The sequence below is a fragment of the Canis lupus genome, chromosome 17, assembly GCF_011100685.1.
Source record: "Canis lupus familiaris isolate Mischka breed German Shepherd chromosome 17, alternate assembly UU_Cfam_GSD_1.0, whole genome shotgun sequence".
Classification (NCBI taxonomy): Eukaryota; Metazoa; Chordata; class Mammalia; order Carnivora; family Canidae; genus Canis; species Canis lupus.
Window position 1 is genome coordinate 4746438 of NC_049238.1, and position 144179 is coordinate 4890616.

Genomic DNA, 144179 nt, shown 5'->3' on the forward strand with positions numbered 1-144179 from the left:
TATATCATTTTCCTTGTCTCTAACGAAATTCTTTCAACATTTCATGCAAGGCAGGTCTTCTGGTCAAAGAGTCCTTCCACATATGTTCAAGAAAACCTTTATTTCTCATTCTATTTTGGAAGAGTAATTTCACTCGATAAATAATTCTAAATTGGTGGTTCTCTTCTTTCAAGACATTATTTCACTCTATTCTCTTCTTGCTTGCATGGTTTCTGAAAAAAAAAAAAAGTCTAATGCAATTCTTATTTTTCCCCTATCTGGCTTCTCTCTAGACTTTTTCTCCTTGTCTTTGATTTTCTGCAGTTTGAATGTTGTATGCCTGGGCCCTTAGCATATCAATAATGGTTAATTTAAATTCTTACTCTGATATTTTAAAAACTTTGTCAAATATAATCTATTTTGTTGCTTGATTTGCATCTTCAAACTTTTGTTTTTGTTTTGTTTTGTTTGTTTGCCTTTTAGCATGCCTTATATTTTTTTGTTGTTGTTGAAAGCTGGTATATGATATATTGCGTGAAAGATACTGCGGGGTTAGGCCTTCAATGTGAGGTTTCATGTCCATCTGACTAAGAGTTGGGCTGGATCTACTACTCACTGCAGCTGTAGGTGTTAGAAGCTAACATTTTCTTTTATTTTCTTTGAAAGAGTTTATTTATTTATTCATGAGATACACACAGAGAGAGGCAGAGACACAGGCAGAGGGAGAAGCAGGCTCCCTGTGGAGAGTCTGATGCGGGCCTTGATCCCGGGACCCCATGGTCATGACCTGAGCTGAAGGCAGACGCTCAACCACTGAGCCACCCAGGCATCCCAGAGGCTAACATTTTCTGTGGTGTCTCTCTTTTTGTCTCTCCTGCTCTCTGGGTTTCTCTAGAGAATCTTTCTTAAATAGGATTTGAGCTTTGCAGTTCTTTTAGCTGTAATCCTATTATTTTATAGATGTCTAATGATGTAAGGTACAAGGGGCTGTGAACCAGACTGTATGATTATATCTTATGATTAGATATCAGTCTATGTGAGCCCATGTGCCTGGGCTGTGACCTCAACATGAACTCCTCGATTTTTTCCCCCATCAGGTGAGACAGGGAGGCTAGGGGCCCTGAAACTGGCTTTATCTTTCCCCAGACTATTCAGGCTCTGGTAAAATCATGTCTTTTGAGGGAGGTCCTTTGTTAAGAAGAAAGAACACTCTGGCTATATTTCAAAATGGTTATTTTCCCCCTCTCTCTGCTGGATCATGAGCAAATTTTTTCTCAGATCATATTCACCCTGAAAACCTGGCAGGGTCCTAGAAGTAAAAGTCACAAGTGTGGGTCTTTCCTCCAAGATTTGGCTCCCTGGGGTTTTTCATTCTGGAGCTACTCCACACTGAACCTTTGGTAATTTGTTAATTATAGTTTAATGTTCCTATTCTGATAAGATAATCAATTATCTGAAACACACACACACACATACTTCCATTATAAATGTAAGTGGATGAAATACAATGATATTTGAAAGATTTCTATCCTATATGCAGTATATATATGTATATACACATATATACATATATAATTCTATGTATATTTACATATGCATACCTATATGAGTATGTAATATTTGTACTCACATATATAAAAACCTCAGTCTTAGTATATATTTCTAGATAAAGAATGATCACAGCAGCAAAGCCCATGCCCTTCTCTGTCTTTGACATTCAATCTCTCCCTCCCCTCCCCGTCTTTCTGTTATTTGTACATCCCTCCATCCCCTCCCTTTCTCTATATCTATCTCCGAATAGCACTTAAAATGATTATATAAATGTATTTCCCCAATAGTTACAACTGGGAAAAGTTGCCTCAGTGCACGCTTTTGAAAATAATTTATTCTTTCAGAGTCAAGGATATTCTTAAATTCACCTTCCACGCACCTTCATTCAAAGAAAGTGTATTATTCCTTCTGCTTTGTTCTCCTGCTAACTGCAGTGTTTGAAAGGCTGGTAACTGCATTTTGGAAAGCTGACCTCTGATTTTCTGATTTTCTCTTTTTCTTTCTTGTCTCCTACATGAGGCAGATAATAGAGGAGCTCTGTCGGTAGACCATTCAGATCTAATAATATGTCCATCTCCTAATGTTTTCAGGCTGTTGTGTCTGAATAGACTTTTTTTTTTAACTCATGGCTCTAGAAATATTAATCAAATGAATATTCATAGTTTAAAAAGCATATCCATGTGAAATTTAACAGAAGGGTGCTTGACCTGAGGGAAACTTCTCCACAATATGAAATTCAGCACAACACTTTCAAAAGAGACTTGAACACACCCATCTCTCCTCATTTCACTCATTTAAAATTGGTGAAGAGAATCAAGGGAGCTGTCATTTACTCTCTGGGCTGTGACTAATGCCCAATTTCAGAGCTGTGACTCCCCTCGTATCTGTGATCAACTTCAAAGGAATCTGGAGGCAAGTAAAAGGCTCTCCTCAGACATGAATCACGGCACTCTCTGTCTCTCTCCTTTAAAAGTAAATACCAGTTCTTTCAAAGACAGTTCTATGAAGGTCATGGATAATCTGGAAGATCAATGAAGTCGGGAGTGAACCAGTATCATCCATATTGCTGAATTATCCATAAGAAAAGCCACCAGGAAGCACATTAGAGATGGTGCAGTCCTACTCTTTCAATTGGGAGGAAACAGGCTCTGTGGTACTCACTGCTTTGCCCAAAATTGTGTAATTGGTTCTGTTGTACCTAGAGATAGAATTAGAAATAAATTATCCCAATGCAATCCAATACCATTTCCATTATCCATTTAAGTGGATGTCCTTATTCTATCCGGATTCCAGGTAACTTGGGTCTAACAATATGAAAACCACTTAAGGAAAGTTGTCTTGTGAAGTATGAATATACAAACACACACAGGCCCACATTGGATGGGATAAGATATTCTGAGACTCTTACATCCAATAATCTTCCCATGCCTCATAGAGAATTCACTGTAAAATATTTAGGAAATGTTAAGTATTTAGGGTCAATTTACCTCCTGGAGGACTGTCACTCTGTGACTTGCCTATGTTTTATACATCAAGAACCACCGCTACTTAATGATAGTTGCTGTGGGGTCAGTACTCAGAAATTTCAATTCGGTAATTCCAAGGAAAAAAAGCTTCTTTTTTCTTTCTTTTTCTCTTTTATCCCTCCAATCTAGATTGCTTTCATTTTTCTACCCATCCATCTTGGTATCTGGTCTTGTTTCACTAATTATTTTTCTCTCTTCTGGTGGAATTCAATGCTATGTACCACATCTATAAATATTCTCCCCTTTATTTATCAAATGATAGCCTATTGCATCAGCCAACATCTGTCCTTGGCTCTGTTGAGAATAGACTTGAATGTCAAGTGTCTTGCCTGTGTTAGATGTTCTGAAGGTGGCAGAGAAAGTCTTATGCCTTTTCATATTACTTCCAATACCAAAACCTTGAACACACTTGACCAATACATGCCCCTTATTGTAAATTCAGGTTTGTCACTTTCCAACTATATGTAAAACATATCATGAGATGTGAAATCCTTTGTTTTATTGGGAAGCTTTAATGTAATGACTATAGCTAACATTAATTAAGAGCTTACTATATGACAAGTACCATGCAGTAAGAACTTTTTATCTCATTTGAACTCCTTATGGGTAGGTAATCTTATCTCATGTACAAAAGAGGAGACCAGACCACAAAACATTTGTGTAACTTACCCATTCGTACTATTAATAAATGGTGCAGCTGAAATTTTAATTCTAAAACTGTGCTTCATAAGCATTATGCTATACTCTGATAATTGTGGCAAAATGAAACAAAATAACAAACCCAAATGCACTACCCATATGCGGATATGAAGTTCAGCTCCACCATTAGGTTAGTGACCCTGAATGAGTCAACATTTCTTAGCGGGTTTCACTGTTGGTTCATTTCTTTTTTCAATAGAAATATAGATATTTGCATGTTGGAGAATGTTTCTCTTCACTTACTTTGCACTTTATAATCATCCACTTGGAAATAACAGGGTTTTGCACTGCATGAGGGAAAACAGAGATAACCTGCTAGTTCTTCTGGCGTTACTTTCCAACTACTTAAGGTCATGGAGGAAGACTGATCATGTAGAAATAAGCCATGAGACTTGAAGCAGGAGAAGAGAGAAGGGTTTCCCAGAAATATGATAGTTAGATAGATAGATGACAAGTAGATATATAGATAGGTACATAGATGACAAAGCAAGCAGGCAACCAAAAGGTAAGTATGTAATAATTCCCCCAGTTCAGGCAAAGAGTGATGCCTTTCACCCTCTTTGGGGTAGGGCTCAGAGCTCTTCTATGGTAGTGCTCCAGGGAGGCTGGGAGAGTCCAGGGAGGAATGGTCCTCCAGGCATAAAGTCATAAACAGGTGGGACCAGATCTACAGAAGTTCTGAAGCTTCCAAAAGATTTTCAAAGAGCTATTCACCTAGTGACCATGTTGACATAGACAATATGGTCAGACAAAGTACTGTTGAACATTTCAACAGTACTTTCATGGACAAATAACCTCTTATGGGCCAGGGACTATGCACTACCTTCTGGGAGGGCAGGTGGAAGTCTGCAAGAAGAACTAGAAGAGACTTTCCTGCCAGCCCACGATAATGGAGTTTGGCACTAAAAACTCAATTATGTATATGCAATAAGTTATTCATTATAAATATGTTTCAAATACCTAACATGTGTCTGACACTAGGAACTCAGAGCTAACATAAATATGTAATAAAATATAGGAAATTATCCATGATGACTATATACACATTCTTCTCTCGGCATTTTGAAGTAATTAATTTTTTGTTTAAATAGTTTCATTACCTCCTTGATGCCAACACTATATTGTAACCATAAAAATAAGAAAAAAAACTACTCTAGGACCCAACACTGGTAATGTTTTTGGATTAAAACATTATACTACTTCCCCTGGTGTGATAACTCTTGGGTATTGGGGACCACAGGCAATGATAGCAAATGGACAGCAGAAGAGACAGCACATCTCATTGGTAGAGCCTATATTGTTACCAGCAGATGATGTCTTCTTCAAAGATGCCAACATTTGTTCCTGCTTTGCTAGGTCTCATATCTGACACTGTAAGCAAAGTATATGTAGGTTTTTTGGACCCAATTCCTGGAGTCCATGGAGGAAGCGTGTCATAGGGTGAGGCTGAAGGTATCCCAGGCCATGGACCTCCAAACATAACCTTTTACTGCTACCAGAGCTTACCTCCAGTCTATGGGCATCACTTGTGTCTTACTCTTCATTTCACCAACGCCCCTGACATTTCTCTGCTGAGTAAAATTCACTGCATGGGCTCATTCTTATTCATGGACCTCTAAGTGAAATTTAACTTATTTTAAAATAAGGAGCTAAAATAAAATAATACTGATGAATCCAAGAAGATGAGTGAATTAGAGCTAAGAGGATGGCAACTGAGAAAGCAACACCCACCTCTTCATGATTCAGATAATAATAATACAAGGAATTGCATGCCTACCACTGGTTCCTTACTTTTCAAGGTACTCTTCCCTGATGGGTAGGATGGGCATCACTTATCATGCAACTACTACTTCCCCCAAACTTGTAAGCAACACATTCTTTTGGCAGGTGATGTCTTACTCTGTGGTTCTATGTGACAGGAAGAAGGAAAGAAGCAGAGCTACTTTGCTGCAGCAGGGGCATGGGTCTTAGGCACTGCAGCTGACCCCGCCCCACTCCTCAACGGTTTCTAGTGTGCTTTCCTGCACTGTTTGGGACTCTTTGACCATCCAAACTGTGTCACTGGCCTCTGTGCTTCTTGGAGGAGGACACCATGCATACCCAACTTTGTCTTTCCAGCATGAAGAGAACTATGATAGAGTTGGTGACAAAACTACAGCCAGAACCTAGATGTCCTGACTCCCAGCACTAGGCTTGTCCTCATTTCACCATGTCAAGGATTTTATGGATTTATGAAGCAGAATGTTAACATGTTTAATCAAAAACCCAGTATAACTGAAAATCTGAGAGTTATTTTCTAGTTATTTCCAAAATTTCCCAAGCATTCTGCAGGAAAATATATTTACCACAGCTAATAAGACTCTGTCTCTCCACTATCATTACATTTCTTCAGAGCATTTCCAATAAGAACACTCCAAATTATCCCCCCTCAGCTAGTTCATCTGTTCAGTCAATAAGCAACATTTTATTGCTTTTATGAATTAAGCCCACTTTGCATCCAATCATTTTGCAAACATCTGTAGCAGGAGCAGGCTAGGGAGCTTTTGAAAAATCAATCAGAGGGGAACAGCTTTCACTTCATGAGTTTTTTTTAATTTTAATAAAGTATTTACACATGTTTGCTCTGCCTGAAATGGAAACAGGATGGAGGCCACAGCAGCATCGCAGAGTGAGGGCTCCTGAGCCACAGGCAGCAGCAGTAGGGCCCCTGTCCTGAGTCTCCCCAAGCAAGAGGGGACCTACAGAGCCAAGCATTGCCTCACTGAGCCTAGTCAATTGGTTAAAGACCCCCTGTCTTTTCCTGTCTTTTCTCTCAGGTCTGATCTTACTGAGTTTTACATATGAATGTGGAAAAAAGGGACTTTTTTGGTTATAACACAGTCCCTAGATCTGGTCTTTATAAATGAAACAGCAAAGTCGCCTGTGCAGGGATGAGTTCTGTATGCTACTCGAAGTTGAGTTCAAAAATCCTTGTGGATGTATAACAGGGAGAGAGGAAGTCGATGTCAGTGGCAGATTTTAGACTGAAATCTAAAGGTAAGGACCGTGGACCTACCCAGTATTTTCTAGAAGGATTTCTAGGGTCATCTCGGATACATGAGTCACTCCTAGAAAGTCTCGAGCTCATTGAGTTTTAGTCTCCTTCCTCTACTGTGTTGCCTTTGTAACCCTCCAGAATCTGTCTTTTAGTGTGTGATATGCTTCTCATGATGCATTTTTTTTTAATTTAAGAAGGCTCCATGACCAGTGTGGAGCCCAACATGGCGCTTGACCCCACAGCCCTGAGATTAAGACCTGAGCTGAGATCAAGTGTCTGCCATCCAACTGAATGAGCCACCTGGGCACCCCTCTTGTGCTCTGTTTTAGAAGACATTTCTACAGTTTGTCCTCCTCTCTGTCCCTAATTTGCTACCATGGATTATTTCATTTTGTGTGTTTAGGCTGCTGAAGATTACTATGGTTCAACACAGTGCAGAGGGGAAGGGAAAGAGGCGCTAGGGGAAGAACAAACGGCATATTTAACAACCGTTGGTTGAGGACAGAACCCCCAAGTAGTCAACTACTGCACCAAAGATCCCTGGCACTGGATGGGATCCATTCCAGCTGAAGCCTCCTATTGGATTGATGAGAAGCTTAAGAATTGGGCAAGCCCTTTGTCAAGGACAAAACCTCAAGGATTATGCTACAGCATGTAGTTCTCTATTTCACTCTGTTTTCCTGTCTTTTCCCACTGACAGGTTTGAGGGTTATTTTCTTTTCACCCTCAGTGGTATCATGCTATGAGAAGTATTTCTTATTAACAAGAGGAGGCTGATACGCGGTCGGTGACCTCACTGGGAAGAATGAGAGGATACAAGACAAAATAGGACTTGGGATCTGCCCACCTTGCAGAGGGTGACAAGATGGCATGCTTCCGAATTTGACCACTGTGGCAAGATGACACTGATGGGGCCCCAGAGAGGGCATGGGGAAGGCGCTAGAGGGGAGCTAAGAGAAGGAAGGACCTCCAGCTCCTCATTCAAGGGAAGCCCTTGCACCAGCTCCACACCCTGCGTTCACTCGCAGTTAACCAGGAGTGATGAACACACCGGTCCTTCTGGTACAAGTGTGAGCCCGGTGCCTCTCCGGCTGCTGGCGACAGCAGGTGTCCACGGTAGCAGAGGTGCAGTTATCTTGTAGTTGGCCAGGGATGGCTTGGGAGGCAAAACCCTGGAGCAGAAATGGAGAGAGTTTAATTTTTTATCTGGAGGCAGTTTTCAGAAAAGTCTGTAGCTGCCACCTGGCAGTTTGGAAGCAGCTGTGACTTAAGAAAGCACCCTTTGCTCAGGAGACTCTTCTTGCATGGAGGCCAAGTTTAACAGGCTTTTATTCCCCCATAGCCAGTTCTGAATTATTGACTAAAAGGATTTAAGCAGAGAAGCATGTTTCCCTGCTCCCCAAAGTCAACCCTTCGAGCAAATACACTTCCAAGTTACTTTTTCAAAGCTGTAATCCACTTTGCATTGAAATGAAGAATTCATAAGAACAGTAGACATGTTTTTTGGTTATTTATTTTTTTTTTAATTTTTATTTATTTATGATAGTCACACACAGAGAGAGAGAGAGAGAGGCGGAGACACAGGCAGAGGGAGAAGCAGGCTCCATGCACCGGGAGCCCGACGTGGGATTCGATCCTGGGTCTCCAGGATTGTGCCCTGGGCCAAAGGCAGGCGCTAAACCGCTGCGCCACCCAGGGATCCCTGTTTTTTGGTTATTAAATGCTGAGGTGTATCACCAAAGTGTTGAAGGATAATTACCTATAGTTTCGTTCGTACAGGCATGAGAATGCTGGTATATTTACCCAGGAATGTATATCTGCCTGTTTTCACATATTTTATGACAAATAGATGGCTCCCACAAACACAGCGTTTAAACATATTATCTTTTTTTAAATGTAACGCAATATTACCTTGACTAATAAAAAGTTATTTTTTGTAGCATGAGAATGCTTAAGAACTGCTGCTTCAGCTCCTCTTGCATCATCCTCTTGTTGGCTTTGTTTCATGGTTTCCAATTCTACTGTATAATAGGGCAAACGCCAGGAAAACTGTGCACTTTAAATATCTTACGATTTTATGTGTCAGTTTTACCTCAGTACAGCTACAGTAAAAAACCTGCTTTTGATTTACCCTCTGCAGCCTTTTATTTTTATTTAAGAATTTATTTATTTATTCATGAGAGACACACAGAGAGAGGCAGAGACACAGGCAGAGAGAGGAGCAGGCTCCATGCAGGGAGCCCGATGTGGGACTCGATCCCAGGACCCCAGGATCATGACCTGAATCAAAGGCAGTTGCTCAACCACTGAGCCACCCAGGTGTCCCTCTCCACAACTTTTTAGAAATCTTGTCGGTTTAAACAGTGATCCTTTGACTGCCCCACTTGATTGCCGCTGCCACAAAGCTGGACACAGAAGGCCTGTCCTCTGCAGACATCAGATTAGTCTCTGGTGAGGTCGTGTGTGACACTCCCATCTCCTGCCTTCTCCCCACTGTCCTGGTTGCTTCTGGTTGCTTTGAGCTGACTCCACCTGGGACGTCCGTGATGTGTTTTAGGCCAAACACTGTGGATCAGTGACTAGGATTCTTCTTGCCTTGTTCTTGAGCCTCTTGGACCCACGCCTGTTACCTAAGCTGGATTTCTTCTTTATTTTTCATTTGGGCTGGCTGAAGGGAGTTTCTGATTCATCATTGCACCAGCAGCCCAATGGAATCACAAAGGTCCCCCCGAGGGAGGCCGGGAGGCAGGGGTGGGGAGGCCAGAGGGGAGCGAGGGAAGCAAGGTTGCAACAAAGCCATGTGTGAGGAGGGCACTTTCCATGTGTTTGGTCACAGATGAGTTACAGACTCTGCACCGCAGAGGGTGAGGCTCCTTCATTCACGCTCCATTCATTCATTCATTCATTCCCCAGGATGTGTTAAGTGCTGGCTCTGTGCATGAATCCTATTCCCTGGCTACCATCTCCTTCTTTCTCCCTCTTTTCCTGAACACCTTGTTCATTGCCCTGCTACTCTCTCCTCCTTACCCCACTTTCTTTGCTTGGGTCCCAGGGCCCCCTCTTTCCCGGCTGTCTGTCTCTTCCGGACAGTGGCTCCTCATTCTTCCCTGCTGGATCCTCAGCACGCTGATGCCAAATGCTAGTGTTCAGAGCTCAGCCCTTGGCCCTATTCTTTTCCCTGTAGTCTCCCCCTTCATGGTCTCATGCAATCACATGGCTTTAATCATTACCTGTGTCGGAATGACCTCTGAATTAATATCTGTTACTTGGATTTCTCCTGTAATTTCCACATTTGTATATTGTGTTCCCTACCCAACATCACGTCTCTTGTGGGTTAAGTAGTGTTCCCCAGAATGATAGATTGAAATCCTAAGTCCATTACCTATAAATATGACCTTACCTGAAAATGGGGTCTTTGCAGATGTAATTGAATTGACATGAGGTCACCCTGGATTAGGGTGAGCCCTGCTCTAGAGTGACAGAGTCCTTATAGGAAGAGGAGAGGGGACACAGGCACCCAGGAAGATGCCGTATGAAGACGCTTGCAGGGATGGGAGTGGTCCAGCTGCAAGTCCAGGAGTGCCAGGCATTGCTGGCAGCCACCCAAATCTAGGAAGATTAGGGGAAGGATCACCCCATATTGCCTTTGGAGAGAGCATGTTCCTGTTGACACCTGGATTGTGGACTGGAGCTTCCAGAGGTGTGACACAGCAAGTTTCTGAAGTTTGTAGTATGTTGCAGCAGTCCTAGGAGACGAACACAGTGTCCGAAGCCTAACTCTTCATTCCTTCCCTCTCAAACCTGCTCTCTGCTCTGTCTTCTGTGTGGGTGATAACAACCCCATTCTTAAGTTCCTTTGGCCAAAATTCTTGGCGTCATCACCCCGCTGCGTATCTGGCATTACTGTAATGACTTGCCCTTGGTCTTACTTTTATCAACAGGTTATTCGCCAACAGCCCAGTCTCCGCCTGGCTCGCTCCCTCACCTGCTCAGGTCTTTGTGTACCTACCACCTTCCCAGGGGTGGTGGTTCCCGGCTCTGCCGCACGCTACTGCACATCCTCTTGCTTGTTTGTTTCCCCTGTGGCAACTACCGTGAACAAACATACTCTGTATTTCTCCTCTTCCCGTGTTTCTCCTCTGCCTCCCTGCTCAAGAATAGAAGCTCTATGCAGACGGGGATTTGCCTGTTTCGTGGCTGCACTCAGATCCTTGATCAATGGCTGACGTCCAAGGGCTCTGCAGGCACCTGCTGCTGGAAGCATCGGACAGCTGTGGCCACCATTCAGAGGCAGTGTGCCTGTTGCTTGTCTTCCTCTTGATCAGTCTTCATCCTTTTCCATTCTGGTCAGCCTGTCTTGGAAGAAAGCGCTTGTTAACAAATTGGATCCCAAGCTCTTTTCAACTGCACGGGGTCTTCATCTGCGAGACAAGCAGAGCGGGGAGATGGGATGCCCAGCTGACGGATGGAAGCCACCTACCACTTTGGAACTTCACTTTGGGGGAAGCTAAGGAATCATCCAGCCTCTGTCTCTTGTTGTGCATCTTGCTTGAAGCAGCCACAGCCACTCCTGGGGGAGCAAAATATACTAGAAAGAACAAAAAGAATGAAATGTTTGTTTTCCGGCAAGAAGGGTGGGAGCTACTGAGTTACATATAAAGCTGTGAGCTCTCTTCCTGACCACTGAGGCTTCTCCAAATATTTAGGCTCCAGAATACTAATAAGGTCCGATGCAAATTCTGTTTCCTTTTCAATTTGACATTTTCCAAGTGTATCTATGGGTGCCCGGTGGCTCAGTGGTTGAGCATCTGCCTTCGGCTCAGGGCGTGATCCTGGAGTCCCGGGATAGAGTCCCACATCGGGCTCCTTGGATGGAGCCTGCTTCTCCCTCTGCCTGTGTTTCTGCCTCCCTCTCTCTCTCTCTCTCTCGAATAAATAAATAAAATATATTTTTTTAAAAAATGGTGTATGCTTTTCACTGGGACTCCAGTCTCGTTGATTCTGTTTTGCATGCTTTCTTACCTTTCGCCAGTGTCAGTCAGGAACCTGACCTCTTCCGGTAGAAGATTCTGGAAGGCAACATGTGATCTTAATTTCTCATTGTATTCCTTAGCTACTAAGTTTTCAGTTCTGGGGCTCAGAGGTACCTATTTATTTAAATATAATTTCTGTTACCATTGAGTGTTATTCTCAAGGTAATTCAAATTAGAAAAAAAAAAAAAAACAAACAACAAACCCTGCCAGGTGAGTCTGTAATTTATGGTATCACCTCATCTGTGAAGCCCTCCCTGTATACCCTAAACTACAATGTGGGAGTGCAGTGAGTAGGTCTGTGGAAGGCCTACCCTGAGCGCATAAGGGCTTCTTTGTGTCACCTGCTCCTACCAATATGGTTGACAGGTGTCATTATCCCTGAGCCTCTTATGAGTAAACCCTGATGTCCACAGAATAAATACTAGCTGAAGTTCTCAAGGCTTCAGGGGGCAGAGGTAGGATGAGAAGCCAAGTTGGCATGGCACAAAGCCTTTTTCTTTCTGTGCCTATGTATAGAAAGTGAAATTTCAGATAAAGGTGCAGAAAAAGATGGTATGTGTATTCTTTTGTCCTGAAATGCCATCCTGCTTCTGTTGGGAGGAAACATCCTGTTTGTAAAACAGACAAACTTCCAGGGCTCCTGGGGCCCACTCATCCCTCTCCCTCCTATTTCTAATACCTCTTGCACAGGGACACGTCTGCAACCCAGATGGACAAGACAGGAACTCTGTACACCTGAAAGTGTTCAAAACAATGCCACTTTGTAAAGACAGCCAGGGTAACACTTGGTAAAAGGAGACAATTTTACGTAGTGGCTGTCATATTATTCTGTCAGACGTAGCAACAAACAGCATTCACAGGATCTTATCCCCTATCAAGGAAATGAGCAACTGCGACCTAATTAGAAGGAAAGCCCAACTCCTGAGCATAGGCCTATGGTCTAAGACTGGGAGGGATCCTAGAAATATATCAAATGAAAGTAGCTAGATTTACACAGACCCAACACACAGAGAATCATCAACTACGTGGATGTACAAAATGAGGAGTCTGAGGGGAGGGCTGGCTTTAAAGGAGGGTGTAAACATAAATGCTAGTCAGAGGAATTGTGTCATACACAATCAAGCCAAGAAAACCGCAGAAAACAGTTTAGATCATAAAATCTGCCTTTCTATTGACACACCCATGGACTTGCTAAACAACCCAGGACTGATTTAACAAATTGAGGTAAGGGCCTATAGTCCGAGTGTATTAGAAAAAAAAAATGTGTACAATTTTGTGGGCCAGAGAACAGGCGTGAGAGACCCAAGGTGGACCAGTTGTCCAAAGCCCATTGTGTTTTCTCTGTTCTTTTCCCAGCCTCCCCTGTGGCTTCTTAATAGATTGTAATAGTCATTTACCCTCTATTTCCCTACAATTAGAAATAAATAACACTTGACCCAATGGGACTTTGGGCCAAGGTTCCTTTCTGAGTGTTTGGATAGCTTCCCTTTGCTAGAATGGGCATCCAATACAGTTTATAAAAAATGAAACCTGAAAGCAAAATCTCTGATTTTCTTCACCACCTTTCTGAAATTCAATATGCAGTCATGAAAACTAGTCAGTTGGTCAGCTGTTGTTCTTTGTGTGGTTCTGGTCACGGCCATATGTATTTTAACAATGATTATAAAATGGCTCAGTCAGACTGTTTTGAAAGGGAATTCATTGCTAATTCATGATGCAGCTAGACTTACAACTTTCCTCTGCTTAATTACAGCTTTTTGTGAGAAGAACACTCATTAAAGGGAAAACAGGGATGGAAGAGTTTCTGAGTCTGATCGATCTTGAACATTGCAGGTCTGGGCGACTCCTGCTTGCCGTGTGTTGCGGGGGTGTTGGGTTTGGATGCGCACATCTGCATTTCAAAGAAGTTCTCATCTTCACCAGTGTTTCTTCCAAAATATGCCAAACCAACTGTCAAGTTAAAATAATAATAAGTCCCTCTTCCCGAATTCCCTGCCAACCAAATGAAAATGATCACAGTTCAGGGGCAATGTGAGAAGTCAAGCAGTGCCAGTATGCTCCCCTTCTGCCTGCTTTCCTCCCTTTGTCAAGGGACACTATGGCTATTGGCTTTGGTAGCTCTAGAGTTCACTTCCTTCTGCTTGTGATGATTGAGCTCATATCAGGAATAGGCCATCCTCCTTATAAATTCAGCTCAGGCAAGGGCATTGGTCTCATAGCAAAGCAACAATGTTGTCTATTTGGGGTTTTGTTTTGTTTCTGGTGAGTCCCATCCCGAAAAGTGAAACAAACACAGACAACTTGGCAGTACAGAAAAAGGAAAGATCAAGAGAGAAGTGTGCTGCCCATGGGTAAGATTCCAGAACTTGTCAAATTCTCTTGATCTTCCCTTTGTCCCTACTGCCCAGTTTTTGCTCAGAGTCATGGTTTCAGTGGCCTTTGTCATTTGGTATAAATGTTATTTCCATAACCCTGGCAAATGTTTACCCTGCCACGAGCCTCATTCCTATGAGGTGTTGGGTGTTGGCTGCTGTTCTGATGCTGGCCACGAGCTCCTGGGGCCGGTGAGACATGCCGAGATCCTTTACTCCACTCAGCTATAGACAGAATGCTAGGGAGCCATGCCAGTTTGAACAGACATCCTAAGCCCTTCCTTTATGTGATCTCCACACTCACACCTACACCCTGTTAAAAGCTAGTGCTGTACACTTGGGTCACTGTGGATTGCCTTGAGCTGCCATAGGGAGACTCCCCCTCTGGCAGATGGGATATAAGCAGTCAGGGATGTGTACCAGGGATGCCACTGTCCTTAGGTCTCTCTTTCAACCCAGCTAAACACAGGAGTGAGGACCTGCCCTCTAGAGCAAGGGTTTTTACGCTGCTTGCACATTAGACTCACTTGAGCATCTCAGAATAAAACAAGACTGATGTCTGGGTCACACAGCACCAACAAAACTAGAACCTCTCATTGGCCACAAGCAGGAGACCCTTCTGAAACCCCTGCGCACACAGGCCGATCATCCTGTGTTTCGGAAGTTGAATGACTGTACTTGTGGTTGGGATACACAAGTACACAAGTACACAAGTATGTGGGTTGTACATAAGGATAGAAGGAAGCCAAGTTTTTAAATCACCTGTGGTACATCCTCAGACTCCTATCTATTCAGATTATTGTGTGAGAGAAGGATCTTCTCTTCTGATTTTGTCACCTCAAGTTTGTTTCTGGTAAAACAGATAATCCCAGATTGATGAATAGAACCCCACACCACCTGATCTTCATAGTGTGCAGACAGCTCTGGAGATCACCAGGACACATGCCTAACTTCTTTTCTAGACCATCAGCTCTTTGCAGAAAGGAATTGTGACTTATTCAACCTTAGCTTCCTTCGTTCAGCAAACACATACTGTGTGCATAAGATACACCTCTTACTAGCCAGGAATTGGAAAGATGAAAGTCTCTGACTGCAAGAAGTTAATATTCTAGTGGGGGAGACATATAACACACACACACATATATCAGATAGTTATGGATGCTTGAAAGAAAAATTAACAGAAGGTGTTTGAATAATAGGGAGAGCTTTTGTTGGACAGGATGGTCGGGGACTGCCTCTGTGTCCTGGTAAAGTGGCCTATCTGAACGAGCACTCAGTATCATTCTGTGGAGTTAATGAATTTGGTTTCCCCCAGAATACGTAGCCATTCAGAACTGAAGAGAGGTCATAGTCCACATGACCTCACCCAGTATGGCTCTCCTCCCAGCACAGGTCAGGTCTGTTATTTGGGTTCCCTGTACCTGCTTCTGCTATCTCTTCCCTGGCAGCCTTTCTCAGTTGCAGGGGCTTATTTACTGAGAATTGGAAAGCTGGATAATCAAGTTTATTAAGCTGGTATGAAAATTAGGAGTTGCTAGGACCTGAGTGTAATTAGATTTGGAGACCTTCTCCATGAAAGACAGACAGAATTGGAATGTTTGGACTTTGTGAGTTGGAGGTGGGGGGGTAGGCATTGTTCCAGCGGCAGGCAGTGGTGTGCATTGTTTGTAGGGAATCCCAAAACAATAATAAAACAAATCATAAGTCAGTATTCTTTTTATTATCACCATGCCCCAACAATTTCAATAATGTCACTGATTAAAAAAAAAAAAAAAAAAAAAAGCTCCTCCATGTGAACTTTTCTCACCTCCTTCTCTCATTGGTAGAACACGGGTAGGTCCCACGGAGAGACTACTCTGTTTAAAACAGAAGGAACTGGGCTCTTCTTAAATTGAAGGAAAAGCTAGAGAAGATGGCTGTGGGCTGAGAATGACTCACAGAAAGATCTGCCCCATGATTGAGGATATGTAGGAATTGAAAGTTGTCACTAGTTACCTGGGTTCCAGGAAGATTTTGCTGTGGCTCCAACCCAGCAGATAGGAAGCTGCTCCCACTCAACCCCTCTCATCAACCATGGAGCTCAGGACAGGACACTGAGTGTCAAATGCTGCAGCAGAAAGTCCCAATTCTTTCTCCCTCTCCCTCTCCCTCTTTTCCTCTTCCTCCTCCTGCTCCTCCTCCTCCTCCTCCTCCTCCTCCTCCTTCTCCTTCTCCTTCTCCTTCTCCTTCTTCTTCTTAGCAAGAGTGATAATGTAGGGGAGTGGGAGAGGAAGAGAGAGAATCTTAAGCAGGCTGCATGCCTAGAGCCTGACTTGGGGCTTGATCTCATGACCCAGAGATCATGTACCTGAGCCAAAATCAAGAGTCAGATGCTTAGCCAACTGAGCCAGTTAAGCCTCAGATGCCCCAGAAAGCCCCAACTCTTAGTGACTTCTCTTGCCAGATACAGCAATAGAGCCACAGGCAGATGGCTTCCACCTCACCTTGACCTTCTAATCACTCTTTGTCCATATGCACCTTGTTCCTACAGCCTAACTGTGTCCAGAACCTGGCTACCAGAAATTATTGGACATATGGTTTCCATCTCTCTAACTGTGAAATACAGGAGGACACACAGAGGGTAATTGGAAAGGGGATCAAATGCTCCAGGTTTTGACCCTGCTTACCACTCCAAGTCTGTGATACTTTTTTGTACCCACGTGTAGATGCTCACACAATCCTAATATATCATTAAAAATGTGACTCACTGAACATAACGCTCAAGCTAAAATGAACCTACTTCTCTCTAAAGGGGAGACTACATTTCCATCAGTCACTGTATCCATCCCTGTGACATGGTATATTCCAATATTATCTTGATATCTTATAACCTGATGATGTAACCATCATAACATGCCTTATAATAAACAATGAGAGGAAGGTGTCTGGATGGTCCAGTCAGTTAAGCATCTGGTTTTGGCTCAGGTCATGGATCTCATGGATCATAAAATTGAGCCCTGAGAGTTGGGCTCTGTGCTCAATGGGGAGTCTGCTCAAGATTCTCTCTCTCTGCTCCTCCCCTACTTGCACACGTGCCCTCTCTCTCTAAGATAAATAAATACATTGTTAAAAAAAACATGGAAAAGAAGTTGAGGAAGACAGAAGTGTTTAGTAATTACAGGTATGTACAAAACAGAACTGAGAACTTATGGGTAGCTGCCTACTAAAGTTCCCATTTCAATAGCTCCTCATAAGGCCATACCTGATGTCATCACTGATCATTCTATGGCTGTACCTGGTCAGGTGAGGCACATCATCCTCCCTCCCAGGTTGAGCCCTTGGTAGTTCTGCTTATAATGACTTGCTAGAATCATCTCTTAATTTTTATAGCTGGACATGGAGTTCCTGGAGGAGCCCCAGATAATCTCCTGAATTTCAAACTCACTCCTGCCTGCTGGCATTCCATAGCAGCAAAGCTACTTCCCCTTAGCAATCAGCACCACTTACCCAGGTCAGCACAGTGACCTTCCCTTTGGCTTGTTGATCTCAAGGCATAGTAAGCCCTGGTTCCAGTCAATGGTACCACTTTCGTGGAAACATTCACATATTGGGTGAGAAGAACTCTAATCAGCAGAACTGAAAGTCACGGAGATAGGCAGCAAAAGTTCTGTGACTGGACAAATCATTAGATGAATTAGTGAAAATGCGAATTTCATTGAGCCCCTGAGTGTCCAGACCCATTTATTCTGACCTTATAAGGCCATATATTGTCAATTCCTGTTTCAAAGAGTATTGCTTATTTAGTAGGCATCCCCTCAAGACCAGCTGTTGCAATAACTACATCTGCCATCAGCCTTTGTTTCATTCTCTAAGGATAACTGCTTCTGTTGAGTTAAAAATCATAGCTTCAAGGGATCCCTGGGTGGTGCAGCGATTTGGCGCCTGCCTTTGGCCCAGGGCGCGATCCTGGAGACCCGGGATCGAGTCCCACGTCGGGCTCCCGGTGCATGGAGCCTGCTTCTCCCTCTGCCTATGTCTCTACCTCTCTCTCTCTCTCTCTCACTGTGTGCCTATAATGAATAAATAAAAGAAAAAAAAAGAAAAAAAATCATAGCTTCAGTCCTGGGGTTGCAAAGGCAAATCCACTTTGCCAGCACCCCCAAAAGAAACTCTCAACACGTGCAACACTGGGGTTAAACACTGAAACAACCCCCTGAAAATGTCCCATAGCTCTTCTGCCTTCCAGCCACGCACAGCATCAACCAATTGGCAGAAAGTGATTTATAGCCAGTGTCCTAGTGTAAGGGAATCATAGAAACAAAGGTTTCAGCTTTCTAGGCTTTGTACAACAGAGAAGTGTACCAAGCCACATTTGGGATGAAAGCCATCCCATTCACCACAAAATTCAAGGAACTCCAAATAAAGTAAATGGATGATTGTCATATGTGCCACACACGGGATGTCAATACAGCCATGGGCAAAATACGTTGCGTGTGTGGCAGCAGATGAATGACATATGTTATAATAGTTATTGGATTCTGGTCACTTTTCTTTGAGTTTAGCTTTATTGTCCCCATTTTACAGATTATGATGAATACCCAAAAAGGTGACTTGATTTATTCAAGAGTATTCTAAGAGGATTTGAACCAGGTCTGGGTACCTGAAGATACTTTTCAGCATTTATTTGAGGGATGTAAAGGTTTTTAACATTTTTTTTTCCCATGGTCAATATTAAAGCAGAATATGGCAGCCATTCCCTCTCACATTTCATTGTGTGGTTGTGCACTGCACAAATCTTAAAGGCACTGTCACATAGGCATAACTAATCTCTTACAGTTTTGAGCATATAGAATATATTTATATTTATATATATTATATAATATATTTATATATACTTATATATTTATATATATTAAATATTTATATATTTATATATGTTATAGAATATATTTATATATATTAGAATATAAACATATATAAATATATATAAATATAGAATATATTCTATATATAGAATATAAAGTCACCTTCTTTGTAGTGGAATTTTCCCTTAGGCTTTATATTAATTACCATGCCCTAAAAATTGAAGAACTGTGACTCCTGGACATAGAAACATATTGGCTAATTTACCTCGGGGACATTTATTTGGGTCACAGGAAGTGGGTCCTCTCATTGGAGCACATTTTTCTTCCTCATAATCTGAAGAATCTGTCTGAAGTTAGGATAGAGTACAAAATGAATGTGTTTTCTTGGAATATTCTTAGAGGCAAGAAGTTGACATTTTATATTCAATTGTGTGTATGTTTGTACATGCAGTAAGGAATTCTGAATATTTTTCACTAAAAATCTTAGTGGAAAGAAAACCATAAAACAAAAGACAGAATGCCATCATTCCAGTGTGGTTACACACAGCTGGCATTATTCTCCACTTTTGTTTCTTCCCCTGGAGCCCTTTCAGAGATGGAAGATTTCCTCAGACAGCATGTTCTCAGCATAGGTTGGAAAGACAAACAAAAAGTGCCTAAGATTTTAGAGAAAAGGGACTTTAAACTGTCTTTGTTGGTTTGGGTAAAAACAAAATCTATAGGAACAGCTGCTTCCATTTTCTTTAAAAATATAAAGGTAGAGGGGTTACCTGGGTGGTTCAGTTGGTTAAGTGTCCAACTGTTGATCTCAGGTCAGGTCGTGATCTCAGGGTTGTGATATTGAGCCCTAAATCAAGCTCCAAGCTTGGTGTGGAGCCTGCTTAAGATTCTCTGCCTCCTTCTCCCTCTATCTCATATATATATACATTATTTATATTTATATTTATATTTATATTTATATTTATATTTATATATAAAGGTAGAAACACTCTGTTGTCTATTAATTTCCATCCCAGGAGTGGACAGGTAGATAAAACCCTTTTACAGTTTCCTACCCCTGTTCTTATATCCATGACCCTCCTCTGAACTTTCCCACATTTGAATCTTACCTTTTCCCTCATTCTAATACATCTGATACACAGAAGTGAAAGCTGAGAAAAAAAGGGATTAAGTAGAAGTTTTAAAAGATTATATTATGTAGCAAAGAAATCCAAGCTGAGCCTACAGCAGTTGATTCTATGTGTGGTCCTGAAGCTACAGGTTTTCTCTTTCCTTCCCAGGCTCTCCCTGCATGTAGGCAACACTTAGTAGGACCCACATCCGCATCCACATCCTATGATCCTGTGGATGGACACTGCAGGAACCATGCACATGCTTTACTGAAGTGTATAGTACAGAGTGGTTAGGGATGTAGAGCGAGCTAGAACTGGGTTCCATGTGAGCACACATGCACTTGTGAGGGAAATCTGCCTGCATAAGAAGGGTGGCAGTTTTCTAGGGACTAGACTAGGTCTTAAAATCTGAGTAAGAATGGACCAAGCAGGAGGAAAGCATGTGCTAAGGTGTGGAGAAACTATGTATTGTGACTGATTTCAGACAGGATGATGTCAATAATCATGGTCATGAGTAAGATGGTTATGGGTTTGAGTCCTGGTTCTGATCCTTATCAGCTGCATGGCCCAGGGGAACTTACTTAGTTTATTCTTTGTGTAGATGCTTCATTTATTTAAAAAAAAATAACAACAGTAGGACTGACCTTATGTAATGTTATGAGCACTAAGGGACATAAAGCATATAGAGAACCTGTCACTGTATTTGGCATGATTTGAAGTCCAATTAGTGTTAATGTCGGTGGTAGTAATTGCCATCATGATAACAGGCACCAGCACAATGCAGTCTGCCCAGGAAAAGAAGCATTGCAAGTCTGAGTTGTGGTCTCGGAGAGTTTTGTGAATGATGAGAGGTCTGCCACAGTCAGCCGTGTGAGTTAGGTGGGAAGGGTGTGAGAACTCAGTAGATATGGAAATATGTAAACAAGACAGGAGTCGGCCACTTTGCAGGGATAGGGCATTTATGAATGGGAACATGGGGGGAAAAAGACCTCAGCAGTTTAACTGGCTTATGTTGGGCTTCAGCTCTAAGTTATTTGGACTTCTTCGGTAAGTCTTGAGGAAATCTGTGGGAGCACTGAAATCACCATCAGTGAAAAGGTGATGAATAGAATTGTGAGCTTTATGGGACTGGCGCTATTCAGTGCTCTTTCCTCCGCTTAAAACATTGGTGTTGGTACAGGTCATTTGCAACTGGCATTCCAAACATGACCGCTCGGCCTAAGATGTCATAAATGTGGGCAGACCAGAAGCAGGAAGGCAGGCTGAGACTCTCAAAAATGACACAGTCATTCCTGCACTTACCTTTGTGCTCATCGTCAAGTACAAAAAAAAGTATCTTGTATACAGCTTACCTTGAAAATGTCGCTCTCAGCTTCTGAAGGCCACCATTTCGACTACTGCAGACAGGGCCACTTGCAGAGCTCGGGTTCTCGCTGAACTTGGAATAGGGGGTACTTTTCCCTGGATGGGAAAGCATGGGCAGCATCAGATGTGGAAGCAGAGATGACGAATCGTTTCTCAACCAGAAACTGGCCTTCACGCTTGTGCAGGATCTCTACTGATCTCTTCTGATTTACAGGGTCAGTTCTAGGAGCTGACTCTAGTTGTGTTGTCCTGTGGGAGGTGCTGGCAGGAAATCAGGCAGGAGCAAGAGAGGTTGTTTCAGGTTTACCCCTTACCTCCCGGGGCCACCCAGATCGTGTGCGCTGGACGAGCTTGACTGCTGACTGCCATAACAATTTCCACACAGGGTTTTGAGTTTTAGAATCCATTCCTACCCATTTCCCCTTAAGGGTTAGGGATATGAAGAATTCCCAGTGTCACTGGCTCTGGGCTAACACTCTGTTCTTCGTGATCTCGGAAAGCCCCCTCACAAATTTGTGAATAATCATTATTAACATTTCTTCAAATGACCCAATTTGAGAGTGCCAGGAGTTTTCAAGCAGGACTCTGACTGGTCCACTGGGCACACATGAGGGGCCGATACCAGTACAGAGGTAGGGAGTGGGCAAAGAAGAGATTACATGATGGCAGCAGTATTGTAAGTCAATGAAAATATGAAATCCTTGCAAAGTTAATGAGACCCATCTTTTATCATCTTCTGAGTTTCTACAGGATGGAATTATTTTCCCATGGCTCTTCTCAAGGCCAATTTTACTTAATAGATCTCCCCTTAGGAAGAACACTAATGTTGGCTGGAAGACATATTTGATAAGCCATATGGCTTGGCCAGTGAGTTACTAATAATGTGATCAAGAAAGAATCCCCAGTTGCTATGCTGGGGAGGGTCAATGAGAAGTGAGAGGTAACAGAGGAGGGTCAGGGAAGAGGGTGGAAGATAGCACAGCTAAGTGTAATTCCTATCTAGGACCCTCAGATGTTAGGAGGACCTGATGGACACCCCATCAGAGAATTGAGGTGTGGTTGAGGAGTTGAGGGCTTTTTGTCTCCAGGCTTTGCAAGTGGGGTTTTTGGGCCAGTTTACCTAAAACATCAAGGAGTCATGGCATGTAGGTGCCAGATTCCAGCTTTTATTATCAATAAGAGCTACACTGGAGCACTAAACTTCTGAGTGATAAGACACTTCTTCCATAGAAGAAAGAACTCAGCATTTGTTTCAGACTTTACCATAGTCTATTTAAAAAGAACACCGGTGCCAGAGCCAGCAGCTGGTTTTGGCTGTGAGACGAGGTTGGGGGAATGCCTGTGTTTAGAATACACTATTGTTTTAGAGAGAGAACATGAGATAAAAATGGGCAAATACTTGGATTCTGCAACATTTTAAAAAGAAATTTAAGAAGAAACCCAAATGTACCTTTTGGGTTTCTTGGCTTATTGTTGGCCCAGAAAAAAAAATTGTTACTGTGATTTTAGGAGGATTGATGCTAACTTGCATTTATTTTTGCATGCAGTGATTCTTCAGAGAATGGAGAAGGAAAGGTTTAGTTTTCCTCCTCATTGGACATATCAGGAAATTTTAGAAAGCTGGTTGAAGGTCATGCGGAGATGGAGTTAGTGTCGGGATTGTCTGAGTCCCACATGGTTCTCTCTTCGCTGACTCGTGCCGCCTCCTGCTTGAGACTTCTTTTCCTTAAGACAAACTAAAAAGCAAAATGGTAGAGAAGAGAAACACTTGGGAGCCAACACGGTGGCAAGCAAAGAGCATGGATTTGGGGATAAGATTGACTTGGAGAGGAGTTTCCCCTTGACCATATAGACTTCTCCAAGTCCTTGTTTCCTTACCTGTAAAATGGGGGAATAATGTCTACCGTGCAAGGTTGTAGTAAAGATTAGGGAAATAATATGTGTGAGGCGTTTCGTGGAATGCAGGTGGTGATCAGCAAATACATTTCCCTTACTCCCAGCGATGCAGCTTATCCCTTTGCAGGGGAGCTTGGACTGGCTTTGTCTCAACTATTGCCAAATGCAAAAGGACTCCCTGTGTGAGGCCATGTAAAATGAAGTGCTATGATTTCATGTGGGGTTTGTTCCAAGCACTCTGCTGTGATTAGATATCTAGTTAGAGGCTCCCGCTATCACATTAATCATATGTGTCCTTGTAGCTGATTCAGACGAGAATGACTGCAAACTTCAGTGTTTCTGGTTGGTTCTGAGAACGTTTGGTCTTGGTTGGATAGTGCTGATCGTACTTCATATTTTAAAAAAATATCATGTTGCAGGGGATACATCTATCAAAGAAGTTGTCACTCATGACTTTCCAGAAGCATCCTAGAGTAATGAAGGCTGAGAATTTCAAATTAAGGTGACCTTTGATAGTATATAGGAGAACAAAATGAGATGTTCCCAAACTCATTGTTTCCCCATTTATACCAGAAACTAGGTATTTATTTTATCTTTCCCTTCTATCCCCACCTGTGTGTCTCTTGTGTTTCCAAGAGTCTTGGGATTTAACAAGCCATGAGGGGGTGACACGACTGTTGTTCCCTGCCTCCCACCTACTCAGGAAATACACATCACAATCATCTCCACGATTTATGACTTCAAGGCTGCTGGCTATGAATATTCCGATTCCTTGGAGGTGACTAGTGCTCTCAGCCTCTTCAGATACTAGCACATTTCCTCTGAATCTTTTTCCTGCAAAGGCCAACTTACTTAAACTACTGCCTTCTTCAAAGGTGAATTTCTTACTCTCTTTTCATCTGATCCTTTTATCTGTCCTTCCCTGAGTGCTTCACACTTGGCACAAAGTCAACCTGCTGGTTACAAATTATTTTACCATCCCCTCAATTCTCTGAGCACAGACAATGTTTGCTCATGTTTTCCAGACATCTTCTGCCATGTTGGAAGCCATCGCTGTGCTGCCTCTGACAGTTGTGACTTGTTCTTCATCATCTTTTGTTAGATAGTCTTCTACATGGGATGCATTTCCAAGGGGTCTCTTCCCCCTGAATGAGATGTTACAGAGAGTATGGAAGGGATGGAGGGATGGGGTCAGCTCACCTGGGACACTGGGTTAGCTGGGCCCTGACTTGCCCAGCTCCTGCCCCTGGAGGAAGTTTGCTATGGTTTTCTGTACCACTTTTTCTCTCTGCAGTGAGGAATTGTTTAAGATGTCTTCATTCCTGCAAGTTTTGTGTCTACTTTGCCCCACCAGTTGCTGTCTTTTAGAATTTTTCCACTTTCTGCACATCTGCTTTGACATGTAAAGGCCACAGCTTAACTCACATACACATAAGGAATTCACCAAATTGAGTTAAGCAGACCAGTGATTTCATGGCCCTGCTATGTCTTGGCTCTGCTAAAATATCCGGATCCATGCCAGCTTTTCATGGAGAACTGTGCTCTGTTCTCCAACATAGGGTATAGCTTGCTGTTCCACATACTCCTCTGGGCTCTGTGTGCTGGACAGCATTAGCAGCATCTTCCCACACTTCATGCTTCACACTTGAGCTTTGTGGTTTCACCTTATCAAGTAGAAGTCGAGTTGCTTCTCTCTTCCTCCCCCACCCTCATTATTTATTGGTTAACTCTTAAAATTTCTTCCTATAGCCTTAGTAAAAAAAAATTGCTGAAAGATACAGATGTTTCATATAGAACTATTTACAGATATAGGAATGTACACGGGTTAGTATACACATACTTTTTCTTGTTCTATCAATTAAGCTGGTCTTAAGCAATGATGCTGCAAGGGCATCAAGCACATCTGGTGCCCAGATCTTGTTTTCCAATACCATTCTCCAGTGAGAGGATCTAGGACTCTCTGAGAAATTGGTTCTAGGGCTGAGACAGAAAATATTCATGATGAGCCTGGATCATTTCATAATATCAGAACATAAGAAAGGGCCGAAAGAATATAAAACAAAACAAAAACCCCACAGTGATCGGGGAGTATGGAACGGGACACAGAGGTCAAATGAAAGAGCTCCTAATGACCAAGGCTGGAAAACTTTGAGTAACAAAAAATGTAAATTAGTGTTGTTTTATAAACCAAAGTGTACAATATATATATTCATGAATTTTTACTTACATAACTAAAAAATTGAATTAATAAATAAATGAGAGAGAAAAGACCAATCTCCCACGGAGAAGAATTCCAAGTAATTTATTGGAGGATTTTGCCCTCAAGGGGATGGAGCCTAGTCCCTCACTCATTAAGTGTGGGCCACACAGAATGACTTCCTTCCAAAGGAAAGAGTTTGGGCAGAAGAGAAACAACAGTCACTACCTCAACCACAAGATCCAGGTCAACACCAACATTGACAAGTCATGTCAGTAGCGTATACCTTTTATGCAATGTGATGAAAATGTGGTTTTCCTCCCCCAAGCACATAATCCCAGTCAAATAAGGGGGGACAATCATAAAACTCCCCATTAAGAGACATTCTTTAAAATACTAGATTAGAAAAAAAAATAAAAATAAAATACTAGATTAGTATCCCCTCAAACCTGTTAAAATTAATAAAAACAAGAAGTGCGTGAGAAACCATCACAGCCAAGAAAACCCAAAAGAGGAAATTCAACTAGATGTCATGTGATATCTTCCCTGGGATCCTGGAACACAAAATGGACATTAGGTAAAAACTAAGAAAATCTGGATAAACTATGGACTTTAGTTAATAACAAGGTATCAGTATGCAAGGCAATTCATTAATTAACAAATATGCCATGCTAATGTGAGATGTTAATAAGAGAGAACCTGGCAGTGGGATATTTGGGAACTCCCTGTACTTACTTCATAATGTTCTGTAGATCTAATGCTGTGCTAAAAAAATTTAATAAGAAACATTTCTTCAATCCATAAAAAGACTTTACACACTGTGGATACAATCATGAATCAGAGGGAGAAAGTACCTGGTCTCATAGAGTGTATAGATTTCCTTTATATTACTCATTAAATTTGGATCTTGGCTCCCATTAAATTTCCATGAACACTATTGTCATATGGTATCACTTGATGTCATTCAGAAACTTTTCAGCTATCGGACTGCGACCCTCACTCTAACATTGAGGACTGGATGTGAAAATAGAAGCTAAATGAAAATGTCTTAAGGGAATCCCGCAAGAGTTGATATAAATACTGCGCTTGCTACTCTTAGTGAAATGATATTATGACTGTGTATCAAACGCAAAATTCTACTAAGTGGGGCTTTTTCAATATCAGCTCCTTGAGGAGGATGTCCACTGATACTTGGCAGCATAATGAAGAGGAACAAAGAGAATTGACACCAAAAAGCAAGTGCAATTGTCTGAAACGGCTTGGTGCATGAAAACAAATCACACATGCTTTCAAGTCCTTCTGTCTACTGCACATTGAGATGCCTGACAGGCATGCACGAGGATGCTTAGTCATCAGTTAGGAACCAGAGAGAAGTGAAGAACAGACTGCGGACCCAGACTTCCTCAGTTTGATCCCACCCCTGCCACACAGTTGCTCTTTGAGCACAGGCTGCTCTTGGCCTTTTCTTTTTTTTTTTAATTTTTTTTTTAATTTATGATAGTCACAGAGAGAGACAGAGAGGCAGAGACACAGGCAGAGGGAGAAGCAGGCTCCATGCACTGGGAGCCTGATGTGGGATTCGATCCTGGGTCTCCAGGATCGCGCCCTGGGCCAAAGGCAGGCGCCAAACCGCTGCTCTTGGCCTTTTCTTGCCTAGTTCCTCACATATAAGATGAGAGTAATAGTGGTCTCTACTTCATACACTACTTTAGGAATCAATGATCCATTAAGCAGGCTTAGAATAATGCCTGTCTATAATACATACCTAACAAATATAAACCATGACAATCAAGAAGTGGCCAAAGTACTTCAGGTTATTAGTAGCAAACATTTATGTAATGAACTAAAAATGAAATCATGGAAAAATTCAATATTGGACAGTTTTACAAAATTCAGTATATATGATTAATATACTGTGGCCTTTCAAATTATGGCTAGTTAGTCCCTGTCTCTCTGAAATCTGTAGGAAAGGAAGGAGAAAAGGAGGCAAGAAGAAAGAGAAAGAAAGTACACTGGGACACATCTGTCAGAAGTTACCCTGATGGGTTTCAAGAGAAGTCTTGGAGATGGGTTGGAGGTGTTGCAATTTATGGGACACTTTAACAGCATATAGCAAGAGCAAGATGAACTTTCCCTCACTCACTTCATTATTATCTCATTTGTACTAGATTTTTTTTTTCAACTTGGTTGAGAAGGACAATGCCTATCTTCCTACTTCAAATGAAAAAATTGTAGCCAACAACTTATGTAGTGGTTTTGTAGCAGTTGTGGTGGGTGCTCCAACTGTATCTCCTCTCCATTCCCTCCTCATGCACATCGAACACTCACCAGTCCCTTCCAATGGTCTGTGACTCTGTCTCCAGGCTCTCTTTGCTGCCTAAGCAGCACCCAGGCAGGCTGGAAGACTGGGTGTTCCATGGCCCTGGGAGCAGCCCTCTACCTGTGCTGGCAACCCATTATGGTGGGTAAATGCCCAGGTGCCCACCCCTGCCTGGGGTATTGCTGAGGGGTGGCTTCCTCTAAGCTCAGAGTTCACCTGTGGGGTTGAGGCCCTGGTTGCACAAATACTCTTTTTCTTGGCTTCTTCCCTAGTCTAGCTTACTTCCTCTTGTTTTTACTGGTTCTCCCCAGGATCACCTTTTAAATAAACTACTTGCAGTCATACTGTCTCAGAGTTTGCATCAGGGGAAACTCAATCTAAGATAAATTCTGTACACTGTTCTATTTTTTTAAGTAATCTTTGAACATTTTCTTTTCCCCAACAACAGCATCAGTAGGCAAGCAGAAGTATGATGTTTGCCATCAAAAGTCTTTCATAGCAGTGGCATCTAGAAATTATGGCTGTGATATAAATAAGTAACTTCATTATAAGTGCATGTATGGTTTAGCTCAGCCATGACCACCCCTCATCAAGCCTGATGCTTTATGAGCTGGGGCCATTTATATTTAGTAAGACAAATTTCCCATTTTGACCAAAAATTATTCTTATATTGTTGGCATATTCTAATCATAAGGAGAAGTAGGGGCCTGAAGAAGACAAAAAATCTACACCGCTCTGTAGCTCATGTTAGAAATGAGTGATGGAACAGGACTTGAAAGTGAGACCACAGAAATGCCCTAATTTCCCCTGTTGCTAGTTTGTAACTTTCTGCTTTGTGCAGTTTTGCTCATAATTAAGCTCTAAAAAGAAGCAGGTATATGAAGTGTTTTTGGAGCCAGTAGGGAATGAAGAAACCAATCATCTAGCTATCCTGGAGCTACATGTGGGGAGACAATGTTCAGAGACACCAAGGCTAGTGACGGCAAGTCAAAGGGGAGAAGGCAGCCTGTCTCCCTGGGGCACGGCCATGCGCGTGTAGTGCGGGGGACACATCTGAGACCAGGACCACCCGAGGGGCTGAGCAGAGGGAATGCCTGTCCTCCTATTCCCACACACACCCATCTTTCCAATCCATAATCTCCTTGCAGCCATGCCACCCCACCTCCTCATCATGTGGAGAAAGAGCACTGAGTATAAAGTAAGCTGGTGTTAAAAAAAAAAAAAATCTATGTCACTTTTTAAATTTTAATAATGAACTAAGTTATAAAAAATGACTTCACAGTTTAATTTTAAAGGTTTCAAAACAGCAAAGAGAGCTTGAGAGGGTGGAGCTGTGTGTCACAGAGTTGCAGGGTTGAGGGAGGCCCTAGAGTATATGGGTAGCTATTTGCCTGGAAGATACCTGTTGGAAATCACTGTGGAAAGAACGGGGAAACCAGCTCCCCAAAACCATAGCACTTGGTGAAGGATAATAGGGATAATCATCGTCTTGCATCAAACAGCCCATCGAGTGTGCGTGTGCTATCTTAGGAGACAGTTGAAAGCAGAGGATGACAAGAAAGACTGGAAGTGAGCATGGTGGCAGGATTTGACTTGTCTTGGAAATGTGGCTCTCAGAGCAAGCATTTGCCAGCAAAGCCTTAGGGTAGCATTAGCGTTGCAAGACTAGCAGAATTCCTTAGGGTGCCAGACTCTCTTCAAAATCTGTCTTTCCTCTAGAAATGCATTGACTTTCAGCTCATTAGGACCTGCCCCACTAAAGACTCTCATAATTGTCTGCGCCTCCACTGAGAAATTTTGCAGCCATCACCAACGTGTGTGATGCACAATACATATCCTCCCCTCTGTCACAGTGGAGAGGGCTGCATGTATGCACCTTCAAGAGCTTTCCAGATGTCACTAGCCTCCCGAGAGCCCCAGGAAGCATCAGGTGGCCTGCTGTAATTGGGTAGGCGGGCTCTTAAGACAGGATTGAGGAAGTGTTGACGGAAGAGCTCAGATTGAATTCAATTATATCATCTGAAATGAAGGTCAAGGGAACTTATCCACCAATGCAAAGAAGACAAGAGCTGCATCGAGAATCACAGGTTATAAATTCATTCATTCGCTCATTCCTTCATGCATGGCACCTGCCATGTACTAGGCACGATGTTGCCCACAGATGTTTGGGGAAAGGCTGGACGCTTCCTCACAATTTTCTCAGGTGATACAATCTCCACAGCCACCCTCTGACAGGGGAGGAGATTGTAACTCAAAGCCATCTCACAGGAGGCTTTCTGATTTATGCAGTATTGTCAGCATTTGGGACACCGTGAGAAGTAAAGGGCTATTTGCCTTATAGCTAATTTTGTTGTTGTCAATGGTGTGGAATGTCCCCCTTCAAGAAAAATGCTAGATCTCCTCTAATACAGGCTTTCCACAATTATGTTGCTGTGATGGCAGTTGGGTATATGTGCATTGTGTATTTGCTTTAGATTCAGAAATCGGGCTTAGGTTGTTCAGATTTAGCTACATTGTAGACCAAAGTCTTGAAGACTTTGGATGCCTGCTTTTCTTCTTCAGGTGGAAATGTGAGTTGTTTCTCTAGGAATAAGCTGGCAGACTGGGTAGCTGGACGGGGCTGTGGCTGTAAAAGATCAAAGGCCTCTGGTGTGGATGAAGCAGTGGGGAAGCTGCCTTCCAGAAAGAATTTACATCCGGGAAGGAACAGTGCTAAGTAGTGTCTCTTATTGTTGATCTTGGGAGAGAAAGTCCTCTCAAGCTTTTAGCTTTATCCATGTCGTGACAGACTCTGAAAATAATTTATATTCAGTCTTCTGCAGGGAAAGAAGGAGGCTGCTCATGGTTGAGGCCATCAGCTGGGCTCTCACCAGCTCAGACCCCATCTGGCACTTTGAAGGCCACAGGGGTCAGTAAGGTGACCCACCCTCAATTCATTTGAGCTACACCGTGCACCAGGCGAGAAGTTCTGATTAAGGAACTTCTTTAGGATCCCCACATGAAAAGCAGAGCAAAATGAGAGGTTTGCTTATGGAGTTCCTCACAGTCCACTTATCTAGTTAATTCTACCAATGCTTATTAAGCATTTGGCAGGGGTTGGTTTTCACACCAGGTACTGAGGTTACAAAGACACAGGATGCCCAGACCCTGTTCTCAGGAGTGTTGCAATGAAGTTGGAGAGGCAAACGGAGGAAAACAAATGTGGCCCAGTGATGGAAATGTGTGTGGGGGACAGTGGGGACCACAGAAGAGAGTGATCCATGAAGGAAATACTCTTTAGAGAAGGTCAGACCAAGAAGCATGGGCACATTGTCCGACTCTGGGGAGAAAGGTTGGCTTGTCTCTGCGGAGTCTCTCGTGGATGCATACAGGATACCTCGCATCAGAAGGGCATTTGTCAGCTGTTCTGCTGTCTCAACTCGACTCTAGGTGCGCCTTCCACAAATACTGTGCATGAATTCCGTGGCCAGACACTGTGGTAGACCTTCAGAGATATTTTCTGTCCTCCAGGGACCCATGATTTTCTGGTAGAGGCAGACAGCAAACAACGTCAGGAAGTGTGTACCTCAGTTCTATTGATGCTGTTTTGGTTAAGAAAGTGGCCTACAAGGAACAGCCGTTAAATCTGAATGACCCACACTTCACTGGCATGACAACTGGACGTCTATCTGGCCTTCTCCCAACCCTGGAAAAGCAGTTGACAATAGCAAGCTGAACTTCAGGTAGGTGTCTCCTTTCAAACTCTGCAGCATAACTACCATCGCAGCCCTTACCCAGTGGTCACGATCACCAGCACCCACTCTTGTGATGAGTGTGGTGGCAGGCGGTCTTTCCTCCATGGGCACTGAGCTCCAGAATCATGTGCCTGGGCACATGTCTGCTTCATGCTGGCGGACCAAATGCCCCTTACAATCCAGTTCCATGTGTACTTGCTTTATGCCCTTTCCTTAGCACCTGGTGCGTGCCATCTACCCAGACTAGTGTATACCTGTTCTTCATTTATGTTTTCACTGGTTCACTTAGTCAACCCTACGTCTCAACTCCTATCAGACACTGGAGTAAATACTGAGGACACAGGGAACAAAATGAAGTAGCTCCTGCCCTCGCAGAGTTTGTAAGCCAATGGGGAAGATGGCACCAGAAGCAAGTAGAACTCAGCATGGTGGGTGTCCAAAAAAAAACATGCTTGAAGGTAGGAGCAAGCGATTTCCTGCAGGTAATATTGTAAGGTATTTTACCCACCATGAATTGTTAGCAAGTTAATTCGAACAAAGAGTAAATTATACGATGTCACAAGTAAATAATTGTGCATTAAGAGCTGACTTTCCTGAAGTACCCAAAATGCAGTATGGTAGGATTTGGTTTCAATAAATAATAGCCAAAATAAATACACCGAAACCCAAAGTTCCATCTTTCCTTCTGCCATCATACCTCACATGTTCCACAAACTTATAGGTAGGATTGCTGGTTGAACACACGGATGTGCTGTGCCTGGGATGACATTAGCTTCCCTCGGAGATGAAGGGGCTGGAAAGGTGGGAACCAGAAGCTCCATACCCTGAGATGTGGGCACAGAAGTAGAAGAATTATTGGTGAGCATCAGGGAACCTCGGAAGCAGGTTTGCTGTAACTGAGACGAGAGGGCTGAGTTCTCACAGGTGAATCCTTCTGGACCTCTTTGCTCAGTGCTGGTCTGCTGTGCCTCTGTCCCTATGAGCCTTTGCCCACACCACCTTCCAGATGATGCTGGTTCCTGGCAGTGACTGTTTGTTTACCATGTTCTAATACCTGGGCAAGCAATCCCAGGGAGTGGAAAGATGGTGTTTATACTAAACATTCTGGTTTGCTGTTATCAAAGATATGGTCTACCTAGCAAGGCAGGAAAATACATTCTTTTAAAAAGTATGCAAAATGCTAATTGCTGCATGTGAAGTCTTCTTTCCATTCTTTGCCATCCCAGAATGTATGGCACTGACTATGAAAGCAGAGAGAAAGAGGGACACACCTCCTGGGTAGACCCCAACAAGGTAGATCCCAGCAAGGAAGATTTCAATCAGTGTTATATTACCTGTGAAAATTAAAAAAGAGAAATATATATATTTCTTATTATTCCACATATATATTTATGGAATAATATATATATTAATATACTATATATATATGCACTGTTTTTTCCCCATTTTTACCTGCTCCATTTTTCTGTAAAGGCAGTTGCATTTTTAAGCATGCATCAGGAAATCTTAGCCTTCAGTCCTCATGGACTGATTCCGAGCTAAAGCCTTCCTTGCATTTTTCTGCAATGTCTAAATAGAAACTGTTCATTCAAATCTTATTCAACTTCCTAGAAATGAAATATGAAAGTGAGTGAGAGCTACATGCTCTCTGCTATCCAATGCAAATGTATGCAAATTTCTTCATATTAGAATCATTGTCTAGTTGTCACCCTCGCACGGGGCACATCAAAGCCATATGACCTGATTTTTGCACCTGCTGTTTAATTAAATTTACAAGGCAGACACACTCCCCACTCCCGGTGATATACAAATCCGGTTTTACAACCACAGCTTCTAATTTACAAGGTAGTTGACGGCTGCGTCCCACCATCGATAGCCGCCCAACTGCTCTTTGTTGCACCGAAGATTAAAAAAGGAAGAAGAGCTAGCATTTGGGCAGCTGAATTCACAGAAATATTAAAAATTGTCTCCCTCTCCCATCCAAGCCCTGATTTTTGTTGTAAAGATGCAAAGGAAGGTACGCATTGGGTATTTAATGCCAACGGGAAGAGCATTTTCGTCTCCGTTGACTTCCCCTAATTTTCATGCAAGGGACAAAGCTCTGGGCTTCTCTGAAGTCTGATGCCTCCAGTCTGTCGGGGGTGGGAGGGGGCAGGAAGTCCTTAATATAGCAAGGCCAGTGTGGTTTGAGGAGAAAGATCGAAGTTCTAAGGCTATCATGAGCTCAAAGTGTTTTCTGAGAGATATTTATTGCATGAGAATAATGTACTGTGAAATTCTCCCTCAGCTTCTACCCGCAGGAATTTTTAGTCTTTAAATTGTGTGTATCTGTACGTAATGGAGGAAAGAAATAGTAGAGCGTGATCTTCACTGGGTTTGTGTTCGATTATTATTAGTATTTGTTCTTGGGCTGGCACGGTGCTCTTCATTTCTTCTAAGGGCTGGTACACAGACATGGATTTGATTTCCGTGAGAGATGGCTCAGAAAGGAAAACCAACGGAAATATTTTACAGGAAGGCGAGAGGGGATGAAAAAAATACTTCTTTGTCTGTTTCCACTAAATCACCCAGCCCAAGACCTATAGTGAAAGAATAAAGCCTTTTAGATTATCGTAGGGAACATAATTTCATCGAAATAGTACGTTGGGGTTTTTAAAAGTGTTTTTGCAGCCATGCACTCTGAAATCTGGAAGGGCCCCCCGAAACATAAATTTTGTGCAATAATGTGAAATGCATGATCTTCGGATAAAGGAAAGTGAACTTCCCAGGGTCCACCCATAGGTGGCGCCACGCATTCACCAAACTGAAACCCTGTGCAGCCAAGTTTGGAACAAGTCACATAAATTAAAGCCTTGAGCTGCAACTAACTCTGAGACATATGGGTTGAGTCCCAGGCCTGCCCAAGAATAACTTTGAAGAAAATTTTGTTTTCTGGCAATACAGATGCTAACACACCACAGAACCTTTAAAAAGAATAAATATGTAGATGGTTCATAGCTCTTCAGAATAATTTAACCTTCCCCCCCAAAATTAAGATAGCATCACGAGAATAAAATAATATAAGCTCTGTTTTTCTGCTTTGGGGGGAAAGAAAGACAATTTGATGGCTGTGATACTCTCAAGAAGTATTTGTCAATTAGTTTTTATTTACTCACATTTTATTATTTCAGTTTCAGACGTAGAGCAAAGAGTGAACGCATCTTAAAATGAGCTAACGTTTGATGAACAAATAATATTTAAACACAGATTCTATGTGGGAAAATGTCATTGCCTGAATTTAGAATTTTTTGCTTCTTTGTTCTGTGCTATGAAATGTAGTCAACGTGTTCCCATTTAGGAACCAAACGTACGCCTTCCAAAATCCTTTATTCTATCATGGGAGAGTCTAGTCATCACGCCCGGCCAGGAGGTGAACAGTTTCTGGAAAACACCGGTTACAAAGCTGTTAGCTGTACCCAAAATGTGAAGCTATGGCTCTCGAGTAAGTAAAACTTTAACCTTAACACAGAGGTTTTGTTTAAACAAGGACTGTTTACAATGGGCCTTGAATCAATGGCGGGGGGAGCGGCCTTTGTTGGATCTGACCCTCGCTGAAGTCACTCCTGACAAGGGACCTGCTCAGGTGAGGGGGCACCTTGAGAGAAATAAATGCAAGCCCTCACACATATTTCTTTGTTGCCCAAAAGGTAGAAAAGGGCAGCAAAATTAGTTTTTATTTATCCTTAAAGCCAGTAGCGTCAGTCCATTTGGCCGCCCTGAAAATGTACCCAACGGCTGGTCAGACTGGCTAAGATCACCTGTAATATGTCTCAGTATCTAAACAGGGAGCATTCCTGCAAAGAAAACACACATAAGTGATTCATAACATGGAATCCAGCTATTGTAGTCTGTTTGTTTTATCTCCATGTCTTCTCGAATGCACATTTCAGATGTGCCAGGTATGATGTTAATCATCAGTGAATGCCTCCATCTGTGTTTGCGTAGATGTGTTTTTTTCTTTCGCGTTGATGAAAGGTCAAGAAATCTTTAAACCTCAATCCCAAAGCAGGGATAGCCAATAGAAAACACCTTTGGCTACTAGGTTTCGGTCTCCTTCATGCCACAGAACCTGTCTTGTTCAGTTTTGTACTCTCGGGTCCGGCCCAAAGCCTAGAACATGCTAGGGGATCAGGAGCTGTTCGTTGTCACTGCTGCCCTTTTACTTGTATTTGCTTATCATGTTTGGCTGATTAAACAAATGAGTGAGAGTCCCAGGAGCTGAGCACATGGTGGGTGCTAGGAAGGGTGAGGACATGAAAGCCACGCTCCTTCTTTTGCGTGGTTGAATTACGAAGACGGGTTTATGCACGCGTTAATAGCGACAAAACACACTGGCCTTGGCTTCTCATCACCAGCTTCATTTGCGAAGTGAGGCTGAAATGACCTCTTTCTCAAAGGTGGGAGGGTTGGAAAAGGGGGGCTTTCCCGGGACTCGGCACCCAGGGGCCACTTTCAGAACTGTCCCAGAGGCTCGGCGTGATTATCCCATTACCTCAAGTACTGGCCAGTGCCACCCTGGGGCACTACGACATCAGCCCCCTCTTTCCAGTGAGGACACGGGAATCCCTCTCTATATTCCCTTTTCTCTTACTAGATGTAACTTTTGTTGGAATCTCAAGCTCCTTCCCATGGTGGCAAAGCTGTGGCCCAGGGCCAGCCCCATCCTAGTCATCTGCCCCCTGCGGTCCGGGTGCCAGCTTCAGGACCCTCTCCCTGTTCTGATGGGCCCTGCTCTCTGCCCTATTCACAGCACCATCTGTCTTCAAGTGAGGTCCCTCAACGGTGGGAGTCTACCTCTGACCCATCCCTTTCCATCTTGGTTCCTTACAAATGAGTGATCACTTTGTAGCAAACAGTCAGGAAGCAGGAAATTCAGATTCACTCAATTTGAGTGTGGCCAGACACCTACGGCAGATACTGTGCAGGGCCTTTAATAAGTAGGCTTTTCTTCGCCCTCATTCAAACTCCCTATACCATTGTTTGGTTGGTATTTCTGCGTCCCCCACCCAACCAAGGAGAACCCTGTGGCTCTGAAAGATCACCTTCTTTTTCTAAGACTCTGGAGCTAGTAACGGGATAACCAGTATTGCAGCGTTTGTTCTGACTCGCCAAGATAAACCCATTAAGAGGTCTTCTGTACAAAGCCTCGGTACGAATTCTTCCTGGATGTTATTCTGCACACTTCCCCCCTTCCTGTCGATCTGTAACTGTGTGGCACCGCAGGGATACTCAAGGCACCAAAGATGCACTGGGAAGCCCAAGACTTCCTCCTGAAAGAGCTGCTGCTGTTTGAGGAAACAAGACTAACATACAGGCAGTGGTAACAAAAAAACTCCAGGTCAGGTATTTATGAAACTAATAAAAATCCCCAATAATTGCCATGGAGAGGAGTTTAGGTACCTCACCCCGTGATAGACGTGGTGTAGCCCTGGGACTGACCTCAGAGGATGGTGCAAAACAATGTGTGCAGATTGCGCACAGCCGTGCCAGGCAGCTGCCAGTGCACACGGGCCGTGTTTATGATCTCGGTTACTACCTTCTCATTTACTCCCTAAAAGACCTCTGGGAGAGACGTGGAGTCCCTCCAATTGACACACTAAAACAGATGTTGGACCTTCATGTTGCCCGAGGTCAACAGCTGAGAGGTAGGAAATTGGGGTTAGAAGCCTCTCTGCCCAATCCTGTGGGGTGTGCAAGGTGTGGAGGGGTGTGCCCAGGGGTGGGGGAGCAGGAGAAGCTTCTCAGAGCTGGTGGGCCTGGGTGGAATCCTGAAGCCCAGGGTGGATTTTGAGGGCCAGAGAGAAAGTAGATAGAGGACAGGGAGACAAAGTGGGAGTGGCTCAGATGATGCTCATGGTCAGCTTTCTACACATACCGGGGGTCGTGCTTTGTGGTGCACTGGCCCAGCCTGTTTGGAAGGAATGGATTTGCCTCTGGAGCAAAGCAAAGTCCTCATAGAAATGCTTTTAGGATCATAACCTGCAACACTGAAATCTCCTTCAGCTTTGAGACCCCTTTGGAGAAGGGTCTGCAAAGGCATCAGAGGGCAGGGCCAGTGCTGTTTCTGATGGCCAAAGCATGCCACGTGTTTGCAGACCACTTGTGAGGAAGGCTATGGGCAGGGGAGAAATGCAGGTACCAGCCAGGCTGGGGGAGGCAGAGGGCATGCTGTTGGGTGGCCAGGAGAGCTGAGGCAGTGGACACTAGAAGCGCCTTGATGGCCACGGGAAGCACAGAGGGGAACAAGGCAGAGGACCAAGAGGGATGGGGACCAGAAAGGGCTTTCTTGTGCCTCCTCCCCCTGCCGAAGCCTCTTCATAATCAAGTTGAGGCTGTGCTCATCCAGGGTCTGAGGTCGAGCACCTACATGCAATAGAAAAGAAGGCCATGGAAAACCTGCTCCTTCAGCACAAAGTATGGTGGATGACCCGGTGTTTGGTGTGACAACCGATGAGAAGGCTTTGTGACATCAAGCATCTAATTAACCATGCAAGTCCCTTGAACACACTACGCCTTGGTTGCCTTGGCCAAGAGGTGACATGGCAGTTGTCCATGCTACTTCTTAAGCTCTTGAGAAATCCAAAGAGGTGACAACTGTGAAAGCTCTTCCACAACTGTAGTGCAGGAAGCAAGTAGCGATTTTCTGGAAAGTCCCCCTTTGGCTCTCTAATCAGACCTCGAAGGTGTCAGCAGGACCCAGTCATACTAGTTTCTTAAGCACCCCTTGGCTGAGGACACATCGTAGTGATGTGTGCTTGTTTTTGAAGTAGAGGCTCTCTCTCTCCTGACTTGGGTGAGCGTCTGCGGCCAGGTGCCACTGAGCCCTCACTCCAATGGGCATGTAAATCCCAGCTCCGCTCCTTCCTTGTGATCCTGTGCCGTTGGGTCACGTGTTTTGATACTCAGTTTCTTCCCATCTAACTGGGTAATAAGATTGTCTCCCTCAAGGGTGTGTTGGGAAGCTCAAATCAGATTACAGGTAGGTTCCCGGGGCAGTGTTTAGCACACAACAGTTGCTCTCTTTAAGTTGCTCACACACTGATGAGCTCCTTAGAGGACAGAGACTATTCTTAAACATTTTCACAAATCATCCACTTCTGTACCAGATCTCTTCTAATACTGGATGCCCAATGAATCTTTATTAAATAATCACATTTAATCTCACATAAAAAGGCAACTTCCTGCTATTACATAAGCCATAAAACAAAGGACCCTAGAAAAGACCATCTGGTCTGTGGTTAAAGGATGCTTGCACTGGGCTGTGTAGAAAAGTCATAAGAGTGTAGGTTTTGGGGTCACTCAATCTAGTTCAGATCATGAGTATCCCATATACTAGCTCTATAGCCTTAGAAAACCCAAATATCCATGAGCCAGTTTCCAGGGGATGACATAACCTTCATGAGTGACACCGAGTACTGGCTTTAACACGGCTGGCTGCTTCTTTTGGGTTTCTCTCATGGGTTAGCCTGTTGGAAACAATGCTGCGCTGGTGGGCCTGTGTTCTGAGTGCGTGTCATCCAGGTCATCAGGTCTGTGTCCATTCACATTCACATGGTGACACAGTCACCCACAGAGGTGACTGTGGGTAAACCCACAGAGGCGGTATGGGTCTCTTGAACTTAGAGTCCCCCCCCCGCCTACTCAATGCAAGAGTCCTTCCAATGGGGTCTGTGTAGACACCAGCCCTTACCAAGGGAGGGCTGGGATCCCCCGTCTCTGGCTGCTCTCTGTTTCACTCAGGAAAATGTCCTGTTTGGAAAATTTATTGTTGTTGTCTGCTTTTTTAATTTTATGGAAAGATCTTTCTTGTCATGTCTCCAAATCAGTGCTTACACAGACTTCTAGGGAAGAACAGAATTCTCCCTCTGCTCCATGATAGTCTCTTAGTGACTCAAAATGTTCCTATTAAGATAATTTGGGGAAATTTAGTATATTTCCATTCATCTCTACAGAATCCTCTTCTCCCCTGATCACCGCCTTCCCCCATTAACACATCACTAGTCCCACTCTTAAGTAGGGAAAACAGAACAACACCAAAAATAGCAGGTAACTTTGGCTTTGCAATCTGAGTTTGGTCCCTGCTTGATTTCAGCCAATTCCCTCCATTTTTACATTTTCTCAGGGCTTTTCATTTGCTGACAGCTTGGAAGGCCCGAGATACCAAATCTTAAGTCTTCTTCCTCCACTCCCCACCCCTACCACCTGTCTACTTAAATGGTCCCGAGGCACAGTGAGACTCTAGCGAACTGTGGGACAGAAGGTCCTTGCTGGCCAGGGCACCGGAGCACTCAGAGCTGCCCATCGCCCTGCATGTCCGTCACGAGAACATTCTCTGTTGGCTGTGTCTAAAGAATCTTACTTTGGAAAGGTGATAGCATGTTGGCCCATCAGAGAAGCCATAAATCTCCCTGTACACATAGCAGTAGAATTTCACTGAACAGAAAGAAGAGCTCTTGCCAGGTTGATGTTTCATTTCAACCTGGCCATCTGCGTTCAGGCAGATACTCAGGCTGCCATGCTGCACAGGAAGGCATGCCACTGAAGCCTTCTGAGGCTGTGAATGGCTCATGGCAGTATCTTCCAATACACTGCGGTGGCAGCTCCTCGTTCCCCTAAATTCCCCCCAGAATTAGCCTGAAGTCTTGCTATGCAGTCTTCTTATGCAAATGATGACAGCGAGTCTGCTAGAAACTGTGCATGAGGAAGTGACCTCATTTCTTACCAAGGGTGTAGGCTTTGGAGGCAAGAAGTCCTTGAGATAATTTAGATGCTGGGACACAGCTGATGAGCAAAAGGCTGCTCTGGGCTTCCAAGGAACTGTAGTTCCACCAATTCATGATGGCATCAGAGGTTGCCAAAACTTGACAAGGTCATTCACTGATCGGGCCGGTTCTGGAATGCTAACGGAACTGCAAGAAAGTGTTGTGTTCAGCATTGAGACAACTTTATTCCTGATGAAGTCCTACACTAGCCCATCTCAAGCCCAAGGGAGGTGCCCAGTGGGTCTGCTGGTCCCATGAACCATAGCCCGCCTGGATTGAGCAGAGCTGCTACTCTGAGGGAAGTCTGGCCTGCTGGAGGGACAGCATCGGGAGATGTTTTGGGGACTTGGATGGAAGATGACAAGCATGGAATATAATGGTCCATTCAGCCTCCCACGCAACTTCCTGAAGCAAACAACCACTACATGCCAAATGCACGCTAGTTCTGAAGGGTTTAGGAAGAACTATAAATAAGCCTAAGTTCCAATAATATAGTTGGAATATGCGCATAAAATCACTGAAACGGCGTGAGGCAGGTGTTCTAACAATAAGACGACCAGTACAGAACCATGGCTCAGAATTCCAGGGAGGGACAGTGGTCCCTGAGCTCCAGTGATCAGGGAAGGGGTGGCCCATCTAAGGCCTAAGGGCATGATGTGAATAGAGAAATCTCTGGAAGGGCCAGGCTGGAGTCTGTGCTGGAGTCCTGTGCTCTGCTTTCCTGAATCCTGTGGAGCTGAAGGAGGTGAGCTGTAAGCCGGGCCTTGGTCCTTCTCTCTGGAGCCACCTTGTTTTCAATTGCAAGTGCTTGAAGATTAAGCTAATGAGCTTTCCTGCTGTTGTGGTGGGGAGCCAACGCCTCCTCCCTGGCACCCAGCCCTAGTTATTTTTCTTTCAAATAAAGAAACAGGCTGTCTAACATCAGGTGGAGACCTAGGTGCCTTGCACAGCCTCAGGTTGGAGAACATCTTTGCCTCGGGTGACAGATGGCCCCATCACACTCCATCTCCCAGACCTCTGGCCCCAGCGATACTGCACATATGACACCCTCACTGCTGACACTCTGTCATCCATTCCATTAATGTATGATAGGACTCAATCAGTCCAGCTGCTAGGCCAGCTTCAGAGCAAAGTTGCAGGAAGCAAAGAATACCGCTTGGACGCATCCATGACCTGCTTTCTTCCCCTCCCAGCCAAGACTTTGGGAAGCATCTCTCGGCAGCACAATAATCTTTGAATTCACAGCTGATGATGCTCTGAGTTGACCCGGTGATGCCTTTTTATCGGATCCTGCTCCTCTTTGGAATTCTGGCGTGCTTCATGTTGACTTAAAAATCTCAGCAAAAACACGACTTTGTTTTTGTTTAACGCTACCAAATTTGAAGGAGGTGTGTTTGTGGGTGAGTGTAGGTTTTGAAGGAAAACATTTCCTATTTTTGTGAGATTCTGTATGTCAGGTTTTTAGTCACCATTCTGTTGTTTATTGTGCTCTTTTCATTTTTATTTTCTGCTCTGTTTTGCTCCTTGTCGCTTGGCGCTTGAGAGTGGTGTCAACCGTAGGACTCTAGAATCCTGTCTCTGGTGTAGACCTGCCGCAAAATCACAATGTTGTTGAACAGGAAGTTGTTGCCAAGGCCAAAAGGCACCTAAGGCCAGTGACACCTTGGTAGGACTCCTAATTCTATATGTGCCATTTTAAACACCACATTTCCAGCCTTTCTTTCAGCTCAGTGTGGCGTGTTATCTAAGCTCTGACTCATGGGACGTAAGTGTGTTCTGTGTGGCTTTGGGGTTGTATCCAAGTTTGGGGAGGGGATCCCTTCTGTTCTTCCTCCATCCTGTCCCTGTGTGGGACCAAGGGATGAGCATGGCACCTTAGACAAGCCAGAGCAGTGGTCGGGAGCACCTTGTCCCTGAAGATGGGGAGGAACCACCACATCAATCTGGGACTGCTTCTTTCTCATGAAAGAATTAAGTCATCTGGGCTTAAGCCATAATTTTCTTAGGTTTTATGTTACATGCAAACAAATTTAATCCTAGCTGACATAGCACTAATACTTCAGAGTTACCTTTACCTTCCTGAGGATGTTTTTTGTGCATCACCAACTCCATAAATGCCTGTTCATTAAATGAAAGCAATCAGCTCTTCTCATTTTTCTCAGGATTATTATAGCCCTACAGCGAGAGTAGCTCCTTTGGGGTATTGCTGCCTACCCTCCTTCTTCCAGTGTTCATGAGTGCTCACCATGTTCCAGGTATTGCACTAGCAGCTGATCCTTATACCTGTGGCACGCCGATTTGGTGGGAAAAGATACATGTGCTTTTACAGATTTGGCAAAAGTTAGGAGGGGTCATGTGAGGTTGAGAGTTCAGAGAGGGTCTCACTGAGGTCGTAGCACTGGGACTGGTATCTGGAGGATGAGTAGGGATTAACTTGATGAAGAAGGTGAAAATCTTCAGAGGGAGGGACCACCTCATGCAAAGACTCTGAAGTGAGAAAGAGATGGAGAGAAACCTACAGAGCAGCTGACTCGGGCCAGGATTGCTGAGCACGGAGACGAAAGTGTGTAGTGTGGGGTGTGTGTGTGTGTGTGTGTGTGTGTGTGTGTGTGTGTGGCAGAGACAAAGACAGGGGCAGCGGGGATTTGAGGAGACTCAAAGACATGAGGGGAGCTGAGAAGAGAACCTGAGATTGGTGATGACATGGGCAAGATTGCCAGAGTCATGTGGATTATTCAGGTCCAAAGCAGAAGTCCTTGTAAGCCATGAGGCCAGCTTAAGAGTTTGAGGATCATGAGAACCATAGAAAACATTGAAGGGATTAAAATATACCTATTCCAGAATTCTATCTCTGTTGCTACAGTCTGTGGAATACACAGGAGGAAGGCAAGAGTAGGTCAAAGAGGTCACATAGGACATGGCTTCAGCAACTTGGGCCGAGTGCCACTTGTTTGTGCTCACTGGACACTTGGATTCCGATTCTTCACTTGTTTAGCCACCTTTACACTTTTCCTTGTATTTATATTACCATTCTCCATGTCTATAGCTTCCATGCTAATCATCTGGCTTTATGTCCCAGGGCATACCTGTGACAGGTGCTCATTCCCAGTGAACGTCATCATGAGGAGCCACCAATAGCCACTCTTTCCTTGTGTACTCAATAGAATAGGATGTGCTAGCTCCGGGTTCTCCTCAGCCCAGGTGGGTCTCTGAGGCCCTGAGAATATCTGTAGGAGATGCTTGAGGGTCATGTGCATGGACACCAGGGAGTAAATGGGCATGGTGGTTGACTTCTACCCCTTTTTCACCCACTTCAAGACTTTTCTCATTCTCTGCTTCATGGAACATGAGTTTCTGAGTATGATTTTGTTTGAAAAATAACCTACTGATATTATAGATTTAAAAAATACGGCTCTGGAAAGTCAATGTTTGTAGAACACTAATGGGCCATTTGGCATAGCTCACTTTTAAGACCCCATAGATGCCTTCCAAACCCAAGTCCTTCCATGAGGATCATAGTATCCTGGCTGTTCCTCTTCCCAGAAGATCTGCTCAACACCCTGCTGCTCACATATTTACTTCATACCAGGTCTAAACTCGGTTCCTGATTTCAAAGTCCTATATAATCCCTCCCTACAGAATCAAGCAACCTCTAAGTTCTCCAAATTGTAGCTTCCCTCCGATAACATAGAGCTTCCATTTCTCCACTTGCAAGCTACATTCTTCCTTTCTTCTCTTTGTACTTAATTGTCCTCACCTCCTTTCTCTCTGCTACCCAGAACATGCCTAAGCCCCCAATCCAGCTTATATTCTATCTCTTCCATGACAATTCCCATAATTACATTTCCTTTCCGCATTAAATACCACCTGTACAGTAGATGCAACACTATTCATTCTACAGAGTCTTACAACATCTTCTGTCACCATCATAAACTCTGAAGAGTTTCAGTTCTATGCCATCCAGTAGAGTGCTAAGCCAACAGACCATGGTAAGGCAGTGTCCTGACATGAAGGTGGCAGCTGATTTTTGGCCCCTGAGGAGTTTCTTTCCTTTCATTTGCTGCAATATCAAGAGGGAATGAAAATATGTCTCCTTACTTCTGGGGAATATTGGAAGATGAAGTAATTATTCCCTGTCTCAGATGAAGGAGTGGGCTTATGATGGTGAATGATTGAAACTCTGGGTTTAGTGAGTCATCAGGTCTGTTATGAAAGGGCAGGGGGAGGGTGCATGGGTAGAAGGCTTGGAGTGAGGAGATGAAATAAAAGGAGAGGGTATAAACTAGAGGGAGACAGCTGGAAATGGCACAGGAAGGTGGGAGAGAGAAACAAAAGTGGGATTGCAGAAGCCCCAGAGACCTCAAGCTCCCCTTCCTGAAGCTGTCCTGGATGGAGGAGGTCCTGCTCTTCTGGAAGAGCTGATAGTTTGAGCCTGTGCCTGAGTGTGCAAGAGCCTATGGGAGGTGAGGCCTTGCCTCTTGTTGGTACAAGATTTACCTGCACCAGGACCTGCCAGTACAGCCTACAATACCATGCTCTTCCTGTGGGCCTTAGGGAAGGCTTGACTGACACAGGGACCATGTCCACCAACTGCCCAAGCAAAGTGATACACAAGTGCTTGCACACATTTTCTCAGTTCCCATCCAATTACCCCTGAGAATACCTCCCCCAACCCAATCCCCTAGGATGACTGAAGGTTCAAAAATGAAGTGAAGACTCCTAGTAAGGTATTTTTCAGTGGGGAAGCTTTTGCAAGTGAGCTTTGGATGACAACACTAAGAGCAAGAGCCTCCAAGCTGCAACAGCAACATCTCTGTTACAAGTTGATTGGGCTACTTTCAGGAATGATGGCAGCACTGAAATGTGAATTCCTACCTTCTAAGCCCCATGAAATCTGTAATAAGTCATGCCTTCTACCTGGAGTCTCAAGTCACACCTTGTCCTCAGCCAGTCCTGACCAACAAGATGGAGCTTTAGCAAGTTCATCTGCCTAGCCAGGAGGCCCTGAGTCAGTGTTAATGTCAGTTGCCTGGGGTAAGTGAGGGTAATCTTGCCAACCCACTGCTCACTGAGTCATATCTTCCTCTATTCTCCCTCACCTACCAGTCTTTATCTCTGACTTCGTCTCATGTGTGTACCTAGCACCTCAGTACCTGCCCTGATCCCAGGTTCCTCAACTGAGCTTTTGATACGCTGCCTGGCCCTTGTCAAGCTTTTCCCTTGGTATTGGGATCTGCTTACCTGTCCTTAATCTGCAGGATTTACTGCCTGTGACCATTTGCTAGGTTCTGGTCTAGATTCTGAAGACAAGTCAGGAGCAACTGGGTGGCACAGTTGGTTAAGCATCTGCCTTCGGCTCAGGTCATGATCCCAGGGTCCTGCGGTGGAGCCCCATGTCAGGCTCCCTGCTCAGCGGGGAGCCTGCTTCTCCTTCTCCATCTGCCCCATGTCCCTGTTCATGGTTTCTTTCTCAAATAAATTAATGAAATCTTAAAAAATAAAAATAAATAAAGACAAGTCATGGTCCACCTATCTCCTGGGCTCCCTTGGCTGTGTCCCTTCCTATAATATGGTTTCCCTTGAAAACCATGACTACTGTGACCTTATCTCACTTTTTGGACTCAGTGTATTGAATGGGGCCCTTTGAGGTCATTGCTGCAATTGAGTCCTATGTACAGTCTATGATGCTGCCTTCTTTACCAACCCACCAGCCCATGTGTCTCATACCCCCAGATGAAGTCATGACATTCTAGTGGTTAGCTGAACAGAATCTTATTTGCCTTATCTTGAGACATGGTGGGTTCATTTCAGATCAAAAGGGATAGCCTGTTTCATTTTTAGAGCTGTGGCTCTCATCCATTAAATGCACCTGTGTTGAAAAATGGCTGCCCTAATGTAAAATACAATAATTACTTCACTGAAGCAATTGTGTGTCTTCCTGTGGTGAGGATCGTAGCAGTTGGGGGAAATTGTACTGTGACTGGTGGGAACTGGAGCTGAAACAAAGATAGGGAGCATGTGTGGCAACAGCTGGGTATGTACCGCATCACCTGCATGTAGGGGAGTGGAAACAACAGGGGCGGAGGCAGCAAGGTCTTCAGCAGCCACAGACAAGGCAAGGGATTCAGGAAGGAGGGATGTCCCAGGGAACATGCAGAGAAGGCCAAATACCAACCCACTCAACAGCAGTATTAGGAAAAATCTCCTAACCTTATTCAAAAGAGGGCCTGGTGAGTGGCGCCAGCTAATCAATCTGTGCCAGGTGTGCCCCAGCACTGTGTTAGGCACTGTGAGATAATGCAAATGTTTATAAAGCAGAAAGCCTCTGCCTCAAATTCTTTCAATACAGAACCAGTATGTGGAACCATAGTGAAGAGAAGAGAACTGTGCACTGGGGGACTTGGTGAAGTTTATTTCCCAGCACCTGGAAACTGGACCAACCACCTCTTACTCGCATCACTTATACGTCACCAATTGCAGAGTATCCTGATTGCATGATGTTTCCTTTTCCCAGAACCTCAACTCACTCATGTTCAAAATATCAACCAATCCAAAGGTTTCCCCTCCTGGTATCCCAGGTCAAGAATTTCTGAGCCCAACTCATCAGCAATCAAAGCTGCATGCTCACTTCCTTGAATAATAATAATAATAACAACAATAATAATAATACATAAATCATCTATGTTGTTTCTCCTTTGCTATAGTAAATCAATAAAACTAAATTATAACAGTTTCTTGGGTTGAGAAGGTACTTTCTGTGATTTGGAGCTGTGACTCCCCTGACCATGGTACGGACCAGAGCTCTTGATCCACAAGATGTTAACACAAGTTAGCATCTATCAAGACAGCTGATGTCTTTTTTCCTCTTGAGGCTCCTGGACCACAGCAGAGAGATTGGTCACATGCTGGGTTTCTGCTTTGATTTTGTTGAAGCTTCTAACTTTATTTGGTCCTGGGAAAATTAGATTTTACTTGTGGAAATCTTTGCCTCAGTTGGAATTGTTTTCTTAAAATTTCTTGGTGAAATTGTGTTCATTTGACCTGACTTTGGTGGAGCATATTGTTAATAACATTATCTGAAAGGGGATCAGTCAATAGAGAGAACCCCAATAAATGCACTAATGAAAACTGACCCCAAGGACTAAAAAGCTTAAAGTCTTGTCACGTTACTGGTCTTCATTGGACAGACTTTGCCTTGGGTCACCGTCTGGAAACCTTAGGCTGTTTTTCCTCCTTCTATCTGCATTCCTGAGAGTTAATTTAGAAGATGAAACCTCCAAAACTGTCTCTTTCTGCTAGAAAAGACCAATTGTCATGTCTGGTGGTCAGAAACAGCCCACTTCTGGTCAGCTGGCATCAAACATGCGGTTCTAAAGGACACATTCAATCAGCTGCAAACAAAGTTCACCTGATGGTCTTATCGCACATCTTAGCCAGGCTGGATGCGTGTCTCCAATTATGCTTCTTTATATCTCAAATGCTTGCTCATGTCATTAAATGGCACAACTTTTTATCAATTATAATTTCACCAGAGATGATTTAGATAACTTTGATATGACCAGATTGTCCATCTCAGAAGTGCCTCAGAGCAAAAAGACACAGGACAATTCCTGATATTTAATGATCTGTCTTTGTCAGTTGGCATGAGAAATATTCTGAAAGAAATTCAGGTCCAAAAATAGCTTCATAGGGATCCCTGGGTGGCGCAGCGGTTTGGCGCCTGCCTTTGGCCCAGGGCGCGATCCTGGAGACCCGGGATCGAATCCCACATCGGGCTTCCGGTGCATGGAGCCTGCTTCTCCCTCTGCCTATGTCTCTGCCTCTCTCTCTTTCTCTCTCTATGACTATCATAAATAAATAAAAATTAAAACAAACAAACAAACAAACAAAAAACAAAAATAGCTTCATTAAAGGGTACTCTAGGGAGAACTTAATTTCGAGCTTTCAACTTTTTTTTTTTAAGCCTAAAGAAGAATTGTCTTTAACTATTGACCAAAGCCACTGCTTCCTTATAGATATGCTAGTGTTCCAGTTTCAATAATAAACACTACCCCGGGTCTGTCCCCTTCCTCACAGTTGATGAATGCCCCAGGGAGCTGACATCTCTACTGGCTTCAGGCAACCCCTCCTTTCTAGCTGATAGCAGTTACCTAGGCTCCTTTGGTGGAAGAGATACTTTGCCCTTTTACGATACTGACATTCAACTGAGCTGGGAAGCTTTGTTAGTGTATAGTATAGTTAGAGTAAATGATCCCTGCCAGGTTTCTTCCTTGCCTGGATTTCCCTCCAGTTATACCCCAATAATAGCTAACATGAATACAAACTTACTGGTAATCTTGTGCTTAAGGCAGGCCCAAACTTGAATGAAGTAGTATAAAAATCATAGAGGCTTACCTATAAAATAAGAAAGTTTACATATAGTAGTTTACCTATAAAGTAGGAATAATAACAATAGTATCAATTGAACAAGATACCAGTAAAACAACTTAGAACAACATATGGCATCTAACATATTCATCATCATCATCACTATCATTGTCATCACAGTAAGGATGACAGGGAATTTTGTGGATCAGAAAGTTCCATGCAAATGGAACTGGTATTATCCAATTGAGTCACAGATAATAATCTTCCCGGATATCAAATAATGCCATTTCTCTTTCTAAATCAGGCCATTGACAACCTACAGAATGGGAGAAGATATTTGCAAGTGACACATCCAACAAAGGGTTAGTATCCAAAATATGTAAAGAACAGATATAACTCAATAGTCAAGAACAAATAATCTAATTTAAAAATAAGCAGAAGATGTGAATAGATATTTCTTCAGAGAAGACATACAGTTGGCCAACAGACACATGAAAAAATACTCAACATCACTCATTACCAAGGAAATGTAAATCAAAGCTAAAACGAGATATCACTTTGTATCTGTCAGAATGATTAACATCAAAAACACAAGAAACAACAAGTGTTGGGGAAGATGCGGAGGAAAAGGAACTCTTTTTCTTTAAGTAAATTTATTTTTTATTGGTGTTCAATTGAAAAGGAACTCTCTTACACTGTTGATGGGGATGCAAACTTGTGCAGCCACTGTGGAAAATAGTATGGAGTTTTCTCAAAAAATTAAAAATGAGCTACCCTACAATCCAAGAGTCACACTGCTGGGTATTTACCCAATGAATACAAAAGCACTAATTCAAAGGGATACATGCACCCCTATGTTTATTGCAGCATGACTTACAATAGCCAAAGTACAGAAGTAGCCCAAGTGTCCATAGATTGATGAATGGATAAAGAAGATGTGATATATATAAAGTAGAATATTATTTATCCATAAAAAGAATGAAATCTTGGCTTTTGTAAAAAACATGGATGGAGCTAGAAAGTATTATGCTGAGCAAAATAAGGCAGCGAAAGAAAAAAAAACCATATGATCTCACTTGTATGTAGAATTGAAAAAAAAATGAGCAAAGCAAAAAGAGAGAGAGAGAGAGAGAGAAACCAAAATACAGACATGTAACTATAGAGAAGAAACTGGTGGTTGCCAGAGGGGAGGGGGGTGAGAAATTGTGGAAGTCAGTGATGGGGATTAAAAAGCATTCTTATCATGATGAAAATAAAGTAAAATTATAAAAAGTAAACTCCTAAAAAAATAAACAAATCAAGACCTTGAAATTCTTCCTTTTGAATTGTGGAAATTGTTCATATCACATTATGTTTTGTTTAGAGTAAGTAATCAGATCCCTAAAGATGCATAAAACTCCTCTGTTGCTATTATTTGAAACATTTAATTTCTTTTAAAATGCATCTTTATTAGAAAGTCACAAATCTGGCTCCCCATACAAATTCAAAATCAGGAATGAAGTTTGCTGGGGGAAAAAAAAAAAAAACCTTAATGTGTCCAAAGGTGTTTATAACGCTCTTGGATTTGAGCCACATGTGAAATCACTCAGTTTTAGCGATCAAAGGCATTCTGTTCTTGTTTTTGTTTTGTTAACCAATAAACTGGATAAACTTGATATATTCTCTTTACTCTGTGGGCCTCAGTTTCCTCATCTGTATACCAAGGAAATTGGAGATAAATAACTATGGAGTTTAATTCACTCTGATTATTATAAAATTCTATAATTCCACGAAACCTGCTCAGTCTCTAACCTCCAATCAAATCACAATGTGTTCTAATGCCATAGTAACCCAGGTGCACTTCACAGCAATTAAATCAGAGAGCACACAAACAATGCCCAGCTAACAAAGCTGGTATCAACCCAACAGGTGGTTTCTATTAAGACAGATTCTAGATTCTGCATTTAAAGATACAGGCACATTAACTTTTTTTAAAGGCAACACCTTTATAGAACTAATAAATTAAGAATGCAAGAGTTAAATGTCATAATCATCATGAATACATTCGACAGTACCTATCACAACTTTATCTGAGGCTTTAGGGTTAGGGACCAAAGAGCAACCCTTTTGCATTAAGATTAAGAGACCACATGCTTTTGTTTTTTGCCCCAGCTCCATACCTGACATTGAAACACTGATTAAAGAATTGCTGTTATTTCCTTTGAGCTGGAAAAACTGCAATGCTTTGCTTGAAACCTGTTACCTTGATTAATGTATAGGGCTCATCATTGAAAAGCAGCAAAAACATATATTATGCTTCTCTTGATTCTAAATATATGTACTTTTAATTTCTGTATTCAGTCTATGTAACAACTCGCCAGGGAAGAAAATCAAATTACATACTGTACACATAAACCTCAAAAAGTACTGATTACTGATTAGAGAAGGAAAAAAAAAAAAAACTAGGGTAGAATTGCCGAATGAACCACAAAAAGGCATAGGTCTGAGTCGTTAAGAACTTATTACCATACTGCTGCTCTCAGGGAAATGAAACACATTGATATATTTTTTAATTAAAGTATGAAGTATTCAAGCAAATGCCACAAACTTCTTAGTCAGCACCTTTAGAAAAAAAAACTCTTATTTTATCTTTGTTGAAACCAAATGAAAAATGATTTATTTGCCTGGAAATTTATGATTTGTGAGGCTGTATAAATCAGCCATTTGGGGTAATTGCTTCAAGTGGCAACATATTTGTATTTGGTAAGGTGACTTACGATTTTGGAAGAAATTCATTAGCTTTATGAGAAATGAAAACGCTTGTGGGTTAATGAAATATAAATGTATGATCTGAAGCTCTATTTCTGGAATGAAGTATTTGAAGAGTTGTTGCTGCATGACTTCAAATGCATTAAAGAAAATGTACATATCATGTACCTTTTAGTGCAAGTTACATGACCATGCTCATAAAAATTCTCTCACTCTTGCTAACCAGATAGTTTTTCTGGAAAATTATACTTTATTGGGGATTAAACACAACATTGTATGGCCCTAAATTATGCTCCTAATTCATTACTGATTCAAGTTGAATCAAAGAAGGCCTAGGCAAATCTTTGTCTTTTGAAATAGGGTGTAGGACAGACACTTCCATGATTTGTAATATACATCTCATCAAAGAGATCCACCTCCTACAAAGAAAAATACACAAAGATGAACCATGTTGAATATTTGGAAGAATCTTGTCAATCTTAATCAATTGAGGTCATTTTGTTAACCTGGAAGTTTGTTCTTGCAAAGTTACAAGTGAAGAGGATGTCTTTGTTATTGCTGTGTATACAGCAAGGGCACATTAGCTTCAGGCGTTGTACAGGGCCTCAAGATTGCAAACCCAGAAGAGAGAAAGTCCACTGCTGACAGCTGCTTGCTTGCTGGGCAGATGCATTGATTCACCCAGAGAACATGTACTTGGAGCCTCAGAGGCCAAGTAGACTGTATCAGCGTATGGAGAATTTTAAGCAAATTCCACAAAATTTTCATCATGTCTTTATTTTTTTAATATATTTTCATCCTTGTTTCATAATACCAAATGCAAAATATCCAGAAATTCTAGGAAATTCAGTGTTGCCTCACATAGATAATTGGCCTGATGGATCTTTCTGTTCACATCCTGGGAGGTCTGCATGATGAGCTGTTCTCCGAGTCCACCCACTGTATCAAGGTCAGTAGAACTGAGGTCTCTTGCAGCTGGAAACACTTGCATGGTCACCATTCCAGAGAGAGGCTTTTCAAAGTGGTTTCTATTTCCACTATGTCAGAAGTTTCTGAGGTAGAATTTGGTGATCGTCTATAAAAATGTTACTCCCACCCAAACACACTTTCGAGTGTTCATCTTGAACACTGGAAGCTTTAAAGATTTACCCAAAAATATTTTGCGTATTGTCCTAAGTTTATTTTGGCTTATTAATTTCTTGTTTTATGCCAACTTTGGAATATTCCATGCTTCAGACTTGGGACTGCAATATATCTGTGTTCTATTTTCAGTTCAATATTGTAAAAGCTTACTGGGCTGTACCATAGCTGATGCTCAGCCAGGCACTGGGGTAAGACAGGGGGTCAGTCCCAGCCTTGAGAAGGCTTGTGGTCTATGGTAGCAGCAGGTTATACAGAAACAGAGTCAGCAGTTGGCTTAGGTGAGGATAAGGAACTGAGGAAGTGGAAAGGTGACAAATTCTGATTTGGGGAAATGGGGTTCAGGGTAACCAGAGCCGAGAACATAGCTTTTGATGGGTATCTTGAAGAATGATTTTTAAAGGTGGGGAGATGGTGGCATATCTGATATCATATCGTGTTTGGTTTTTGTTCTGGGAGTCACACAACAGCCTATGAACAAAAGAACGAAAATGCTCACCTGGATGAGGGATTGCCAACATCATTGTCAAAGCACATGACATATGTAAATCACATGGTGAGTTGGGTCTTTCGTGTTGAGTGCTTTGAAGAAAGAAGAAAACAGTGATGTCAGCCCCTCAGTGTTTTGAAATCTAAGTAAACATGTCTGAAGTTTCAGCATCCAGCCCTTTCATGCTATAAAACAAAAGAATATTTATTTTTTAATCTGTGTTTTTAAAATTATACCCATCTCTGACTCACCCATCTCATTTTTACAAATTTATCTATAGACAAAAATTATACGAAATGATTTATCTGCTACAAAAAATATTTACTGTGGTGTTGTTTATAATAAGATGAATGGAAACAACTTGAATTTTCAATCAGAGAACAATTGATATCCACGACGGAAAAGCAAATTTTACTTATCCTGTTTAAAACTCATTTTTGAGGAGAAGAATTCTGGAAAATTCTTCACATTGCCTATTAATAGTTCTCCTCACTCTATGTCTCTGGTCACTTCCCTGAAGCTCCCATTCACCAGAAATCAAGGTTTTTCAGTATATCCACTATAAGTTGTGTTTTCCATTGCATTTTGCTCCTTTCTGGATATTTTACAGATCTACCTTCTTGTTTATGAACACTCTCTTAAATTGTGTTTAGTCTGCTGTTTAAACCGTGTATGATGTTTATTCTATTTTTTAATTGCTGTAACTTTGGTTAGTGTATGTTCTATTTGGCTCTTTTTCAAGTTTATTTATTTATTTTGCATATTGTCTTATACTTAACAGAAGTTTTTGTAAACACCCTTTTATCCTTTCAACCGTTTTAAAAATACTTAGTTTATGACCTCCTCCAGCATCTTATTCTATGATTTCAAGTACTTGAGATGCTAATGCCCCTTTGTCCACTCCCTGCACTCTTGATGGGATTCCTCATTTTTAAATTTTGTTTATAAACTCCTCTTTGGTAGGTCTTGGTCCCTTGCCTTCTCGCTCCCATGGGAATTCCATGGGGTAGGAGTTATTGAATGATTTTCAATGTGTTGCTGTTTAAAGGTATGACCATTTCTAATTTAAAGCATTAATTCCTAATTTGAGTTTTCCTTCATAATAAGGAAAATGTAATCTTGTAGGGCCGATCAATGTGAAGTGCATGGTTTAGTTTCTAGTGGAAGTTTTTAATGGAATACATTGTTTTTCCACAGAGAGCAAAATAATCTCTTTTTTCTCTTTAGGCTGTTGGACAGATTTTATTAGTTTTCATTTCTCTGAAGTATTGGGACTTTGGGAGTTCTAGCTTTATGCAAGGATATCAGCTCCCATCCCCCATCTCTTCTGGGCTTGAGGATTTGTCTCTCATTTGTGGGTGGTCATGAAGTCTTTAGCACTAGAGCATCTGTGAGGCTGCAGATGCTCCAGAACTATAGATGCAGTAGTGTTTGAGCCTCACTCTTTGGCCTTCAAGTGCTTCTTTGCTTCTGGTAATAGAAATTTTCTTTTTTATTGCAATCTTAGCCATCCATTAAAAATAAATTAAAGACATCTTGAAGAGAGGAAAAAAGCAACCCATAGTTGGGAGGAAGATATTTGCACTTCACATATTTACCAAAGATCCAAAGTCTAGAATATTTAAAAAGCTCTTGTGTTTGAGGAATAGCAGGGAGTGCAGGGTGGCTAACAGGGCAAGGGCAAGGGGAGAGCAGGGGGAAGCAAGGTTCTGGAAGAGTCTGGGCTCCACATCAAGAAAAGCTTTAGAGATCTGAATTCTTAGGCTTTATTCTGAGTGGGATGGGAAACCAGTAGGTGATTTTGAGCAGAAGGGTGACGAGATCATTCTTAAGAGGGTCATCACAGTGCTGGGGCAAAGGAAAAGTATTAGGTGACCATACAGGAAGATGCCCTGGCTGAAGCATTCAGTGGTGGAGGTGGCAAATTCTGGGTATATTCTAAAAGACAGGATTACCTGACAGACTGAATGTGTATTCTGAAGGAAATAGAGGAGTCAAAGTCACTTATATGTTTTTGGCTTGAGCAACTGGAAGAATAATGTTGCCAGCAACCAAGATGGGTGATGATGACTTCAGGTGAAAGAGGCTTGGGAAGAGCAGTGATTTGGATTTGGTTGTGAGAAGTCAGAGAAAGAAGCGGTGATATTGAACAGGCAGGTAGAGGGATGAGTGTGAAATTCAAATGCTATATGTGGACTGGTTTATAGAAATCTGAGAGAAATCTAGCTTTTGATTGGTGTTTGAAGCCCATAGAGTAGATAATATCTCTAAGGTACAGGGAATAGACAGAGGAGAGGTCTCAGTACTTGGCCCTGGGCATTCAGTGAGGAGGAGACTGGGGAGATAAAGAGTGGCCTGAGAAGAGCCCCTGGGGGGTAGGTGGGGAACCACTGCAATATGGAATCCTGGAGACTAAGTAAAATCTGCTGCAAGAGAAGGCCAATGCTCTTGTAGCCAAGGCTGAGAACTGACTTTTGGGACTTAACCATGCAAAGGCCATTGGTGCCCTTCATAAGAGATATATCAGTGGAAAGAGTAAGTGCTGATTCCAAGGGATCACAAAGAGGTTGGGACTTGAACATGGAAGAGAGTAATTGCAAAAAGTCTAGTGAGCAATGCTAGTGTCTGGGGCATCCCAGCCAATGGCACTCAAGAGACCAGAATGCCAAAGGCAATGGACTGTTCCTTACAGGTATCAGAGAGGAAACCTCAGCATATCTTACCTTCAGGGAGTTATGGTGACATATGGGCTTGGCCATATGTTAAATGGGAGGGAGGGAGACAGTCTGTGGGCTGCAGCCTTCACTGGGGTCCAAGGTGTTAGCCAAGCAGGGGTCCCATACCCATGATGGACTGGTGAGTATAAAGGGTCCCAGAGGCCTGTCTGGCAGGAACTGGGGGTCTTGGTATTGGCTGCCTCTATACATCTGGTGGGTAAAAGCAGAAATTGGGTGATCAGGAGAGGTAAGGGCATGGACTTAGCGAAGTAGGGCAATGAAACAAAACATTCACTTTTGTTTGAGCAGTTAAAAGCCTACAAATGATCCTCAAACAGCACAAAGAACAGTGGGTTATGACAGAAAGTAAATAAAATGTTTTCAATAAGTATTTCTATATAAGGCAGCAGAGAGGGGAAGATGTGTAATCAAAAGAAGGTTTTGGTTTTGTTTATAAAATGGGAAAAATAGTATATTTGTATCAGTAGGAGTGGTCCAGTGATTGGTCTAGCAATTGTACTTGGGTAGGGGGAGAAGGTGAGAGAAGCAGTGTGTAAGTGGAGGGGTTTGCCTCAATTAAGGCTTGGGAGATTTCACCCATAGTCATGAGAGAGAAGTCAAGAGAAGTCAGTAGAGTTGGTGTTGGCAGGCTTAGAAATTCTCTTCTGACAGCCACAATTCTATCAGTAAAATATTAAGCAAAGTTGTTAGTTAGTAGTGAGGATAGAAATAAAGGTGCTGGAGGTATGAGGAGAAAGGAGAGGGCAAGGAATAGTTATCGGGAAGTGAAGGAGCAGAGAGACTAAATGACATTATGATGGCCTGTCAGCAATAATGCTCCACTTGATGTGCTTGATGGGAATTTTAATTTGACGGTATTCAGTGTGGCTGCATGCTTGTCTCCAGAGGTGTTTTGATGTGTGAGTAGGGGCCAGAACTAGTAGAGAGTTAGATTTGTCGAAGCTGTGGTTTTGTCAAACGAACCTGATGAGCCACAAGGGGTGAGGAATTGAAGATAAATGAATGCAGGGGGTTTACAGTAAGGATGGATCATAGAACTGTAGGTAGTAGGAGGAAGACAGGGTAGCAAGGGGCTGAAGAAAAGGGGAGAGTTCGTAGGATCCATGAATTGATGACAATATTGGGATAGAAAGACTGTTAGTGAGGAAGTATGAGAGAGAATGGCCTGCAGAGATGAGAGGCAATGGTGGAAGAATGGGGTGCTGAAGAAGTCATGCCCATTGCTAAGGGCGCAAGCATGGAGTCCAACAGATGACAAGATCATTGGGTGCAGGAGGTCGAGGAACCAATTGTACCATGTTTTAACAGTATCATTTCCAAATCACAAATATTTAAACCAAAAGTATTGTGGAAGAGATTGGTGGGTAGAAGCCAAAATCAAGGAATGAAGACTATTCAGTAAATAATCCAGCCTATGAATTTGATCCTGCTTTTTGAATCTATTTTGTTTTCCCTCTTACCTACTTTAGGACTTGGTCATTCTCCATCTCAAGATAATGTATGTACATGCCTCCTACCTGGATTTGGTCTTTATGCATCTAGACTTTCCCTCCCAAATCCATTCTTCATGCAACCATCAGAGGTCTGACTGTATGCCTCCTAGAGGCTGACAGCCCTTTGGCCACTTCTCATCCCTTTAGATGTCCGAAGTCCTCAGCCTGGAGCTCCTGAGTCTTCTGTGACCAAGAGTGTGCTTACCTTCTCAGTGTTCACCCTCACATCTGCATTCCAGCAACAGATCTCAACTATGCATTTCTGCTTATAGTACGTCCTTCATCATGGGTTGTGCCTGCCCTCAGCTGGGACTGCCTCTCCTCTCTTATCACCGTTCTCGGGTCTTTGTGTAGCAGCATTCAGTTCATCAATGAAGTCCCTGCTCAAGAATCACATTTTCTAGGAAGCACCCAAAGCTAGAACCATTGACATGTTACACCACAGATGTAATTTTTCTAGGAAGCTTGACAGCAGTTCATGAACATTTGTGAAATGCAAGAATAATTGAATAATCGATTCCTCTTATTTTTTTTTTTTACACTTTGGGGGACTTCAGAACTTAGAGCAAATAAAACCCTTTAAACCACATCTCATTTGTTAAGCATTTGTTTTATATCTAAAAGCAAGTGAAAAGGAGTAAGCTTAAAATAGTATTTTATAATATTCTACACAAACTCATACAAAAGCAAGATTGAAAGTCTCAAGACTTTAAACAGGTAACCAACCTGGCCCATCGCTACTCAAAATATCCCCTGCTTGGTACCAGTTTATAAACTGTTGCCAGGGTCTATATGATTTGTGAACTGTCTGCAATGAGACACTTTTGCAGCAGAATGGGACTCAACCACATTCCAAAGCTTCCTGCTTAATTCCACTGAGATGATTTCTGTTAACCAGACTTTCTTGAGGATTCTCCATGTGTTGATTTACATTCTGGCACAAACGCCTCATCTTCGCATTATGAATATCACTGGCCACTTCCTTTATATTATCAGTGGGAAGACTGAGGCCCATGAGAGTTTTGACTTGCAGAAGCCACCAAGCAGCTCCCTGCCCTGTATCTGTGACTCCTGGCTCCCACCACTCTGTTTTCCACTGTTCTGGGCTCTCCCTTACAACGACAGCTAGCTCCACCTTTGGTTTTAATCGTTGGACTTTTTGCTTTGTTTTAAAAATTAAGTTCATTCCTACTGCATAGTATTCTTCAAGTTTATCTTTCCCAGAAAGGTACTCTTTTTCCTTCCTGGTGGAAAAGAATCAGCATGTGTTGTGGTATTATTATTTAAATGTTTATAGTCTGCCATTTTTTGCACACCACGTCCCCAGCCGCGTCGAGTCAGACGGCCTCACACAGGTATCGTCTGCTCCATCTGGTCCTCGCCTTGCTGCAGGCGGGCCCCTGTATGGTGCAGCAGCTGAAAGTCCATATGGTCTCAGGTGTAGCCCTAGGTAGAGCATATTGCGGCATGCCAGTCTGCAGGCCCTGAGGCAGGAGTAACTGCCGGGAGGCGCACATCTGAGTGAAGTGGCCACCGCTGTGCCAAAATCAGAGGGCAGAAGGTGTTCTTGGCCTCCAGGATGGTCTGGCCTTCCAGGACCGGTCGGGGATCAAGAAGCCATACTGAATCGCAAATGTCAGTGCCTAAGCAACATCCAGAAAACTTACTCTTCTCTTTCCCTGCTCTCAGCCCTAATAAGTCAGGTAAAGAATTTCGAACTGGCACGGCAATAAAACATTGAGGGGAAGGAGATGACGTGCCTGACTCTCAAAGTGGGGCATTGTTAGCTGAGTCTTTCCTTCACATTTGGCATTTGTGCATTGAGTGTTTTGCTTTTTGTTTCCTTTCTAGGAAGATCGTTTTCCTAAAGGAAATCTGCTTTGGGATTTAGAGTTATTTTCCTTATTTTAGTGTGGCCTGTATCACTGAAGTTTCCACACAATGAGCTGTGCTTGTCAATCTTTGAAAAATCAGAATTCCATCTGAAATGTTAAAGTTCCTGATCAGTACAGTGAAGGATATAGAAAGAGATACTTTATGGTGATTTTCACGTGAAGTTACTCTGGCTTCCCTTCTCCTTGAGAGCCTCCAATTCTCCTACTGCTCATCTTCGCTAAGGATGCTACCTTTGAATCAGTCTTCGGTGGGACTTCTTTCTAGGGACACTAAAAAGCCCTTGCTACCACACTTTGCCATTCCATATAAATCTCTGAATCTTTTAAAGTAAATTTAAAAGTCATCCATAAGGCCTGAGGATAACTTTATAATGAAGCTTCCAAGGGTATTCAAGGAGTGGCATTACATTCTTGTTGTGAAATTGGCAAGTCTTTTTTAGAATGCTTGGAATTTAGTTGAATCCCCAAGGCAAAGAAAATATTAATGTACACCTATTTGTAGACCCTGAAAAATGGACAAGCCAAACAATCCTAAGAATCCTTGTTTTTCTATCTATATTAATTTTTTAATTAAAAAATATACCAAAGAGTCTATTTTATTTCCTGACATTCATAAATTTATGTGGTTTTATGGAGACAAATCCATTTGCTTTATGACACCACACCAGTCAAAACTTTACCAATAGCTAATATCCAAGTGTACAAAGGGAAGTTTAGAGTTGCTTCCACTTCCTATAATCCTCAGTGGGCAGAGAAAATACACATTAAATCACCCAAATATTTAGTGATAATTTAAATGGTGGGTTGAACTCAAGGAGCAAGGATTAGAGATGGAATGTTAAGTGGAAAACACTTAACAAGCAATGACCATTATTGGAAAAGAAGATATAATCTTTAAGTTTATAAACAGTGTAGGATCATGAAAGGATATGGAAGTGTATGTCAAAAATAAAACAAGACATAATAGTGATAATGATATGAAAGTAGAATCACCCCTATTTTTGTAATTATTCCCAATTTACAGATGGAGAAACAGGTTCAGAGAGGGTACTTTGTCTGAGACTAGGCAACCAGTAAGCAGAGGAGCAGATCTGCCTCTAAAACCATATCTCCTACCAGACAAAGACAGAGCTAATTTGTCAATGCCACCAAGAGAAGCAAGGTCCTCAAAATACATCGGGTTATTCAAATTAATTTTGGAATATCAAGATTAGCCACAAATGGTAAAGTCTTTACAGAAAATTAAAGCAGAACTAAGAAAAAATGTATAAATTGGGGTTGAAACGTAATTTTTAAATGAATATCTGACAATTAAACATAATATAAAAATCCTCAAGTATTGCCTCTCCAGCTACTCTACCTATAACTAGATACTAATAACATTCATGAGCATTGGAGCAGGACTGAGAATATGCATCCTGGATTCCTGCAGCCCTGAAGCTTTGGGTTGCAAAGATGGATACAGCTCCTTCTCTAAGCAGGTCATGTTGACAAGATCAGAGTTAACTTCCATGCCAAGGGATCACACTCTGAGGTCCAGCTCATAATAAGAAGCTCCTCATCTACACTGTTTCTATGTTTGTGGAGTGTCTGAAAACATGACTGGTTTCTGATTCTGAGCTGCCCTGGAAGGGAACTACCTCATATCCTCTCCTGGTCTTGCCTTGCATCCAGTCTGCAAGGTGCACACAGAGAGAAGCCCTTTCTTTTGCCCAGGAAGGTCTCTGGGGGCTGGTGACAAGGAGAAACAGTGATCTAGAGATGTCTGCAGAAACTGAGGTCAAGGGAAATAAGAGGTGAAAAGTTAAGTGAGAAAACCCAAAACAACAAAAATGAACCCTAATGTAAACTATGGACTTTGGGTGATAATGACAGGTCGATGCAGAGCCATCGATTATTATTAACATGTGTACCTCTCTGGTGGGATGTTGCTAATGGGTAAGGCTATGTCTGTATGGAAGTAAGAGGTGAATAGAAATTCTCTGTACCTTCCCCTCAATTTTGCTGACAACCTAAAACTGCTCTAAAATAATTAACTCTTAAAGAAAAACAATAATGGGACAATTGCATAAATCACAGTATTTGAATCAGTTGCTGGAAGGAGTTATGTCAAACAGTTTTACTGATATTATTGAGATTAAATAGGAATTAAGAAAAAATCAAGGTTAACTATAATAAGAGTATATGTGTAGAGAGTTTTCTGACATAAAAGGAATGCCGAGGACATCTGAGGTTTGGCCTTGGAAAAGCGATTTTGAATGTCAAGTTGCCAACCTGGTCAGATGGTTATTAAATTTTTTTTTATTACTTTCCAAGTAAGTAACAGTGTTCCACTAGATCATCTATGACTCTAAACGCATTGAATTAGGAAACTTCTTTTTCTTCCTGTGAGTTATTTGCCTGTGAGATCAGTATCCCCAGAAACATTCATGTAGTCAAGGTGTTTTCAGTTATTCTCTTTCTTTGCTTCTCTCTATTCAACAGTGAAGATTATCTACATTTCAAATCCTTTATCCAGCCTGCATTATTTGTGAGCTTTCATTGTGGACCTACTCTGGGTGACCTGGGCCAATGGGAGGCTTGTTCTCTCTACTGCCTTTACTCTCCCTTTTTCTGTGATCAAGAGCTACTTAGTTCTGGGGGTCTCTTTCACTCTGGATCCTTAGCGACGTATATTTTCCACCTTCTCTGTCACCGCTTCACACATCCCCAAATGTTGACACCCCCAACATGGGCCTTCCTTACCCAGAATCAAGCATGGTATTTTCAATATTTATAGTGCAGCCCACTCTGCTGCTAAAATACTCCTTACAATACAAAAAATAATAATATCTGCTTTCCAAGAAGCGTGTGTTTTTGAAACCCATCCAAAAATACATTTTCCTTTGCACTTCTATCTCCTGTGTTTATGGTGGATATTTCACCTCAGGTACTGTGGGATGTTATATAAGAAGGTGTTTGGGGAATGCCATGGGCTCAGAAGATCCTCCTTGAGACCCGGTTGCTTTACAATTTCCCCTGTGTTCCTGAGACCCATCATGGCTGAGGCTAATTGGCTTTGATATGCTATAAATGGAAAAGAAGCTGGTTGTTTGGATTGCTGCATGCTGCTGTTCAGCCTCTTCAAACAAAGCACTGGATGAGTAGCAATGCTATCAAAGGTTTGCAGACAGGAGCTGCGCGCAGAACAGCTCCTCCTTGGGCAGGCACAGAGAGAAGGAGCTCTAGCCTGGTGTTTGGGCTTGTCAGTACTCATACTCTTGATAATGTTCACTTTGGAGCATCACACTTATGAATCCTCAGTGAGGGCAGAGAATGGCATCATTTCTACTACATATTTCTGAATAATGGATTAGTTACTGGCTGAGAAGAGAAAATTCTAGAAGGGGAACAGAAAGGAGAAAGGGCTAAGGAGCTTGGGTGGAGAGTCAGATGCAAAGAAAGGGACAAGTGGTTATTCAATTTCTTGGAAGTCACCAAAAACCTCAGGGGCAGGGATTTCCTCTTTAAAATTGGGGTGTAGCAGTCTCTTCGAGAAAAGCGGCATTAAGTTACAGGTGATGTTATTGTTTTGTTTATGCCTTCCCTTACTAATTCTATGAGGTCCAATTGGCTTATGCTATCTGGTCTAATTCTTAGGTCGAGAGAGAGAGAGAGAGAGAGAGAGAGAGAGAGAGAGAGAAGGATCTTTTCTATTCATCCAAGGCAAGGACTGTTTTTCTGAGAAGGCTCCTAGACATTCAGAGAACCTTTGTTTCCCACACCTGGTTTTGGGTACTTTTCTGTTGATCTTGGAACCCATCCTAGAATGGGTACAGTTGTGTGTGCACAAAGTAGGTGCTCAAAAAGCATTTGTCGACTTGATTTTAACATGGATATCATGAATGCTGGTCATGGAAGAGCTGTTGGAGGTGCCCGTGAGTCAGCCGCCTCACTTAGAGAAGAGGTGGTGACCTTCAGGGCACCACAGGTGATGAGAAATGCATCTGGTGTGTGAGATACACCTTCCAGAGGAGGGAAATCCAGAAATGCAAAGAGCACTCCATCAGAGAAAAATTCTACATACAATCCTAAAAGCAACCCCAAACTCCTCACAATAAGAGCCACAGATGGAACAAGCATTGCAAAAGGAGGGTGTATTCATGTGTCAAATATTATTTTCATAGCCAAGGCAAAATTAACAATCCAACATAAAGAATTTGAGAACAGAATACTAAAAATGAATCTTGAAATGAGACACAGACATTTCTTTTTATATTTATAATTATCTCAAGCCCTTCCTTAAGATTTCCTGCAAGGGATAAAAACAGACACTTGAGTAATAGGTATTACTTGTATCTTTTACTAAGTTGTGAGCTCCATGAGATCAGGAGTTCTGTTGTTCACCTTTGCATAGCTCCCCCATTAACTGCCTCTCCCCTGCCACCCACACGGGCACACCCACACAAGCACACGCATAGAGCACATGTGCACCGTCACATACACATGAGCACAGCACACAGGAACCCCCTACACAGGCACATGAACATGAGCACACACACAGACACATACACTGGCACACACACATTGGCACATACATGGGCATACACATGGGCACACACAGGCACACACATGGCACATGCACACAGGAATACCCACACAGGCACATGAACACGGGCACATGCAAAGACACACACATGGGCACCTGGGCACACACACGGGTACATACATGAACACACACATGGGCACACATGGACATAAACACAGGGACACACACATGGGCACACTCACATGGATGCACACATGGGCATACTCACATGGACACATATGTGGGCACACATGGGCACACACAGGCACACTCACATGGACATACACATGGACACACTCACATGAGCACACACACATGTCTTTGCCTGGTACAGTAGCTGGTACAACACAGGTGTTCAGTAAATTTTGAAGCAGAGGGGATCTTTCAGTCATTTAACAAATATTAAGAAATTACTTTGGATGAGCACTTGGCTGGTGCTTTCACATTAAGGAAGATGAAACATTTGCCTTCAAGGGGTTCGTAATCTGGTATATGAGTATTAATTTCTCATTTATAAATTTCAGTAAATAGCATGAGAGAATCCCCAAGGAAGAGTTAGTTAAATCTAGTAAGAAAAGTCGGTCAACCTGCACAGACAAAGCACTTACACTATATTCTGAGGTAGAAGTGTTCCAGGTAGGCTGGGGGAAATGTCATCAACGTGGGGAGACCAGCATGAGCCATATACTACACAATACAGATCTCAGCGCCCTGCAGCACACGGACTAATGGATTGTTCATGTTCTACACTGCCCTACGCCCCTGGTGGTCAGGGACTGCGGGGTCCCCATTCATCTCTCCAGCTCTAGAACTCATAGCAGTGTCTAGCAAACAGCTGGCACTCAATAAATGCTTCCTGGATGAATATGCAGCAACAGATGAATGGCCTCCAAAGAGATTGTCAAATCATTTGCATAATTCCTCTTACCTCATTTCAAATACCTGGCATTTGACCCAATCTCCCCACATATGGCTTATCTACAACTGGGGGTAAAAATAAAAAAAAATTATGTTGTAAGTGACTTCAATTTCAAAGGAGAGAACAGATGGTGGTTTTAAATAGTTATGGGAAGAAATTAATGGGAAAGAAGACAATGGCAAGAAAAATCAATGCTTTCTCTGTGGGTGTAAATCTGAGTGAGGTCATAAGAGGGACTTACTGCACTTTGGACACCATTTCTCCCGCAATCAATCCACAGATTCTGTGACACTCAGTGACATTCACTCCAACTGGCAAAGAGAATGTGACAAGCAGGTCTATTTTTAAGTGGCAGTTGAATTGAATTCATGTCAAGAAAAGAAAAGGGTCGGGGGGGTGGAGATTAAAAGGGAGAGAGAAAAGCTTTTGTGGATGCCCTGCCACGAAGAGCCCTGTGTCCTGGAGGGCTGTCCCCTATTTGGGAAATGCCAGGACAGGCATGAAGGAGAAGTTCAGTCCAGCCATTGTTGGAAGACAAAGCCCTCTGGACTCCAGTTGTCCTGAATCTTGAATTTGCATGGGTTTCCTCGCATGCAGGCAGGGACAGGCAGCCAGGATATTCTAGTGATAGTGGGATGTGGTGAGGCCACTGGGATTCACTGAGTGTCCTGGGAGCACCCAGCCCCATGTGACCTTGGACACATCACACATGTGATGAGGACCCTCATTGCTCAACCACGGGGGCTCGTGCACATCTCTGTTTGTAGGGATGAGGATGATGAAGAAGGAAGAGGGGCCTTTGTGCATCAGGGTCTGAGCACCCTCCCTGCCCCTGGGTATTGGCTAAGCTCTGAGTGTGTATTGGGGTCTAGAGCATGGTTTAAAGCCTTCACTATTCTCTAGTCTGGAGAAATTCCAAAGAAGTTCAGGTGAAGAAATGGTAAACAGAAATAATGGGAAAAATTAAAATTTAATTTTAATAGGTTTGAGGGGTATGCCAGAAAAACATATGTATCTGCTCAAAGTCACAGGTTTAAAGTTTTTCAGAAATTGTCATAATTGAGAGGGTGCAAAAGGGAGAGCAGAATTATAATAAAATCAGGGTCATTGTTCAGTTTTCTTTCTGTCACTTATTTCCTCAGTGAGCCAGATTTTTGTCCTTGCACGGGGACCAGAATGAGATGCAGGCAATAGTCTAGGAGAGCCTTGATTTTATGGACTGGGGAAAGGGCAGAGGAAATGCAATGTGGGGTGGTAGCGGGGGTCCTTCTTCTGGACATCAGGTTGCCTTGGCTTACAGCTCCTGGAGTTTCTGGGACCCCCCCACTCTTGGTTTGTAGGTTGGAACAGGCCATCTGTGTATGATGGTTGACTTTACGTGTCGACATGAAAGAGCTAAGGGAAGCCCAGAGAGCTAGTAAGACATTATTACTGGGTGTGTCTGAGAGGGTGTTTCTGGAAGAGATGAGCACTGAATAAAGACACCCTCTCACCAATATATGCAGGCATCATTCAACCCATTGAGGACCTAAATAGAACAGAAAGGTGGAAGAAGGTAGGTCACTTTCTATGTCTTCTCCTGTCTTTGGACATTAGTGCTCAGATGGCAGATTGTGGGACTTCCTGGCTTGACCTCTGTGATTGTGTGAGTCAGTTCCCATAGTGAATGATTTTTTATAGAAGTCTATCAATATACCAATATATGTCTATTGTTGACATCTCTGGCTCTGGCTCTGCCTCTACCTCTACTTCTATCTCCACCTCCCTCTCTCTCTGTATCCACAATGGACAAAGCCCAGGTGTCCATCACTTTCCTGAGCAGACCATGGGCTTCCTCCTTTGACACTTCAGGGCTGCTTGCCGTTCCTGACTCTGAAGACCAGAATTTTCCATGTTCGAATGTGAGGGACTCTGTTGGGGCATGGGGCAATGCTCCACAGGAGGCCAGGCACAGAGGTACCTTGAAAAACATGTGAGGAGTCACAGACAGAACACTTCTGTCCCCTGCTGCAACCTCCCAAGCCAGGAGCGGGGCTCAGGGTACTGCTTTTCTGGGATTTAGCCTCTGTTTGCCTGGATCTCAGGCAGGAAGTGCTTGCTTTCATCCCTGCGGACCACACATGCACTTGACTCTCAATGGTCCACAAACAGAAATCAGGGCTTTGGAAATACTTCCTGTGCATAAGTGCGGGGAGTACTAGTCACACAGCCACACTGTGACACTGGCCTTGACATGGGGCCTTGTGGCCATGACATACAGCAAAGAGGCAAATGTCCCGGCCGTCCCCTCACACCATGGGGCTTCTTGGAGGAGTGTCCCCCAGGCTCCTCTGTGTCTGCACGTACACTTCTTCCTGCCCCAGACAAAGGTAGACTCGACTCCCACCTCTTAGTTGATGCTCGGCACAGTTCATTTGCCAAAGGCTCACTATAAAATTTATATTTTTGGCATTTGTACCTCGATAATGTTACTGCTATTTCAAAAATTTTTAAATTTCTAGATGTCACTGAGATAGAAAAGCTGGTTTTTTTTTTCTTTCTCTCTCCCCAGTCACCTTTCAAAACCTAGATGACCTTGGACGCATACACTTAAACGATGTTTATATATGAGCTTTCTTGAATAAGGTTGACTTTTTGGGAGAACCTGCTTTTAATTGCACTGATGCATGTGATCCAGAGGTATGCTTCACTTTATCTGCAGAAAGTGATCCACTCGGATCGAAAGTACAGGTCGCCTGCCAGAAATGTTATGCTTTGCGGGGAGTTGGGTGTATGTTGGATTAAGGGGTTGTCTTTTGTGATTGTACTTTTGTGATGTTTTGAGGGGCCAAAATTAGGAGAAGGTACTTCATTCAAGTCATTTCAGGGTAGAACTAATAGCTACTACCTATTCTAAATCTTTCTGGATGCATACTTGGCATGAGTTACTTCCTGGGACATGCTCTACTTTGATCCCAAGCTATGATCACAGTCATCATACCCTTGCACAGACAAGAAAATGGAGTTTTGGAGAAGCTCCAGCACTCTCCCAGAGTCCCCTGAGCTGGGATGGTGTGACCAACCTTGGACATGCTACCATCACTGGTTCCTGAGACAAACACACTTGGGCAACTTTGAGATGAAATGTTTTTAAATTCCCCTATGGTCAGAACTACTTCATGGAATTCAGTATGCCAACTTGAAATTGTGTGTTTTTTTTTTTTAAATTATAGACTTTAAAAAGATTAAGCTACTGTTGAATGAAAACAAGATAGTTCTGATAGACTATGGTAGGACTGCACCAATATATCCATCTTTCCTTATACTGGTGTCTGATGCCCTTTCTCTGAATGGTAGTCATAATGTGAAAGAGGAAGCGCTAGTGTATAGACACCAGGAACAGGTACCCTTGTGGGGGAGCTAAGATGTGAAGGTCAAGGTCAGAAGACTTATTTTCCATGTCCTTGTATCTTTGGAATTTTTACATGTATAATTTTTATTCAGGAAGAAAAAGTGGGGTGCACCTGCATTTTCCTTCTATATCAAAGGCAAGAGGGAGTCCCATACCCGCTCTCTAGCCCTCCATGAAGAAGCACGCCATTCTTTCATCTTACTGGTTCCTGTGGTTCATTCAGAGCCTGCAGGGTGGCAATCACGGAGAGGGTTCTTCCCCGTGTAATTAGGGACTGCTTGTTTCAGGGTAGGACTGGGTGCACTAGAACTTAGACCAGATTGTGCTTTACATAATCACCCAGCTAGTTTGCCGAGGTATGTTTTGCAGTGGGTTTCCTTAAACAAAAAAGAGGGCGGCCCTATAAAGCATCCCTGATGTGGTCTAATAAAACAGCACAGTTTTTGAATTTCACAGCAGGACATGAATATCATGCAATATTGGCAATTCTTAGCTCTTAAACCCCCTCAGCAACTAAAATCATTACTATAATGGTCTGTGGGATACTTTATAGGCTTCAAATGTTGCCTGTCCCCCCTTGATGCATTTCCTCAGAAACATCCCCTCCAGGTGTTCCCATTTTCTTCTTGGCTTTCCTTAGGAAGGCTAAGCATGGCAGAGACCAGAAGGCTTGGGGTTGGGTGTGGGATCTCCTTAAGAGGGTGGCTTGTTGTTTCTCTCTGGATTTCAGATTTTCTCCTCTGCAGTGTGAGGGACTTGGACAAGGAGTCCTCTGAAACACCCCCTCGAACTCTGGCTTACAGGGTTGACCTCTATGTTCTAGTTCAGAGGGGATGCATGGGGCCGGTCCCCCACTGTGCCTTCTCTCAGCTCAAGGGAAGTTTTACACGTGCCTCCGGCCTCAAGTTTGGCATTTAGGATAAACTCAAATGCGTATGTGAATCCGTGATTAGTAAGGCATCTCATTATTGTTGTTGTTATTGATTTTTTAAGTGTGTTCATTACTCAGCTTCTAAATCCATTACAAAGAACAAATACATATTTAAATATTTATTATTATCCGAGATTGTGGTCATACACTTCCTTAAGCTCCCACTTCCATCTGCTGCATGATTGACTGAACAGATGGGTGTTGCACCCAGTTCTAAAAGCCAGACTACAAAGGCTCTGCGTTTTATACTAAAAGAAAGTATGTAGTGAAAGCAGAGGAAGCACACAGTTCTACCATTTCTTGTCTTAGGTCTTTCCTTTTTATTCGAACAGGAATTCTCTATACAGCTTATATATGACTATAGCATATCGAAGAAGCAGGGTGACTATTAAATTATCTAGGTCTTTTCCTGGGTTTCTTTGCTCCCTTTGGCAACAGTGTTCACCCAGTCTTCCCAGCTAAAAATCGTGCTGCGATTAAACTCCTATACCTCTTGCCATTTACCTGGGTCCCTTAGTTATCACACTCTAAGCACTTTTACAACTTCAGTATAGCTTGAATCTATTGCCCTCTCACCAACCTCACTGTTTTTGTCATAGAGTCCAGGGCTTCAGCTCTTCAGTCTATTTTCCATATCTCTAGGCTTCTGTAAAACAAATGGAGGTACACAGGAATGTTCTAGGAGCACAGACGGAGAAAGTGGAAATGCATGGGCAAAGCATAGTCTTGAGGTGCAGGCTGGGTACACGGGTAGGTGCAAAGTGTGGCCAACTTCTCATACCCTGCGAGGTGATGGGATTTATAAGCAATGGGCTAATGGAGGCCATTGGAAGCTTACGGAGATGACAGGAATCCCATGATTGCTTCTCAGCTGGAGAAAGATATTTCTGTTGAAGATGCAGACAAAGGACTGGAGGGCATAAATTAACTACCACCTGGGGCCAGGGGAGCCTTCCTCAGAGGCTGAACAATGTGAGTGCTGGCCACATACAGAGAGAAGGGGGGGTGTGAAGGAGAGGGTCATCCTTATCGTAGAATCACCAGGATGGAGTTATCAGGGTGGAATGAAAGCAAGAGAGCAGAGTCAGGCTGATGTCCAGGTTTCTCATATAGATGATGGGGTCCATACTGGGGCCTAATAGGGCCACGGAAGACATGGGTGCAGGAAGAGGAGAGGGAAACAGAAAGAGGATGATCAATCTTAAAAATGTTGGGATTACCCATGGGATTATCTGAACAGTGGTGTTTAGTAAACAATAGGAAGCAATAGATAATTAAAAAAATAAAATGTCATTAAAGTAGTGGTCTTATCTGGGGTGCCTGGGTGGCTCAGTTGGTTGAGTCTGACTCTTGATTTAGACCCAGGTCATGATCTTGGGGTGATGAAATTTAGCCCCATGCCAGGCTCTGCTCAGCAGGGAATCTGCTTGGGATCCTCTCTCTTTCCCTCTCCCTCTGCCCCTCTCCTCACTTGTACCTTTTCTCTAAAATAAAGTAAATAAAATCTTCTTTAAAATGTGGTGGTCTTATCTATTCAAGTTAAAAATATGCATAGCCATTACCCAGAAAATCTACCTCTAGTTGTCCAACCCTTGAGAACTCTCATGTGTGCAGAAATGTAAGATGTTTTACTGAGGCATTCTTATAGCATAGAAAATTGGAAATAGCCTCACTGTCCGTGAATCAAGAAACAATAAAATAGAATGCCAACTATTAATATGACAAAGTGTTATATTACAATGAAAAGGAATGCAGTGGTTTGCTGATAAATGTTTTATAATCAGATCTCTGATTTCAGGGGTGCAAATATTCCCATCCTGACCAGTGTCAACCTACCAAGGTGACACCACTGCATATGGAGCTAGGGGAAGGTGGTGGGGCCAGCAAGGGCAAGCCAGCTCCAGCATACCTCCAGGAAAAGAATATGTCCTCCCATGTCAACACTAATAATCCTCAAAATATCAATGGGAAGTGAATAATGCAGGTTATAGTATGATATTAGGGTAGGTTGACATTTCAGTTCATAAAAAGAAAAGTCAAAATTATGTGTTTTCAAATGACATTATATATAGAAGTATTCCTAATTAAAATGAAACCAGACAATAAGCAAAATATCCCTGGAAAGAGAAAACTAGATTTCAATATGAATTTCTCCTGAGGGGAGGTTGAGAGGGAGAAGTAAATAGTAGAAGTAGAATTGGGAAGTGTATTGTGTGAGATGGAAAGCTTCATCTGGAATATTATAATATTTTTGAGAAGATAAACTGATGAATTATCTTATAAGTCATTTTTAAAGCAAAACAAGTACATACTTAACACCAGACCAAAAATATAGGGGGTATTTATTGCTTTGGCTTTCCGACTTCTGAGGAGCAGGGCACCTTTCTGGCCTCCAGGACTGGAAAGCAGTGATGAGTGGATGGGGTCGTGGATGAAGGCTCAAGAGTAAATGCTGGGACCCAGTTTCAGTTGCTCACATTTAATCCTTTCAGTACTGAAATGCTGTCATCTAAACTTCAAGTTCTGGCTATACAGTGTACTTCAATGTTTTGGGGCTTTTTTTGTCTGCTGTCCAGGCCACAGAGTCTCTTATTTGCCAAAGAGAAATAAAATGAGGGACAGGTGCTTTCAAAATTATAATGTCCTTTCAAAGCAATGGAATTATGCCTGAATGATTATGCCCCTCCTCCAATTCACATTTTGGAACCCTACACTGGAGTGTGGTGGCATTTGGAGGTGGGGCCTTCAGGAGGTAATGAAGGTTGATGAGATCATGAAGGTGGGGACCCCATGATGGGATCCTTACATGAAAAGACTGGAGAGTTTGCTTGTTCTCCCTCTTTCTCTCCACCATGTGAAGACACAGCAAGAAGGTGGCCAACTGCAAGATGGAGAAGGACTCTTGCCAGAAACTAACCCTGCCAACACCTTGATTTTGGATGTCCAGCCTCTAGAACTGTGAGAAATAAATGTCTCTTTTTTAAGCCCTCCAATCTAGGGCATTTTGTTATAGCATCCTGAGCTGATGAAGACAAATGGCAAACGTTAAAGAAAGATGATTGAGAAATGTCAAAACCAGCCTCTGAAGACCTGAACACAGGTGCCATCTAATTTAAGACCTTGGAGATATCTTCACAAAGGTCAGCCACCTGGAGCAAGAAATGCTATATTTTATTTTATTCCAGGGGGTACAATGGATTGTCTCTGAGATATCAATGAAAGTAATTCAGTTCCTCTTGTCTCACAAAGGGAAAAAAGGGAGAGATTATAAAGAAATAATATTGACATCTAGGATGTTGGATCACACCAGTTAGAGAAAGTTACTCTGAAAGTAGCCAGATCTGAATATTTCTTTAGAAGACAGCTGGGCCCTAGCCTTGGTGGGGAGTATGAGGCATCAAAACAGGAGAGTGAATTACTTAGGTAACGCAGCTGTGTGGTGGCAGGAATGGGGCTAGACTTCCTATTACCAAGGCCAATCGTGGTAGAAGGGCTGAAAAGAAGGAGATTGGACCTAAAGAGGGGAAATGCTTAAGGAGACATTCCAAAGTAGATCCTCATCACCTATATACTTTAGCTGGAAGGTATTTCTTGTCAGCTGCCCGTGCCCCTGTTACTCAGCTATCCTTTACACTTCTTCCTTTTCTGCTGCACAATCACCAAAGCAGTAGGTGATCCTTGTCTTGAAATACTGCATCTGTCTCCATATTGCCTTCAACAGCTTGCTCCAAAGTAGGAATTCCAGATCTCTCAGTTCTCAGGTAGTCATCCATCACAGCTGGGGAAAATCAATGCTGATGGACTCCCCACCCCTTCGTGTCCTGCGATAGACAGATGGAGGCCTGGCACCTGAGTTGTGCTGACCATGATGCATGAACCAAACAAAGGAAGGGGCTCCAAACATTAGGACAGAGCTAACTAAGGGCAACATCCTTTTCACAGATAAGCCAAATTGTTTTGACTCATTATTATTCCTTAGTATTACAGCATTCTATGGAATCAATAGCTAGTTGGCACCTATTAAATAATAAATAAGACACGGTCTCTACTACTGAGGAGAGATCTATGCAATCGTCGTTATCAGCAATCTTGTAGCAAGAATGGAATAAAGGCTATGCTAGAGGTATCATAAATGGACTTTAGAATTAAATCATTGTAACTGGGGGGTTGGAAAGAAGCTGCTATTGGGCAAACTCAACAAGATATGTAGGATTTCATCAGCTGGAATGGAGGGGAAAAGCATCCCAGGGATTTAGATGATGGCCACGTGGCTTGGAGATGAAGCATTCGTCTTGAACTTAAACCTGTACACGGAAATGACACTAAGAAAAACATCACTCAATCCTGTCAATTCAGTGGGGGGAAAAAAAACAACCCAGTTGAACCAATAGTTTGGCAAGAAGAAGACAAAATAACCAGCTGACTCACCAAATTGTGTTCTCTTTTTCAAGTTATTGCATTGATATTATGCACATTCAGGTGTAATTTACCCCAAAGGAGCTATTGTTTTGAGGAGCAGGAGATTTTCCTTTGCAGAAATAGTACAAATAGGTTTCTGTTTGTTTGTGTGGGCAGCGTGGGATATTATAAAGAAGCAATATGATGTAGAGAAATTGCCATTCAGAGATGTGATATGGTTCGTTTTTAACTGTTTTCAGCAAGGTAGATGGAAAAGTGTTGGATTGTCTTTGCTAGCAGGGCACAAATCGGAGGGTCAGTAATACCACTGTGTACCTGAACAGATGCTGAAAGCACCGCATCGTTCAGAGCTCTTAATCTTTTCCAACTGAGCAAAATGTTCAGCATGAACTTTTAAATATAGTGACACCTCATGTGTCCAATCTGCTGAAATTTGCGGCAGGAAACCAGTAATGGGGAAAGCTGTGAAGGTTTGCAGTGATTAAATGCTGCCAAGAGTCCACATTTTCTTCGGAAACGTAAAGATTGTTGACTTGGCAATTGACAATCAGATAGGATGGGGGTACTTTTTGTAATACATAATTATATCTGCATTATTTGATGGAGAAATCAAAGTTAGGGCTTGGACCTATGATGTTTCCAGTGTCAAACTGGAATAAAATACTTTTTTTTTCAAACTACTGATTCAAGTCAATATAGTTGTAAACATTACCTCACAATATATGCCCTATTTTAGAATTCTTGATGAACGGTATGATAAAGTCCAATATAATTTGCTTACGTGATGGATAAGGACTTTCCATTTCTACCATGCCCATGACTGTTAAGAACCCTAACATGTGAGGCACCTAGGTGGTTCAGTCGGTTAACCATCTAATTTTGGCTTAGGTCATGATCTCAGGGTCCTGGGGTCGAGCCCCATGTTGGGTGCCCTGTTCAGTGAGCAGCCTGCTTCTCTCTCTTCCTCTGCCTCTCCCTCTGCTCATGCTTTCTCTCTCTCTCTCAAATAAATACTTTTTTTTAAAGAACCCTAACATACATTATTCCCCCCCCCCTTTCTCTCTGTCTTTCTGTCTGTCTCTCTGTCTCTCACTGTGATATTTTCCTTGCTCTGGATGGGTATCGAAGTAAATGAGCGATTATAGTGTTTGCTCACTGGTAATATTTCTAGAAGGGAAAGCTAGTTCCTGCAACCAACATTTATTAAGCCTCTATTCTGAGAACGTAGATGCAGAAAGGAGTAAAGCCCCTTCCTTCATTACTGGCACAGGGTGGAGGAGAAAGAGACATGGTCTGACCTGGTAAAGGAAGTTGGTAGGTAGAGTGATCCATGAGGACATGCAGCAGGGGTGATGAGGTTTGGGGTGGAGGGGAGTCAGGAAAGGATTTGTAAGACTGATGTCCCTGCTGAGCACTGGGCTCCTGGTTCTAAACTGTTGGATCCCGAGGGCCTGGAAAGTTTTAAATTAACAAACAGTTGTTAAATGAATACATACATGAAACTGTGACCATACTGCCCTGTGGCGATGTGGATATAATTAGTAAGAGTGCATCTTTAGCCACAGACTTGCATCTCCATCTACTTTCCCTGACTTTCATCTTCAACGTGATGTGGTCCTCGCCTCTCTGCCTCCTCCTCGCATGTTCATCTTTCCATTGTGCTTCGGCAGATTCACCAAGCTCCATGTCACCTGCTCCTGGCTTGGCCCAGCCTTCACCCCAACGACACCTGTGGGTCATCCCCACTGACCTACTGAGAGGTCACGGAAAAAGGTGATATGATCCAGCCACAATCAGCAGCGTCGTTTTATTTATTAGTAGTTTAGTCCATTTATCATGGATTGTTTCAAGTTTTTCACAATGCTTTTGATCCCCCTTGCACGTCCATAAGATAGGCCTAACTGCACCTGTTATTTCCATTTTTAAGCTCAAAGCCCAAGTCGTTGAAGCAAGAAGAACCACAACCAAGGCCAGGGGAATAGCAACAAATGCAATGTGGTTTTTCTAATTCCTAGTCCAGAGTTCGTTTCCTTCCTTCCTTCCTTCCTTCCTTCCTTCCTTCCTTCCTTCCTTCCTTCCTTCCTTCCTTCCTTCCTTTTCTTTCTTTCTTTCCTTTCTTTCTTTTCTTTCTTTCTCTCTCTCTAAATTCATTTTTTGTATCAGGAGTTTATTCACCAGAGCAAAGCCAGGAAAAGGACCTGGTGTGTTGCAGCGGGAAGCTACCCGGAATCCGACTGAATACTACCCATTTTCCCAAAGAAGATCCAATCTCCAACCTGTACCCGTGGACATGTGATGAGAGATTAAGGTTTGATTTCGGAGAACCAAATAAAGAGAGGCAGAGGGTGATTTTGACATTTTCGAATATGTGCTGGAAGGCTTTGACATCTGTGACCTCAATAATTGGAAGGTTTCGCCATGCTGTGAGGGGGGTGGGGGGCCAGCAGGCAGCCCCTGTCAGATACCATGTCAGATTGATAAATGCGTTATTTGGTGCTCTGTCAAAATGCTCATGCTAGCTGGGCGTGATCTCTCGCGCATGGAACCCGGGCTGCGCCATCTGCTCGCTCTGGAAGTGCAATCGCAGCCCGCACCCCACGCCCCAGCCGGGCCTGCGACTTGCCCCAGCGCAGGGAGGACTCGAGCGTCTGGAGACACGCCAGGCTCCCATCTCCTGAGCACAGGCCTTGGCCTCGTGGGGACTTGGGAGAGTTGCTCTCAGGCAGCGTGGCCCAGGCTCTGATAAATCACCGTCGGCGTCCCTGCCACACTCAGGGACTGCTCAAGCCGTGGCTGAACGCTAATGTTTTTATAATGTGCCGTCTTGGCGACAGATTGCAATGGGAAAGCAGGCTGTTCGATGCCCTTTGTTTCTCTTCAAACAAGGTTCTTTCAGAAATCATCACTGTCATCAAAGCAGGGTGGCGTCTGTGTGGCGGAGCCAACTGTGACCCGGGCTGCGCGGTGCTCCATCCCTTTGGATGGCTTTGCTGGCTATCAGCTGCGGGGGTCCCGGCCGGTGGCAGGACAAGGGTGGGACCCGGTGCCTGGTTAATGCTCAGGCCCTGTGAGGACTCTGTCTTTGTGTCTAAGAGGCAGTAGGGCATCTTGGGGACACTGGGCTGGGACCCTTGACTGGGATTCCTTGAGCAATGTGGTGGCACCAGGGCTGAGGGCCCCAGAGCCCCCTGCCTGCTCCCTGCCGTTTACTCTCCTGGCTCTGGGACTGTCACCAAAGCTCTGGGCCTTGCTTAGTCCTTCCATGAAAAGGATATATACATATATATATATTTTTTTTTTAGTTGTGTCATAATGAACACATTATGATTTTTTTGATTTGTGTCATAAGGAGCATAGTATGATTTTGCCCTTCCTGCCACTTGGCTCCTTACTTGATAATGCTGCTTTTCTTAAGTTCAGGTGCCTTAAAGGCAGAGGGGTTCTAGTAGAATAGCCATTGCAAGCCAGATTTGGAGGATAAAGCATCCCACTATGTCACACAGATGTGTCACACAGATGTATCACCGTGTATGGATGATGCAGTGACCATTTTTTTTCTAACCTTCCAATATGAACTTAGACAATTATTATTATTATTATTATTATTATTATTATTATTGCAACAGAATATGATGATACCTGTGGGGACAATCGCATGGCTGGAATGATCAAGGTCCTGAAAGTCTCTTCTTCTCAGGGGCCATCTGTCCACCTTCTGGGCTGATGCAGGTGTCCTGGTTTTAGTATTCTTGGCTGACGGGCATCTGGACTTAACACTTCCAATGCCAGGCAACTTACCATCTTGTCACATAGCTGAAAGTGTCTGTGAAAGACCCAGAACACTTTGAAGGCTTATTGCAGGTGTGGGCGCCCGTCCGTCTTCTGTGAGGGTCCAGAGAGTGACATGTTGGGCTTCATGGGCCATCTGGTTTCCGTCACAACCGCTCAGTTCCACGGGGGTGGCTTGATAGCTGCCACAGACAATCCATAAGCCAATGGGCATCGCGGCATTCCAATAAAACTCCGTTTGCCAAGTTGGAGGGGAGGCTGGATTTGGCCCCCTGACCACTGTTGCTGACCTCCGGCTAAAACTGTGTCAAATATATTAGGCAGGTGCAGTTGCAGTTTCTATTTGTCCCACCTGAAGCCTTGAGTATCTGAGAAGCAGAAGCAATCATTGTTTCCTCCAGCTCCTTGGCACTTTTGCTTTTCCCCTCAAATTGAAGGGGCACATCTTTCAAATCCAAGATACGCCGTGTGCACGTTTTTCAGGTGATTTGTTTTTTAAACCAAGAGTTATTCATATGGTTAATTTTATTTTATTTTAAAGATTTTATTTATGAGAGAGAGAGAGAAAACGAATGAACGGTGGGGGAGGCAGACTCTGATGAGCAGGGAGCCCGATGTGGGGCTCAATCCCAGGACCCCGGGGTCATGACCTGAGCCAAACGCAGACACGTAACTGACTGAGCCACCCAGGCACCCCTATTGTGGTTCATTTTAAACACCAAACAGACATTAATTCAAAATATTGTAAAAGACAATCTGCCCATGGCTTGGGGATGAGAAGTACTGTGTTCTTGCAGTAGAGAAAGAGGAGCATATGGAGTGGGATATAACTTTTTTTGTCTTTTCCAGACTAAGGAATGGTATTTATGTTTGTTTTAATGGCATCTGAAGAGATTTCGTGAAACCCAATTAAGGTGAGTGTCCCTCAGAGCCTTTCCTTCTGAGTGAAATGCTCTCGACCACTGTCTGCTGCAGGCTGAGCGGATACCAGACGGGATCTCTGACTACGTGGTCTCCCCTGTAAGGGGACAGCGGTGGCCAAGCTGAGCTCGGGGCACGTGGGCCCAGGGCCAGGTGGGTCTGATTTTGATCCTGGGTCTGCACACAACACTTCTTTCCCCTCTTGGAATCCCCCTGCATGTTCAGCAGCTCCTCGGGGAGAGGGGATTGATGCCATGAAGGGGAAAGGAAGGTACCTTCCTGCAATCATCAACCAGGCTGGTCCGCAGCCGGCTGGCTTCTGTGACTGGGCCTCTCTTATGCTTCGCAGGCTCCTGTGGCCAGGCCATGGGCCGGGGATCTGCCAGCTGCAGCGTCCTCAGCTCCCCCTTGCCTCTGCCGGCCTGTACCCAAGAGCCTGTTTTTGCCATGGCACCACTCTAAGTGATACCCCGTGCTCCATTTGGGCCACTGTCCACTTGGGTGGGGGGACTGCTGCCGCCTTATTAGGATGGGTGCTCTCTGCAGAAGCGGCCTCCTGAAGGGTGCTCTCTTTCCAGTGGTCGCCCCTTCAGTGGGGCCCAGGGAATAATGGTCTGGCCTGCTTTTGCTGCACACAACACACGCTCTCTCTCCTCACTGTGCACACGATTTTGCACTGAGCCTGGTCTGTGGGTCTTTGTTCGGGAAAAAGTCTTTCTCTTCAGTAGTTCCAGCCCTCTTTGCAACTTTTATGTTCAGACTCTTCCCTCCTTTCCACTATTCAGAGCATCCAGTGGCTGTCTGAACCCTGCTCACACAATCTGTCCCTCCCAGGGGGTTTTGCTCGCCACGACATACCCCACGACGGAAGCACACTGATGCAAACAGAAGTGGGCCAGGGGTGGCGGCCACCTCCCAGGCCCCACCAGAGAGAAGCAGACCTGCAAGCGCCCTGAGCGTGATTCCAGCATGTAGTAAAGTTTCTAGAAACAGTCACCAACAGGCTTGCGTCTAGCCAAGGACATCTCAGAGGCTGGAATTCCTCCCGTGTGCTCCCTTGCCTGTCTTGTTGTCTGTCTTATGTCCCTGCTAGCAGTCTTTGGAAACAGGAAACCGAAAGGATGTGAGTGTGTGTCAGGGAAGTCACGAGGGACACGCTTTACCACGTTGGCCTCGCTGTCGCTGATGTGGAGCCAGGGAAGGCAGCGCCCGTCCTCCCGGGTAGGCCGGTGCCGGCTTGCACACCACCTGCCGCAGGAAATGCACACATCAGCCCTAGGGCTGTTGGTAGGTGATGTCAGAGCGTGGCATTGACAGGGGCTCTGGAACACTCTGGGCCATGCAAGGAGGCAGCTTTGGCGGCAGCAGGCCCCACTCTGCCAGTCCCTCGGGTGGCATGCCCTGGCCTCAGGAGCTTGGGCGAGCTGACGACCTTGACCCTCAGTTTCCTCGCCAGCACCATACAAATGCTACTTCTATAAATACTATTTTCTCTAACTACCTCCCAGCACCACTTTTAGGATTAACTACAAAAGCACTTCATAATCTGCAAAGTGCTTTCCGAGTGCAAGGCTGTCTTATAACTGGTGACAGAGGGGGTAGGTCTCCGGGTTACATGCATTTCTCACAGATCGTGCAGACACAGAGCATAGGATAGTAATGAAAAAGCATATGTTCTGTTCCCGAGAAGCCCGAAGTCTCGCATCAGCACGGGGATCCTGAACGAATGCACGAATGGCCAACCTTAGTTGCTGTCATAAGTTCTGGAACCGCTTCTGCCTGAATTACTCACACCATGGGAGGAAAGAAAGGCAAAAAGAACACTGGGGACAGGAACTGGGTTTTGAAGTCAGACGTGTTTAAGTCCAAAAGCAGGATTTTCCATGTAGAAGCCAACCCACCCCTGGGAACCCCAGTTTGCTCAAAGGTAAGAGAAGAGTAGCAATTCAAATATCAGTCCGGCAGCACCCTCGTTATGCAGAAGACGACAGCTCGAGAGCCCAAGAACTTGCTAGAACACAGGGGGCATGATCACTCCCCTCCACCATGCGGCAGGGGCGGGTAAGAATAAAAACCCCACACGGAGGTTGGGTACATCCAAGCTGTGCTTTGAAATAAGCATATAAGTTCTCCAAGTGCAAGAGTGAGGGTGAGCCCTTCTCGGTAGAACATCAGGCTGCATGGCAGGAGTAGGACCCCTGGGGAGTGGTGCGTGGGGAAGGGGGAGGCATAGAGGACTCCCTGAGGCCAGTCATGGGTCCTTCATCCCTTTGACATGACTTTCCTGGCATTTTTGCCGAAAGAGATCTGACCGTTTGGGATGTTTTAATAACAGTTTTATATTAAGTGTGTATTTAGCTCCTCTTTTCCTCTCTCTGAGCTTCCTACCCAGAGGGATTTTTTCAAGGGGACAGAAGATGACCAGTGTTTATCTTCTGGCTTTGACAGATCCTTGTATTTCCAGAGGAAATGTGGTTTGTGTGAGAAATAGCAACTGAAGATGATCCAGTCCTGGTCTGCGAAGAGGAGTCCAGCCCAGGTGCAGTGCTTGAGTGTGAGGGGTTTGAAGGGGGAGAAAGAGTAGTGGTGTGTGAGTACAAGTGCACATGTGTATGCTCTGTGAGTGCTGGTGAGAATGTACACATGTGGGATGTGTATGCGAGTGTGTGTGCATGTGTGTGTGCATGCATGTGTGCATGTAGCATGTGCTATGAGCATGAGTGTGTGCATGCATGTGCTGTGTGCATGGATGTGTGTGCTGTGTGCGTGTATGCATGTGTTTGGGTGCATGCATGTGTGTATGCTTATGTGTATGTGCGTGGCTATGTGCTCTCTGTGTATACAAGCATGTGGGCATGTGAGTGCCTGTGCATATATATGTGTGTTATGGATATGTATGCTGTGTGTGTGTGCATTCATGTGCACCTGTGTGCATGTGTATGTGTGCTACGGGTGTGTATGCTGTGTGCGTGCATGCATGTGAACTCATGTGCATGTGTATGTGTGCTACAGGTGTGTATGGTGTGTGTATGCATGCATATGCACTCGTGTGCATGTGTATGTGTGCTACGGGTGTGTATGGTATGTGTGTGCATGCATATGTGTATGTGCATGTGTATGTGTGCTACAGGTGTGTATGCTGTGTGTGTGTATGCATATGTGCCTATGGGTGTGTATGTGTGCTACAGGTGTGTATGCTGCACGTGTGTGCATGCACGTGTGCCCTTGTGCACGTGTGCTGTGGGCATGTGTGAGTGTTGAAGGCAGGAGGATCCCTGGGCAGTGAGGCAGGCCCCAGCACCTGGAGTCTGGTGGCTGAGGCTCCCAGCACAGAGGCGCCGCTCCCTGGGTGTGCGTGTTGCACGGCCGTGCACAGAGCCGGCACAGCCGCCAGCCTGCAGGGGATCTTGGCTGGACTCCTCTGCTCGAGGCTCGCATGGGCGCTCCTGCTGTGTCCTTGGGGGCCAGATCCCATTCGCTCCGATGAACTCTCCAAGCCAGTTCTGGAAAAATGCCGCCGTCCGTGTTTGGACTGGGGTTAGACACACGTGCACTCCTCTCCTCCCATCAAGCTGGGGGGAAGCAGTGTCGAGAGGGCAGCACGGGAGGTGCAGGTGTGCTCTTGGGGAGGTGCCAGGCCCGACGGGTGCCAGAGGCTTCGCATGAACATTTGTTAGGCTGGAGAAAGTTCCTCACAGAAGCAGCCAAACGGAGACTTGAGTGTCATTTTTTTTTTAAGTTTTTTTTTTAATTTTATTTATTTATTTATTTATGATAGTCACACACACAGAGAGAGAGGCAGAGACATAGGCAGAGGGAGAAGCAGGCTCCATGCACCGGGAGCCTGACGTGGGATTCGATCCCGGGTCTCCAGGATCACGCCCTGGGCAGGCAGGCGCTAAACCGCTGCGCCACCCAGGATCCCGAGTGTTTGTCATTTCATAATAAAATCCAAAGAGATGAGTAGAAATCACCAAGTTTTTTGTCTTCACCTGGGAAGAAGTCAATATTATTTAGGTGAAATGTGAGATAGCCTCCATTGGGCTCTTTTGTCAGGGGTCAGTGACACGGGAGGCCAGTACATACCCCCAGGAGATTTACTTCCTAGAGTTGCATTGACCTGATTCGATAGCTGTTTGTTGACTGAGAAATATACTATTGTGAGGTGTAGACAACAGCCAGGGAAGCAATGGGGACCCAGTGAGAATGGATATTGGGCACATGTGTGCAGAGCACCTTCCCTGTGCCAGCGCCGACCTGCCTCCCGACTCCATGTCGGTGCTGACCAGGCCCAACCCTGCAGAGTAGGCATTACTTCCACATGACAGACGAGGAAACAAAGGCGCAGAGAGGTGAGGGAATTTGCCTGAGGTTACAATTGGTGGAAGACTCAGCGTTGGAACGGACGTCTAGCTAGCGCCAAGTCTTATACTTTCCCCAGTTCATGACGCCATATCACCGAAAAATAGTATTTAGGGAGGCATGTGTGTGCATTTACCAGTGTTTCTTCCACACTCTCCCATGAATGCCTCTGTCCTTTGAGAAAATGGAAGAGCAAGATCTCACTCATTCTTTGAAATGATGCATTCCCTACTGGTAGCTGAAGATTTTCCTTTATAAAATCCAATCATCAAACAAGAAGATGACCCTAATATCACTGTTTTGCGAGTAGTTTCCATCCATCCACTGATTCATTCATTCATTCATTCATTCTGTATTCCTTTACAGACATGCGACTTACGTACAGGAAATGCAAACAATGAAGGAAGAAATGAGGAAGCAAAGCCATAAAGCAGAGGGATTAGTGCTATGGTGCTAAAATGTAATATAGAGTTTTCTTGATAAAAAAAATATATTTTGATGGACTCCGATGTCTACCATCACATAATTGTGCTTGCTTTCTTCTTGGGTTTTAGATAATTGGTGGTCAAGCCTCTTATTTTCTTTCTTTTTTTTGAAAGGTTTTATTTATTTATTCATGAGAGACACACAGAGAGAGGGAGGAACACAGGCAGAGGGAGAAACAGACTCCCTGTGGGGAACCTGATGCAGGACTCGATCCCAGGACCCCAGGATCACGACCTGGACTGAAGGCGGAGCTAAACCACTGAGCCAGGGCAGCCCCGGTGGCGCAGCGGTTTAGCGCCGCCTGCAGCCCAGGGCGTGATCTGGAGACCCTGGATCAAGTCCCACGTCAGGCTCTCTGCATGGAGTCTGCTTCTCCCTCTGCCTGTGTCTCTGCCTCTCTCTCTCTCTCTCTGCATCTCTATGAATAAATAAATAAAATCTTAAAAAAAAATAAAAAAAATAAAAAATAAATAAATAAACCACTGAGCCACCCAGGCTGCCCATGTTATTTTCATAACACCCCCTACTTTTCCTTTCCCAGTTCATTTCTTTGCCTTCCTTAGGTCCTCACTTTGCCCATCTATAAAATGGGGTGGTGGTTGAATTGACCCTGACCTGAGCAGCAAACTCTCAAGACTTTTCAGTTTTACCACTCTTCAGCAGTGCCCTACATTAGGATGATGCTGAGGGCAGACAACGAGTATTAAAACACACACACACACACACACGTACTAGGAATTGCACAAATATTTCTTTTTTTTCACAAATATTTCTTATACAGATTGATAAACTGTTCCAAGCTGACCCATACCAAAGTCAAACTGCAGATACTCAGCTACCATCTTTCTTCTCGATACCATATAGTTTGGCCTAGAATCACTTCAAACCAGAAAGTGAGCCATACAGGGGACCAGTTTTCCCTGTATTTTCATAGACACATTCTATCGTAGAGTTCTGCTCTAGCAATCAAGTAAAATGGCATGAGTACATTATTTTTAGCTGGCATGGATTGTGAGAAGATCATCCCCAAAGGAGCACAAAGTCCTTAAACTTTCAGGATACAATCATTCACTTCCTAGAAGTTTTGGGTCAAATGTAAGTTGGGCCAGAATCCATTTTATTTCTTCTGTATTTTGCTGTCCGTCACACAAGTTTAAATCATAGAAGTCACATAAAGATAAGATTTTTTAACATTCTGGCAAGGAGAATTGCTATTCTAGATGGAGTTGTGGAGAGGCTGAATTTTCTTCTAATATAGAATATTTATAATTTAATTTGAATTATAGAGTGAGAAAAGCCAGAATCGCACAATAGAAGGGAATCCTTATTAAACAGAAAACCTCACTTCAAGCCAAAGTACTATATTCTTAAAAGAGAAGAAACACCTAATAACCTATATCATCAGCCAATGCCATGAGCTGCCTTTTTTTCAACAAAGAGAAAAAAAAACAAACAAACCCTGGTTTCCAAGAAAAGTAACACCCATAAAACAAAGCATTCATAATTTGTGAAATCAGATCTAAAGTCCCCACTTTACTAACTACCTAAAGTCAGAGATTCCAGATTAATTTATTAAAGCTTTTACATTTTAATTGTGCATAAAGATTAGGAGAAAAACACATTATAAAGGAAGTTACTGGAGCATCTTTGCTTAACTTGGAAAGGCAATAGGCCGACAATGCTTCTGTGACTCTCAGCCCCTCACCCAACTTCCAGCCCACTTTTAAAAGGAGATAAAAAATCGTAGTAGTGAGAATTTCTAAAGAGAAAAGACAAGAGGGGATCCATATGTCTCTTAGTGTTTGGGAGGACAGAGACTAGCGTGTCAGAAGCAGGCATCAGTTTCTAGACTAGAAACGTCTACAAGAATAAAGCTAGCTGGATCTGCCCCAATGTCAGGGCAGTTAGAAGGGTTACGTGACAGCCCACTGATCTTTCAGTATTCGGTAGACAAATTCATGAAGTATTTCCCTTGGACCAGAACGATCCCCGCAGAAATTTGCTGGACTTGGGACATTCTGAACATTCTCTACCCCAAAGACCTCTCTCCACCAGGGCAAAGTGACTCCAGAATAAATGGTTTAACCCAGATAGGCCCTAAGGAAGAGTTGGAGGGTGTTGGGGGAAGAACGCATCACCTGCATTAGGGGAAGTTTATGTGGAGGATCACTGCACATCCCAAGAACCCACAGTCGTGCCCCTTGGGAGAATTGAGAATGGGGGGATCTGGCACGCAGAAGGGACCCGTGATGGAGGAGTCAAGGCTGCTCTGTGTATATATGTGTATATATATATATATATGTATATATATATATATATATACACTTCCCCCATAATTCTGTATTATATATAGTGGCATTCTCTCTCTCCTTGTGCTCCTTTTGCTAACTTTACATTTGTTGAAAAACTAGAATATCTTACCTCTGAAATGTTGATGCTTACATCTTTTTTTTTCTTTTTTTTTTTTTGCTTACATCTTTTATGATAAAAATAGTAAATATGTTTCTTAGTTGGTTAATCTGACCTGAATCTATGAATTATAGTGGTGAAAAAGCCCCCAAACTTTCTTTATCTAGAGCCTACGGTGTGCCCAGCACACATAGTATTTTCCCCTCTTTTCCTCATGTCAATACTGCAAGTAGGAGCATCATCCCTACTTCACCTATGATAAAGCTGAGGTAACCAGACAGGCTTCTGCATATTGGCACTTCTCGAGGCAGAGCCCATGGGGACGCACCGCCTTTGCCTTTGTGCGAGCGACACTCCCTCCCTGGCGCACTCTTTCTTCATTTTTTGGCTCCAAGTAGATGCACGTCTGTGTGTGTGTTTTAAAGTGCAGTGAACTGCACAGTGAAGTTCTTTTTCTCTGCAGATTTTGTAGGTGTAACATCTCAGCCCACACAGCCCACCTGCTCCGATCTCTGTTTCATCTTTAACAACTGGTGTTTTTAACAGTGGTGCTGACTCTGGATTAGCTACGGAAGCATGAAGCGACCAGAGAGATGTGAGTCACCGGGCCCGTTGAGAGGAGCCTGGAGCCAGCTGTCCAGCGGATGGCTCCAGGCCCCCTGCCCTGTCAGAAGGGAGAAGGTCGTGGACCCAAGTGTGGCTGCTGGTGGGAGACGAGTAAACAGAGGACAATAATGGGGCCGTGGGGGTGCAGGAGGAAGAAGTATAATGAGGTGAAAACCTTCTCCACATGCAGGTGTGTGGTTAACATTTCGGTTTCACTTTGTGCATGTTTTCGCAGGAAATTTCACAGGAAGTTTCACATTTTTTTTTTCCTCCCAAGAGAAGTGACCTGATAGGACAATGACAAATTCCTTGGCTTCTGCGTGACCCCCCAAGGACACTGTGCATAGTTCTGAGGCTTGATGGGGGCTCTCGTGAGCTTGACAGATGGGAACAGTTTGATAACTTATAACCTTTTGTGAGAATCCCAATCCTGGAGACTTCAGAAGCCTGTGTTGTGGCCCCCACCCTTCCCCCTGGGAGTGAGGAGCCTGTCCCAGTCAGCTGCCATCCATTCAGCACAGCACAGAGCCCTCATCTCTTCTTCTCTGGATTCACATCGCAGACTAGTAGGACAGCTGACCACACTGTGGTAGCATTAGTGTTGTTTAGAAAGACTTTGTGTCCACCTCTCTGTGGACTTAACAATGTATTTGTGTTAACTGTGCCATTAAAACTTAGCATACTCATGTGACTTGCTGTGCCATGTTAGCCCGCAATATTCTGGAGAGTCACCCTTTGTTACTCAGGGTAAGAGTGAAGCCAGTGATGATGGTGAGCAAGTCTCCACAGAGGCAGGATGGTCCATCAGTGTGAAGGACACAGGCATGTCGGTTATGTAAGCCTCTCGTGACTATTGTGATTAGGTCAGCAGCCAGAGCCCACCCCCTGAAACAAGAGCTTCAGAACACAGTTGGTTGTGTTCTCGCTCCTCTTGCAACCACGCATGGGCATGCCATCTCATGCCAACCCCAGTGATGGTTCCTACCATGATCTTCCTGCAACATTCATTAGTGTGGTCCAGTAGTGCTGCCTCCAACCCACGGTTAAATAATTCTCCGAAGCTCAATCATGTAATCTACAATCAAAATTCCCTGTTCTACAGGTTGGTTCAAGAATACATGTTAGAGTATTTTAGATATTTAGACTATTTACTATTTTTTATATTCCTCAAATGAATGGGACCATATAATGTGGAAAGGAGAGAAAATGAGTGAGAAATATCAGTGAGGGGGACAGAACATGAGAGACCCCTTACTCTGGGAAACAAAAAGGGGTGGTGGAAAGGGAGGTGGGTGGCAGAGTTGGGGTGACTGGGTGACAGGCACTGAGGGGGGTACTTGATGGGATGAGCACTGGGTGTTATGCTGTATGTTGGCAAATCGAACTCCAATAAAAAACATACAAAAAAAAGATATTTAGACTATTTAGAGCAGCTGTTGACAAACTATGGTCACAGCAACTTATTTTTGTAAATAGGGTTTTATGAGCCTTTGACACGCCCATCCATTCGCTTAGGGACTATGGCAGATTTCATACTACAAAGGCAGAGTTGTGTGGTTGTGACAGAAACCTATGGCCCATAAAGCTGAAAATATTCACTACCTCCCCCTTCACAGAAAAATATTTGCTAGATGAATAGTTAAAATCTTCCAAATATGTTGACGTTCTTGGTCAGAATTTCAGGAAGCGTTTAACCCAGAGGATCCAAGGTTAGGTATCCAGTAGTGGTTAAGATGGGGCTACTTTAATAGTCAAAAAAAAAAAAAAAAAAAAAAAAAAAAGCTATCTACAGGCTCTAGTGGCAGTTAGATTACTTTGAATCTGAAAGATCAGTAACTGCATCCTTTCATCTAGAGGCTTGAATCTCGGGTTGCCTGTAACCCCTTTCTAGCTACGACCAGGATCACACTGACCTCTTGTGTGAGATGCAGAACTTGAAAGCTCTGGGCAATTCCTCCTTTTTATCTGACTCCACCAGGTCTGAGCTTAGGTGTCACACTCCAAGGAGGATCCCCGGAATCCCAGATAAAGTGAGGTCTCCTGGCTTACTCCTCATTCACATGCTTCATACCCCTGTGGGTCACCTTGTGTCACTAGTAACTTCTTCCTTCCTGACTTAGCTTCTGGCTCCGCAAAGCCAGAACCTGTCTGCTGCCTGACAACGTGCATCCTGGCACAGGCCCTAATGCAGAGAAGGTGCCAACGAATACTTTGGCACTGGTGAACACCAGCTAGAGTCCTAAAGGCTGGGGCTACAAAATGCAACTCATTATGTAGTCTCAGGAATGCTAGTCCTAAAACTCAGGGCCATGAGCATGTAACTTACTTAACTTCCCTGTAACTAGACTCAAGCTTATGAGCAACAGCACATAGGAACTCCATTGCTGCTTGCAAGGGGTCACTTAACTCATAAACCCAGAACCCCAGACTTTAGGGCAGAACCCAATTCCTTCCTCTTTGGAAACTATTCAAATCTTAAATTCTTGCTTTCTCCTTTTTTTTCTTTTCCTTTTCCTTTTCTTTTTCTTTTCCTTTAAGAGAATCAGGTTCTGGATGAGGGCTGTAGACCAAGCTCATGGGTGGCCTGGCTCTGCTTACATAATCTTACACATTACCTTCTGTTTCACTGTAGTCTTGGCTGGCTTCTCATTACACTGTCCACACCCCCACCCTTGAATATGCCATGATCCCTAGGTTGTACAGCTTTCTTTCAGGAACCATTACTTCCTTGAGACTAGAGGCCAGCTCTCAGACATTACTGGGTAGAAGGTAGGTGTGGGTGAAATCCCCAAGTGGCATTGGTTTCTGTGGATTCTGAAAGTCTGCTGTCAATCACATTGCCTGAATCTGTTGTTTATGTGTCATAATGGGTTAAGATGGGACTTTCAATTAAATGAAAGTTTCTTAGGGAACACCTTAGAAAGCTCTCCAGTGCCCTTCTGCTATGGGATCTCCAAGTTATCTAGAAATTCCATTTGTCCTGCTCTTATGCCCTCTTTAGGCCTTGGACAGAGGGGTGGGTTAGGGACATGAGCGCTGTCAGAGACTCATGGCCTTTTAGTTGTGTATTCTCTGCTCTTCCTTCCTCTCACCTGGATGCCAACTGTTGAGCAACCTCTCCAGAGGTGGGAAAGCCTCCCATCATACCAGCCTGTGCTCTTATAAAGGATGGTGTAGTGTGGACATAAGCACATGTCCCCAGGTTCTGATTATGCTCTAGAGGAAGAGTTTTCTCTTTCAGGAGCCTGGCTCCTAGTATAACAGGGTTAGACTTTCACAGTTATGGTCAATAAAGTGAGAGCCAAGAACCCATTCTGGAATATTGATATGCAATGTCATTCCTGTTGCAATAATCCCAGCTATCACTGAGGCATAGTAAGGATCTAATTTAAAAAGAAGAGGGCCCAGACCCTGTCCTCTAAAAGGCTACAGACTAGTGGAGTAAGAGATCCATTAACAGATGCCTCCGACGTTGGGAGGAACATATAACAAAGAGATGAGCACATTGCATCCTGCGATTAAGGCAGAGATGCCTCTACACTTGCCCTGCCTCAAAGTCATTTATGATTCTCTTCTACTCTATTTGAACACCCATATTTCCTTAGTGTCCCCCAGTTGCAATGATTTCTCCCCAAATTTTTACTACTTTGGAAGACAGATACTTGTGAAGTGCTGGCTGGCAAAGATTGGTGCTAAGTGAAATGGAAGGTGAATCTGACCTCAAAAAGGGGCCACAAAGGGATCCCTGGGTGGTGCAGCAGTTTGGCGCCTGCCTTTGGCCCAGGGCGCGATCCTGGAGACTCGGGATCGAATCCCACATCGGGCTCCCGGTGCACGGAGCCTGCTTCTCCCTCTGCCTGTGTCTCTGCCTCTCTCTTTCTCAATCTCTCTCTGTGACTACCATAAATAAATAAAAATTTAAAAAAAATTAAAGAAAATATATTTAAAAAAAGGGGGCCACAAAAAAAAACAAGGGTGAAGATATAGCAGGAAGAAAAGGTTTCAACAGCTGAGGGGGGAGGGTTCATTTCCAAGTGAACGGAACAGATAATCACCCATGGAACACTCAGGGATAGAGTAGTCAACTGAGAGAGGGAGTTTTCTGGACATCCCTGTGGGGGGAAACCTGTTGTTTGCAAACGCCCACCTTATTCTGCCAAAAAGGCACCAACCCACCCTCCACTAGGACCTGGAATCCTCAAGATGCATCCCTAATAGCTCGCTTCGGCTTCTCAGTTAATGTTCACCCGAGCTAGATCCTTTCCCCTACAGCATCTGCTTCTTGCTGACTCGTGTCCATCCTGTCATCGGCTTTGTGGCTTTAATGAATCAGGTTTTATTTTCCCGTTTCTCTTCCTAGGCCATGTAAGTCCTCCTTCCAGACTTCAATGCTGCTTGGACTGCCTTCCAGTGCTTGGCTCTTCCTGGCTCAGCTTTTAGAGCCACAACCATGAATTTGTCTCTAAACAGAACCAGTAGCTAAAACCCAGCCTCCCAGATCTGTCTCGTTTGAAGCCCAGGAAGGAATGTTCTGAAGCTAGGATGGTGTTGGCCAGTGGGGTTTGTCCTGGAAGAAAGAATACTGCCCCTCAGATCAGCAAATTATTGGTACTTCCTCTACTCTTCAGTTGTTTTCAGAATGGAAGTCTCAGCATGAGTCCACACTGTCTACTTTTATTGGGGTGCCCAAGGCTGAGACACATATCTGCGGCAGTGTCCCTCAGGAGCCCTGACATTTGCAGAGGTCCATTCTGTGGGTGGAAAAGCATAGGTGAAAGAGGATGAGGGGATCCCTGGGTGGCTCAGTGGTTTAGCGCCTGGTTTCAGCCCGGGGCGTGATCCTGGAGTTCTAGGATGGAGTCCCACGTCGGGCTCCCCGCATGGAGCCTGCTTCTCCCTCTGCTTGTGTCTCTGCCTCTCTCTCTCTGTGTGTCTCATGAATACATAAATAAAATCTTAAAAAAAAAAAAAACTCTTAAAAACGGGGGTGGGGAGGGATGAGATGACTTACCCGGAACAAAAAGTCACCCTGATTTCAAACTGGGCCTCATGTTATCACTTGAGAAACATTAAAAATGTTGCCTCTAGAGTCCCTACCCCCTAGACCCTGATCTACTTTGTCTGGGGGTGCTACTGGGGTGCTGAGCATTTTAGAAGCTTCCAGGTGATTCTCATGGGCAGTCAGAGCCTAGAACCCCTGAGCCAGTTAGTGGCCAACTAAGAAATTAACCACAGGTGTCCCACCCAACATCCAGCATGATCCCTTCTTTTTTAAGAGGAGGGATCTAGATTTTTTGTGTTTCACAGTGTCAGGGTACACTGGGGCGGGGGCGGGGCTGTGCCCACCCTTTGGTGACTCTCAATATTTTGTCTATGGTTTGTACCATGATTTTTTTTTAGCTCTTTCCACTGCTCAACCATAATTCTTTAACTGTCAATTCTGGGGAGTAACAAGCCAGTTTCAATAGACTGGAGAAATTGCAGCGCTTTTTCCCACAGGGCAGAAAACTTAGGGGGTTGTCAACAAAAGAAGAATAAAAAGCAAGCTTTCTGCTACCAAATGGAAAACTTTCAACAGGCTCCTAAGGTCCTTCTGGCAGAACTTTTATGTCAACACCCAACAAACACCCCACGCTCTACAGTTAATGTGAGAGAAGAGTCCCTAAGAAACGCATGCTAGCCAGACTCGTCAGGAGTCACTCAGGCACACAGCTCTCCTTGCTTCAACCCCACAGGCTGGCAGACTTTAATAGGACATGGAAACAAGCCCTTGAGAACACTGTAGCCCTTTATTTTGGAGGTGTTGCTAACCCTCCCCCACCAGAACCTCAATATGCTAGACAACAAAGCAGAGGTGAGGTAAAACAAAATGTTCAAACCCCCCCCCCCCAAATAGTAATTGGTGAAGATCAAAGTGTAGCTCATAAAGTTTGATAGAAAGTTTTTCTAGAAGGATTTAATTCTCTCAAAGGAATGATACTGGGTGAGAGCTACAGGCTTCCTTTGCAATCAGATCTGTCTGTGATTCGTCAACTATCATGGCAACTTGGCAACTTTTTAAGAATTTTTTGCAGTTTTTTTCACCTTCTCTGTTGGTTAGAAATACAAGTCTGTCTCCTGGGTGACATTAAGGTGTTTCTAAAACATCACAAGCAGCAATGACTTCATTTTATCACATCTTTTTTTTTTTTTCCTTTTGAAAGGCGCATGGATACAGCAGATTCCACCATCCATATGAAATTTGCGTTAAGATATCCGTCTTTAATTGTGCCACATGGCTACCACGTTCTTACACCCGAGTAGTTTAATTGTGACAATAATATTCTGAATAGCAGACTCTTTCCTCACCAAGATTTTACTATGTCTTCCTTTATAATATGTTCCCCAACTTCCCCACACACATCAAGGTGAATTTCTTCCTTTTCTCTATTCCGCTAGCTGTGGGTTCTCTTCCCAAGGACAGTATTTACTATTTTGCATTCTTATGGTCTACATTTTACATTTTTGTTGTTCTGCTAGTGTGTGTGAGTTCCTTGAAGGCACACGTCATGGCTTTTGAAACACTTGGCCCAAATTATTCCAATAATCAGGGAAGGCTTGTTGTGCTGAACTGGGTGGCACAGTCTACAACCCTTTCTACTGCACAGCTGAGGCTGGACACACTTTTCTGGAAGCCCTCTGAAGATGCTGGTTCTCTATAAGGTGAAGGTCATGCTCTGTGACAGGGGACCCCATGCTGTCAGACACCCGGGGGGTTAGTTTCAGAGTCTGCAGGACAAAGCACCCCAGAACCTCACTGTTCTGAGGCCAGAAGTCTGACTGAGGCTTAGGCAGTGCTCATTCCTTAGGGCTGGTGCAGGAGCCTCCCTTCAGCTTCACATCCTACTTCTCAGTAGCTATTGTCATATTCACATGGCCTTCTCCCTGGGTCCTATCTGTCTCCAAATTTCCCCTTTAAAAGGACTCCAGTTGTACTGATTTAGAGCCCACCCTAATGACCTTGGTTCACGTGATTATGTCTTTAAAGATCCTATCCCCAAATAAGGTCACATTCTGAGGCTTAGGAGTTAGAATTTCAACACTAATCGGGGAGGACAGAATTCAAGCTGGAATACCTGTCTTCTGACCTTTTGGCGACCACTCCCTGCTCATCCTACCAGCTGGGCAGAGCCCGAGTTTCTGGGCCTTCTTGCTTTCTTACTGTTGTTTATATTGCCTGGGATGTTCAGCTTCTTTTAAGGTGAGATCAAGACTCCATTCCCGGTTTCCTGCACCATGAGCCACTCCCTCCAAGCCCTCCATACCCATGTAGGAAGTGCAAATCACTCTGGCCTGTATGGGCCACTGTCCTTTGTACTGCTGGCCACCAGACTGTGGACAGTATTGACATCTCCTGAGTCCATTACCTGTGAACCCCACCAGGGTGGGAATGGGTCTTTTTCTGCTAACTCTAGCACAAAGCACAGTTCTTAGCTAATGTTTGTTAGATGAATAAATGACACAGGGATTGCAAATAGGTTTCTCCTTCCTTGTTAATTCCATCAGGGTGATGACAGAAGAAATGTGTTGAGAACAACTGAGGGTATCTGGGCCCATCTGGAAACCGTGCCATGTGCAATTAGCAAGGTCTCCTGTGGATACAGCTGGGGTATCCAGGGCCTTCCTTCATATATTTGCCAATCCATTCTTAAGGGTTGCAAGGAGTATAATTTTAACTTGAAATATTAGAGAGAAGAAAATAAATTCCTGGGTTTTCAACCAGAAAGTAAAGGATTCCTGAAAAAGCTACCATGGCTTTTTGAAGAAATGGCTTCAAAGAAATAAGAGGAAGGCTTACAAAGCTCCCCAGTGATGAGGATCCAGAACAAGGACCTGGCAGTCATTGCATGGGATGGAAGTGGATGAATGGATGAAGCCAGCATTTTGGAAAATAAGTGCAGAAAGAATTCCTTGAGGATGCAAAGAATTCCATAATATAGGAGCCAACTCCAAATTATAGTCGGTAGATTATCAAGCAGTATACATTTCTACTGACCAGGGGAAAAAATACATATTACCATCCTCAAATCCTTCAGTCATTTGTCATAGCCTTACAGTGTATAGTTTCCATATGATAGGAAAGAAAATAACACCCAAAAGAGGAAAATACAGTTAAATAAAATATAGCTGACAACTCAGTTTCTGTATGCAAATACACATGAACAGTGTATTCATCTGTATGTAATGAGTTTAAGTTTTTGAAAAATGAAGAACTAAATTAAGGTATGTAATGTCTGCCTCAGAATGGAGATATATGAGTTTTAGATGTGGCTCTGAGAACAAGATAAAGTTGTGTTAGTCTGTATGTTAATTAGTTGCCATGCAAACACTTTTGCACACAAAATTATCCAGTATTTGTTTTATACCTGAAAAAATAGCTAGGCCAATCTAATAGCAAATCTAGCTATATAAGAACAAGAACAAATTAAAGAAAAAGCCAGCGCTTCATATACACATAAAATTTCTGGTTTAGAAATGACTCTCCACACAGTTTTTTAAATATTTGATGAAAAACAACTTAGAACATTTCAATTAGGTAACAGAACCTAACTTTCAAGTACCTGCAGTGTTTAATAGGGTTCCCCCAGTTGTCATTGGGGGGGATATGAAGAATTTTGTGCTGAAATTTAACAATGGAGTTATCTTGACTGGTAGCTCTTCAGAGGGAAACTTCTAGCATGCAAGGGCATGCCGTGGTGGTGGAGCGGCCATGTGTGGGCTGCAACCCTTAGTGGACATGGTCATACATGTCCCCATGTGGACCAGGTGATCTCACCATTTTGGCAGTGGCAATCAGTCAGAATCAATCAAGGCGGATACCCAACACAGATTTCTTTCTTCTCTGTCAAGCTGAGTGACAAAATGATCGCATCATATGCTGCCGAATGTTGAAGCAGAGTCAGTGCCATGGCAACTCAAAGACACACATGTGCAATTACTCTGGAAAATGAGAACAGAGAGCCTCAAGGGGAGACTGAAACCCAGAAAGGAAACAATGGTGACACAGGACATCCATGAAAAGATCCTGTGATGGTATTGTCCTAGAGAAAGACAGCTCACAGAGACTAGTGTTCCATGGGATTCTTCTGATGTTGCAAGGCGATTCTCTTTACTGTACTTTTAATTTGAATTAGTTTGGGTTTGTATTTGTTTCTTTTGGATCTCATCAAAAAAAAAGAAAAAAAATTCTATAAAACTAAATAATGAGTATCAATTTTGGGATGCTAGAGGAACAGACTGTCCTATAAAAGAATAATTTTGTAGGGGAAGGTATTAGGTGGCCAATTGGCATCACAACCAGATCAGAGAATTAGAGGAACTCAGACCTGGCTTTCGCTTCCATTTCTCCCAACTATCGTTCACTCGTTATAAACTTGACCTTGCCTAATTTAAACATGACTTCACTTTTATCTGCTTGTGCACTGATGTGCAAGACCCCAACGAAGCTGCTGATACTAATAGGTCGTATTTCACACCACATCCTATCACTCAGCATTTGAAATCGTTCCAGGGATAGCAGTTGTTGCTTTACCTAATAGCTATGATAGTTATTCACACTTTTTAGTCATTCATTCAAAAAATCGTATCAACCATCTACTATGTGCTAAATAATTGGCTGGTACTATAAACACTAGAAAACAGGACCACGCCCTTGCCCTGGAGAAGCTGATGGTGGGATGTGGAATACAAATGAGAATCCATGATTGGGTGGCACTCAGTTGGTCAGCCCGACATACTACAAGGACACCGGTGAGAGGAATCTAACCAACCCAGTGTCAGGAGTCTAAAAGGACTTCAGAGAAGAAGCTTCTTGTAAGCAAAATCCTAAAAGAAACTAGAATTTCCATGGATGAACATGGGGTAGAAGGAAAGTAAAATTAATTAATGATGGTTTTTATTGATGATTTATTATGTCCTAGAGACTCTGCAAAGCACTTTCCAAGCATTATCTTCCTTAAACCTGGTTGCAGTTCTGGGAGGTGTGTGGTACACAGTGGATAGGGAAGGAAAGGAGGGAGTTGGAAGACATTCCTAATTAGAATTACTCAAAAACACAAACAGCTTTTTAAAAATAGCTTGAAGTACTCAAGCAGTGGCTAAGTGAACTCAGAGCCAAGCGGATGACTGAGGCACGGAGTCTGGGATCATACTTGATCAGATGTTTTAAGGGCCCATCCAACCCTGGAATGTTCTGACACTAAACAAGCATGCTAGAAGATTTATATTGCCGGATATTTGTTATGAGAATGTACTTGGATAATGACTAATATTGTTACAATGTACTAAGATCTGATTAATCTGAATAATAATAACATAGTTTGGCAACAAAATTATAATGCAGAATTTCTAAACATTTGTTATGTTATATCACCAAGAAATTTCAATCTCCTGAGGACAGAGGGTTGTAATGATTTTGACCCGTGGAGCCCATATGGTTATAATGAGTTCATATTCATTATGTATATTCACGAAAATATGTTTATTGATTGATAGCACATTCATTTGGATTTTAATAGTAGCTATAATAACAGCAATGTTGTCTTACATTGTAGTCTCTCAAACCTGTCACAACAGAAAGATTTTCATGTCTCTCTTCCCCTTATCACGCACTCAACTAAAAATCAAACTGAATTCAAGTCAAATTTCTCATATTTAAAAGCCAAGAAATTGACACTTGTATTAAATGATTAAGGAATTTACATTTATTTATTATGGAATATGCAAATACAGGATATTTAGTTGCAGGTTGTATTTAAAGGCGAGGGCCTCCATTTGTTCCATAAAGCTGTCATATTCTTTGCTTTAACCTGAAATAATGTACCTCAATGATTTAACATCCTTGCCTCTGGGAGTTGGAGGAGGCTCCAACAGGAGCCTGTGGGAGTTGAAGTGTTTGGGCACAAATAGGAAAATTGACTATGCAATTATTGATCAAACCCAACAAACAGACCAAGTAAAAACAAAAATGAAAGTAAACCCCTTGCAGGGAGGTCATAGTCAGGGCCCCAAGAACACTAAGTTGAGTATCTCTCTTGGACCTCATCATGCCAACGACGGAACTCCGTTCTTGACTCTAATTTACTAAAGGCCTCAGCTGACTAAGATGCATATTTTGGGAGGAGGGCAAAACTTCTCAAGATCTCATCTACCATACTTCATACAACCACATGACTAGTTTTCTCACATTTTAATAACTCTAAAATTGACAGGCTTATTACAATTCATATTAATAGAAAGCATTGTATCCTTACATAATAAAGGTAGCATTTTTCCGTCTTATCGGTACACAAAACGTGCACATTTCATATATGGCAGCAAAGATTTGCTAAAAATACTGCGTTTTATAATCCCAACTTCTAGTCTACCCATTTGATTTCTCCTTTGTTCCAAGAAAGCAAGTTCTCTTGTGTCTGCTGCCTTCCCTCTGACAAGTGCCTGTGTTCTTTCCAGGTGTCACCTCCAAGGCTTTCCCTTTCCCTCCCCGTCTGCTGTGGCAAGGATGGTCCATGGACATTGTAGATTCTCAGAATGCCTTCCAGAGTTTGGAGATGTTCTGAGGAGTGGCTTCCCAGCCACGGACCACTCTTCCCAACCTTCTTTGCATTTCAACGGGACCATATGAAGGTGGGGCCAATGGAAGTTCAGAGGAAGTAAAGCGGACTATGTCCAGCCTGAGGAATTACACACTGCTGTGGCCCAACCCTTTCTTTGCCTGACCTGAGGAACCTGGGTTAGGAGAACCACAGAGCAAAAGGAGTTCCCGTTTAAAATGATTTCGACATCAAGATGTGATGGATTTGTACCCTGATATGCTGAAGTAAGTTTTGTTAGTTATTCCAGTCACTATCCAGGGTGATTCAATGACTTCTGCAGGGCTGGAGAGCAGTGCAGCACTGTCTCTGAGAACAGCTTTCACATGCATATTCACCACATGTAGGAAAATGCAAGGACTGCATTCTGGATGAGATGGGATTGCTTGCATAGATCAGCATGTCTGCTGAAACAGTAAGAAATGCCAAGTCAAATACAAATAGATTATGTGTGAGGTCGTTAGTGAGCTAATGATGCAGTGGGGCCCAGAGAGGCCAAGATTTCAGACGAGAGAACCTCAGAAGGCTAAGCTGGATCTCTGGAGCTGTTTTCCCTGGGGGCATTGGCCAAATCTGTTCACAGAGCGAGAGACTGAGAATCTGGGGTTTGCCCAGTCAGAGGACTGGCACTTAGTAGGGGCAAGAAACATCATTATAGAGATGCTGCACAGGGTAAGAGGCTAAAGTCACCCAAATTACCCTGAAAGTGGACTGGAATCCAAAGATAAAGCAGACGAAGTAAAGGGAACCACAGATCATTCTCATGAGAAATAATAGAAAATAAGTTTCATGTAACTATGATTAATACACATAAGGAAATAGAAAAAAAGAGAGAAAAACCAGAGAATTTCAACAGAGAACCAAAATCTCTAATTAGGAAACAAATGAAGCAGAAGTAAAATATACATTATCTGAAATTAGAAGCTCAATAGTGAGTTTAACTGCAGGATTAGTCTTTTGATATGAAAATGGCATACACAAAAAATTTAACACAGACTAGATCTAAAAGTTGAAGCTGTAACACTGCTGGAGAAAAGTTAAAAGACAAAACTTTGTGACTTAGGGATTGGCAAAGAAAAGACAAAACAGGCAGTGCCTATTAAGGAAAACTGGTGACATGCCCCTCATTGAAATTTAAAATTTCTGCTTTTTAAAAGACATCAAATGAACACAAAAAGATAAGCAACCTATTGGCAGAAAATATTATATATATATACAATATATATATGTCAAAGGACTTGTATAGAATATGTAGGGAGAAAAATCCCTTACAATTCAATGAGACAAATATCCAATTAAAAAATATCAGAAAGGGAGACAGAACGTAAAGACTGCTAACTCTGGGAAATGAACTAGGGGTGGTAGAAGGGGAGGAGGGCGGGGGGTGGGAGTGAATGGGTGATGGGCACTGGGGGTTATTCTGTATGTTAGTAAATTGAACACCAATAAAAAATAAATTAAAAAAAATGTGAGCAGACTCTAATGTAAAAACAGATATGTGAGCAGTCAATAAACACATGAAAAGCTATTAAACAACATTAGTCATCAGGGAAGATCAAATCAGAATTACAATGAGATACAACTAACACACCTGCTTGGATGGTTAAGCTATAAAGAAGACTGGCAGCCTCAAGTGTCATCACGATGTAGACCAATGGAACTCACACATCGCTGATGAGAATATACAATGATTACAATTGCTTTGGAACATGCTTCCGCAGTTTCTTTATGAAGTCAATCAGAAACTTACTGCATGACCTGACAAGTGGACTCCCAGGTATTTACACAGGAGAAATGAAAATTCATAGGATGCTTATATTCACAAAACACATCCGCCCATATTCATGCAAATGCTCACAACAGCATTATTCATTGTAGCCTACTACTGGACACAACCCCACCAGCCATCAACATGTGAGGGGATAAACAATATGCAATATATGCAGACAATGAGATGATATTCTCAATAACAAGAAATCAAGTGCTGTTACGTGAACATGAATAAATCTCAGAAGTATCATGATGAACAGAAGGCAGACAAAAGGATACATATTATGTGATTCCCTTTGTACCCAATGTAGGAAGGAGGAGTCTAATCTATATTGCTAGAATGCAGATCTTGGGGGCACCCGCAAGAGTTGAATAGAAAAAGCTCAGAGGGAACTTCTGGGGTGATGGAGGCATTGTGTATCATGATTGTGATTGTTGTTCCAAGGAGGCACACCAATTTATCAAAACTTATTGAATTGTATACTTAAAATGTTTTATTACTTACAAATTCTACCTCAGTAAAGCTGACCTAAAACAGATGAAACCCCATTAAACCATTCTTCTCACATCTTTGCTGATCAAATTATATATTTCTTTCTCATTGCTGGCTTAGCATGGTGTGTGTGGTCTAGCAGTTATGTCGTTCTATGTTTTCATAATTAATTGGTTTTATTTACATGCTCTCGTTTGGATGAAACACTTCTGGATTCTTTGAACCTTTTTATTAATTATTGTATCTCCATTGCCTATTATAGCAGCAGGCACGTAGTAAGTTCTCCATAAATGCTTGTTGAGTTGAATTGAGGTAAACCAGTTGTTTGTTGAGATATGCAATGTGGCAAGTCTGATTTCTAGCAGGCTGGCTGCAAGAGAGGTGAGTAGTCACATGGTCTAGGGTCAGGTCCACCAGCTCCTTTCATGTGGCTGTAGAATTTCCCCGGTTAGAGCTGGAGATTTGGAGGGAGAGCTCCATGGGCAGCCAGAGAGAAAAGTTCAGTGGAATCTATAATGCGTCTGGATGGGAGCAGGGTGACGCTGTGGCCTGAAGATTTAGGGCAGAAAGGACCAGAGCTGACAAAGCAGAGGTTAGGACAGGGGATGAAAAGACCAACCAGGCATAATTGCAGAGCTTTGCAGCCATGATCACATGCTCCTTCGTGTCTCTGTCAGTAGTGTGCACAAGCAGGAGCTCTTACAAGCCCCATCAAGAGGGATATAGGTCGAGGAGCGGTGGAGAATCCTCCTGAAGCAGGCAAGCAGATTGTCCCAAGCTGATTCCAACTGAACAAAAATGTCAAAGCCAGGGCTGCTTGGCTGTCTAGGAGAAGCACAAAGGATCACACTCAGGGGCCTCGTTGTAGTACTTACGTTTGTTGGGCCAACCCATGGGTCCTTACCAGAGGTAATGAGCAAGAAGAAAGCTAGGCATCAGTGATTGTCAGGATCGCTGTAAATTTGTTCCACCTTCTTAACCTCTGTGGCACAGAGAGCTGTGTTTATGACATTGATCCTGCATTTTGTTCCCTCTCAGGAGAGCCATGATAAGATAATGATACACATGTCAGCTGGCATGTGTGAAACTGGCAATCAGAGGATTAAACTTGGGAGTGTCTTTGGGAAATTCTCAAAATACTACCATGGGTTGTCTGAAGTCTGCCAAGCCTACCTCCTAAAGGCATTATCTTCCATCTGTCCCTTCTCTCCCAACCCCAAGCCAGTGCCACAGTGCAAGCCTTCAGCCTGGCGTTAGCTGCTGCAGAAGCCTCACCACTGACCTTCTAACTCTGAGTCATTGCTCTTTCGTCCACATTCACCTCATTCAGAGTGATGGATTCAAAACAAAAATGATTGAGGGACTCATCCCAGGTGGCCCTCTATTGTTCATGGGAAAAAGGTAGAACCTCTTAGGTTATGGGAACATTCTCAACATGGCACCATTGACCCCAAGAGCCTCACACTCTTACCTATGGTGTCCTCTCTCTCTCTCTCTCTCTTTCTCTCTCTTCCTTTCTCTCCTCTCCTTCTCTCTCTTTCTCTCTCAGTACAGCTTGCAGTTCATTCTCTGGGTACACTCAGTTCCCAAGTGCTGAGAGAGGAAGTGGGGATCATTACATCTTTTATCTTAACCCATTGGTTTTTGGAAGCCTGTGGGTGGCTTCCTTTGCATTAGTTTTGCATCTATGAACTATTTAACCTGATGGTGGACATGAAAATGTTGGCAAAGGAAGAGCCGAATAGAAATTCTAGCTGTTGGCAAGGAAGGTCCTGGAGCAGACCTTCGAGAGGGCAGGCATATGCCAGGTGCTTCTCTGTTCTAATAGCACCCTGTGCTCCCCTCTATCAGGGCACTTGTGAGCCATATTTTTGGTTTTTGCACGGTGGCAGGTACCTAGGCGACAATAAATATTTATCGATGTGTAATTCACAGACTCTCTACTGTGTGTCAGACCTTATATACTGATACCTCTGAGTCCGGTAACTTATCTGTTTTTACATTTTGAACACTCATCATGATGCCTGGCCTATAAGAAATGATGGTCATTCATGCATTTAATAAATATGGATTAAATATACACAATACTACAAATTTCATATGAGGATGTGATTGGGTGGAGATTGACAGATTGGGTGGAGATATTTACTCCCTGGAGTCTCCCAAAGGATGAGGGGAGCCCTGCCTGCATTAGAATCACCTGAGCCCTCTACACAGGCAGATTCCCAATCAAAACATGCATCTGACAAAGGGTAGTGGAAGGGGAGGTGAGCGGGGATATGGGGTGACTGAGTGATGGGCACTGAGGGGGGCATTTGATGGGATGAGTTATACTATATGTTGGCAAATTGAACTCCTATAAATATAAATATAAATATAAACATATATATATATATATATAAACATGCATATGAGGCTGCAGGGCATGCATTTTCAACAAAGATCTCAAGTGATACTTAACCATAGTAAGTTCAAGAAATTCTGATTGAATAGTGATAAAATCATATGGTATTAAGTAAGCATTTGATAAATAATTAATTGAAATAAAAATGTGAATTATATTTTGATATATTTCTGACTCTTAAACATATCTAAAAAGCGTCAGTGATCAGAGAGCCTATATTTCAGATCATTCATTTGATATCCCCTGGGTCATGGTGCTTTTATATGTCTTGTGTCTCTTCGGTGCACTTTGAGGGCAGATAATGTATTTTCTGTCTAACCATTTCTCTGTCTTACACTGGGAAGCACAGAATTAGGGACAGAATGAGCATTCAAGTAACTCTGAATGAGTACACGATCTAAAATGAAGCACTGAATTACACACACGGGGAGCACAAAAAGGGCCCATTTAGCCTTCCTTCTGCTACAACTTGGATAGATATCTTGGTTGTTGGCCATTTGTAGGAATACAGAAGTACCACTCTTGTAGCTTTCTGATCTTATGCCATCTTGATTAATATAGCTTATTCAACTTGACTCCTAACTAGTCAGATCTTTGGAGCTTCATGAGATTTTGCTTTTCTTATCAAAATATTCTTCCCAGGCTCCCAAGTCCACTGCTGCTCCGAGCCTGGTGTGGAGGCATTGAGCATAGCATTAGGGACCAGGCCCTGCGGCACATGTTTTCTCCATATGATGAACTTTTTGGATTTTTCCAAAGTCAAGAATCATCATGACTGTAAGGTGAACAACCAAGGCTGGGCTGATGCCTCTGCTTTTGTGGAGGTCTTTCTCTGATGCCATTTTGCAAATTCATTTCAGAAAATTTGGATGCCTCAGACTGAGGACTTGCCCTCTTCACTCAGTGAAAACTGCCTCTCTGTGGGAGGACCTTCAACTGTTATGTGCAAATACTGGTCCTTTGATCATGCCCCAAAACATATCCCTTGCTCTTATGTAAAATGTTTCATTCCCCCCTTCTCTATCGAGAACAATGAAAAATTAGCTACTTGGTGGAGAACTGTGTTAAGTGGATATTTCTAGTTTTACGTATTTTTTAAATTGAAAAAAAGATGTAGTAAAGAATGTTTTTCACTTCTTAAAGACTATTCAGTCTCTCGATATGCATGGTCTAAGAGATGCGGCTGACTTCCTAAGCAAACTTCTTCTTAGAAAGCTGGTCAAGCTGCTTAATATGACAGGGTGCATAGTTCTAAAGACTAATGTTTGTATTTTGACTCATTTATTTTTCTAGAAGCAGCATGTTACTGCTTTTCTTCTTCCCTCCTTCTCTCCTTTTCCTTCTTCTTCTTTCACCTTAAAGCAATTTCCCTATTCAGTAATATCATCCTGGCTTTAGTTAGTTCCCTACCAACATCTTTGAACAGAAATGTGAAAGCATTTTGTGTCAAAAGTATTTTTATAAGGTCTGTAGATACATCAACAAAATATGTGCACAACGAAATGTCACTGTTTATTTGGCTGCACATGTGACCTTTTACTGAGGCCTTTCTGAGCTAAGGTAATTAATGATTGTTTATAACAAATTCAACCCCATGGGAAATGGAAATCAAGAAATTAAAGAAATCAGGAAACAGTCCCTCATTGTAGAAGAGTTACCCTGAAGTTGGGTTAAGGAGTCCACAGGAAGTCAGCAGAACTAGTTACAACGATTCTGCAATGGGGCAAGCACGTCACGTCCTTTCTGCTGCTCTGTGCCTTTGCTAATGCTATTTATTCCCTCGGCCTGGGACTCTTGCCCCTTATTCCCTTACCCTGAGGTTCAGATCCTTTCAGACTCGACCCTCCTTCAGGGAACTTCCAGCACTTTGCACCACCTGTCCAGACAGCAGTGGTAGTTCTTTCTCTGGATTCACTCCCTGGTGTTCTGCTTTCTAATTCTCCATGCCACTCAGAGGTCTTGGTGCAAACAGGGGACACCTGAGTAGGTATCTGAAGCAGAGCTGGATCTTTGACACAGAAAAGAAATTTATTGGGAGGATTCGGTGCTACTTGAAGAATCAACAGGATATCTAGACAGAGGAGCAGTCTGCGAAAATGGGCAGCCAACAGTTGAGTCCTAGCCTCCAAGAACACAACTTGTTCTTATGTGTGTAGCCAAGCTCCCAGCATCCCACCACTTTCTACAGGGCAGAGACTCCACTGCTTTGGGACAGATTAAATCTGAGACCCACCGTTTACTGACCCAGTGTGCACACACAAGGGTCATTCACAGGGTCCCTCTACAGGGTCATTCACAGAAGGGACTAATGCCCCACCTTACAGAGTTTTTGTAAGAATAAATACTATTGAACAATATGGCCACTGTGGAAAGGCCTTGCTCGGGGTCTGGCATGTTCCAGGCAATCAATAAGTGCTCGTGTCTTCCCTCCAAAGCTCCTCAGTGCAAGAATGGCTCTGACACTGTGTAAGGGATGCTGGTCATACTGGGATTGCTCAGGATACGGAAAGCAGTGCAGATACCACTTTTTGTGCCCTGCTCTGTATACTGCGCCAGCAGTGATCCTGCCTTCATGGGCCTCACTGAAGATACACTTGGGGAGAAAAGAAGAAAGCACATGGCGAGCAGCTGGCCATTCCTGGCAGTTCCCTGGCTGCTGGGACTAACAGGTGCAATGCAGCCACAGAGCAACAGTAATGAAAGTAGAGGGTCATTTCTTTAGGTGAGAGAAGCCTCCCTCATTTGCCTGCCCTATCTCCAAGACGCAAATGATCCCTTCTTTAGAGGCCTTAGACTGAGGCCTTCCAGCTTGGAAACCTGGAGATGTCGCATGGAATCAGTCATGCATCTATGGATGAGGACTCTGTAAGAACTCAGTACCATCTGCCTGACTCATTTCATGACTAGAAGGGAGTCACTTTCAAACTAGTGGTGTTACTGTGCTTTGGATAAGCATTTCCTTTTCCCTTTCCCTTTCCCTTCCTTCCTTCCTTTTTTCCTTCTCTCCTTGAGTTCTTCTTTCCTCCCTCCCCCCTCCCTCTCTTCCTTCCTTCCTTCCTTCCTTCCTTCCTTCCTTCCTTCCTTCCTTCCTCCCTCCCTCCCTCCCTCCCCCTCCCTCCCTCCCTCCCTCCCTTCCCTCCCCTCCCTCCCTCCCTCCCTTCCTTCCTTCCTTCCTTCCTTCCTTCCTTCCTTCCTTCCTTCCTTCCTTCCTTCTTCCCTCCCTTCCTACCTGCCTTTCTTCCTTCCTGCCTACTTGCCTGCCTTCCTTCCTTCTTCCCTCCCTCCCTCCTTCTTTCCCTCCCTCCCTCCCTCCCTCCCTCCCTCCCTCCCTCCCTCTCTTCCTTCCTTCTTTCTTTCCTTCCTTCTTCCCTTCTATCCTTCCTTCCTTCCTTCCTTCCTTCCTTCCTTCCTTCCTTCCTTCTTCCTTCCTTCCTTCCTTCCTTCCTTCCTTCCTTCCTTCCTTCCTTCCTTCCTTCCTTCCTTCTTCCTCCTTCCTCCTTCCTTCCTTCCTTCCTTCCTTCCTTCCTTCCTTCCTTCCTTCTTCCTCTTGTTTTCCCTCCCTTCCTCTTACTCTCCCTCCTTCCTTTGTCCCTCTCTTCCTTCCTTACTGATACTTTCTCCATTCTGAAGTGTATCTCTTATTCAGTGTTGTTGATTTACAGTCACTAAACACGCCGTTGTTCATGACTGAGCCTGGTCTTTTACTATAAGAATTTTCAAAAATAAATTCCCCCATATTTATCAGTGATGAGGAAACAAGCCTCAGCTTCTAAGAGGGGTGCTCACCAATTTTGTTTCCATTTGCTCCTCCTTGTTTTCATTCCGAGGCCACAGCAATTTTCATCTCCTCCTGAGCACTCCCTATTGAAAAGCTAAGTGTTTCAAACAGAATGGGTAAGATTCAGTGCATTGCTCCACATCACAGCAAGTTAAGGACATACCATCTGACCATTAGCACCCCACTGGGCCTCAGAAGGACCGTTTTGCCTCGGCTGAATGTCATTTCAGCCAGTAACAATTATTTACTTCTGGAAAAAATTTGCTAAGGGACATGGAGCCAACTGGTGCTTCTGATTTCAAGGCCTGCTTGGTAATTCCTAAATTTCAGCTTGGGAAGGAAATTTGCAATTACCTCTCGAGAACATGCCATTTCACAGGAACAGTAATGGTGCTTCACTGTGAGAAGAGAGTGTGTTTTATTGTAAGATGCACCACCAGGTTCCTCATCAAGGAAATGGCTTTTCTCAGACTCAATTTACCTTGGATTGAGCAAAACGCCCAATTTTTTTAAATCTCAGCCTTTTTATCATGTAAAATTTATGCTAAATTTATAATTCTCTGATAGGCATGTAAGAAACTTAAACAAAGAACACAAATTTCCAGCCCTCCATAATGTCAACAATTCTTCCTGACACAACAGAAATTCTTTTTCCCCTGTAGCCTCACACCACTCTATCTATCCTTCTGTTATGGTGATTATCCCAACTTCACTGTATTGTATGAATTTGCAAGTGTGTGTGAGCTTTCCCACTGTCTGAAGGGTCTTTAGGGGACTGAGAGTGTGGGCTTCTACTTTTTTTTTTTTTGTACACTGCCTTACTTCTAAGAGATAAAACTATATGTTACACGTAATTGATATATTAATTTTATATGGTTAATAGTATTGAATGAATTAATACAATTTTACTCTTAAATTATGAATTATATATGTGTGTATGCATGTGTATGTATATGCTTTATTTACTCCTAATAGTACTTTTCAATTCACTCTATTAGCCCCAAACGGAAATGGAGGCAATAGGCATATTAAGAATCACTAGAATGGATTCAGTCTTCCCTTTCCTTAATCTCATGTTTTGCTTAGATTCCTGTCATTTGGCACCTATGATTGATTTTAAACAGAACCCATAGATCAAGTTCTTTTGTTGTTGTTGTTGTTGTTTTTAAAGATTTTATTTATTTATTCATGAGAGACATAGAGAGAGGCAGAGACACAAGCAGAGGGAGAGAAGCAGGCTCCATGCAGGGAGCCTGATGTGAGACTCGATCCTGGGTCTTCGGGATCTTGCCATGGGCTGAAGACAGATGCTCAACCCCTGAGCCACCCATGTGTCTTTTATTTATTTATTTATTTATTTATTTATTTATTTATTTATTTACTTACTTTTATTTATTTAGATCAAGTTATTTTGTTTGGTTGGTTGGTTGATTTGATTCTGGTAAGGGAAATTGGCATTCTTGTAAGTTTCAGAGAAGGAATAAAAAATAATTTAATGTATTTGATATGCTCACCTTATGCTCCTTCCTTCCTTCCTTCCTTCTTTCCTTCCTTCCTTCCTTCCTTCCTTCCCTCTCTCTTTCCTTCCCTCCCTCCTTCATTCCCTCCTTCCTTCTTTCTTCCTCTTTTTTCCCCTCCCTTTCTCTTACTCTCCCTCCTTCCTTTGTCCCTCTCTTCCTTCGTTACTGATACTTTCTCCATTCTGAAATGTATCCCTTACTCAGTGTTGTTGTTGATTTACAGTCACTAAACATGCCATTTGAAACGTAGCCCAAATGTAGAAATGTAGAAATGTAGCCCAAATTATTCTTTATAGGACAGAGATTCATCCTCACCTTTCCACAAGTTCTGTCTGATGATCCCTTGAAGCAATTACACTGTGTTCAGAGTGCTCTCGAGGTCAACTCTGTTCACTCTTCTACGGTTTCTATGACGCTGTCTGGAAAACTACAGTAGGCTTCCCTTATCTCTGGTTTGGCTGTCCACAGTTTCGGCTACCCACAGCCAACGGCCATCCAGAAGCATCGCCATGTCAATGGTAGCCTCAGGCTATGTCACAATGCCTAAGTCACTCACCTTACTTCATCTCATCACATAGGCATTTTATCATCTCACTTCATCACAAGCGTGAGTCCAGGGGCGCCTGGGTGGCTCTCATAACTGAGTCAGTTATGCATCTGCCTTCAGCTCAGGTCATGATCCCAGGGCCCTAGGATCGAGCCGGGCGTCTGGCTCCCTACTCAGCAGAGAGCCTACTTCGCCCTTTGCCTCTGCTACTCCTCGGCCTGTGCTTTCTGTCAAATAAATAAATAAAATTATTTAAAAAGAAAAAAGAAGGGTGTGCGGTACAAGAATGTATTTTGAGATAGAAGAGGAAGATCATAGTCACATAGCTTTTATTACAGCATATTGCTATAACTGTTCTGGCTTATCTTTAGTTATTGTTGTTAATCTCTTATTGTGCCTAATTTATAAATTAAACTGTATCATAGGGGGATTTTTGGGTGGCTCAGCAGTTTAGCGCCACCTTCAGTCCAGGGCATGATTCTGGAGACCTGACATCGAGTCCTGCATCAGGCTCCCTGCATGGAGCCTGCTTCTGTGTCTCTGCCTCTCTCTCTCTCTGTCTCTCATGAATAAATACATAAAATCTTTTTAAAAAATAAACTGTATCATAATTCCGTGTGCATAGGAAAACACATAGTATACATAGGATGTGGCACTCTCCGCAATTTCAGATGTCCACTGGGGGTCTTGGATCCTATCACCCATGGATGGATAAGGGAGGACAAGTGTTCGGTGGTATAAAAAACCAAGCCTGTGTGTCTAGCTCTGTTGCAGGCTTAGCTCTTTTCCTGCCAACTCCTTCCTTCCCCAGAAAAGAATGGCATTTCCAAATAATACAAGAATCAATTCTTGCTTTGGATTGGTCCTAATAAAAATGTGCATAAATATGTTTGTGTGTGTGTATTTTCTATTTTTCTGTACAATAAAGTATATTTACATACCATGAGGTAGTGCTTAATGTTGGAATGTTTTATGTAAATTAAGCCTATTTATTTAATGTGAAGAGCTCAAACGCTAACAAAACTCAGCAGATTTCAAAAATTTGGCACAGTTCTTCGCTGATGCTGGTGTTAGGTGTAAGTCTCATTCGCATCACTATTAATTATGTGCCTGTGAACGCATCAGTTCAGATCTTTGGATCTCATGGTCTTTACCTGTAAAGTGAGAGAAACATCCACCTCTCTGGCATGGTGTGACAAGGAATATGAAATCGATAGGAAGTGCTTTGAAAACTCACAAGACGCCCATGGCTATAAGGTCTATGATTCTACTATAGTTCTGGATGCAGGTACCCAGTTTGCCTGTGGTGTGGCTTGGTTGCCTCAGAATAGGGTTATCATGAAGAAGAAAAGAGAATGAAACCAAGGTATGTGTGAGATTAGCAGAAAAAGCAAGAGGAGCTGAAAAGCTTGTGGCCAAACAGGCTACAACCCAACAACAGAGTAGGGATGGCTGCAGACTAGGCGTGGGTGTGCAAGAAAAGGTCACCCAGAGGGTTCAGAAGCTACTAATAAACATTAGTAATTGGTCACTCAGAGTCCTGGTGGCTTTCTGGGTGTGAATTCAGGAGGATTTTGTGTTTGTGTGTTTAATTTTTATTTTTTTAAACATAGATATTATTTTTCTAGATCATCTCTGTCCAAGCCGGCTTACTGGTTAGTATCATGATGAAAGATCAACACCTGAATAAATATGAAACTTAATGGCAAAACCTTAATTGCCAGAGAAATATAAGGGATTTTAATAGTTTAACTATTGCTGCATGAAAAAATGGTCTGTTTTTACTCCCATGAAGGTGTGTGATAGTAGGGATGGACTCACATTTCCCAGAAGCAGACCTACTGTTTTCCTGAGTCCCATGTTTCCTACCCACAGATATCTGGGAATCAGACAGGTTTTGAGATTCATGGTGAATCAGGAGCAATGTAAATTTCCAAGGTGCAGCATGTGTGGGTAGACCACCCACAACATCTGTGTTTAGGAATGGGATCAGTAGCAGCTACTTTGTTAGACTGGGGTGTTCCTTCTCAAGAAATGTCCAATCCAAGAATCTGCTTCTGTGCTCTTATGGGGCCACAGACTCATTCATTCTTTCATTTTTCTCTGACTTCTCTGGACTTATACATGAGCATGTGATCTCATTGTAATGCCCCCTTTGTTCCCACATCCATCTTAGGTCAGCAGCAAACTTGCTGACCTAAACCAAACTCTTTCTCTATGTCTACTCGCCTTTGTGGATCCCATTTTTAAAATTTTTCACCATGGTTGACAGATATGCTGTAGCAATCAGATGTGTCAGTGTCTCGTTGGTTTTTCTTAGCTGAATAACTTTTCGTGGAATTTATTTGACTGGACAGAAAAACGTATTTTTAAATATCTCTGTGTGAATGGCCAAGCCCTGGTGCATAGTCCACAGTGAGATCTTTGCAGTTCTTGTAATTGGCAAAAATAAAGTAAATTCTTAATAACTGACATGGATTGAAATTGTTCTTGATAGCTGTATCTCCACTATCTTAAATTTTTATTGTAGCCCCAGAGCATACATTGTGTATATCAATATATTTTCTCTGTGCTGCTCATTCTGCATCTCACTTTCCCAAACAGACTCATCTGTCAATAGATGACAGCACACTGGAATACACCGTATGCAGCCGCATTTGCCAGATTCGTAGCCGACACACTGCTCCATTCGAGAACTGGAGAAGTTAAGATTTACCCACCATCAATATGTGAAGGCCTCTACTTGGGAAGATGGAGCTCAACACAGTCAGACTGTTTCTTTCCAAGGCAGAGGAAAGGGCCAATCACAAACCATCTCAGGTTTTGGCTCAGTTTAAATGCAGGCTATGACTAAGATGAATGAGCTCCACTTTCCCAAATCTCCTCAAGTATGGTGGTACTTGGTTTTTCTCACGGGGCTGATTCCTAAACTTTGAACTAGAAGCACATAGAAATGATAATGATGAAATGAAATGAAGAGAATCAGGGGAAATAAAACACAGTTTTGTGACATTAAGGGAGGTTGTGAGATTGTTAAAGAAAATAGTGAATTGGAAAGTCTGAGAAATCAGTGGTTTCAAATGGGCACGACTCATTAAAATTGGCTCTCTTTTTTTTGAAGAAAAAAAAAGGTGAAAGGAATTTAAAGTAGGAGTGCTAGAATGAAAAAAATGTTTTCCCAAAATTGTTATGTCAAGATGCAAGTAGAAGAACGTGTAAATACCTTGCTTAGGAACCAATCCGGGGGCCCAGAGGATATTAATTGCAGGATACTGGGTTTCCCTCTCACACATGTCCTGTCTTGGGCTTCTGGGATACTCTGGCTACCTGATATTTGCTGGCAAGGAGACTCCCCAGGAGTGGCCTGGCATTCTCTCGCCATTCACACGGGGGTCACAGGTTCATTTTTGTTTAGAAAAGAAAATCCTTGTCCTGTTTAGAGTACAATATGCAGTATTTTACTTTTTTGAGAGAAGATATCTGTGACTCTGTGATAATTTATTTTCTGTGATAATTTTTTAAGGAAGAAAGTCAAATATAGGTAAAATAGACCAAAAAAAAAATTTGTGAAATAAAGTGGATTTGACGATCAATCGCCAAAGTCAACATGACACCCAAAGTAGACAATTGTTCACTCTTTTTTTTAATTATTAGTTCACGATGCAATATTTGAAATAATTAGTCTTCATCTGATAGCACAGACACTTTTTCATTGCCTATTTTTCGTGGAAACTAATGGTGGTTAAGCTGCCTCCCGGACACCAAGCAGCACAGGCCAAAGATACTGTTGGTACTTCTGCTCCTGCCATTGTCATTATTACTATTCTGGCAAGTTCTCACATAATGCTTTGTCAGGTTCTTCTAATTAACTTCCTTCCACTCCAATTTCTCATTATTGAAATGGGGATATTTCCAACTATGTGGCCTTGCTGTAGAAATTCAACAAGATGATCCAAACAAAAGCACGGATCACACTGCTTGGAAACATGAGCTGCATTTTCTAATGTGCCAAAACAAAGGACAATGTTAATACCATTGCCATCGAGGATTACTCTCATAAAATAAGATGTATATAACACCTACTATTTTTTGAACCATCAAATGACCAGAAATCCAGAAGAAGCCATTTCGTCTCTGCATTGAAGCATAACTCTGTATGATTTTAGTTTTCTGTGTTTAGACAGCGGTGTTGCTTGGGGTGTGTTTTCCTCTAAAAGTGTAATTGTTTAGTTGCGGTCTCTTTTGCTACTGCCACATCTGGTTGAAACCAATGTTGGATTTCACATATGCAGCCGTTAGAAAAAGAAATATAACTATACGTGAGGGTGATTTGGGCTGCAGGTGTGGATGAGATGAAATGGACATTTATTATCTCATGTATTGAGGAGTCCGAGGCAGGACAGGCACACAGCTTTAGGGGCTTAGCTCAATTGCCTCAAAACTGCCATCAGGGTCCCAGCACTTTCCAAATGTCTTCTATTCTTTTCTTGGTACTATAACTCTTCATTGTAAATGTGTCTAGTCTTAGATCCAAAAAACTTCCAAATTTATCCAACCGTGTCATAAAGCAGGATACGGGGTAATGTCCCCTCAAATACTTCTTTACATCAGTGAGGAAGAGGTAGGGATGCCCTTCAGGTACCCGGGTGGTACCTGGTTACTGCAAAGATGTTGGGGAATAGGACCAATGGGCACTGCTCGTCCCTGATGGTGCATGGGAGGCAGTTCCATCAGCAAGTTAGAAGGGAGTGGAAAGGGCTGTTGAACAGGTAAGCCATTTGGATGAAAACATTATCCATCTACCTATCGACCCATGGGTAGAAAGAGACCATAAATCTGATCCTGCTATCCACTGAAGAGTCTTTTTCTCTTATTCAAGCATGTTCAAAATTGGAGCGGGAGAGGGAACTTATCCTTAAATTATTTATGCTTATAATTTATCATTCTTTACTAGACTCTTGAGTTGTTCAGTTACCTCACTCATTGTCATCGTTCCCTTATTTTAATATCTATTCAAGCCTATTCATTTACATCAAATTCTGCTTTTCTTATATTCCATGAGTTTGACTAGTAATAACTCACACGTCTTTCAGTTCTAATTATTTATTTCTGTTTCTTAACACTGGAACTATTCAGGATCATGTTTTAATTTTTTTTAAAATTTTTAATTGTATAAATTTATTATGACGTTTTTACTTCTTTTTTTAAAGATTTCATGTATTTATTTGAGAGAGAGAGAGAGAGAGAGAGAGAACACAAGCAGGGGGAAAGGCAGAGGGAGCGAGACAAGTAGACTTCTTGCTCAGCAAGGAGCCTGATGCAGGGCTCCATCCCAGGACCCTGAGATCATGATCTGAGCTGAAGTTAACTAACTGAGCTACTCAGGTGCCCTTTGCTTATTTCTAATTTAAAAATCTTATAATCAGAGGGTTTTAGCTACATACATTTTTGAAACTTCGCTGAGACTTTCTATGTTATGTGTAAATGATAAAATATTTTATCATGGCTTAAGTAGAACATGTATCATATAGTTTGAAGGCATGCATATATATCTATATGCACTTATTGGATTATATTTACAAATATGCTGTTGAAATATTTTCATCCTTGATATTTATTTTCCCAGATTGAGCTATCCTTGAGATAAAGGATATTGAGAAAAGATTATTAAAATATCCTTCTATGTTGATTTTTTCTCATTTATCCTTGAAATTTGTTTACAGAATTTTTCCTAGGATATCTCTAGATGAACAATTATATATGATTTACAAATATATATTTATAGGTGTATTTTATTCCTGACACTAGCAATAGTTTGTTATTATTAAAAGTATCCTAATGGCAAATACACAAGCCAAGGTGGTTTAGTTCATATTTGAATGAATAAAGATGTGGTATATATATACAATGGAATATTACTCAGCCATCAAAAGCCCCTGAAATCTTGCCACTTGCAATGACATGGATGGAACTAGTAGGTATTTTGCTAAGTGAAGTAAGTCAATCAGAGAAAGACAATTATATGATTTCACTCAAATGTAGAATTTAAGAAACAAAGCAGAGGAGCCTAGAGGAAGAGAGGGGAAAATAAAACAAGATGAAATCAGAGAAAGAGACAAACCACAAGAGACTCCTAACCATAAGAAACAAACTGAGGGTCGCTGGAGGGAAGGTGGGTGGGGGATGAGGTCACTGGGTGATGGACATGAAGGAGGGCACGTGATGTCATGAGCATGGGTGTTATATAACATGATGAGTCACTAACCTCTACCTCTGAAACCAATAGTGTTAATTAATTGAATTTAAATAAAATAAAATAAACCAATAATCTTACCTTGTGATCAGTAGTCGTTTTCTTTTGTATTTATCCGAAGGAGTTGAAGACTTGGGTCCACATGGAAATCTGCACACAGATGTTTATAGCAGCTTTATTTCTCATTGCCCAAACTTGGAAGTAACCCAGACATCCTTCAGTAGGTGAGTAGATAAATCTTGAGTCTTTAGTGGGATTTCTCTCCCTGCTCACCAGTGCCCCTCCCCCTAACACTCCCCCCCTCCTCATTGGGTAGTTCTGAGTTTGAATCCATGCAATCACAGCTTCTTGGCCTAGAACCACACCATATAATAATCCCTCCACTCTTTGCCCCACTTAATGTAAAAAACAACATGCTTTTTAGAAGAAGTAGACTATAAATATTTAAAATTTGTTTTTAAAATACCTGTCCCATATTCCTTTTCTGCTCTGTTTCAAAATGGATGTGACTCATCTCACCAAGAACCCAGTCAGTATAACAAGATAAACTGAATAAAAATGAGTAAGCGTGTGAATTGTGTTTAACAAAAGGAAAATGAGTGAGGGGAAATAGGATGGATCCAGAAGTGTTTGCACACAGACTCAGATTTAAGCTTTGTAGCATCTAATGCCAAAATGTGGGCAGGATCTGTGATAAGCTATAGAGAACATAAGGTAAAAAAAAATGAGTTATTTGCCTCTTAAAAGCACAGTTATTTCTGATAATAAGATGTAAGCAGATCTGCCTCGGTTTTTCCTGTAGAGCACACTGTACTATGCAATCAGCAACGTCTGTGACCACGTTTGTTCTTACAATAAAGCCTGTGATGAGTTTCACATGGCTACTTTATTTATTTTTTATTTTTAAATATTTTAATTACTTCATAGAGAGAAAGAGAGAAAGAGAGAGAGCACGAGCAAAGGGAGGGGCAGAGGGAGAAGCAGACTATCTATTCGGCAGGGAGCCTTATGTGGGGCTCCATCCTGAGACCCTGAGATCACAACCTGGGAGCCAAACCCACTGAACCACCCACATGCCCCTTCACAGGGCTGCTTTACATAATACCCTTCAATTGTCCTCACTGCATGGAAAATAAAACAAACAAACCTAAGAATCATAAAAAGCAATCTGTGGGGCATTGGGAAAGAGGAAAGTATCATGATGCCAGGCAAGTGGCTCTATGTGCCTGGTTCTACACCTCAATAGATTTCTGGGTACCTGAAGTACAGGTAAGAACCCTCACTGACAGGTCTCCTCAAGAGGAAGAACGGGACTGCTTGTTTTTCAAACAACCCCACTAATACTGCTTCTCTCTGCCCAGCTTTATGAGGGTTTTGAATGGCACTGAGGTTAAGGTCAATCTATGGCAGGTCTCATGCATATTAGCAGCCAAATGCCAAACTCTATTCTTTGATTCAGCTGACCTGATGGTAAAATCTACTCCTTGACAAGGATTGCATTGAACAGAGTGTTGAACCCCTGGGTTTACTCCTGCTCCATGCTCCTAACATATTTGGGAGAAATGATCCTTTTTCATCAATAAGAATGACGCAACAAAGCCCTGATTTCTAATGAGAATGTGATACGGGATTGTGGGGTTTTGGGCAGGTATTGCCACTTCAGAGATAACTACTAGAATTTTCTTCCAGTGGTAGGTGTATTGGATGGTGGGTAGTGCTATATTTTCAGAAGTCCCCTAATTATACTATATTCCCATTCCCCCATGCAAGAAATGATGCTGCCTTTTGAGAAACACTGCTCTAGTGCTTAATGAAGTTTTTATATAAAAATATTCATTCAAAAGGTTTCCACAACAAAATCCATCTTCTGTTCATTAAGACCATGGTAAAATGTTCCTTTGGAAAATATTTTCAGGTATGTATTTATTTGAGTTACCTTAATTTTTCTTTACTAATTGGAATCTTCCTAGAATATTCTTACAAAAATGGTTACTTTATGTACATAAAATTTCCTGGGTACTAGAGAATCAGATTGAAATAATAAAGACACAAAGTCCAAGAATTTTCACCACTGATTCAATCCAGTTAATTCTATGCACAATTTAAGTTTCACATCTTCAGAAATATTGCCTATTTTTCTCTAATTAGTAAATTATCATATGTAAATATTCTATACATCCTTTAGAACAGATTTTTGTCAAATTATGTATCAGTTTAAAATAATCTACTTCAAATCATTCAAGAATTGTGAATATTTATTGAGTATATTGGATCTGATCTTGGTTTTATTCAAAAGATACTTTTTTTTAAAAAAGCCCTGCCTGATACTCTCTAATTTAGCCCAGACCTAGTTGAAACCTTTTAAAACCAAACCATTAAGACCTCAGACTCTATCACCCATCTTTCTCCATTATAGCACACCGAATGGAATGAAACGTTTTAGAATTATTATAATTCAACGCTTTCAGATAATATATTTTGCCATATATTTTTTTCAAGTGTGTTTTTGTCCTTAAAATTCATTCAGTGTATTTTGTCACCCTCACTAGCTCCTGAGGGCCATTATCTCTCCATTTGTGAACTCTCATGGACCTCTTCCTTTGGTCCTTGTTGGGTCACCAACCTTTGTACATTCCCAGACAATTGAAGGGTCTCAGTGGTGCTTTGGGCCCAACAGAACTCCCCTCGTCATCTTCCCACACTCTCCAGATTTGTAGGGATGCGTTTTTGAAGGTCTGTTGCATGTACCCGCATCCCTCTGTTGATGGAAGATGGAAGCCATCCTGCTGCTCTTTGCTACCTTGAGAACTCTCAATCTCATTCTGTGGGTTTTTTGGGGGGGTGTTTTTTTGTTTTGTTTTTGTAAATTGGGTCACAGATGTTTTATTGCTGCAAAACGCTTTGAAACTTTTTCATATGTTCAGTGGGAAAAGATGCCTCTCAAAATTCATGCTGAAATAATTAAGCTTTTTAATTTCACTGTCAATTTATCAGAACAAGTGATAAATCTCTCTTCATACTGCCTGCTTCTACACACATGCCTTTTCAGTCCATTTACTTTCTCAGATTGTCTGTGAGTGCGTTTCTAAAGTTGCTCAGCATGGTGCACGGAAATGCTGACACTCGACCAGAACCTGAGACAGCCCAGGTCACCCCAGGAAATGTCAGTTCACGCTCCCTGGAAGCCGACGGAGCAGGGCCATGGCTACTCCACAGAAGCATTGCACTGTGGCCACGGACTAGACTCCGTGATCCTGACTCTTTCTGACTTGCTTCCCTCTGCTCAGAATTTCTAGAAGTGTTGGCTCGTTCCAGAGAATCTGCTATCCTGTGGTTGTGGCTGATTCAAAGATGTTTTACCATACATGTGGCAAAACAGTGACAGACATAAAGGCTTTGGCAGGATCCAGGACCCTAGCAGGATCCTATCTCTGCCTCTGACTATAAGATCTTGGACAAGCCCCTTAATATTTATGGCCTTCAGCTCCCTCCCTCACAAATGGGGAAATTATGCCCCAGAATGCTCTTAAGAGGCTCACATAGGCACAGATTCTTTCTGAGTGCCTGACACATGGTGAATGTTCAATAAATACCAGCTCCTTTCTCTTCCAGGGATCTCACACAATGGTGTCCAGTCTGTTGCCTTGCAATTTGTTGAGCCATTACATGGTGCTAATATATTCCACTAGCTGTGGAGTTGCCTCTAAGGGTCAGGACTTAGGAGTGTTTCTCCCCATCGGCTCTTTTCCATTGACTTGGCATTTCTACGATAGATGGTAACTTTCTGAAGTTTAAGTAGAAGAGGCCCATCTTAGGACCTCAGATGGTGCTGCTTGAGAAATAAATGTGTACTCATGGTGTTCTTAGGAAAAGGCTGGCCCATAGCCTGACATTTGTGCATCGATTGGTCTTTGTTTAAACAAACGAACAAACTCATTTTCCCCAAAAGTGTATTGTCTGACCAATCTATTCCCTCACTCTCTTCCTTTCTTCTTCAAACACTGGTTCCTTCTATGTGTCAGGCCAGCAGCTGGAGGACTTTTTCTGTGACAGGCCAGGAGTGATATTTCAGCTTTTTTGGGCAGACGGCCCTTGTTACAACTAGTCAACCCTGCTGTTGTCCCACAAAGGCAGACAGATGGCAGCGAGATGAACGATCATGGCTAGGGTCCAGTGAGGAGGCCCCCTCTCTCCAGGGGTGATTTTGCCTTCCAGGGGCCACTGGGCAATATCTGGACACATTTTTGATTGTCCTCATGGAGAAGGGAGCTGCTGGCATCTAGTGGATGCAGGCCAAGGGTGCCACTCAACACTCTTCAGTGCACAGAACCACCCACCCCTCCTCACCTCCAACAAAGAGTCATCTTACCCAAAGTATCAATAGCATGGAAGGTGAAATATAGAATTTTACTTATAAACACTAACATTTGAATTTCATATAATTTCTTATACAAAAAAAATCAATCTTCTGATTTCTTTTCAACTACTTAAAAATGTATAATCCACTCTTAGCTTGCAAGCCACACAAATACTAACAGCAAGCCCATAGTGCGAGAAGGTGGGGAAGCAATGGTAAGTTGTGAAAAGTAAGACTCCTATTCTCAGAGCTTACAAAAGTGGGCAGACCAGTTTCATTTCATAGACTTTCCTGCAGAACACTGCACTTCAATTAAATTCCCCAGATGAACGACACAGTATTTCCTTGGCAAAAACTGTTATTGGGTTAAATCTTCCTTCTCGAATATTTCCTACTCTTTATATAGACCTGGTGTTTTCTGTTCTCTGTCCTTTAACGGTTGTTCCCTTGGTTCCCTTGTGTGAGCTTTCATCAAGCTATTGTCTGGTTGGGATGACAGCTGACACAAACCAAACACCTCTGTGCTCTGATGTCTGTCTGTAGCCCATGGAAAATCACTCCACATAGCAGGTGGATAGTAGCTGCCTTGAGACCATGGCAGGATCTGTCAAAGTCCCCTGCAGGGTGGTGCTGGGGACTGCCCAGACATCTCTGAGGCACTACACATGGTAGACTCCACTCTACTTAGTGTAAAATCAGGGAATCTGAGGCTCCAAATGCACTTCCTAGTCCTTGAGGCCATAAAGTCTCCAGCTCCCCCTGAGATATCCTAAAATTCCCAAAGGCACTTCATTTTTACTGGGGCAAGTGGCACAGCTGTATTTTTGAAAGATTCGTGGGTGGCCAAATACACAGTTCCGTCTCTAGAGTGCTCAGAGGTCTTGCAGTCCTCCCTTGTGGCTCTCACGCAGCTCTCCCAGCACAGAGGACCCCGAGGACTGAGGGAATGTCCTCTCTCTTCCTCTGCCTTCAGGAAACATGGCTCAGAACTGAATGGAGGCCTCCCTGAGGACCCTCACCTGCCTACAATGACCTTCATAGGGCTCCAACTGAATGAGTTTGCTGGGCTTTGTATATAAATCCTCGATGAAAGGAACTCATGTAGTTACACAAATATGCACATGAAGGCAGACACACTTTTCAAACAATGTATGTTCAAAAAATTATCTGTAAGTCAGCTGTTTGGATGAGGAACCTGTTTCTCCAGGCAATGCTTTCATAAAGGCACACGATGCTCAGACGCAAGAACTAATTTACGTTTGTGTTGCTGTGAGGAGCCTTCCTCACACAGGTGTACCTCACTTTCTGAAAGTTCACATTACACCACTTTGCTTTTCAAAGGGGGGTATTGCAAACTTTGGGGGATACTCTTAGATTTAAACCACTTGGGCCTACCAAAGTTTTTGCAGGAATGGTTTACTTCTGGAGAGTGGGGGACACCTGCCTACTGCTTCAAGGGTGGAGGAAGCCTAAGTATTTCGGAGGGGCCTGCACTGCTTGCTGGGGCCTCAGATCCTTGTTCCAACTGGTCATTGCTGATCGTGACCCCTCTGCCGCATCCAAGCTGAATTACAATGGAGGTAGCCTAAGTTTGAATCCTAGCTGAGCGATTTGGGTATAGTCTTTGGTTTCTCAGTGATGGTATCCACTTCTTAGGGTTACTGTAAAGATCAACTCTGTAAGTAGCTCACTGCTCCATAGTAACCACTCAATAGGTATCAGTTATTGTCATTTTAAAATAAATTATTACTTCAATCTAGCGAGGAGCACCACTAGATTTCCTGCCCAGGCTTTATATTCTTTCATAGCAACTCAAGAGCCCATTAAAAGAAATCTTTTCTACTTTTCTGGAGAAGAGTGTGAGGTACAGAGAGGCTGAGTGACTTGTGCATGATCACACAGCCAGCAAGGGATGATGCTTCCATTTCAATCCACATCTGTCTTTCTTCAAGAGTAAAATACTCTTTCTTCTGTATTTCACCGCACTCCCCATTTCTACTTCCTTCTAGTGGGAATCTGAGATATAGATCATGAGAAAATTTTGCGCTAGAATTCTGAGAGAATGCCAGTACTAGCTATGTCACTGCATTGGTTTCTGTTGCTCTAGAACAAGCTGCCACATACTTAGTGGTTTCAGGCTGCGTCCTTGGGTATCCCAAGGCTGTGATCAAGGAGAGGGCCAGGGCTGGGTTCTCTAGAGGAGAACCTCACTGGGAAGGGTCCTCTTGCTCACATGGTTTTTGAAAGTGCTTTATTCCTCACAGTTATAGGGCTAAAAGCTTCAGTATTTTTTTTTTCTGTCTGCTGTTGGTTAGAGGCTACTCTCAGCATCTAGAAGATGCCTGAGGGTCCTAGAGACCCCTCACAGCTCCTTTGCATGTGGGTTTGCAGAACATCCTTCTTGCATCATCAAGACTGCCAAGAAGCTTTAGAGAGAGTCTACTAGGGAGACAGTAGTGTCCGGCCACCACATTTCCATTGTAATCTTGCCATTTTAAGCATATTTTCTTGGGGGAGTAGTGGAGGTAAGATCAGACACTGATGCTCAGCTGATGACACCTATAGTTTTATCCCCACGGGTGTGTTGTAGAAGCAAAACCATAGTCTATATACCTTATTACCGTATTCTAACCTATGCAGCCCTTCCTTGTCTCCCATGTGGACTCTGAGTCAGCTGCCCTGGAAAAGAAGTTCTCTCTCCATGGATCCAGCTTAGACTCTGGGAAGTGCTCATTCCTGAATTAATTTCTAGGACATAGAATTCTGGGAACCATTTTAGGAAAGCCAGGAAAACCTATCTTGTCTCTTCTGGGGGAAAATCTCAGTCTTCTTTTCTCAAGCATCTGTGATTGTTCCTTTCTGTGCACAACACCCCCTCGTGCCTGCACCTGCTCTCTGGCACTTTGGCTGCTGTTCTCCTTCTCCTGCCCCTGCTCCCCACCATTGTTCTTAGTCCTATGAGAACAAGCCCCAGTCCCATTACCCTTGTGATGGGCTTCATGTACAGGGCAGCAGACATCTCTCTCTCCTGCAGCTCTTCAGATTCTACTTGACTCCCCAAGTTGCCATAGCCATCACGGGTTATTTTACCAGGGAAGATATTTTAATGTTAATGTGGCCTCCAGGAGATGCTATGCCCCATCTGAGACTTGGCCTCACCTAGCTGGGCTCCTCAGTAATCTAGCAGGAGAAATAATTCTGGGTGGAGGTAGGCCTTGCAGCATCTTCGGTCATAGGTCATAGGACAAGATTGAGAAGAGCCCTCCCACAGGCTTCATATTTCTTTCTCTACAACATTTGAACAGAAAAGTTGCTGACAAAGCCTCCAACTCCCATAGGCATGACAATATTAGCTTTCCCAGCAAGGGATGTTGTAGCAGAATTCTTGGATCTTGACGAGAGGTTGCTACTAGATTGTGAATGAAGTTATGCTTAATTCTGCTTTTCTCTAACGCTTCAGAAAACCCCTTTGAGATTTCTGACAGCTATTTCTACTACATCCCTTGTTCATTTGCTCATCCACTCAACGAAAATAATTGAGTACCCATGACAAAGTATTGTGATCTAAAGGTAGTAAGAAGAAATTATTCTTCTTGCAATGGAGAATTTTATTTATAATTTTATTTTGGTGAATTATATAGAAAATTTTGCAGCTCCTTAATAAAATGTGTATGGTTTTCCTAACAGAAATATATGAGAATTGTTATGGGAATAGAGGAAAGGGAGCAATCAGTTCTGGTTTCTTGATGGCAGAAGGCTTCAGAGAGGAGATGGTTCTCCACTGGGCCTTCTCAGATGGAGAGGGCCTCCTGGTTATGCTCAGAACTTTTCTTTAATTTCCCAGAAGACAAGGGAGATTACCAGAGTACTCCTCAGATGGAAAAATCGGGCAGCCTGGGTGGCACAGTGGTTTAGCGCCTGCCTTCGGCTCAGGATCAAGTCCCACATCGGGCTCCCTGTGTGGAGCCTGCTCCTCTCTCTGCCTGTGTCTCTGCCTCTCTTTCTCTGTCTCTCGAGAATAAAAAAATAAAATCTTAAAAATAAAAAAAAAGGAAAAATGTCACTGGGTGTGGAATGGAAAGGCCTAGGGTTATGTTGGGTTCTGCTGCTTTTTAGCTAAAACTATGAGCTGGACCTTCGAGTCTCTGTCGTCACCTAGAGTGGGGATGACACAATTAGCCCATTTCCATTCAACAACACTGATCCTTAGCAATTCAATCAAAACAGGAATTGATTATAAAGTTATTTGAATGGAGGCTCGTAGAACCTGAGAGTGGCCTGAGGCTCAGCCTTGGAAGTACGATAAGATCCAGAGGAGTTTTCAAGAACCAGGAAAGGAAATTGGCTGTGATACCCAGGCCTCCACACTGCTGTTGTGTCAGGCCTGATTCCAACGTTCCTTCCAGTTTTGTGTCACTTTCTCAATATCAGAATTCCTAGAGGCTGGTAACTGGATGTGCTGTGGATTTCTGAACTTCCACTGTAGGAAAAAGGTGCTGGAGTCACTCTCCTGCCAGAGTGATCAGGATGCTAAGGGAGCAGGGGATCCCAGAGGCCCCAAATGACATCTATAGAGCCCACAGAGTATAGTGCTGGCCTATGGGACAGTGAAATTGAGGCTATTTCATTAAATCAGTAATTTTATACAGTGTAGGAGTCCTTATATGTCCCATGTGTCTTTGTTTTGAATGTTATCACCTGGCAGTAGGTTTAACTAATCCAATTTGATAGATGAAGGCTGAAGAAGATCTCTGTTGCTATCAGCTCCATTCAGTATTTGTATAAACTCTACTTTCTAGGTGCATGCTGACATGCTGACATGCTGACATGCTGACATGCTGGGTTTGAGGCCACACACTCTTCCTAACTTCACACTATGAAGTCAAACTTACTTATTCATTTTCTACCAGGAATTTTGAATGCCAAGCAGCTGTTGAAAAACAACATTATGATGAGAGGTATAAATGATGCAGAAGCATATGGATAAATTTTTCTTTAAAATAAACACAGACATTAAATCAAAGGGGAAATTTGATTGACAGAGCTTATTCTGTTGGAAAAGACTGAAGTGCTCTTGCACTAAAGTTGAGCCAGATTTACCTCTGTTGTGCTAGGTATGGCAGCCTGCTGGCCATTGGGCAAGGCCCATCGCCCTGTCCTCCATAATGTGGAATCGTAGCCTGTGTGGGACTGGCAACTCTACCGAATTGCCCAACATCTCTTGGAGCTGACATCATGGTGACAAGTACTCCCCAACGTATGAACGGAAGTGCAGTGCACCATTTCTACGTCTGGCCTTAATGGAGTGACTTTCCCATGCTTTCTTCCTCTTCTTGCAAACTGAATCTGTATATATGGTGGTGACGTAGGTTCAGCCATAACAACTCCCCAGAGAAGGGGTCAGGACACTTTTCTGGCAAGGGACCAGAGAGTAAATATTTAAGATCTTAGAGATGGTACAATCACTAAGGCCACTATTCGGTTCTGTCGCTGCCACAACAAAGCAGTCATAGATGATGCCTATCAAATGACTGTGTTCTAATAAAACTTTATTTTTATAAGTAGATGGTGGACCTGGAATGCTGACTCTCGTACTAGGGAATAGGGAGCCAGAGGATGGAGAAGAAAAGCTTTGGAAAGAATCTGATTCTATAAAGGACCCCGGGGGACAGGTCTGCCCTAACACCTTGTTTTGCTAATATCAGAAGAGCTACATATGACAGAAGAAACTTCCCTACTGTGTAACCTGTAAGTTTACAAGAATCTTCATTACGGAAGCCTATCTTTCTTTACTCTACTACATTGAATAAATAGAAAACCAAAAAGTAAAATAAAAATAAAGTGAAATATCCTCTCAGGAGAGCTTCATGTGTGCAATAGAATCTCTAGGACAGAATCATATATACACCTGTTAGTACCCTCTATAACATCTAGAGTGAGCTGTGAGCATAGTGTTTAAATTATGTTTCATGTCTAGTTTGTTATTCGTATTATCTTCAAAACTATTGTTAGAATAGCTGATGTTCCAAACTGCATTCATCAAAACATGCTTGGAGAAAAATATCTTGGACCATGTGTGAATAGCAGAGATTAATAATTCTGTTTCCCTTGCTGTGGAAAATATGTACAAATTATAGAGTACCTAGAAGGGTAGATTACAACCATGCCAAGTGATATATGGTGGAATTTAGAATGTTTAGTCTGGAAAAAATATATACCAGCTCCATCTGACATTAGCTAAAAGGAAGCAAGGAAGAAAAATTTACTTTGAGTAGCTCTAACAGGTAGCACAAGGTAGAAATTCCTACAGAGAAATAGATTTTGCTCCCTGAAACAATGGTGGAGGGAAAAGGTAGTCCACATTCTCAGATTTGTAAGAATGCTATCTTCCTTTTCTTACATAACAAAATTCAGGTTTTATTTTAGCCCCTCCCCCCACTCCAGTGAGTGGTGGAAACTTGTTCTCAATTAACTCTTTGTCACCCCTTCCACAAGGTGTATCTAAGATTAGTGCAGCCTTTACCTGTTTCCAAGGCACTGGGCATGTGAGAATGGGGTTCTCTGGCCCGTGTGTCATTGCATCTCAACTGACCTGTTTTCATGACCCCATCCCCTTATGCTATGTGGTCACTAGTCCAATGGGGGGACTGCTCTGTGTCCTCTTTCCTTTCAATGGCCAGTTGTCCCAGGGCTTCCAACTCACTGCATCTGCTTAGACTGCTCTCCAGCAAGGGAAAATATTATAGTTCATTAGATACAAGGGCCTTATTTAATACTTCAAAATATCCTATCGTACTATTGTGCGCTGGAGCTTCAGAGTTGGGTGGATTGCCTTGCAAGATAGTGAGTCACTCATCATTGGAAGTGGTCCAAGTTTGTTGACCATTTGTCTGGTAGGTTGTCAAGAATTTCAAGCACTATATCAGAGGCTACTTCAGTGGGAGGTTATATCCGATCAATGGTTTTCCAACCAGGCTCCACGTGATAATAACCTCTGGTGTCCGTTAAAACAGTCACTGATTTTCTTACTCTATTTGGAGAGACACTGAATTAAAATTTCAGGGGGTGAGAAGGATGGTTGTTATTTTCAATAAACTTGACAAGTGATTTCTATCCACCCATCTTATTTTAAACACACCCACATTCCCACTTGATCCTGAGATACTCAGAAAAAGACTGGTGCTCTAGCTGGTATCAGCAAAGGGTTGCCAAATCAGACACATTACACTCTTCCTGAAAGCACTGCAACATACAACCAGGAAAGACTCTTTTTGTTTATGTTGTTAATAGCAGATGCTGCAAAGCGACATCACACATGCCTGCTTAATATTATCAAAACAATTATTCATGTATTCATCTCAGCTCAGTGTACCGGTTGCAAGCTGGCACCACAGATCCTGCAGACGTGGCCTTCACGAGTGCATAAACAGAAACCTGTGTCACGTGCAATAAATCATCCGCAAGCTTGCATCATCATGCCTTCTGACACAGTGCGTGTTGACCGAAACATAAGGGGAGCCTAACTTTTGACGCACTCTGGGCAGAAGCAGGGTTCTCATCATCTGGGAGCCAGTGATGTTGAAGTCTGATCCCATTACTTCCATTTCCCAGGATATGCGGAGTGGAGGCAGTCTTGCCTTCTGCGGGGAGGCAATGGTGCACAATTTCAGGAATGGCAAAGACCCCAGTGAGATGCTTCCCTTGGAATTGTTTTCACTCCATCAAGCGGTGAAGCCAGACACACAGAAGTGTGTGATAATGTTCAAGTCTAATGATATTATTATTCATTTTCTAATGTTTAACAACAACAAAAAAAGAAAATGTCATCAGAAATGGCCTTTGTTCAGTACTTGATTTTTTTTAAAGCTTTGTTAAAGAGCAAATAATTTAGGGACGCCTGGGTGGCTCAGTGAGTTGAGTGTCCGACTCTCGATTTTGGAACAGGTCATGATCTCAGGGTCATGGGATCAAGTCCCATGTCAGGTTCCATGCCCAGCATGGAGCCTGCTGGGGATTCTCTCTCTCCCTCTCCCTCTCCCTCTATTGCTCTCCAATTCACACGTGTGTGTTCATTCTCTCTCTCTCTCAAAAAAAAAAAAAAGTAAATAATTTAATTAAGAGACTAATTGGGTTAAGAGCTTGGATCTGCACTCCCTCAATGTCCACTTAGTTAGGGGGACATAGAGCTATTACTAACATTTTCTGTGTCTCAGTTTTGTCACCTGTAGGATGGGGATGGCAATAGTGATGGCCTCATAAGACTATGAAAGGACTAAATGAATTAAATTGTAATGCCTAAATTTAGGGTATGAAGTAAATCCTGTATTATTATTATTATTTTCAGCAAATATTTACTAAGCGATTGTTGGGCAAGAGAAAGAGAAAGTTAACATTGAAGAAAGCACATCCCTGCCTTTCCTCTAAGAAAGGAATTAGTCTACAAGGTAGACTCCAGTGTGTGCTCATGAAAGTTACAAATTCATGGCTGAGGAACAGCCACCCATGGACTCTGCCAGAGGTGATGAGAGGTGCACAAGAGGGAGGGAGGAAGGAGTGGAGGAGGGAGGGAGGGAGGGAGGTGGGGGCAAGCTTATTATTAACCATACATAACTAAAACAGAACAAACAGATGAAAACAACAAAGCTGAATAAGAAAAGAGCATCCACAGGTAAATATCGGTACTACTTTATCAAATCATCATTCTAGACATTTTATCTCCCTTTCTTCTCTGAATAATATATATAGCTCCTTCTGAACATACACACTGTAGTTAGCTGATATAGATCATGTATGTACATATATTCATCTCCATACATATCAGTACATATATCCCTACCTCTTATCTCTGTCTACCTATATATCAAGAGACAAATCAGCCATAGGAATACTATACATGCTATCCATGGTATTTCTAATCAAACATATTCAATTGAATTTAACTTGAAATTAATGAAAGACAAAATAATTAGAGAAAAATGAAGAAATGTAAATATTTAAAATTAACTTTTTTTACAAGAGATAATATTTTTAAAAGAACACTCCAATGTTAAGAGACGTTTCTATGAAACATGAGGAAGATGAAGTCATGAATGATTATTTTTATTTCATGCTTCTTTATTTTTCTTCTTCTATTGACTTCCTGCTATAAAAAGTTTGAAAACCTAACACATTTCTTCTTCTCACCTGCCCTCAGAAAGAGAGAGAGAGAGTTTGATATCATTTCTGGACAAATTCAATTTGTAGTGGCTGTGAAATTTTTTGAAGGAGGTGGAAAGCCAGACAGCTGGATAAGTCTGAAATTTGGGTTTTTGAGAAGCCAGCGAAGAGGCGATCACAGAAAGGAAGAGATGATCACAGAAAAAGAAGGAGGCCCTGAAGAGTCGGATTTTTTAAAACTCAGTCATTTTTTATAAAGAACCAAATAATGTCAACTAGCCTGAGAAGAAAACAAATGGATGTGGCAACATGAAGCTGTGAAGCTGTGGCCCCTGCAGAGAGTGGTGTGGACCTGTGTTAATGGGTCAGGAAGCACTACAGTGAGTTGAGGAGCGAATGGAAGGGAAAGAGTATTGCCAGCCAGTGTAGATGAATTTCTCAAGAGGTGGTTACACGTGATGAAAAAAATACAAATCCATTACAAATGGTGATCTAGAGGAATAATAGGTTGCTAAATTAGAGACACCATTTGGAGAATAAAATATAATCTCCACACTGATCTTGAACTACGAGACTTATGCTCTTCCACTGGTGTTTCACCATCTTTTTTTTGAAAAACATTATCTCCTCTAAGTTGTGAAGAATTTAAAAATATGTCTGTAACAAGCAAGGCCTGTGTGGACCCATACCACCCCACAGTGTTCCCAATGTTTGAAATCTCCACAGTGAACGACCCTTCATGATGAAGTTTTGATGGTTTATTTGAAAAGAAAGTACAAGAGAGGCATCTCTGAAAAACATTAATTGCAATTAAAAACAATCAGATCAGCCAAATTCTGTGGAGGTTTTTGAGGAACAGAATATTGTTTTAGGTATAGTCTATCCAAATGAATGAAACTAAATCAGTCATGGCTGAGTACTAAAGAACTTTGCTTCTTACTAATTTTATTAGTTTCCTAGGGCTGCCCAAACAAAGTACCAAAAACTGGGTGGTTTAAGACAACAGCAACTTATTGTCTAACAATTATGGAGGCTGGAAATCCAAAGTTGAGGGGTCAACAGGTTTATGAGGGAATCTTTTTCATGCTTTTCTTTTAGCTTCCAGTGTTGCCAATAAACCTTGAGGTTCCATGACTTGCAGACATGTCATTTCATCTCTACCTTTGTCATCACATGGCTTTATTCTCTCTGTGTGTCTGCATCTCTTCTTCTTCTTTTTTTTTTTTTAAATAAGGACACCAACCATATTGGATTATAGCCCACCCACATGACTTGATTCCAATGGCAAAGACCCTATTTCCAAATAAGGTCACATTCACAAGTATGGCAGTTTGGGGCTTTAACACATCTTTTGAGGGGATGCAATTTAACCCACAGTTAAATTGGTTCAGATCCAAAGTGTCAAGTGACCCTGAAAGGTCATGAAAGAAGGCACTGGAAGCCCGGTGATGCAGATTCAGAAGTGAACGGGGAAATGAGCAGAAAGAAGGAGTGCAAACAATGCTTTGAGAAGCTTTAATCTGGAAGGAAGGCAGCTGAAAGGGGATGAGGGGTTTTCTTAAAGAAGAAGATTTAAATATGCATGAAAGCCAAGGGGAAGAATCCAATTGAGAGGTAAGGTTTTATATAAGAGAAATGGAAACATTATTTTTTAAAGATTTTTTTATTTATTCGAGAGAGAGAGAGAGAGAGAAATACAGAATGAACACAAGTAGGTGGAGAGTTACAGGAAGAAGGAGAAGCAGACTCCCCACTGAGCTGGGGAGCCTAACATGGGGCTTGATCCCAGGACCTGGGGATCATGACCTGAGGCAAAGGCAGACACCCCAACCATCTGAGCTACTCAAGTGCCCCCAAAAAGAAAAAATTATAGTAGAAACATTAAACTGGGCCAACAGGCATAAAATCTAAACCATTGGTATAGGGATCCATTTTGGCAGAAGGAGGGTCAACCTCTCTCACAAGAAGAATAGAATAGGGTTTGGATACCATTATGTTTATATTACAGTTTATTAATATATATATGTCTCCATACATGTTGCTAGATGGATTTTTGACTCTATTTACATATGTGTAAATATGTATGTAGATTATATGTAGATTATATAAAAATGTAAAATGTATTCTATATTAAATTGATCAAAATGTGTTTTTACTTAATTATTTTTGCATTGTACCAAAGTCACAGAAGTGGATTCCATTCTAGAGATATGGCATGCCCTCTGAGTATTTTGCCTTTGAGGTTTTTACTATACCATATTTCTGACAGCTTGTAACCAATCAATCAATCAAAATTAATTGGATAACTTTTTCTTATTAGTGCTAATACTCTAATCTTTTTGCCTGCTACCTTGGCAGTCATGTTCAATATTCATATGTCCAAATAGGCAAGAGTCTTCAATTTTGAATATATTAATGAAAATCCTTAATGTACAGACATTAAGAGTGACATAAAGCTGAAAAACATCTCTATGAAAAATAGAATAATCAACAGTGTTTTATTATTTGCCATAAACTTACAGTGAGTGTTCTGGTTAAGTACACACGCCCACAGACAAATCCCTTCATAGTATTAACAATAAACCTTTCGTTTGTACATTTCTTCTCATTTAGATTTCAACATGTAGAGTTAGTTTCTTTCCACAGTTACCCCTTAAAGGGTGAAGATGGAGTACTGGTCCCTGTGTCCCCAGCACTGGGCCCGGCCCCCGAGGCCTGAGAGCCACTCTGATAGTTTAATTCTGATAAGGCTAAGTAAGCTAAGCTTACCTTCGAGTCAGAAGCAAAAAGCTAACTTGCTAGGAAAATTAATAAAGTCAGGCAAGGAAATGTTCATTGTAGCATATGGAACCGACTGTTCTCAAACACTGGAGAGACCGCTACCAGGCCACCAGTACTGACTCAGTAACTAACCATTCATTACCAGGAGGCCCAGAGGACTCTTCCCAGACATCGCTCTTCAGTGGCCACAAGGAGTGGACACAAAAGCGTGCATGGTCACCACACACAGAAACCCCAGGGCTCAGCAACTTTTCTTCATTCTCATTGCCTTCCCTTCCTATTCCCCTCTTTTCATGTTTTTTTTTTTTTTTTTCTGAGTTGGTAACGTATTTCTGTATTTTTGCCATACTCAAGAATCAAGGTTTCCCGCCCCCCCCATAAGGATGGTCCCTCTCTCCTGCTTTTTTGTTTCCCCAAAGCTTTTGGAACAGTGCTAACAAATATTTTATCCCATTTATAATCTCTTTTAGCATTAAGATGTATTTTCATTCCTTAAAGCATGGTCTCTTCTTGGTCTCTAAGGATTCCTCTTGAGCCAAAATGCAGTTTTGGAGAGAATCAGTGCACAGGTTTGTATGCTGGGCCCCCAGAAAAACATCTTTCACAGGATCTGAGGTGGGAAGAACATTGAAAAAAAATTGCTGGGATATTAGTCACTCCATCTTCACAAGGCAACCTCTCCAAGACCTTTCTCCCCAGGAGCCCCACAAAAGGAGTCCAAAGACAGTTCAGACAGGGAGAGCAGTGCCAGCTCGGAAGACCATGAGTGTGTAACCCCTGAGGCAGGTGGTGGTCGCGTCTGTCACTCGCCTGGTCCATCCCTGCCCACTCCCTGGTTCTGTTCTGCCTCTACTCATGCGCTGGACAAGCTGAGTGAGGGAATCAAGGATCCTGAGGACCATGGTATCTGCCTTTCAGTTTGCAAAACTGTAAAATGGAAATAAAGTGTCTTCTTCCCAGGATTGTGACTGCTGAATGAGGCAACTTACAGGCAATGATGCAATAACTTTTAAGTCCTGTGGAATTACATTTTAGTATTATTGTCGAATGCAGAGCCTGAGGAGGGGATGGTGGTCTCCGGGTCTGCTCACTACATGGTGGCAGAGAGGGGCCTCTGTGTGAACTGCTGAAGCAGAGATCTGAGCAAAGTCAGGATGAGGGGGTGGCGGAGTGGCGAGGATCGGTGCCAGGTGGAATAGGTCATAACAGGGAGATGAGCAGGTGACCAGGAAAGAACCCGGGAGACAAGGGGGCCTGAGCTCAGGACCTCAAGGTCTGAAACCAGATATGAGACATCTGCCTGTGCCCCTGGAGGGATGTGGTTCTTGAGTGGCTTTCCAGAGGGGTTCCCAGACAACAAGCAAGGAGTTCTCCTCTGGGAGGACATGATGGTGACCCGGCACACATTCTTTGCCCTTGTGTGTTGATGGAACAGGTGGGTGGTAACAGGTTGTGGTCAGAATGTAATCAGCTCAGTCCAATATCGAGAGCGAATGAGAGGTCGGGAAGGACAGCTTGCTCCTCCTGTGTGTCCCCTCTGCTGTCCACACTCGGGTCCAACACTCCTTTCCTCTGCACCAGATGCATGGTGTGGTATGCGTGGTGTGGTACCTCCAGAGTGTGCCCACGGTGAGCAACATGAGTCTTCCATGGCTCTCATTTCAAGGTGCTGACACTGGGGCCCAGAATTTCGGGGACTCGTCCAACATCACCCAGCAGAGGGCAGGTCCAGATGCGCGCCTGTTTTCCTGGCTCTTACTCCCACATTCCCCTGGATGCATTAGATTCTTTGCATACAGCAGGTTGGAAAAGCATGAGAAAGATTCTGAAGATTTTCCTAGATGACCTCGATTTGGCAATTGCATTTTCTCATCAATCATACTTAAGGATCCAAAGGAAGGTCCAGTGACTAAGCATGTTTTGTTATTTTTTGTTTGTTTGTTTGAAAACTTGTGCAATGGAATTTATGTTCCTACTTATTCAAGGAGAAGCATTCACCCTGACACCTGTTGGCTGGAAAGCATGTCAAAGACTCCAGCACTCAGTCCACCAAAGTGCAACCCTGAAGATGAGCCAGCTTCGTGATAGAGGTGCAGTCTTTGGGCCTGGGAGCCGGCTTCCAGTCTGAGGGAGAGACAGATCTGACGAACCAGTGGCCCTGGCTTCAGTTCCCCACCCCTTCTGTCATCATTGAAGGTCACTTAGTCTCAGTGAGCTATGACTTCCTCATCTGTAAGAAGGGGAAGGGCTGCCTCAGGGGCTTGTCATGAAGCTCCGATGGAACGAGGACATGAAAGTGCTCGGTAAATTGTGGTGCACAGTTGAGACACAGGAATCTCAGGATTCTGGTAATGCAAGGAGGCTGACATCCTCCTGGTCATCAGCATCCTTGGCACAGTGGCTTTGGTTTCCTGAACTTTGTGTAGCAGTGACTTTACACCTCATTTCACTCCCTTCTCAGGGTGACCTTCCAGAAGAGGGATTAATACTTCCCTTTTACAGATGTGGGGACTGATCCCAGAGAGGGTCCCTAAACATTGAAGGTTTCTAGTGCAGGTCCAACTCCAGCTACCCTCTCGCTCCATGCATTCATAGGGAATCTCTCTGGTTTCTCCTCCCGGATCACTCTCCCCAGAAACAAACAGAACCTACTGTGGCCCATCCCATTTGGCCTGCATTGGGCTGTGTGGGCTCAGATTTCAGCCAGTTCGCGGGAATTGGGCCGGCCTGGCAGGGAAGAACATTTTGTTCTAGCTGACCCACTGTCCCCAGGGCCAGTATTCCCTGAACCAGTGCCCTCAGCAGAGCCTGTGGTAATTCTCACCCGCAGAGCCTGAGGTCAGGCTGAGGGGATAAAGTGCTCCAGGCCTGGCAACTCTCTCCTGTGTCCTGGGGAAAATGGGTCCTCATGAGCTGGGAGCCCAGCTGCCTGCAGCAGAAGACAGTGACTTCTCTGCAAGAGCAAAGGGAGAGTAGAGTCTATTCATCTGACTTGGTGAGGGGCCTTTCCTCTCTTGCTCCCTCCTCACCACATGCACCAGAGGGCCAGAACTCATGGACCATGAGCTCCAAATGCTTAGCCCAGGCCAGTCCCTGCTCTCTGGGACCTCCTCTTCAAGGACATGGAGAGGCACAGTACGCTCCACCATGTCCATTCATTTCTTTCTGGTCCACAAACATCTGTGGGGGAGGCAGGAGGGAGAGTTACACCATTTCCCACATTGAAAGCAGGAAATTATTGTCTACTGAGCTGAGGCTCTGGGTAGGATTGGCCCGAGTGACACCCAGGAGTTTTGATTACCAGCTACTTGGTTGGATGAGTGCCACCAACTCCTTCTTCCCCGTAAAATGGAGACAGTAGCATCTACTCACAGGGCGTCCTGGGGAATGGTGACCAAATGTGGCAACTGTGCACTTGAACTATGTTCAGTTCCCTTCCCTCCACTCATCAGATGAAAACGAGGGTCCTAGACATGAGTGTCCCAAAGAAGTATGCCGTCCCGGAAGGTGGCAGAGCTGGGGCCACTCCAGGCCCTCAGATCGGGTCTAGGCCTCTTCCTGTGGGCCCTTGTTTCCATCATAGCATCTTCTAGAACTTCCAGAAATGAGCTGGTGAAGAGAGTATGATGCCTACCTTGGATCCATCAACTTGCACAGCGACACAGGCTCCAGCTTCCTCCAGCCTGGGGTTAGGAAACCACCCCCCACCCCATAAAGTTTCCCTGTGTCCACTGGCTAACCTCAGGGTCACTGGAATGGGCCTCCCAATGTAGCTGGGCTTCTCTGGTTCTATCTGACTCTGCCCTTCCCAGCCAGGTGAGATACTCGATCCCCAGGCAGCTGAGGTGCTGGAGCCGGGAAGCTAACTGCCTGGGTCCTGGTCGGGGTCCCCGCTCTTGTGCGTGACTATGAGCTCCTGTGCAGTATGAGAAAGATGGTCCACAAGGACTGTATTACTTTTTTAAAGGAGAGCTTCTGCTTTCAAAAGGGTTATTTTCAAAGAACAGTACAGTGCTGTCGGATGAAAATGCACCAGCAGCCCTGTTCTCATTTCTGGAGGTTTCCTTTTAAATAAGGCCCCCACCCCACTCCCAGGCCAGTGGAGGGGGCTGGCTTCTCCCTCCCTTGGTTTCCTTCCCACTGGAATCCACCTTTGCAGGTCAGATGAAGTCCCGCCCCTCTAAAATTCCTCTGTTTTGTTCTCTCTGCCTCTTCCCTCCACCTTCTAATTTCCCCTTCATTAAATTCTGAGAATACTTCCTATCTGTGCCTTTGTTGGCATTTAATAAATATTATTTTGTATTTATTTTATCTTTTACTCCATGCTTGGCTTTCCTCTCAAAAGAAGCCAGATTCTGAGACTTACTCATCTCTGGATGCTTCACAGAATCACCCCCTTCCCTGAGACTTTGCAAGAGCTTGGTAGAAAGCAATCCCGTCGCTCCCTCTCAGAGGCCACGCTTCCGGCTCTGCCTGCCATGTTTCCTGCTGACCTCAGGACCCCCTGCAAACTCTCACCCATGGCCACACATCCCCCAGAACCTTGTAGCTGCTCACCTCCTACCACCACCTTCCCTCTTGGGCCTCATCTGACAGCCCACCCTCAGGAAGAGACTTGACAGACCAGACTTCTTCACGTCCCCCATGGTCCAGGGGGGAAACTGCAGACTGGTTAGTGCTACAAAAATCCAGGGCAAAACCTCTTTGAATCACTTGCCTTTATGTTGTACCCAGATAGATGCAATGTGGAGTCTGCTGCTTCCACTTCACGAACCCAGCCTTTTCATATTAATTACAGAGGGGTCATTTGTAGATTAAATGAGAACATTTGGTTAATGCTATTTGGTTTCACCAAATGTGAATTGGCCCCTGAGCAGGGAATCTTCTGTTAGTGAGTACACAACAGTCGGGGCCTCGAAGCCTCAGCCACCGTATCAGTGGCAGAGTAATGGGAGGCAGATGAGATCTGGTTCTCCTCTCCAGGACGAACTGCCCAACGGAGATGCTTAGATGGCTGTCAACAAGGTAGAAACCACTTTGTGCAGATTCCACCCAGGAAGAGACCTGTGCTGTCATCAAGAACCGCTTGAAATGGGTTCAGAACCGTGTAAGAATAAGGACGTTTTCTAAATAATTTTAATATTTATTTATTCATTAATTTATAATCCATACTGTTAGGTCTCCGAGGCTCAGTATCCTCATCTTTGAAACGTGGGTACTAAAAACTTAATTTCCAGTCATTGTAAAGAATCAGTTGGATCACAAATGTATATAACAAGGTCAAAAAGGGCCATGGCTTATGGTACATGCTCAATATGTGTATATATTGCATGGATAAATACATTATCAGTTTGTGGAAGTCTCCCCAAACCTCAAACTTCCCAGAGTCGCATTTTTTGAGATATAATCACCTCCCACAAAGTCACTTTCATAAACTTGTAATTCAATGTGCTTTAGTACAGCCACAAAATTGTGCAACGATCACCACTATCTAATTCTGGCATGTTTTTATCACCCGTGAAAGAAGCAGTTACTGTTGGTTTTCCGCCACCACCACCCCTACCCCACCCCCGGCAACAACCAATTTACTTTGGTCACGATGGATATTTCTGTTCCTTGTGTTTCTCATGTAAATGGACTCACACACCATGTGGCCTTTTGCATCTGGCTTGTTTCACTTAATATAATGTTTCTGAGGTTCATCCATGTTCTAGTGTGTTCAGTACTTCATTCCTTTTTAAGGCTGAGTGATACTCCATTGTATTGATGTAGCACATGTGTTTATCCATTTATCAGTTAATGGTCATTAATGGTCATTTGGGTTGTTTCTACCTTTTGGTTATTCTGAATAATGCTGTGAGTGTTTGTGTTACAATCTTTTTTGGTGTAGACATAGGTTTTCATGTCTTTCAAAGATATTCAAAGATATACTTAGCAATTGAATTACTGGGTCATCTGATAGCTCTGTGTTTAATAGTCAAACTAGTTTTACAAAGTGGTTGCACCATTTCACACTCTCAGGAGCAACATATAAGGGTTCCAATTTTTCAGTGTTCTCCCTAACACTTGCCATTGTTTGCTTTTCTGACTATAGCCATGCTAGTGGGTGGCAAATGGTATCCCACTATGGTTTGGGTTTGCATTTTCTTCATGACTAATGATGCTGAGTGTCTTTTTGTGTGTTTATCAGCTATTTGGATGTCATCTTTGGAGAAATGTCTATTCATATTCTTTGTTGCTTTCAAACTGGGTTGTTTTTTTCTGTTGAGTTCTAAGTGTTCTTTATATATTCTAGACACAAATCTCTTATCAGATATATGACTTGCAAATGTTTTGTCCCTCTCTATGAGTTGTCTTTCCACTTTCTTGGTAGTGTCCCTTGAAGCCCAAAAGTTTACAATTTTTATGAAGTCCTATTAATCTGCTTTTTCTTTTGTTTCTTGTGCTTTTGGTGTCATTTCTGAGAATCCATTGTCTAATCCAAGATCATGAATATGTATGCCTTTATTTTCATCGAAGAGTACTATAATTTAGTTATTTTTTTAAATTTTAATTTATTTTTTCAAATTTTATTTAAATTCAATTTGCCAACATATGGTGTAACACCCAGTGTTCATCTCATCATGCGCCTCCTTAATGCCCATCACTCAGTATAATTTAGTTCTTATCTTTATGCCTTTGACCCATTTCAAGTTAATATTTTCATGGTGTGAGATGTGGATCCAACTTCACTTTTCTGCATGTGGATACCCAATTGTACTGGCTGCTATACTGCCCTTGTAGGTTTGCCCTCAAATCTGACTCTACCCCATGTCACCAGTTCTGTGCTATTCCCACTATAATTAGTGTCAGTTCTTGGCACTCAGGGAAGGTTCAGGGAATGTTTCTTGGATAAATCAGTGACCAAACAGTGTTCAAAGTTTGCTTTAGTTCATGTTGAAATCTTGTTCTCCAGCGTCACTGAGATGAAAATCTCTGCACAAACAGCACGAGTTGTTCAAAATGTTATGAGACTGTTTAAGAATTCTGAGCTGCATAATACAAACCAAATACAATACAAGGTCAGGCCCAGCGTATAACTTAAACAGTACTCTGAGTTTCTCCTTTATTTGTTGACTAAGTTGTTTATCAGAATCTTACATATCCTTCAGACCTTCTCCCTCCACCTTGACGTTGAGGTCTTTCATACTTACACCAGAGACTCTTGGAGCTCATGTCAAAGGTGGAAAATCTTGAATAGTTTCTTCATTGAGCTAAAAAATTGTTAAACTTTGATTAAAATATGCCTTGGATTTTAATGAAAGCCAAACAGATGAGCCAAAAATATAATTTAAAAACTTTTGGTCATTAAAAAAATGAAACAGGTGAAATTAAGAATGTATTTTATTAACCAAATTTATCCAAAATTCTATCACTCCAACATATAATCAATATAAAAATCATTAGTGATATCATATATTCCTTTATAATTAAGTCTTCAAAATCTGGTTTGCATTTTGTATGCACAGCCCTTCCCCATTCAAACCAGCCACCTTGCAAGTACTCGGTAGCCTTATGTGTCTCATGGCTGCCATTTTGGATAAAATAGACTAGCAGCTCCATCATATGAAATGACTGCATGAAACAATTGAACTATAAGAATTGTACTATCACTGTGCCATTAGATAGTGAGAACCAAGAAAATGGATATTTTCATCCAATGCAGGACTACTCTCTTTAGGTTTGTGCTACAAGAGCTCCCAACTGGCCTTAAGAAGAAGTCTTTGTGGTAGGGCAATCACTCAATTGTATGAGAGTCCAAGTTAGAGGCAACTTTTAGGAAATGGTACTAAAGTGCAAAGCGGTGCTAAAACAAGTTTCCTTTACATATTTGCAGAATTTCCAGATAACCACTCTGTTCTCTTCTGAAGAGATTTTTTAGAGCTTCTGGCAGTTTTTATTTTTTTCTTCCAGCTCTTGTTGGGATTTTTTTTATAGACCCTAAGTTGTTCATAATAAGCCACCCACTTTCAAATAGGTTCTCTCTGGTGCATCTGTTCCTAGCTGGTAGCAGTGAGCAAATGCGCGTTTAGAAACACTGCGAGAAATGTTGAACACTAGCATTTGGTGGGAGCAGGTGCCACGAGACCGACGCGAATGTCAGTAGTTGCAATTGATGGGGGATTCTGGGGAAACATTCATTTGGCCTCTGCTTAAAATTCTGGGAAGGGTGGCATAAAATCCATGTGATTTCCCTTCAAGTTTCAGCTTTGGAAATATATCCCCAAAGCTGTGTGAATCTCTGATGAAGGCCAAGGCCATATTGGCTGTTTGTTGTTTTCTTTTTTCTTTCTTTCTTTCTTTTTATTTTTTTTTTTAAATCTCCTCACCCTCTCCTCTCTTTTTTCCATGTAGTATAGCATTGGTGCATCTAGGATTCCATTGTGCAGAATCTTGCTTAATCTCTGAGGTTAATTCTCCTTCACTGGACTCCAGAGCTGATTACAGATTTAAGAACACAAGGAGGGTAACAGCCGTGACTTTGCCTACCTTATCACTCGGAAAGAGGTATGATCTAAACAAAGGGTCTACTAAAGCCATGTATCTTTCTCTCTATTACGTGCAGTTAGCTGCATAAGCTCCTTAGCATGATGTATGATAAGGGTTGCCAGATAAAATACAGGACACCAAGTAAAATTTGAATTCAGACCAAAAAAAATGACTAAAATTTAAAAAAATTCTTTTTAATATAAATGTATTTTATGAGGTACGTTATACCTAAAAATATTAATTATTATTTATTTGAAACTCAAATTTAACTGGGAATCCTTTATTTTTATTTGTTAAATCTGGAAGCCCTACATAAGTGGCCAGCCTACTTTTTATGCACTGGTTCCTAGCTCTAGACTCTAACTCTGTACATGCCTTCCACATTTAACAAGTGGCTGCCTTTTATGCACAGTGTTCCTTGCAATTCCAGTGTCTTTGTATGTGCGTTCAGCCAACAAAAGCGTACTAAGCATCTACTAAGGGTACTGGTGATATCAACATGAATAAATCATGGTTGTTACTATTAAGAGGCTTATAATACAATAAGGAGAGTCAAGTCTATAAATAAATCAGAGGAACATAGTGTCATATGGGCTACAAATAGTTGCCTGCACAGACTATAATGGAGGTAAAGAGGGAATATTTCATTCTACTTGGGGATATCTGGAAAGATGCCTGGGAGAAGGTGACCTTTGAGTGAAATCTCAAGGAATTGAGGAACTATTCGCTAGACAGCTCAGATGGGGGGACTTTACCTGCAAAAGTATCCCCAGCAAAGGCCATGGCATGGAACATCTTAGGTGTCTGACAAGTTGTATGCAGTCCAATGGGGCTGTAGGATGAGTACCAGATGAGTGGAGTAGAAGGTGGAGGCTAAGTCATTGAGGGTCTTTTAAAACATTCTAAGAAATTTTTTATTTTTTTCTTTTTTTCTGTAATCAGTAGAAGTCTTTTAGAGTTTTGTCCTACAATTCCCTTAAGCTCTTGAATCACTCACTACTCCTCTTTGACGGTCAGAGAGCAATCTCCTCCTGCAACGTAAGACTGGATAGTCATGCTTCCTGCAGATGACCACACTACAGTCCCATCCCTCACTCCACCCCGTCACTTGTACCCTCTCGGAATGAATCTTCCTCAAAGGCAGGAGGGGTTCTTTCTGTGACTGTCTTCCCAGAGCTCAGCAGGTCCAGCAAATGGCAGACATTTATGGAACAAGGAAATCAAAACCTTTTTTGTTTCTCTATAATTCCATAATTTAGACACTTGTTGATTAAAACAATGAGCTAGTGTATTCATTTGCTAAGGTCACCATAACACAGTACCGGGTATTTAAACAATAGAAATTTATTTTCTCATAGTTCTTGAGGCTTGATATCTGAGATCAACTACCAGCAGGGCTGGTTTCTCCTGGGGCCTCTCTTCTTGGCTGGCAGATGGCTGCCTTCTTGCTGTGTCCTCACATGGTCTGTCCTCCTTGTCTGTGTGTGTCCCAGTCTCCTCTTATAAGGGCACCGGTCGTACTGAATTAGGTCCATGCATATGACCTCATTTTATCTTATCTTTTTAAAAGCCCAATCTCCAAACACAGTCACATTCCAAGGTAACTGGGAGTTAGAACTTCAACATATGAATTTTGGTTGGGGGCGGTGGTGTGGGGGGAGGCGTATGGACACAATTCAGGCCTTAACGGCTTGATAATATAGAGGGGGGAAAAACACCTCATAATTTAAGTTAGCTACAAATTCAAAGTAGCTTTGAATTTACCTTTAACCACAGTTATCCTTTAGAAGACTATCTGGTATCCAATGAATATTTATTGAGAGAATGCCTCATTTATAAACAAGATAAAGAATAAATAGGGGGTGCCTGGGTGGCTCAGTCTGTGAAGTGTCTGCCTTTGGCTCAGGTCATTATCTCAGGGTCCTAGAACTGCATCAGGCTCCCTGCTCTGTGGAGAGTCTGCTTTTGCTTTTCCCTCTCCCTCTTCCCCTTCCACCTACTCATGCTTTCTCTCTCTCTCTCTCTCTCTCTCTCTCTCAAATAAATAAATAAAATCTTTAAAATAAAATAAATAAATGAGAATAAACATAGCACTGCTTTGTGGACCGCTGTGTGTTTTAAAACACAAAGATCTATTGGTGCTTGGCTTTGGTTTCTTGTCCCTGTTATTTATTTCCTGCACTGCCCCGTAACGACACTCAAGTGGCTGGTCTGATCTTGGTTAGTGGGCTCAGGGGTGGAACTTCCACCAGAGAGCTGACGAGGAACGTGTTTTCTTCCAGTTTTTCAGTTTCAAGTATGAGGCTTTCAGAGGAATTGAAAGGATTCCTTCAATGCAAAGGATTCATGGCAGAGAAATTAAGGCAAGAATGTGCCAAGTCCATGCCTCTCCATCCCACCACCTTACCTCTCTGTAGACCCTGAAACTGGGGTCATGAGAGAGAGTTAAGTGGGGAAGAAAAAGACAGTAGAATGATTTTCTGAAGGGAAGAGAAGTTCTGCCCTCTACTTTCTGGGCAAGAGGCAAAGAAGCAGGCAGCCCTGGACTTGCATGGATGCGGAGACAGGGGTGCCTCCCACTCTGTGGACTGTGTGTGGAGAGGCAGGAAACCCCAGAGAGGGCCAGCCATCATGTGGGGCAGGGGGCAGAACCATGCGGCTCCCCCTGAAAGTCTGCAGGGGAAAGATGCCCACGCCTGCTGCAGGGGAAGTCAGCAGAGAGAAGCTGGACCTGAGTGGACCCGCAGATGAGCTTGACAGGTCATTTCAGGGTAAGGGTGTGTGGAGCCCATGGTGCTCGTTGCTGAGTGCCCAGATGACAGCCCCACTGCTTTGAGGCTGTGGGATCACCAACTAGAGCTGAGACAGCCTGGGAGCAGTGGGGTGGGAAATCCTGAATCAGGTGCCACATGGCCTCTGCCCCTGCTCCCTCCAGCTATGTGAATTAAAATGCTGAGTTGCCAAAGAATTCAATAGATACTCCATCCATACTGGGTTGGAAATCGCTGAGGAGAGGGGCTCATGGATGCATCCTGTGGCCACACACCATACCTCTCCCAGCTGCACTCACCCAGAACTAGGGCTCCTGCTGCACCAGCACCCCTGCTTACCAGGACATCCTGGGCCCTCATGGTCATGACTGCCTCCTGCTCTGTGTGCCTTTGTGAGGGAACACCCCAGGATGCTCGCCCCTGGGTCTCCATGTCCCTGCCTGGACTCAAGCCTCCTCAGTTTCACCTCTCTGCTCGGTGAAGGACAGAGGATCATTTCAGGTATTCCCAGTCTTAGCTGTGTGGCCTCCCTCTTGCTGCTGGGGTGCCTGCCTTTCTCCCCTTGGATTGTGTACGCAGGCATTTGTCTCAACTCCTCTGGGGCTTTGAGCCTGCACTCCCCCAAATCCTTCCCAGGCACCCAGGGGCTCCCCTAGAAAACGCCTCCACTTTTGGCGCAGATTTCTAGAGTTTGATGCCAGGTCTTGCCTAGTTCAATTCTGAGTTTAAAAACAAAACAATGTGCAGTGAGATGCAATTGGCAAACCTTACAATTCACCCATTTAAAGTGTGACATTCGGGGGCACCTGGCTGGCTCAGTGGGTAGAGCGTGACTCTTGATTTTAGGTCATGAGGTCAAGCCCCATGTTAGGCAGTTAGGCGCAGAGCCTGGTTTAAAAAAAAAAAAAAAAAGTTAAATACAATGTGCAATTCACTGTCTTTTAGCATATTCACAAAATTGTGCAACCATCACCAGTACTTAATTCTAGAGCACATTCATTGCCCAGAAAGAAGCTCCATACCCATGACCGGTCATTCCTTACTGCCTCCCCATGAAATGTTCTGGACATTTCATGTACATAGAATTGTAGAACTATGCTCCTCTGTGTCTGGCTTCTGTCACTCATCACGTACTAAGGGCTCATCCTCATAGTAGCACATGTCAGTGCTCCATTCTTTTTTGTTGCAGAATAGAATTCCGTTGTGCAGACGTTCCACACTTAGTTTACCCATTCATTGGTTGATAGACATTCACATCCAAGTTTTGTGTGGACACATGTTTTTATTCCACTTGTTTATACTCCCAGGAGTAGAAGTACTACATCCTATGGTAACTCCACATTTAATATTTTGAGGATTTCAGCTTTTTAATATATAGGTTAAAATAAAAGGATAAAGAAGATGTGGTTTATGTATACAATGGAATATTACTCAGCTATTAGAAATGACAAATACCCACCATTTGCTTCAACATGGATGGAACTGGAGGGTATTATGCTGAGTGAAGTAAGTCAGTCAGAGAAGGACAAACATTATATGTTCTCATTCATTTGGGGAATATAAATAATAGTGAAAGGGAATATAAGGGAAGGGAGAAGAAATGTGTGGGAAATATCAGAAAGGGAGACAGAACGTAAAGACTGCTAACTCTGGGAAACGAACTAGGGGTGGTAGAAGGGGAGGAGGGTGGGGGGTGGGAGTGAATGGGTGACGGGCACTGGGGGTTATTCTGTATGTTAGTAAATTGAACACCAATAAAAAATAAATTAAAAAAAAATAAAAGTACTACCAGGAATTCCATAACGGTGTCTGAAATCAGTTGAAGACTGGCTTTTCCTTAAAGAGCCTTGACCTTTGTGGACAGAAAGCCGCAGACAGATATTTGAGAGATGTGCTTTTATCTCCCATCTCCCTGAAGCCTGGACTTAGTGGCCGGGATGAGATAATAATCTGCTTGCCCCACGAAGGGTGGGTGGTTTCAGATACATCATGTAATTTCCTGGATGCATGTTCTTTGTCCGTAAAAGGAAAGAGTCGTGACATCCCTCCACG

The 144179-nt window shown here is 43.0% G+C and overlaps 1 long non-coding RNA gene across 4 annotated transcripts; it reads right to left on the reverse strand.

Annotated features, from left to right (window-relative positions):
• Positions 1-39318: 39318 nt before the first annotated feature.
• Positions 39319-108249, reverse strand: LOC102151619. Of its 4 annotated transcripts, XR_005371996.1 has the most exons (6): positions 108049-108249; positions 106222-106307; positions 104249-104443; positions 53222-53304; positions 40428-40614; positions 39319-39607 (listed from the first exon to the last, which is right to left on the reverse strand). It is a non-coding gene; the product is annotated as an uncharacterized LOC102151619 (long non-coding RNA). The 4 variants fall into 4 exon arrangements; XR_005371995.1 differs by lacking the exons at positions 39319-39607; positions 40428-40614; positions 53222-53304 and adding exons at positions 100246-100856; positions 101503-101624 and having other exon boundaries at positions 108049-108247; XR_005371997.1 differs by lacking the exons at positions 39319-39607; positions 40428-40614; positions 53222-53304 and adding an exon at positions 69747-69792 and having other exon boundaries at positions 108049-108244.
• Between the last annotated feature and the right edge of the window lie 35930 nt (positions 108250-144179).